Source organism: Periplaneta americana, chromosome 14 (genome assembly GCF_040183065.1).
Source record: "Periplaneta americana isolate PAMFEO1 chromosome 14, P.americana_PAMFEO1_priV1, whole genome shotgun sequence".
In the NCBI taxonomy this organism is placed as follows: Eukaryota; Metazoa; Arthropoda; class Insecta; order Blattodea; family Blattidae; genus Periplaneta; species Periplaneta americana.
The window spans coordinates 66,849,861-66,964,638 of NC_091130.1; the positions used below are offsets into that span (position 1 = coordinate 66,849,861).

Genomic DNA, 114,778 nt, shown 5'->3' on the forward strand with positions numbered 1-114,778 from the left:
TAGGAGGGGAACAGGGAAGAGAAAGAATGAAAATAATATCTTTGCTCGTAGCTGAGGTAGACACTCATTTCAAGAAATATAAGTCATTATGACATTGTTTAGTCAACAGACGTAGTGGTTAGCCGGGACGTGTGGAAGAATATTGTGTTTTAAGACGGAGTTTACCGCGACATGATAAGAAGGAACGGTCACACGTCGCTACTTTTGCAGCGCTACTTTTATACTGCAGCTGCAAAAGTTGCGTGTCGTGTTCACATGTAAGCCAAAAGTAGAGTGCTGCACGCTACTTTTCGTGCTGCGCAACCCGAGTGCTGCAAAAGTTGCAACTGGAGGTTGCGAGTCTGTTCACACGCAAGGCGCTACTTTTGCAGCCGCAGTCATGCTGCAGGTTCCCATCTCAGTGTTGACTTCTCAATATACATTTTGTGGTTATGTTCGCATTATTAAGAAACTTATGCGAAAGCTTCCTTATCTATTATTTGCTTTTCTGTCGTATCTAGTATTCAGAAATTGACATTATTTTTACTATAAAGCTTCTAAAAACACCTATATACTTAAATGATAACCAACAGTATATTCACGTAATCAATGTTGGCAACCCTCCAGTTTGGAACTACGCTACGGAAAATTTAAAAAATGAATTATATCGTCAGCAATTATGCTCAGACTGTGTTGTGTATTTAATAACTGTTACAAATAATTTATTTTCATCACATTTAACATTAAAATATATCCAAACAATAAAAGTATCATTGGCACATTTGGATGGTAACACTGGTTGCAACCGCAGCAAAAGTTTCAACAAAACCGATATCAAAAATGCTGCGGCTGCAACCCTGAGAACCCTGTTCACACGTCGCTACTTTTAAGTTGCGCGCAGCATGGAAAAGTAGCGGGCAGCAGGTTCGGCAGCCGCTACTTTTCGGGTTGCACTGTTGTTCACACGTCGCAGTACAAGAGTTGCGCAGTTTTTTGTACTGCATCGCTGCAAAAGTAGCGACGTGTGATCGTACCTTTAGGTGTTATGACTGCGCGGCCTGACCTATGTGACCCAGCCCGCCAGTAGTGATGACTGATGAGCAGGGAACGGATTTATATGGACTAAAAATATATGAAATATGTAAATATATATGTAGTTATTTTTACCAAAATATGGAATTAAATATGGATTTTTACCAAAATATGGAATTAAATATGGACTTACAATTATAAAAAAATGACTATGTACGTTAAATATTGGTACATTTTAATCAAACTAAACAAAAAATATAATGGACGTACCTTATCTTCCAATGTAGTTTCAACAAAACACAATTTTTATTGTCTGTTACCATAACAATAGGTTACAAACATTTCTTTCAAGTGCTGAAAAGTGAATCTTCTTCTATTGTCTCTGAGGATAGATTTATACTGACTAAAAGAGCGTTCGACGTCACAAGAAGTAACTGGTACATAATTCAATTTCACAATGTCTGCTGGGGATAAGTCCAAGTTAATCTTCACTGTTGATTCACCACTCATCACAGCAACAACCTTTTGTAGTTCTTCATATCCAGGGTTTTTTGAAAGTACAGTGTCCACCTTAGCTCTTACTGCATCTGCAACTTTACCTCTACCACGATTCAGTTGTTCCACAGTACTATTTATAATTTCAAAACTTTCAGATAGTGAAAGGTGCCTATTTTGGAGACTTTTGAGCGTTTTTATGATGCATGAAAATGTATGCTGAATGTGAGCTAAGTCATTCTTCACACTTATGTCACAGGTAACTGTTTTCGCAGTATCAATTGAGACTGCATCTTCAGAGTCCAATGCAAGGAGAACATTGTTAATAGAGTCTATATGTTCGGCATAATATTCAACTGCTTCTAGCCATGTACCCCATCTAGTTAAAATTGGCTTTGGTGGCAATGGAATTTCAGGGTACATTTCTTTCAACACGTTAACTCTACTGGGAGCTTTGAGAAATACTTTTTTCACTGATGAAATCAACAAATCTACTTTAGGGAAATTGTCTCTGACCACTTCTGCCACACGATGAAATGCATGCGCCACACAAGTAAAATGAGTCAATTTAGGATATACAACAGATAATGCTTGTCCAGCTTTGACCATATAAGGGGCAGCATCGCTAATAAAGAATAACACATTATCGTACATAATACCCTTTGGCCACAGGATACCCATAGCTTCGTTGAACAGTTTAACTATAGTTTTGTTATTGCACTTTTCTAGAACATCACAATGTAAAAGAATTCGTTCAGAATATTGTTCACTTAACAAACCGATAACTACATTACCAACAAGTCTACCTTCTTTGTCGGGAGTCTCATCAATGGAAACCCAAATTGAACTATCTTTAATTTCATCTCTTATCTTCTGTATTGTCTCATCGTAGATGGATGGAGCATACGTCTTCCTAAGTGTTGACTCATCCGGGATTGTATGTTGAGTATATTTTTCAAGGAATTCCCTGAAGACCTTATTCTTTAGTTTGTAGAGAGGAATATCAGCAGAGATGAGAGAACGGCACAGGTCGATGTTAAACTCAGATCTTACATTCGATGTTGTTGGTTGTGTTAAAAACAAGTGTCTCTGCTTGGAATTTAGTTGTTTGTTGGCCTGATGTTTACTAGTTGTAATGTGTTGTTGCACCAGGAACTTTTGTGTAGATGATACTGCACACTGACACAAATTACAAAATAATATTTTATTGTCAGTTGATAAACCATCTTCTTTAAATTCTGAAATGTAACTTGTTAGTTTTGATTTTAAATTGACTGAATGACGTACTTTTGGCATATTTACCGTCTTTATAGTATGATTTACAAAACTGAACCTATGTGTACTCTGACTGGCATTTAACTGTTGAGCTGCACAACTGAAGTCTGTTAAAAATTTTAAATTAAATTAATACAGTTTTGTAACTTACTTTCCCATTGTTGATAGGACTGCTAATTTTCAAATAACTCTGATGTTAAAGGGATTACTGAACATGTGTTTAAATCTCTATTGTTGAAATGTATTTTTAAAAGTTAATGGAATTTTGTTTTGTTTTATTGTTAAACCTAATATAATATGGACTGTTTTATATGAAATATGGAAAATATATGGAAATTAACGAAAATATGTACTAAACTCTAAAATATGGAAAAATATGGAAAATAAAAGTAGGATTTTTCAACCCTACACATTGTGAAACATAAAGATAATGCAAAATATAAATTATATTAGCTTTATAAGTAAATATGTATTTACATATAAATCCTTTCCCTGCTGATGAGTAACTCGCTCTTAGTCTATCTACAGTACTTACTTTTTTGCAGGGGCCAAAATTCCTGAATCAAGCTGTATATAGTGTGCCAGAGGATAGTATTATCTTTTATTGTACACCATTTGTTATTCCCCTCATGACAGCAGCGCCATCAAAATGTCTGCGCAATGATTTTGTTTGGTGCTGATTTGAAATGACTGTTTAATTCTATAAGCAGACACTCTGATAGTTCAACGAAGCTCTGTCCACCAGGCTCAAAAAATTCCCAAAACCTTTCATAGATGTCTCCATTAATTTCGTATCGATACATAACAATCTGCTGGTGCTCTGTCACATCTACAGTTTCATCTGCCATTAATGCTACAAATTGTGTCCTTCAGCTTTTCTCTCACTTTGTTGTGGCAGACATCCAGCATACATTGTAGCAGTTCATTTTGTGTTGTTTTCGATACGTATTCATTTAGCGACGGTACTTCTCTCCATGTGATTCTTTACAGCACTGTCAACACTAGCTAATAAATTTAGCTCCAAAAATATTCCAGAGTTTTCAGAAACCTTTGTTTCGTCATGTTCTCTTAATGACAATTCAAATACATCACAAAATTTTATGCAGTCTATTATTTTCGATAAAATCTACCTATTTCTTTCGATTTGCTCTTTTTTTTTTTAGTTTAAGACTCGCTATATGCTGAACTGAATTGTATACCAATGCTTCCTGCACTAAAAGTAGTGAGATTCAGAACATTACTCATGTGTTTCTTAATCGACAAATGTTAATTTGCATGTTCATTTAAATGGCCTAGGTTGAATGTTATGTTTTATTTAACGACGCTCGCAACTGCAGAGGTTATATCAGCGTCGCCGGATGTGCCGGAATTTTGTCCCGCAGTTCTTTTACATGCCAGTAAATCTACTGACATGAGCCTGTCGCATTTAAGCACACTTAAATTCCATCGACCTGGCCCGGGATCGAACCCGCAACCTTGGGCATAGAAGGCCAGCGCTATACCAACTCGCCAACCAGGTCGACATGGCCTAGGTCCTTTATGCCATTTTTGACCAGGAATCATTATTCCGAATAACAGGAAGGAAAGCAGAAAAGGACATCTCTAATTTCACAACCATACATCCATGGATATTTCGCATAAACATCACTATGAAAACGCCTTGTGTAAGTACCAATAGCTTTTCTCCCCTTGCCTGTCTGAACAATACTAATATAATATTAGGTGTACGTTTTCTCGGTGTGAACTTTTTCTTCAAAAGGCCGAGTAGAGAATGGTATCTTCAACAGAGAATCCACTAAATTCATTTCTACGGACTTTAACACTTGCGCACTTGAGACGAAAAGAAAAATCCAAACAGAAATAAGCTCAACGGGCATCACTGCTTGCAACACTTATCCGCACGGAGTTACAGCGAGAAAAAGTTCACGGGATCTAGGACAGGGACGGAAGGGAGAATCCAGCAAACTTGTGAAGTAAAGGCTGGTTCACAATACACCGAGAACGGAAATACTGCTAAAATAAATATATTTTGTAATTGTGAGCATACACAATTAAATTTCACGCTCCCGTTCCAGGGCTCCGGCAAGCTTCTCGTTAATTGTGAATGCTCACATTTACATACATTTATTTTAACATTATTTCCGTTCTCGTCGTTTCCGTTCCCAGTATATTGTGAGCCAGCCTTTTAGTCGCTATCCGCGCTGCACCATATACGTTCCACCTGTACGTACAGACCGATTATCTAGTCCTGACAGCTCAGCGACGCGAAAGAGGGGAAGTAATAGGAGGGGTGGGGAGAGTTTCGGAGTAGAGATAAGGGCGAGTGGTCGGTAAAGGAATGCAGTACAGCTTAATTTTACTGGAACCATACCGCTCTACCGCACGCATGACATCCGATCGCTCCGAAGGCAAGCGAGTGAATAACCCAAACACCCATTGGCGTAACTAAATGGACTCGCCTGACCCAGGCACATATCGCCGGCGACTGTCAGGACTAAATAATCGTATTGTACAGCGAATTACTAAGAAATAGCAACAATCACACAATATTAAAGCGCGTTTATAATTAAAGCGTTAAAAAATATCTAAAGTCAGTTATTTCTGAAATTGGTTAGCGTGCTGCAGCACGGAACCACGTAAAGACGGTACATCCCTGATAAAATTAGATATAATGTTGTTTGGCATGGTACAATTTATTTATTGTTAATGTCGACATATTCATTCATAGTTTTCTGCATAAGGACAGGTTTTTCACTGCAAACCAAGCATTCTCCAATCTTTCCTATTTTCTGCCTTCCTCTTAGTCTCCGCATACGATCCATATGGCGCTGAGAGCGCAAGGGAATCAAGTCACAAAAATAAACTTTTCAGAAAATTAGACTTAAAGTTTTTTGTATAGTTAATTACCCATTAAAGGTGAGTGTGATCTTAAACATCTGCACCATTGCAAAGATTGTGAGGACATGATTCTTTTATGCTCTGAAAGTAACTTCATCTAACAAGGTATGTACAGACTAAATATCTCCCAATTGACCAAAAGTGGACTTGATTCCCTTGTGCTCTGAATGCCCTATATCTTAATGTCGTCTATCACGTGGTATCTTCTTCTGTCCGGAACTATTCTCTCGTTCACCATTCCTTCCAGTGCATCCGCCAGTAGGCAGTTTCTTCTCAGTCAGTGACCGAGCCAATTCATTTTTCTCTTCCTGATCATTTTCAGTATTATTCTTTCGTCACCCACTCTTTCTAACACAGCTTCATTTCCTATTCTGTCTATTCATTTCATAATCTACATCCTTCTCCATATCCACATTTCATTAAATGTAAAAAGCGGGATATCGGGGCTTCGTGGAGCACATGATCAAAAAAAGCGGGGTGTCGGGCACTGAAAAGTGCCTTTTGAAAAGCATGGTGATGCGCATTTGACAAACGTAGTGTACGTACTTGCTAACAATCCCTTTTTATTTGTCGTTATTTACGTAAAAATGATGCGCCAAAAAATAATAATAATTTCGTACTCACTCCACTTCCTATATTCACATTTGTTTTTCAGTGATTAATTAAAGAATGTACCGGTATTTGAAAGACTAATTTAGAAACATGTTACATAAATCATTCTTGTGCCAAAAGAGAATGCTCCCTGGACCAAATTGTCGGATTTTGCAGTGATCGTCAGTACTCGCTGAAATGGGTAATAATATAATATAATTATGTTGTACGTAGCAAGATCGATTATTCAATTGACAGGATATTTTATGAGCTTGTCACGACTGAGATATCTATTGTCAATTGCTTTTATTTGTCAGATGGCCTTGGCTGACGGGTATATAAGGACTGGCGCTCTTAGGGGTGGAGGTTATACTAAATATGTTTAGGATTGGTGTAAAATTGGCCTATGTCTCTCACCCGAAATGGCGTGCCTGTGTTTCACAATTACCCAAAGCATTACACCAGTCTCTTCCTTATTTCTTTTTTCAGAGGTCCGCACAAGATACTCCTTTTTCTATTAAAAGCTTCCTTTATCATTGCTATCCTTCTTTTGACTTCATAGCAGGAGTTCATGTTACTGCTTATAGACTTATAGTATTACGTACGCTCCAAGTATTTGAAGCTGTCCACTTGTACTTTCCATTACTGAGGTCACCGCTGAGAAGAGATGTTCGTTGGTCCAAATTTACTGTTGCTGTCATTTTCTTGAATATCTTGAATAACATTCGTTACAAGAAACATTTTGCGTGCAATTCAGTGTTGTCAACAATTGTCACCTCAAAGTTGCCAAATAAGATGTCAAATGTAGCTAAAAAGTAGCTAAATTCAATTTACAAGTAAAAAAAAGCATATCTAAAGACGGGGTGAGTTTGACAATAGCAAAAATATATCGTAACTTTTAGAGATATAAATCATCCATATCCTCCGTGAAACCAAAACTACTGAACAGAATTCATATCAAAACTGCTAATGCTATACCTCACGCGAGGAAGACCTTGGAGATTTTGGAGATAAACGAGTTACAAATACCAAATTTAGTGAAAGTGTTCTGCTGAAGACTGGAAATACTGATGCATATTTACGTTTCACTTCCGGCCTACATGAATCTAAATTAAGACTGGCTGAACAGAAGTTCTACCAGGGTTGCCAGATAAAGGAATCGAAACCGTCGTACTAACTTATGAAAATTGTCGTACTTCAGCATAAAATTGTCGTATATTTCTCAACTTCCTAATGTATTTCTAGTCCACAGCTGTGTAGTAATTATTAGCATGTATGACTGTGAAACGAGCGGGCCGGCGTTCAAATCCAGTATGAGACGAGTTATCTGGTTGAGGTTGTTTCCAGGTTTTCCCTCAACCCATTAAGAGCAACTGGGTAACTTTTGGCGCTGGAGTCATTTGGCTGGCCCTATCACCTTCATGTCATCACGCAATTGATAAATAGTCGCAAAATAAATCTATATATAACCTATTTGTCGAACAAACAAGGAAAATTAAACTCGTATTACTTTGGTATAACCGAGCCGTATATGTGAAATCTAGAGCTTAAAATGAAAAATTATGACTTACCAGATCGATTTTCAAAGCATTCCCGTCCCTCTTAAAACAAGTTTCTTTCATATTAGTCTAGGACATAATAAATGAAGAAAACTTGTCTAAAAGGGACGAATTAACTATCAATTTTATTTTAATTATAAAGCAACATTATCTCAATTATTTTTCCCCTCAGTGAAATAGTCGTACAAAATTGCGTACGACCAACGAGTTAGAGTTAGTATCTAACTCGTTGCATACGACATACAGTGCGGTGTACCTCGTTTATTAGTCAAAATAGTCGTATGCGTACGACTATAGTAGTACGTATGGCAACCCCAAGAGGAGTAGAAATAGAATATTTCTACTCCTCTTGGGCAACCCTGACTACGTTCCACTGTCATCGAATAGGAAAGAGGAAGTTCAGCCATAGCAAACATAGAGAGCTTAAGCGTTCACTACATCGTATCGCACTCATCGGACGAATCGCACGGATCGGAAAAAGACAATCTTCGCTGTAATTTTTATGTAACCGCGTTCACTACATCGTATCGCACACATCGGCTCTCGGCAAATCCGTCTACGTTTCTCGGATAAGCAACTTTTCCGATGCGTGCGATCATGGCCTCCTTTAATAAATCAATTTTAATTGCTCAACTGTTACTATTATGTTGTGCCATGTTCAGTGTCGCGCCAAAATGGCAGACTAAAAACTTATTTCGCTTGTAGAAAATTGTGACGAATTATGTAATTTGAGGCGTTCCCATTATAGCAATCAAGTCGTGTCTTACATAATTATATATTATGTAACCAATATCTCTTTCGTTTCTTCCTCTTTAACTAAGACGCATGAAGCAATTATAAATTCTTAATTCATAATAAATAGACCTAACCTCAAACTCCTCTGTTTTCAGCAATGTCAATATCGTACGACGTCATGTTTTAAACATCTGATGGGGAATCCGATGAGGCGATGAGGTAGAGCAGTTTTAGTGAACGCACTGCACTTAAAATATCCGTTGCGTGCGATTCTTACGAGGAGTGCGATACGATGTAGTGAACGCTTACCTTTAGAGTTACCCCAGGTTTGTACTAGTACCTCACTCCAAAAATTTACTGTTGAACTACTGCACCACTCAACAACGGCAAGAATTCGCCAAAAGAAAAATAATGCGGGGGATTACCCAAGATGTCAAAATACGTAGTGCAGGTTTGTTCTTATAAAGTTTTTTTTTTAATTGTACTAAGGAAAATATTTGTCCACCAGCACGTCTGGCTATGAAACGAGGGGGCCCGAGTTCAAATCCTGGTTGGGACAAATTACTTGTTTGGGTTTTTTTCCGGGGGCTTCCCACAACCAATTGAAGCAGAATTGCTGGGTAATTTTCGACGTTGGATCTCGAACTTATTTCGTCATAATTAATTGACATATCATCATTCATACAATAGCCCTGGTTAAGTTCACGGTGCGGAGTGCTGTACTTGTACAAGAGCGCGGCCGTTCGGCTAACAAATCATACACAAGAATAGGAGTGGTAAGCACAATAAGCCTCAGGTTGCAGTGCAAGTCTTCGGGTCCCTCCTCGGTACAAAGAAAAAAAGGGAACATATTTTCTCAATAATAATATTAAAAATGTCAAATTACAATAAGCCTATTAATGTTTCCAAATACATCTTATTAAAACAGTTAAAATGAAAAAAACGTAAGAATCGCTAACTTTGTCTAACTTTGTCGCCAAATGATTAACTCCTGAAAAAACGTTAGTAATTTTTTCGTTAGACACACTCTCAAAACCACTAGATCTAGCGACTTATCGCTAAAGTTGGCAATACTGGTGCAATTTGGTTTCACCGTGCCAATGATATCAAACTAAAACAAATGAATACCGATTACCGATGATCACTTGTTGAGGTGTTACACTACAGAGGGCAGCAAGAGTGTAAGCAGAATAGACAACTCTACGACTTAGCAAACCATATTATAAAAGCAGAAAGGGAAATAAAAGTTCCATGTATTAGTACGAACTGGTGAAAGCAGTAAGTCTTGAGGTTTGAAAACCAAGATGTCAGGAAATGGAGTGAAATTGGCGGAAAAAGTTTTTAAGCAATTGCTTTGCTCTAAAAGCTTCGACAGAGTCATGGAAAAGGTAAGACAGTAATTGGTAGTACTGCACCGAAATAGTTTTCAATTGTTTTATATTTATTCGATGTGCCAGGTGAAGAATATTTTTATAGTATGTTAATCAGAATACGTAACAGCTGTAAAGGCCATTTGTAATAAGATCCGAAATCTGTGTAATATTTAATTTAATGTGAATTCAAACTAAGTATCGCTAACCAACAAAATCATTAGGCCTACTTTCGATCAATTCTTGTGGGAGAAGAAGAGTTCCACTTCACTTCCCTAACTTGAAAACTATCCGGAGATAACTCATTTTTTATTATACGTATAAGATTTACCAGTTTTCAATACAAATAATCCAGGTCGAAATACAGGGGCTGCTAACTGTATGTCCAACCAATTTGTAGTAGTCCCCCTCTCCCCTTGTTGCTAGAGACAAACTTTTTAAACTATACTTATCCTTCATGTCTCACTCTTGTATCATCTACCTAGAGTCCGAATTTTATGTATGAAAGAAAAAGTGGGAAATAGTACCTAGGCCCATGTACATAAATATTTAACCAAAATAGGCAAAATATGTAGATAAATATATCATTAAAAATATATAACTTAAAAATCTAAGCTTTATTAAATGGATTTATTTTACACTGATTCTGAATAAGAGAGAACTTAAAACCCTTCACATTTATCTTTTTGTAACATTTATTGTACTGTTTCTATCTGTCCTTACATTAATGACAAATCTATAGGTCTGCAAGAAAAGGAAACAAAACTTTATGCTCACAAAATCGAACAAAAGGAAAATAAAATGAACAAGACAAGAATGAGCAATATTATTCACCTCCATGCACATGTCATTACATCGATAAAATTTTCAGTCAATAATTACATGCCTTTAAATAGCAATATAGTCACTATTCAATGGAATCCACCTTTCGCATTGGAATTTGTTCTTAAGGGGAGAATGTAGATATCTGTAGGTCCCTATCTCCGCTATGTTAAATTGGCGCACTTTATGTACCTTTCGCATTGGAATTTCGTTGCACAAGACGAGATACAAATGAATTTTTTTTTTTTTTACCATGACGTTGGCATCATCGCTACAGTAACCAGTACATTTTCGAACAGCAAACCATACTTTGAAAGGCAATGCTCGAACACAGTGAACATATTTTCAGCAGCAGCATCCTTAATTTTGACGTAATCTAAGAGGAATATATTATTTTATAGTATGCCCATCATCACTAAGGCTTGGTGAGAATACACAAATTCTTATCATTCCCTAGGTCTGAACTTTCATCGACAAGAAAAAAAACTTTCCCTTTTAAAAGTTGCATCATTATATCACAGTCTAGTATATACAGTCGCGAAGCTCAATAAGTAGTAAATATGCAAACATTAGATAGTTGCTCACCACTAGGATCGCTAATATCGCCTCATTACAGGCAATGCAAAATAGAACCGTCACAGTCTATTGTTTCTAGCACCCTCAAAACTCAAGCTTCGTGACTGTATATAATAGACTGCGGTTATATCTTCTATAGCCCTACCAACAGGGTTGCCAGATTTTAGATCTACCGCCTCATTACAGGCAATGCAAAATAGAACCGTCACAGTCTATTGTTTGTAGCACCCTCAAAATTCAAGCTTCGTGACTGTATATAATAGACTGCGGTTATATCTTCTATAGCCCTACCAACAGGGTTGCCAGATTTTAGATCTACCGCCTCATTACAGGCAATGCAAAATAGAACCGTCACAGTCTATTGTTTGTAGCACCCTCAAAATTCAAGCTTCGTGACTGTATATAATAGACTGTGGTTATATCTTCTATAGCCCTACCAACAGGGTTGCCAGATTTTAGATCTACCGAGGAGGGACATTCTTTTTCTACCATAATATAGGGTACAGTACTTACGTTTTCTCTTAAAGAAGGAATGATATGAATATGGGCAGAGTTGAAATTTTTATGACTAAAAAAAGGAATAAAAATATCCCTAGGCCAAAACAGTAGAAGAAACTAATATGAATCTTAAAATCGAAATTTTAATAAAAAGAACCTATTGTAGATACATGTTTCCAAGTACAAAACAATATTCATCTGACTGTAAGTTACATCACGTTTCTCTCTCGTCTTTCTGAAGGGTTTGTGTCAATAATATGTTATGCAAAATTATTAACTTAATGACTTAATAGTACTTCTGTCTCAGAGACTTCCCCAGCTGTTTTTATTAATTGTAAAGCACAAATTCCAAAAAATATGGCACCAGATGTAAACAAAATATATATATTTCAATGTGTATTAATTGATAACAATGACATAAAATTTACTGATACCTGAATTCGTATTCATTTTGTGCCTTAGCATATTACTGCTCCAAATCAATAATTTAACATACCGTACTGTAGCCCTATACATTTTCAGAGCTGCCTACATATTTATTACTGGACTTTAGCATTTTCAACAAGCTTTTTTTCCTTTCTCTTTGCCATGCATTTGTGGCGAACGTCTCTTTTTAAATGTTTAAAAATATCATACTCACCACCGAATTAGCTGTTACAACAAAATTTACACTTGCCAAAATATTAGTCTTTTTTTAATATGAAAACCTACATTGTTAGAAAATTAATTTAAATTTGTTGTAATTATCTAGGTCAAAATAGTTACTAGGTAACGATAAAATTATACAAATGACAATTTTCTAAAGGAGAAACTTTTTGCGGGACTCGGGACTTATATATTAAAATCGGGACATCTGGCAACCTGCCTATCAACTACATTGGTTACGAGACAATGCACTTTCGTTCTCTTAAGTTTCAATCCCTGTGTTATAGTGTAGTCGAGTGAAGCACTACTTTGGTTCTACAATATGGTTCCTGGAATTAAAACTATCATGTTCTATAATATCAAACACTATCTTAAGTTTTTCAACTTTTACTTTGTCATCAGACGGCTTTCTTTTAAAAACACTGGTAATTCTGGGGACATTTTTCAACTATAATGCATTTTTTATGCGAGGGCGTGGATCTTTGTCTTTCTAATTCACTCTTTCTGGTCGCTAGTTCCTTTTTGCAACACAAACATTTTACTTTATAGGGATCATTAGATTTAGCCAACCGACCTTTAAAATGAGGTTCCTCCCATCAGGATTCAATGAATGATTGTTTCCTCCAAGATTTCTCAGTTTTAGATAACTCTTTCCTGAATTCAGGTTTTTTTCGGCGTGGACGGTTCTTTTTGAGGATCACTCATTGTACAAATAAAATAAACACACGCTTAAAAATATCAGTAATTTAAAACTAAGAAAATAAACAGACACTTAAAAAATATAAATTTAAAACAAGTGGTCATATGCACATTTTTCCCCGGCTGTTAACACAAGAACTGAAACTACAGTATATTCCTAACGTACTCAACAGTCTACTCTCTACTGAAGTACTGATACTGAATTGATTTGAATATAAAGCGTGGAGACGTAAACGACAAATGGCAGCCAACAAGCAATAAAATTAAAAAAGAAAAACATAAATCTCATTGGTCGTTTCTATCTCAATCACTCAACCTTTATTAAAATTACATGTTATAAAAACTCATTGTTGATCAACCATAGATTAAGCGAGTTTTCAGTGTTAAATCACTTTTATGTGCTTTTAATAAAAATTAAGGAACTCATTTTATATCTGAAAAATAAAGATATTTTGAAAAATATAAAAAAATGGAAAAATTGAAAAGGTGTGAAAATCCCTACATTTTGTGTCATTCTGTCAAAAAATCCCTCAATCACAAAAAAATCCCTATGCCGAGGGATAAATCCCTGAACCTGGCAACACTGGCTCAAAATTAGTTTAATTAATGCCCAAAACGATCTCTCGACATCACGTGATGTGTCTGGTGCTACTTGTAAGCTTGGTTGTTGCAGTAAACCTCGTTGAAATGAAAATTTACACAAGTGACTTCATTGTCGCAGGTGTTCATATAAATTCAGTTTTGTTTCTAGCCTATTAAATATGAAATCATAATGCACTAGCATATGAAAATGCCGAGTCTTGTTTCGATTCGAGACAGGATGCAAAAACTCCCTCCTTAGAAAATTAACATCACTTGTACAATTTTATCGTTAGACCTAACTAGTAGATAACTATTTCCTTCTAGATCTAAATAATTACATTAAATTTAAATTTCCCTCCTTTAGAAAATTAACATCACTTGTATAATTTTCTCGTTAGGCCAGACTAGTAGATAGGCCTAACTATTTCCTTCTAGATCAAAATAATTACATTACATTTAAATTAAATTTCTTAACAATGTTGGTTTGCACATGGTAAAAGAAAAATGCTTTGGCAAGTGTAAGGTTTGTGATAGCGAATGAAGTGAATATATTATTTTTAAACATTTAAATATCGGAACTACATGGCACAGAGAATAGAGAAAAAAGCTTTTTGAAAATGTTAAAATCCAGTGATAAATAATGTATATAAGCTCTGAAAATGTATACCTACTGCATGTTAAATTATGGGTTTGGAGCAGTAATATGCCAAGGCACAAAATAAATATGAATTTAGGTATCAATAAATTTTATGTCATTGTTATCATTTAATAAATATGAAAATTTAAATATTTTGTCACATGTGTTGCCATATTTTAGAAGTTGTGCTTTATCATCTATACTAATAATAAATCTGTAGCCAAAATTTTTCTGGTAATTTTCGATTTTCCAAAAATAATTGGTGTTAACATGTATAATTAACCATCCTGAAACCGAAAATCGCTTTTTTGACATTTTTGTTTGTATGTCTGTCTGTCTGTCTGTCTGTATGTTTGTTACCTTTTCACGCGATAATGGCTGAACCGATTTATATGAAAATTGGAATATAAATTAAGTTCGTTGTAACTTAGATTTTAGGCTATATGTCATTCAAAATATTTTATTTAAAAGGGGAGTTATAAGGGGGCCTGAATTAAATAAATCGAAATATCTCGCTTATTATTGATTTTCATGAAAAATATTACATAACAAAAGTTTCTTTAAAAATAATTTTCGATAAGTTTTATTCTATACAAAATTTTGGTAGGACTGATATTTAATGAGATAAATGAGTTTTAAAATTACAATAACAACGCCATCTAAGGCGCTGTACTGAAATAAAAACAAATGACTTCATCTATAAGGGGCCTTGGACAACAACAATCGAAAGCTATTGAACATAGGCTAAGAGAATGTTTCTGTGTTTGTATGAAGTAATATCGGAAGCCTATTAATTGTTTAATTATTATTTCACCATTGGAAAGTGTAGTTTCTCTAGATGGACATAATTTCTACAATGTTATTACAGTAACTTCTGAAACATATAGCAAGTAATATAAGGTATACACATTAAAACTAAATGATATGTCAATCTTCATTAAACCATGGTTGCATGTAATAACAATTAAGAAACATGTTAAAGGAATTGTCATTGCATCAAATGATTGCTCTTTGGACCAAAATGACCGCATTTTAATTATTTAAATACAATTTAAATTAAATAACATATTAAACGATTTATCCTTCTATCAAACACGAATGTTCCCTGGATCAAACGTCCTATTTTAATTATGTAATTACTTTATATTTATTTCTAACAGGTGCAGTGGAGCGCACGGGTACGGCTAGTTAATAATAAATTGTAAAATCCAAAAATCAGTCGTTTTCCCAGACCAATAGGAGATCGATGACGCGATATATGACGTCATGCACGATGAGAGTATACTTCAAAATATGAAGTTAATCGGGAGCTACCTCCTCTACACCCTACCCTACACCATTTCACTGCTCTCCCTTTCTCACATATTTTCCTCTACTTCTCTCTTCTCCCTCTACTTTATTTTACTAACTACTTTATATTAAATTAGAATACCTGCTTGCCTTTAAATACGCCTGGATTCGATCCAAGGACATTTCATGTAGTGAATCACTATCATAGCCATTACGCTACGAATTCGTTGATGAACAAATCCTTAAAAACTACATGTATGCATAATGAACATCAAATACTTAAACATATGACTTTATTATTATAGGCCTAATAGAACTGAATTCATTAGTTTGCTGTTGACAGTTATTACAGTTAATATGGCAAATAGATAATGAATTAATTAACTTAATATTGTACAAGGAATTAATATGATAAATTCTAATGAAGGCGTTACTACACTTATCCACTATCAATAATTGTGTTACTATACACACAGTATGTTAAATCGATTCACTACACTACTCCCTTTAGTATCCTATTAATCTTATTGAGGTAAGTTGCCCCATTTTTATTAAAACAGTTTTTCGTGCTTGCAATGTAATGTGCGGACATACGTGACGTCATATAGGCTTATTTCGTCATCCAACTTATTGAGCGGGAAAACAGCGACACTTTCTTGGATTCTACCCTATAAATCTATGAGGCGGAACTATTATTAAGTCATTAGGCCCCTAACATTGGCATTACATATTATTGCTACAAGCCCTTCTGAAAGATGCCAGAGAAACGTGATGTAACTTACAGCCAGATAAATATTTTATACTTGGAAACATATACCTACAATATGCTCTTTTTTATTATTTGCATTTCTGAGATTCTTATTAATTTCTTCAACTGCATATAAAGATAAAATTTTTGTACAGTCATGAAAATGTCAACTCTGCCCATATTCATATCACCCTTGGTAGCTCTAAAATCTGGCAACCCTGGCATTGTCGTCCCAGCAATTTCACGACTTCAACAATACGTCACTTTATTGTCACAAGTGTGTAAACCTCGTGTTAAAGTGGAAAACGACCATAGAGTAAGTATAGATAGAGCGCGCCTGGTCTACTGCGCAGGATATCAACATTGAAAACGTAAGTCACGTGACTTTGGTATCCTGCAGACGATTCTGTAGCTCATAGCATATATTTTAAAATGTTTTTTACTTTGTATTTTTTAAACTCTTAACCTTGTTTTATTAATATTTGATATTCACTGTGCTTGTGCACAATGAAAATGAGGTTAACATATTGGATAATATAAGAACGTATCTGATGATGTCGCAGGCGCGATGAAAACGTTAATACAAATAGTAAAATATGTAATATAAAGGAACTACTTCTTATATATTGTATGATAAGTCACAGACTGAAAATAATAAAACCATTCAATTGAATATACTACAACTTATCTGAAATAATCTTCAAAATGTATTGCAAAATTACGTAAGTTATGCCTGCATAAAATTAATCCCCTGTACAATACAACCGTTCTTGAAGAAATATACTCATTATGAAAACTAATAAAACAATTAATACAATAAACACGAATTTAAAGAGCAATGACTCTGTACAATTAACACTACTCCTACTGCTTCCAATACGGATATCTGTAAAAGACTGATGTTTTCCTTAACGCATAAAATAGCACTTCCATTTTTGACACCGCGTAAGGCTGAGACGTAGGTGGGAAGATAATATTAAAATGGATTTGAGGGAGGTGGGATATGATGGCAGAGACTGGATTAATCTTTCTCAGGATAGGGACCAATGGCGGGCTTATGTGAGGGCGGCAATGAACCTCCGGGTTCCTTAAAAGCCAGTAAGTAAGTAGGTAATCTCTGCTGATTCAAGACGTGCGTGAGCTAGGTTGTAGAAAGGTGCGTACTCACGTAGCGCACGAACAACGAAGGAATGACGAAACAAAGCTTCGGTGTTCGGAGCAATGTATGAATCATCAGCAAATGATCAGAGAACATTCACGTTCGGTTATTATCCGCAATGTAATGACAGCCGAAGATAAGTATTAGGTTGGTACATAGTTACGTAGCAATTTTTCTAAGTTTATTGAACACATCAGATACACATAAGAGAGAAGTTAATCATCAACAATATATTCTCCTTTACTATTTACAACAGTCTGACAACACTGGAGTAGTTCTTCGATTCCACGCCTGTAGAAATCGCGTGGTTTTGAGTTAAAGAAGTCGTCAAGCCTTGTTCGGAACGCATTTTCACCCGGAAAGGAAGTTCCTTGAAGGTTGTTCGATAGAAAGCGGAAAAGATGAAAATCTGAGGGCGCTAGATCAGGTGAATAAGGTGGGTGCCGAATGACTTCCCAACCCAACTCCTTGATAGTGTTTTGTGTTAGGTTAGCAGAGTACGGCCAGACGTTATCGTGGAGTAGCATCACTTCACGCAGTATTGTTGGTCGTTTTTTTTGGATTGCGTGTGCAAGACGTCTCAGTTGGTGGCAGTAAATGTCGCATGATGGTGGAATGGTCACAATTCATCACATCTGCCAGTTCTCGGGCACACTGACGTGGATCATTGGTCTTCATCAAACCCCGAAGGTCTTCCTGAACGTGTAACTAATATCAAAACGACCCTCCTTAAAAGGAGAAAACCATTTTCTTGTCGTACTCTCTCCGATAGCATTGTTCCCATACACGGCGCAAATGTTTGTGGCCGCCTCCGCTGCTTTTGCCCCTCTATTGAACTAAAAAAGAAGAATATGTCGGAAATGTTCCACTTTCTCCACTTGATTCTCCATTTTCTAGCGTCCACGGCTCCACTCACTATCTGCAAAAACGGAAACTTCAATATGTAGTCTAAACTCAAGCATAACAATTGAATTTAAAATAAAAATGATAATAAATAATTAATAAACGCAAGCAACCGGAATACCAACACGCAAAACAAAAACGCTACAAACTCAATCTAATATTATAGTAAGAGCAGCAGTTTTTATCATAGGCAGTCTAACCAGAAGAAAGTTAAAAATAAAAGGCTATGGTGGCAGACGCCACTCTACGAAAGTCGCAATCGATAAAGAGGCACTGACTTTCTTAATGATTTACGTCAAATTGAATACGGGCAGTTCCAGAACTTCTGTAAAATTTGAGAAACAAACTTCGAAATGTTACTGTGTGAAATAGAGCCAAAAATTTGCAAGAAAGACAGACTGAGGAGAAGTAATATCTGTTCATGAAATATTACCGGTAGCACAAACACTCCGACAGCTGTCAACAGGGGGTTCGTATACGTACTTTGTTCAAAGCGTCGAAACAACTGATTTCCAGTATTGTTTCAGAAATATCCGGGTTCCTAAACAATTCAATAAGGTTGATGACAATCTCTTCAATACACTCCAGTTTTAACATTCCACTACCGGCTGGTGAAATTATACTAACCGCAGCGCCCTGCTGCAACGAACTATGAACAAGTGACATCCCGTCCACAGCGAATGCGAACTTCCTTTTATGTACCGACAAGAGACGGATCACTATCGAAGGCAAACCACAAGATCGGTTCGCCTTCGTTGGTCATCCACATGTTCCGAATTCAGTCAGCGAATGCATTCGTTTGTTGTTCGTTCGCTACGTGTGTGCTACGCAACAGCGCACGGAATTTTAAGGTTCGCGGGGCGCCGGCAGAAGCCATTGAATTTGACCTTCAGCTGCATTTTCTGCTGACGCGGAGTATATGTTATTCAGCGTCAACGGTGATAGTATTTGACGAGACGAGATCGAGGGTTAGTCATGTATTGTAATTACGTGACATTTGCCTTACAATTGGGGAAAATTTCGGAAAAAAAAAAACATGTAATCAGACCAAGCAGGAATCGAACTCACGCGCGAGCGCAACTCCGGATCAGTGGGTAAATACAGTAGGCTACCACGAGCTACGTCGATGGCAGGCAGATGTAAAGTCTTGAGGGCCTCATACACGCAGAGACTTTCTTGGAAGTAAGTTTGTACAAACCTAAATCTATAGACAAATCCCCTCGTGTATGAGCGAAAAGTATTAAGACTTTCGGCCCTGAGGTAAATTTTTCCGACTGTAGCGCTCTTCAAATTAAGCTAGAGAAAAAAGTAAACACAGAAATAAACGATACTGCGAACATGTAGTCGAGTTTTCATCATTGTTTCGTTTTAGTTGAGCAATTGTCCTTAGCGAAATGGCGGCAAGCTATGAAAGTAAAGACTTAAGAAACTGTTCTCACGCATTTTTATGAACGTAGAACCATGAAGAAATATTATTTTTTTTTTCACGTGGAATTACTGATTTCAACGATCTCTTACGACTTTTTGTGAGCTGTAAGTCTAGGTGGTATGTCTAGACAGATAAGTTTCCGATAAGGTTTTGCGTGCATGGGACTCTTTTATATTCAGGAGCAGTCGGAGTCTAAAATCTTTTAAGTACACTCTACTTAGAAATGTTTTTAATGAACAGAACTAGACTTTTGCGGAAGTTTCTAAATAGTCTTAAATGACCAAGTCGTTATTTTTTTTCTCCTCTCTCTTCTTCTTCTTTTTTATTTTCTTTTTATTTTCTTTTATTATCTTGATATATTACTTAATCATTTGTATTTGTATGCCATTTAGTACGACTTTGCTAATCAACATTTTATGTCTTGTAACCCATATGTATTCTCCTATTAGTATATTAACTGTGTAATATATCTCAAGTGAATTTATTTATTTATTTATTATTTTGCTAATAATTGTAACTTAAATTATAAAATATACAGAGAAACTTTAGCTCGTCGAATTTATCTCGAGCATTTTAGGTCTTATAAATTGTGTGTTTGTGTGTGTGTGAGTGAGTGTGTGTGAGTGTGTGTGTGTGAGTGTGTATGTGTATATTCCCCTTATGTTATGTAACTGATTTTGATTATGTGTAATTTTCTACTTTATTTTATATATTATGTAACCGATCTTGATTATTTGTAATTTTATATTATGTAACTGATCTTGACTACTGTACTTTTCTACTATATTTTATGTAATTTCTAAGGTATTTTCTTTTGTGTTGTTTTGTAATCTAATTTTGTATTTCATGTATATTATTGAAACCTGGTTGAGTGGAAGAGAAGGCCTCATGGCCTTAACTCTGCCAGGCAAAATAAACCTACTACTACTACTACTACTATATTCATTAGAAGCATAAGCATATTATGATATACTGTAATAATAATAATAATAATAATAATAATAATAATAATAATAATAATAATAATAATAATAATAATACAATAAACATGCCTATACGAAAATGCAAATAGTATCATAAAAATATATTCCAAAACTTATCAACTTCCATCTCCCCAGAGGAAAGGATGAAGAAGCCATCCATTTTAATACTGAGATGGAAATTACGTGGTCTACCCTTGGAAAAACATGATGCATCCACTATACAATCATAAATGTTGGGACTCTTGACTATTTCAAGATTATTATTAATTATTATTATTATTATTATTATTATTATTATTATTATTATTATTATTATTATTATTATTATTATTATTATTATTGATGCTTTTACTACTGACTAGAGCTCGGATGTTTAGGCATTTATAACAGTTAACATAGGCAGCCAAAAAAAGGCAATAAAAACGTAAAAAAAGACAATAATCTTTGAAAAAGGCATAGCAATAAATTTGAATTATATCAACATAACTCAAATATTTACTTCGTAGGTGACATATGTTGACTTATAAAATACTTTTTTTCGTGATTGTCTTTTCACAAACCTTACATAACAAAACTGTTCCAGCGGTTGAAAACACATGGGCACCAAATTCACTAACGTAAGCATGAAGTTTACTTTGCAATGGTTTACTGAATTTAGGCATTCTAGCTAACCGATCTTATACCTTCTGTCACCCGACAATAACTGACTGTTCCTCAATCCTCACTAAAATTTTCTTTCTCCTACAATAATAAGCACGTGTAGCCCAAAATTGTAACAGTAATTTTTTAAAATATGAAAGCAAATAATTGAAAATGCTATGTGACAACTTCTATGAAAACGAGCTTAAGCACCGAAATAAATTACTTTTATTTACTATTGTTAGTAAAATTAGTCATTGTTTCAAATATTTAAATTTCATACACATAACATTACAATTAATTAGAAAACTGCAAATAAACAAGAAATATTGCTTTAGAATGACAAAAAAAAAAAGACATTTATTAGTAAGAAACACCTAAAATTGGCAAAATAAAAATTGACCCCATCACTTTAATTTACTCCAAATCACATTTATATCTATGAAAATAATGATTTACTTCCTCCCAGTAAAAAAAGGCATTTTGCCAAACATCCGGGTTCTACTACTGACCATGTTTGTTCAAGTTGATAATAAACACTACGCGCAAGCAGCGAAAATCTTTGGTCGTGTTACCCGCAAGTTCGCTTTCGAGTATTGAACCCATGTCCGCTAGAACTTTAACCGGAAATACTCCTCCATGGATCATGGTTTTCATTCGAGATTCATTTTGAGTCAAATTTAAAATATCCAGCTGAAAGAGCCGGCTACTGGAGTTGAACTTCGAGACTTTTAAATCAGTCGACTGCTAGAATTCAATTCCGAGACTTTTGAATCTGCTGTGTTGAAGAACAAAACTCTACTTGTAGAGTTCAAGGCAGCAAGCCTAGTAAGAGCAATTAGTTTGTGTTATATCTGCTAGAGTGTAAGATTTGTAAATTAAGGCTTGGACACTTATCTGGATTACGTAATAATGTGGAAGATGTTGTCACGATGATTTGCAATAACCATGCGTTGTAGTAAAAATGTCTGCCAACGGATTGAAAGTGGCACAAAATGCCTTACGACAATATATGTGTGGAAAAACATTTGATAACATACTTGATAAGGTAAGATTATATTTTGATTTATATCAGAAGCAGTGAATACAGTATTTTATTTATGTGATTGATACATATTTCTTTAAACATATTTATTGAAACTCATTCCGTACTGTTATAAGCCTTATTATATTACATTTACATTTCGTATCCTACCATGATAAAATCACACTAAAGAGACTTTCATAGACCTGCAAGTTGTAAAGTCCGCTATCTTTTCAGTGACTGATTAATTATCTTATCATCTAATTGTGTTCGTCCTTCAGTGGCTTTCATTTCACACTTTCATAGTGTTCAACGTGTTCCGAGATTTATTTTTCTTATACGGCACACAAAGAGATAGAGATAATAAGTTATTGTGATGCTGTACAAAACTGATTTCCATAATTTCCTGGAAATAGGCTATACGTGATATGGAAATATATGGTTTGGACATATCTGCGTGCAGCGTTTTCTCCTGAATTTCTGGAATATTGGACGGATTTTGTTCATATTCATGATGTAAAATTCAATTTTATACAAGAAAAATGCGTATAAATTTTTTTATTTCTATAATGGGCTTATTTTATAGTATATTGCGATACAAGTTTGGTAAGTGCATTATAACAGAATCGAGGAAACAGTTTAAGGGGTTAGGTACAGCTTACAGCAGTAAAATTTTGAAAATATTCAAAATTTTTTTCCTCCATTACTGTATCTTGTGCAATAATGAAAACTAGTATCTATGTGTAAAACACTGTCCTTCTGATATATGAAAAAAAAATATATTTTTATGATTAAAAAAAAATATTTGCATTTTTTTTTTGTTTCAAAATTAAGTTCACTATGCAGTGATGAAGCGTTTCCCATATAACTAAAAAACTATCCAACATTCTGTGATTAAATTTCTTGTGTGTATTAATGCATGTCATATCCACACTAAGATGCAAGATCATTTCTCTATCTTTGATAGATTGTCTGATAAAAATAAATTTATTTTACAAAAGGTCAAATATCAGTATTTTCTTCTAAGACAAAATTAAAAAAAAAATATTTAGGGTAAACTAGGGTCTGTTGGACAGTCGGGCATGTTGGACACTCTGTACTTTAACGTGTTACCTCGCCACTTGTGGGCACCACATTCTGCTAGAAGTCAATGACAGAAGTAGCCCCACTCGTGGCTACTTCCGTCATTGACTTCTAGCAAAATGTGGTGCCCACAAGTGGCGAGGTAACACGTTAAAGTACAGAGTGTCCAACATGCCCGACTGTCCAACAGACCCTAGTTTACCCTATATATATATATATATATTTTTAAGGTATGTAGTTGAAAGAGCATGATACTGTAAACATGAGTTTCAGCAATAAAATAAAAGAGAGAGAACATGAAAAGTTAACAAGTTTATGAGGTATAAGAGAAACGCTTCATCACTGCACATTTTGAATTTTCAAAAAAAAAAAAAAAAAAAAATATATATATATATATATATGTATAAAATCGTAAAAATATTTTTTTTCATATAGCAGAAGGACAATGTTTTACACATACCAATTTTCATTTTGTACAAGATACAATAATGGAGGAAAAACATGTTCCAAAAATTTTACTGCTGTAAGCTGTATCTAATCCAGCGGTCATCAGCACAGAGAACCCTGGGGCTAGCGTCTCTTACCCGCGGAGAACACACTGCACTATGGTGCACTCGAAGCTGCTAGCTGATATGTTCTCTACCTCTTCCTGCTGCACGACGGGGCACACGGGACGGCTCCGCTTACCCTTTACCCATTTCAGCGAGTGCTGACGACCATTGATCTAACATCTAACCCCTTAAAAAACGAGGCGAAGTCGAGTTCTTCCCCCCCCCCCCAGTTTCCGAGATTCTGTTAAGCACTTAACGCATGTGTATTACATACTATTTTTTGGACGATCGGCATTGTTTTTAATTTTGAATCTTGCATAAATCTGTTTGGTAAGTAAAAATTTCTCCTATAAGAAAGTTTGAACGTCCTTGCCAAAACAGTATGTCGGTTATTTTGTTTCAGTGTAAACAGTCATTGTTGTTTTTGGTAATTAAATTGGTATTAATATGATCAATATATGAGTTTAAGTAGAAGTTTTGTAATCGTTTAATGATTATGGCAAAAGAATTGGTTGAGGATTTAGTGGATGAAGAGACTGAAGAAGCATACATACTTCACTATGCAGTGATGAAGCGTTTCCCACATAACTCAAAAACTATCCAACATTCTGTAATGAAATATTTTGTGTTTATTTATGCGTGTCATATCTACAATATGATGCAAGATCACTTGTCTACCTTTGATAGATTGTCTGATAAAAAATAAATTCATTTTAAAAATGGTCAAATATCAGTACTTTCTTCTAACACAAAATAAAAAAAAAAAATATTTATTAAGGAATGTAGTTGAAAGAGCATGATATTGTAAACATGAGTTTCAGCAATAAAATAAGAGAGAGAGAACATGAAAAAGTTAACAGGTTTACGAGTTGTGAGGGAAACGCTTCATCACTGCACAGTAAACTGCCACCATTTTAAATTTTGAAAAAAAAAAAAATATATATATATAATTTTTTTTTAATCGTAAAAAATATTTTTTTAATATAGCAGAAGGATAGTGTTTTACACATACCGATTTTCATTATTGTACAAGGTACAGTAATGGAGGAAAAGAACGTTGAATATTTCCAACAATATTACTGCTGTAAGCTATAGCTAGTATCACAGTCTAATATATAGTCACGAAGCTCAATACGTAGGGAATATGTATTCATAGATAGTTGCTAACCACTAGGATCGCTACTATCTCCTCATCACATACAATGTGAAACAGTACTGGCACAGTCTACTGTTCCTAGTAACCTCATCTACTCAAGCTTCGTGACTGTATATACTAGACTGTGATAGTACCATAACGAATAGAAAGAAGAAGTGTGCGCACTCCTATCTGTTCAGCATTGTCGACGGTGACCAAGAGAATTAGTGGCGCTGCGATCGGTATTGCTCAGTTGGAAGCGAATATCCATAAAAGAAGCAGTAGAGTGTTCGTTCATTTCGTTTGGTTTTTAGTGTAATTAAGTGGGTTAAATACTTTAAGTGCCAATACACTAATCTGCAATTATTCGTACACGAGTGACAAGTGAGTAGCTCTCACGATTTATTTATTAAAGGACGAGATTATTATGTTTTTGTCGTGTTATATTTGAAGCAATGCCTTCGTGTTTTGTTCCGGGCTGCAGGGCGTGCGTGTTTCATTTGCTTATGCAAACAGAACAGACAATAAAAGAAAAATTGAGCGATGGAATGTGGGGCGACATATTTCACGAGTGCATAGACAGTATTACCTCAATTGTAATTCAGCCACCGGGAACAGGATGCTGCTTGGATCATGCCATGGATATCATACCGAAACTAATTTTTCACTATATGAAATATCGGTTCTTCTTCCGGACGAAACAAATCCGACGAGAACTCCATGCTCCGAGAGCCGCCAAATCATCTCGTAAATTCTCCAAAATGTCGGACAAGTAACTGTTGGTGAGTACATATTGCATGCCTACAAGCAGCCCTAAGTTAAGTTTTACATATTAAACTATTATTTGTTTTACAGTGTGATGTATATGAATGTGTTTTTCTTTCAAATAGTCTTAATGTTGTAAGTACAATGCCAGTTACGTACGTATATGGAGCGAAAGGTAAACAGTGCAACTTACGTTAAATGTATTTACGTACTTACACACGGAACAGACTGGGCGAACTCTGCACTAGCGCCGCGTGGTATCGGCCGTTTGAATTAACAGAGTGCGACCATTACTTCTTTCTATTCATTATGATAGTACTATAGTGACACAGTTACTGTAGCAACGAAAAACGCTACGAACTTACGCACCAACACACTAGTTATAACAGCACTGTGATTTGTTTTGTTTGCTTAGCAACTAGAGAAAAGTACGGTATTGTCAATTTTACGAAGGATGTAAATAACAATGATAAATAGGGAAAGAAGACATTATCGTCCAAAAATCAATAACGCACACAATATTGATTAATTTTTTCTTCGTAATAACGTAGTAAATGTAGGCTACATAGACTAAACTCATAAATGAAATTATACAGTTCTATGTTTTCATAGAATTGAACTATTATCTACAACATTATTTCTACTTTTGGTTCTGATTCCCCTCACTAGTTCTACTGTGTCGATATAGGAAGATAGTCGCAAAATACCACACATGACAGATAGGCTCTGGTCCCTGTTAAAGTATATGGGCCACTAGTTATAAACCAACCTTATTATACGTGAAAGAATGTCCACAGATACAACTAGTTGTAAAGCTTGACCTTCACGGTGTGACTTCCCTCTCCTGCTACTTATCTTACAAAGCCTACTTAGAATCTCATTAATAATAACTTTTAATAGGCTTAGGCATACTTATATCACTTTTGAAACAGGCTTTCGTAAAAAAGGAAAAATACTAGACGAGTATGTGAATAGTAGTTAATTTCTGCAAAATCCGTAAAATACGAGTGTTATGTATTGGCCTAAACTAAGTCTGACCCTTCTGAATTATGGGAAATGTGTTTTTGTGCAATTCAGAATAAGAAAGTACTGTACCGGTATATCTTTATACAGTAAATACTATTTCGAATAATGGTTCAAGAAACACAACAATAAACGGATATAAATTACACTGGTCTACAGTGATTTTGCTACTGAACAGAAACAAGATTACCAACCCTAATTTGAGTGTGCTGCTTACAGATCTGAAGTCCGTTTTTTTCTCTATCACGTCACAATTTTAAAATAATAACTTTTTAATTTTAATTTTTACATTTTTAGTATATTTAGATCCATTTTTGTTTATGTTGTTATGATTTTGCTGTTGAACAAAAACAAGTGTAACTTACCAACTCTAATTTAAGTGTGCTGATCACAGATGTGAAGTCCATTTTTTCTAACATGTCATAATTTTAAAATTAAAATATTTTTAATGTTTACATTTGTACCTACATTTAGATCCAATTTATTTATTTTATTGTGATTTTGCTACTGAACAAAAACAAGTCTACCAACCTTAATTTAAGTGTGCTGATTACAGATGTGAAGTTCGTTTTTTTCTATCACGTCACAATTTTAAAATAATAACATTTTTAATTTTAATTTTTACATTTTTAATACATTTAAATCCATTTTATTTATTGTGTTGTGATTTTGCTACTGAACAAAAACAAGTACAGTATAACTCCAAATATCCGGATCATGTTTCAGGTAGGGTGACCAGATTCACATCGATGAAAAAGAGGACACAGAGCTTAAAAAACGAGTACATTATTGGAAAAAAGAGGACAGAAAATATGTACTTCGCTTTAGGCTTAGGCCTATATTATACTTTAAATTACGTCAATATCTATTTTATTACAAAATATTTACAGTATACATTTAGGCTTAGGGTAGTTGCACTAGTGAATGACCAGTTAAGCACCTTGATAAGAATATATGAATATAACCACTTATAAAACTAGGCATTCGACATAAGTAATATGCTTCGTTGATTCCTGAAGACTCGCACTACTCATTTAATGAGTGAATTTTAATTTTTCTCTCATATAGGTTAAATTTATGACATTATACTTTTATGATTTAAAAATCACTAGTGAATGACCATAATGTTCTAGTAGTTGACCAGATGAGCACTAGTGAAGGACCCCAAGTGACAAATGATGAATAATTGAAACTGGGGCTCTATGCAATGAGATATCATTGTGTAGGCCTACTATAATATTATGTGGTTACTATTATGGTTTTCGTTCCAGTAATATTACATTTAAAAACTGGAATAGAAATATAAATTTCTAGAGAAATTCTTTAATATTCAAGAACACTTTCTACAAATTTGTAGCTAGGCCTTTTTACCGGTTTGATTTTCCATTACATATTTGTTTTATATTTACTCGCAAGAGGCTACATTGTAAAAATAATGTACTAAATGTATAGATATACAAATAATTCTTTTTGATAGGCTACCTATATCAAAATTAAACTGTTCAATTAGTCCTAGTTTTAATTTGGAAATTTATTTCAAGCTCTGAATAAATATATATTTTTATGCTATGTAAGAGTAGTAATTTTTGCGACAATGTTACGATGTGTGTACTGTATTTGGTCAATTTCATTTGGCCACTTCCAAGTATCCAGTCCCCATCTTTACACAACTTTCACTTCTGATTCTGTTTTATCCGTTTCCATCACTACTCCTGAAAAATATGTTCCTTTATATTTCACACTAATTTACTAGTTTTTGCGATAGATAACTTTTTATAATGTAGTGTTAGCATTAGGTTGAGAACTAGGTCTATACATTACTTTCGAAAAGTCAATGTTTCCTGAATCAGTGTCATAAAAGTGACATTACACCTGACTCAATTTCTGTTTCGCCCACAGATAGTTTTTTATTTTTGTTTGTTTCAGAGTCCTCTTCTTTGTAGATTCTTTCTTCTTTTTCTTTGCCTCTCTATCTTCTTTACGTTGTTTCTTCACGTTTTACTTCTCTTCTTTTATTTTTCCTTTATCATAATACTGTTTCAACTTTTTAGAAGTTACAGCAAATGGAACATCAGGAGGGGTTCTTTTTATATTATTTCATTATCATTATTTTCTTCTATTTTTGGCCAATACAAATTCCTTTTTCACACAGTTTCTGGTGTTACATTATTTGATGGTCCTGTAGAATTTAGTTTATTAATACAACTTCCATCAACATCTTTGCTTGGACTAATACTTTGGATCCCATTTCCAATCTCCGTATTACTTTTAACACTTCCAATCTCAGATGGTTGTGCAACAATCATATCATTAATAATAATTATTTGTCGAGATCACTTGGAATAATATTCTGGATTCCATTTTCAGTAATCCTATTAGTTTCAACACATCCATCCTCCACATTATTTTCATCACAACATTCTTCAAAATTCACTGCAGCATTTCTATGAAAATCTACAGATTTATCATTAGGAACCAAAAAATTGACCTGAGTATCTTCTGCTATTGCAGTATTTTTCTGAATATTTACAAATCCATAATTATTTGGAACCAGAGGATTGCTCTGGATGATATCCAGAGCTCATTTGAATGTGAACCAGTAAATGTCTCTAGCCTCCAGTGAATGACCACTCAACTTTGGACCATGGTCATTTAATAATTTATTTATTTAATCTGGCAGAGCTAAGGCCAGTAGGCCTTCTCTTCCGCCCAGCCAGACTCTAATTCTAATTAAATACATTTGCTTACATAGTTATTACATTAATATCTAGATCATAAAACAACATGAAAGTAAATAATGAAAATTGGATAACTAATGTTAGTGTGACAATAATAAACACTGGTAAGAAATAGTTATAATAATAATAATAATAATAATAATAATAATAATAATAATAATAATAATAATAATAATAATAATAATAGGGTAATAATAATAATAATAATAATAATAGTAATAATAATGAGATAATTTAGATATTTATCTGTGATATATATAACCATTAAACATTGAGAAACCTGAAACAGCTATTATTGTTGACAATAATTGTTAGAAAAATATCTCGTTAGCCTATTCTTAAATTGATTTGTTGTCTGACAGTCCCTGACATTACTCGGTAGGGAATTCCAAAGTCGAGGAACAGCCACAGTGAAAGAAGATGAATATGAGGATGTTCGGTGGGAGGGAATGGATAATATTGGGGAGTGTTGTGATCGTGTGTCTAGGTTATGATGGGTGGATAAATTTTGAAAACGAGACGCAAGATAGACAGGAGTGGAGAAATGCAATATGTGAAAGAGAAGGGAAAGACAGTGGATTTTCCTACGATCTTCTAGACGGAGCCAGGACAACATTTCGAGGGATGGTGTTACGTGATCAGCCCGGCGAATATTGCAGACGAAACGGACGCACATATTACGAACACGTTGTAGTCTCTGCGCCGAAGTAACGCTTACGTCAGTAAGCAGAATATCACAGTAATCGAAGTGGGGCATCACGAGTGTTTGCACTAGCATTACTGGTACAAGTTCGTTTTTCGGTCATTCACTGGCACATACATATGAATCAACAGCCACAGATTTTGAATTTCGCACTCAGAAATCAAAATAACGTATATAACGATATCACCAGTAAATGACCAAAATAGTCATTCATTGAGGAAAACCCATTATTCAGATCCAGTGAATGACCACCCACGTTATTTATGCGGCTTTGATATTAGAATTAACTTTTTTACTGAAATAATGATTTAAATACCTATATAATTAATTCCTATCTTAATATCTACGAAAAATAACAAATCATTGTATTAAAGAGCTGCTATATGAATCGTTGTCATTAGTCTTACCTTATTAGAAGTGCAGGCAGGATTGCACATTTGATGCACACCTGAAGAAAACTGCCATATTTTATACATAGTTACGTGATTCTGAGTGACCACTGAGAGAGAATATTTCAAAACATAGTTGATCTTCTGCAATTCGGAGTTTCAGATTGGTTTTTGCAGCCCTGACTCCTATTTTAAACAAATTAATCACAAGATGGTCATTTACTGGATCCGGTCATTCACTGGTGCAACCACCCTATATCATACTCAAAAGTATGTTAATATCTATTTTATTACAAAATAATTATGATAAAATATAATAATAATAATAATAATAATAATAATAATAATAATAATAATAATAATAATAATAATTTTACAGTTAGTTAAAATGTGAAAGTCAAGGGAACTATAATATTAAAGAGGACAGAAAATATATATTTAGATTTATTCTTAGGCCTATATTACACTTAAAATGATGTCAATATCTATTTTATTGCAGCATACTTATGATAAAACTTAGTAATATAATAGTAATATGCGTTACAAGAGCGGTATGTTGAAGTTTTCATGCTCGAGGAAAAGTTTGAAAAAGCGAAACGTAGTTGAGCTTTTTTAATTTCGGAGAATTGAAAGAAAACATACCGCTCGTGTATCGTACATTATTTTGTCCGAAGATCGTTTATTACATACCGTCGACCTAGTTGGCGAGTTAGTATAGCGCTGGCCTTCTACGCCCAAGGTAGCGGGTTCGATCCCGGGCCAGGTCGATGGCATTTAAGTGTGCTTAAATGCGACAGGCTCATGTCAGTAGATTTACTGGCATGTAAAAGAACTCCTGCGGGACAAAATTCCGGCACATCCGGCGACGCTGATATAACCTCTGCAGTTGCGAGCGTCGTTAAATAAAACATAACATTCACATTTATTACATACCTGAAAGAGGAATTTCTAATTAGTTGCAATGCAATCTCCATCTTAGTTTCTGTTCAATGACGGCAAATTTGCAAAACAAAAATATCTATCTTCAACATTGTTGCTTTAAAATGTTTTCTGGGTTTACTATACTCCAGCAGGCCGTGATATACGTCTGTCTTCCCCCCCCCCCCCCCAGTCTATAAATGCGAACTTAAAACAAACGGTAAGGTTATGTAATGATTTAGAGTTTACTTAATTTTTGCAAATATTTAAAAACAATAACTAACAGTGCAATTTAGATGAAATTTATAATTATTACTATATTAAAAATAATATGTTAAAAGCCTAAAGCAGTAAAATCAATATGTCACTTAAGCGGTAAGAAGAGGGAAATTGTTATGTGTGTTAGGTTGGGAATACTGAATGTGGAATTTTAGACTTTTCGCGGATTGGTTTTGTGCGGAAACCAAGCAAATACGCACGATCTCGCACAAAATCATTTTGCAGTTACCTACAAATTAAAGCAACGGCCATAACAAGTAGGGGCAAGGAGAGTTATAATCATTTTGGAGTTACCTACAAATGAAAGCAACGGCCATAACAAGTAGGGGCAAGGAAAGTTATAATCGTTGCCAAAGAGTACCTATATTCCGTCAATGTTGCTGCCACCTACAGATAAATTACTCGAAAAAGGCGTCAAATCACATAATTTCAAAATATCAGGCATACAAGTTATAAAAAGGAGGACATTTCTTGATTTTTTTAAAATCCACCCGGACCCCGGACAAAGCCCTAAGAAGGAGGACATGTCAGGACAAAAGAGGACGTCTGGTCACCCTAGTTTCAGGATAGTTTGAAATTGTTTATTCAAAGAAAGTTGCATATATTTAGGTGTTTTTATTTCGCGTACTGTACTGCCACACACAAGTAAAGTTCTGTTCTGTATGGAACATGAAGAGTTCTTATAATCGCTAAATCATACAAAAATTTCTTATAATGTTAATCCATTTTAAATTCTATTTTGTTTGAATATATGTAACGTTGTTCATTATAAACTATAGTCATTTTGCACTTTTAATACATGCACTAGCTTACTACTGTTGTTTCTAGACTCTTTTCGCATCCGACCCAATTATCTGGATCATACTACCCCCATTAGTCCGGATAATTGGAGTTCTACTGTATACCAAACCTAATTTGATGGTGCTGATTACAGTAGATCTGAAGTCCGTTTTTTTTTTCTATCACGTCACAATTTTATAACAACATTTTTAATTTTTAATACAATGTGCTCGTTGATGCAAAGAAGATATTTTCTTTCACCCCTTCACATTAAACGTGACCTCATGAAAAACTTTGTGCGGGCTCTGAATTATGACGGTGAAGGCGTAAAGCAGTGGTATTCATTAGAAATTACAAGAGAGGCGAATATAAGAAACAGTATCTGTCGGAGAGCCGCACCAAATTTCACAATATAGGCTACTCAAACTTGGTAACACGCAGTCTTATTACATTTATGCATAAACACATTCATTACTGATTACTGTCATTGATTTTTATATTAATAGTTAACTGTTTTATATTATTATTATTATTATTATTATTATTATTATTATTATTACATAATTTTAAGATAACTTACAGTTATGTAGACTATTGCTGTGAAGTTGAAGGTCGAACTCTGCTACTCTCCTGCATAATTTTGTCAATACGAGCTGGTTGATTTGTGACATATATCCTCAGCAGGTTTTCCAAGTTCACATTGATGAGGCGAGATCTATGTTTACCCTTGATGAACTTTATCTTGCTGAAAGTCATTTCACAAATATACGTTGATCCAAAAAGACTCAAAATGTTATATATGCACACGACACCAAGTTTTCGAACTGTTTTTTTTTTTTTGGAACTGTATTCCAAATCTCTAAAACTGATTTTTTTTTCGTTTCTCTTGAAAAATATCTTCTAGTTCTGAATCCTGCTGGAGCTCATTAAGTTCATTTTTGAGATTTATAATTTCAGGGCCAAAAATTGACAACCCAGTTACATCTGCTGTCGCTACTAACCAGGGATTTTCGACTAATCGAAATGGATTTCGAAACTTTCGAAAATCATTAAACCTCGCGCTGAAATCATGATTTGATTTGATTTTATTATAGTAATGAGTATTATACAAATACTATGGACATAGTCATAATAAAACAAACAGAGTGAATAAAATTATATTAAAAACATAGGTTGTTAACAGAGGACTCAAAGTATTCACTAATACTATAAAAGGGATGATTAATCATCCAGCATTTTAAAACATTTTTAAATGTTAACAATGTGTGCAGACTTATGTAATCTATTAAACACAGATACTGCCATGGACATAAATTGTTTTTTAGTTGTTTCCAGTCTAACATTAGATTCAGTCAATTGAAAATTGTATCTTGTATCGTAATTATGATGGCGTAGTTCAGTGAGAAATTCCATGAAGTGTTGCAAGTTTATTTCTTCCTCTGAGTTTTCTTGAATAAGATGTTGGAAGCATGGGAAACTAATAAAATCGTTATTACTCAGTTCTTCTGTATATATTTTCAATTTTTCTTCCAAATAAAAAATTGCACTTGTCAGCTGAGTAATAAGTTTATTTGTACCTTGCATTTTAATTTGGAGATCATTCAGTATTCCTGTTATATCAGCCAGGAAGCCAACTTTTCACCATCATGAAAAAGAGTCCAGTTCAGGGTATTCTTTAACTCGTTCACCATATTACATGGCGAAGATTAAAAAATCGTTCCAAAACTCTTCCTTCACTCAACCACCTGACCTCACTGTGATAAACAACATCATACTGTGAATTAAGCTCTTTGGGGATTTCTATGAATTGCCTATGATTTAGTTCACGTGATCTAATGAAATTAACAGTGTTAATTACTTTCTTCATCACAGATTTGAAAGTTTCGTCAAATTTAGCAGCAAGATTTTCTTGATGTAAAATGCAATGATATGTTAATAACTGGTCTTTATTTAAATATTTTTTTAACAGAGAAATAAATCCTGTATGACAATATACCATTGAGGGACAATCGTCAGTACACACTAATAAAAGTTTGTTCAGGTCAATTTTGTATTTGTCGAAAAATGTTTTAACTGCTTCAAAAAAATCTATTCCCCTTGTCTGACCTGTCATAGGTATTACAGTTAAAAATTCTTTCTTTAATCGCTATCTTATTACGATATTTGACAAATAAAAGCAACTGAGAGGAGGAACTAATATCTGTGGACTATCCAGAGCAAGCACTTTTGAATTACGAGAGAAGTCAGGAATTTAAATTTGTTTCTAGAAGTGTGATGATGCTCATAGTAGTAGTACATGATTATGTAACAGTTACATAATAATTTAACTAATTATAGGTCTCATTATGTAAAACTGCTTAAGTTAAAGAGAAGCTATGTTTATTATTTGTTATATCCTACTATTTTATAATACTAATTGCATTTATTAGTGAGATATATGCTGTAAAACATGCCTTTATTTCTTGTTCTCTTGTATGAGCGTAATGCATTATCTATTACTGAAGAGCAGTTTAATTCATCTTGCAGTGGTAGGCCAATAGAGTTTATTTTGCTCACCCCTTCTTTTTCACCGCTACTTGGCTGCAGAAAAGATTCATTGGAACCCGTGCGCTCTTTGTAGCACGTGCTCTGACCTTGACATCCCTGTTTTAAAGTAAAACAGTGATAACATTTAGTAGAATTCTTTTTCATGGAAAATGATTTATTTGAGACTAATATTTTGTTATAATATTTATTGTAGTCTACGCAGGGAATAAGGCGTTAAATTTGAACAGTTATGTACTTCCCTCTACATACTCGATTAAATAGATTAAGAAATTAAAGAATAATGCAAATGTAAAAAATTTCTTTATTGTTGTTCTTACAACCACATTTGAATTTCGAAAACACAAATTCGTCTACATATTTTTGTTTTACTTCTTTATTGTTGTTCTTACAACCATATTTGAAATTCGAAAACAAAAATTCGTCTATTTTTTATTGATTTCCATATATCTTCGTTAGTTTCTTGCTCGCCTCTCATCTCTCTGCTCTGCTTCGCTCGCTTTTCTTTTCTGGTTCGCCCGTCTCTCTTGCTAGTGCGCTGGCCCCTCTCTTGCGCTTGTTTCAGTTTTCTAGCCTGCTCGTTGCTCTTTTCTGGGCAAACTCGATTCCCATTTCTGGTCCACTCGTTTCTCTTATGGACTGCTCGCCGCTCTTTTATAGACAGCTCGTCCCTCTTTGATGGACTGCTCGCCGCTCTTCTATAGATTGCTCGCCGCTATTTTATGGACTGCTCGCCGCTCTTTTATGGACTGCTCCTACTCGCCGCTCTTTTATGGACTGCTCCTACTCGCCGCTCTTCTATGGACTGCTCCTACTCGCCGCTCTTTTATGGACTGCTCCTACTCGCCACTCTTCTATGGACTGCTCCTACTCGCCGCTCTTTTATGGACTGCTCGCCGCTCTTTTATGGACTGCTCGCCGCTCTCTTATGGACTGCTCCTAGTCGCCGCTCTTCTATAGACTGCTCGCCGCTCTTTTATGGACTGCTCCTACTCGCCGCACTTTTATGGACTGCTCCTACTCGCCGCTCTTCTATAGACTGCTTGCCGCTCTTTTATGGAATGCTCGCCGCTCTTTTATGGACTGCTCCTACTCACCGCTCTTTTATGGACTGCTTGCCGCTCTTTTATGGACTGCTCCTACTCGCCGCTCTTCTATGGGCTGCTCCTACTCGCCGCTCTTTTATGGACTGCTCGCCGCTCTTTTATGGACTGCTCCTACTCGCCGCTCTTCTATAGACTGCTTGCCGCTCTTTCATGGACTACTCGCCGCTCTTTTATGGACTGCTCCTACTCGCCGCTCAACTATGGACTGCTTGCCGCTCTTTCATGGACTGCTCGCCGCTCTTTTATGGACTGCTCCTACTCTCCTCTCTTTTATGGACTGCTCGCCTCTCTTTTATGGACCGCTCTTACTCTCCGCTCTTCTATAGACTGCTTGCCGCTCTTTTATGGACTGCTCGCCGCGCTTTTATGGACTGCTCCTACTCGCTGCTCTTCTATAGGCTGCTTGCCGCTCTTTTATGGACTGCTCGCCGCTCTTTTATGGACTGCTCCTACTCGCCGCTCTTTATGGACTGCTCCTACTCGCCGCTCTTCTATAGACTGCTCGCCGCTCTTTTATGGACTGCTCCTACTCGCCGCTCTTTTATGGACTGCTCCTACTCGCCGCTCTTTGATGGACTGCTCGCCGCTCTTTGATGGACTGCTCGCCGCTCTTTTATGGATTGCTCATACTCGCCGCTCTTCTATAGACTGCTCGCCGCTCTTTTATGGACTTCTCCTACTCGCCGCTCTTTTATGGACTGCTCGCCGCTCTTTGATGGACTGCTCGCCGCTCTTTTATAGACTGCTCGCCGCTCTTTGATGGACTGCTCGCCGCTCTTTGATGGACTGCTCGCCGTTCTTTTATAGACTGCTCGCCGCTCTTTGATGGACTGCTCGCCGCTCTTTGATGGACTGCTCGCCGCTCTTTTATAGACTGCTCGCCGCTCTTTTATGGACTACTCGCCGCTTTTTGATGGACTGCTCGCCGCTCTTTTATAGACTGCTCCCCGCTCTTTTATGGACTACTCGCCGCCCTTTTATAGACTGCTCGCCGCTCTTTTATAGACTGCTCGCCGCTCTTTTATGGACTACTCGCCGTTCTTTTATAGACTGCTCGCCGCTCTTTGATGGACTTCTCGCCGCTCTTTTATAGACTGCTCCCCGCTCTTTTATAGATTGCTCGCCGCTCTTTTATGGACTATTCGCCGCTCTTCGATGGACTGTTAGCCGTTCTTTTATAGACTGCTCGCCGCTCTTTGATGGACTTCTCGCCGCTCTTTTATAGACTGCTCCCCGCTCTTTTATAGATTGCTCGCCGCTCTTTTATGGACTATTCGCCGCTCTTCGATGGACTGTTAGCCGTTCTTTTATAGATTGCTCCCCTCTTTTATGGACTACTCCCTTCTTTTATGGACAGCTCGCCACTATTTTATGAACTGCTCCCCTCTTTTATGGAGTGATCGCCACTCTTTTATGAGCTGTTCCCTTCTTTTATGCACAGCTCGCCTCTATTTTATGAACTGTTCCCCTCTTTTATGGAGTCATCGCCACTCTTTTATGGGGTGCTCGCCACTCTTTTATAGGCGGCTCGTCTCTATTCTATGAACTGCTCCCCTCTTTTATGGAGTGATCGCCACTCTTTTATGGACTGCTCGCCACTCTTTTATGGGCTGCTCGCCTCTATTCTATGAACTGCTCCCCTCTTTTATGGAGTGATCGCCACTCTTTTATGGGCTGCTCGCCTCTATTCTATGAACTGCCCCCCTCTTTTATGGAGTGATCGCCACTTTTTTATGGGCTGCTCGCCACTCTTTTATGGGCTGCTCGACTCTAATCTATGAGCTGCTCCCCTCTTTTATGGAGTGATCGCCACTCTTTTATGGGCTGCTCGCCTGTGTTCTATGAACTGCTCCCCTCTTTTATGGCGTTATCGCCACTTTTTTATGAGCTACTCGCCTCTCTTTTATGCACAGCTCGCCTCTCTTTCATGGACAGCTCTCCTCTTTTTTATGTACCTCTCACCTCTCTTTGATGGATAGCACGCCATTCTGTTATGGACAGCTTTCCTCTGTTATGGACCTCTCGCCTCTCTGTTATGGATTTCTCGCCTCTCTTTGATTAACCTCTCTCCTCTCTTTCATGGACAGCTCGCTTCTCTTTTATGGACCTCTCACCTCTCTTTGATGGACAACACGCCTCTCTTTTATGGACAGCTTTCCTCTGTTATGGACCTCTCGCCTCTTTGTTATGGATTTCTCGCCTCTCTTTGATTAACCTCTCTCCTCTCTTTCATGGACAGCTCGCCTCTCTTTTATGGACAGCTCGCATGGACAGCTCGCCTCTCTTTTATGGACTGCTCATTTTTCGTGTCTATAAAGACAAAACCAAAATTCTCAAAATTTTTCCTTTTACTGTTACGTTTCTGTCTCACTATTTTTAATTTGTTCGTTTTTCATGGTATAGAAACGGCGTAAGAATGAAAAGGTAACTTGGGAGTGGTAAGAGAATTTTTAAAATAAAATATCTTTCGTCTTACATTAATGTCTCTGGTAATAATGTCGAGAGTCTAGTAAAAGTTGTTAAATATTACTACTGTGTACGGTCGGTGACATATCCTCATGACCAGGACTAATACCAGTAGACCGATCTTGTATCTCCGGAAATCGTACTCTTGACGCTTGATGACTTTATAGTAATGCGTTGTGACATCCGTGAAAGTAAACTTTTAAAATATAATTAGGGTAGTCAGGCCGTGGGACTGTGTAAGATTTCCCAGCTGTGTTCGTTGTGATTTATTTGAGCATTTCTCTTATATTTACAATTTAAACCGTTGTATTTTTCATTGGGGTGACACGTATTTGTTGTTCTGACATTGGCAACGATCCTCGTCTGTGAATGGAGTGTAAATGAGAAAAGGCTCTCTCTGAATTATTTGACGCAAATGTAAAATCACGGCTAATGTAGTCACTCTGCAATTTTAAATTCGTATTGTACCATTGTGAAAGAATGGGCATGCTCATACTCTATAGCAGGGGTCCTCAACCTTCAGAAGATTTTAAGCACCGCCCATACGTGATACTAAGGGAGCGAGCACCATGAACTCTAATGGGTTGAATAGAATTATATGAGCAGACAGACAGAGAGAAGATAGATAGAAGAGTAAATGGATAAACGAATAAAGGAATAAATGAATAAAGGAATAAATGAATAAATGAGAATAAGTAAACGAATAAAAGAATAAATGATTAAATGAATGAATAAATAAATAAATAAATAAAATGTTAAAGCACTAAATACACCCTTGAACTTGAATATCACTCAGAATTTTAGTGATGTCCAAGGAGAAACAGTCCTGCAGATGTGATTCAGTAAATCGTAATTGTGCTTTGTTCTTGAGTTATTTCATAAGTAAGAGTTTTCTTCACATAGGTTGGTTTCCCCTAATATAGGCAGACATTTTGAAGAAACACTCCGCATTATTAGAAGTATTTTTGTATCTTCTTTACCCTTAAATACTATGAATTTCTCCTTTAAAAACAAATATTTCAGCGCTAAGGAAGACGAGAGATCTATCCATTGAAATTCCTTACGAGGGTCATATTATTCTCTTGAATAATCTTGATTTTTCTGATTAAGTCCACGCCAAATTGAAAAGTGTTATACACCGTGAAATACGGGAAGACCTATAAGATCGCGAAAATAGTATATGGATGGAAAGGGACACTAGGTGTTCCGGTTGTACAAAAAGTTTGAATCGAAAAAAGGACATCAGAAGTGCTTGTGCTCGCGACCACATTTTTACTCACATTATGAGAGCACCAAATATCATTATCATTAAAAGAGCATCAGGTTGAGGACACTTGCTCTACAAGGTGGAAGTTGAAATAACAGCACAAATTGAAGAGAACGCTAGAACACGTTAAAACGTTTTAAAAAACGTGAAATACGTTTTGTGATTAAATGCACGATTAATTGAAAATTAAGTTGCAAGTTTTAGATGTCTGATAACACCGCAGGTAACCTCTGCAGCCCACTATTACGACGGCGATAAATGTGTCTGGATTTGGCATATTCCTCTCCGGATATCGTTCCACATTAAGCTTTTGAGCTGCGCGGTGACTACATCTTGTTTTGTCACGTAAATTTTGGCATCGCGATACACGATACACACCCACAATCAGTATGAAGGCTGCCAAGACACTACCGCACACTGTACTGGTTCTCCTAGTAAATACTTGTGTAAGAGGGAAACGAACACTGGCCTGTCAGACATTACGTTAAACTTCTTCCACACTTCCTCTCTGACTGCAATGTTGCATCTCTTAGCATTGTACGCTAAATTAAAATGTGTGGTTTTTTCAAATCTAATTTATGGGAAAACCGTCCACTCTATTGAAGAGATAAATGATCTTTATTAGATTTTCCAATGAAATGTACAAAAATCACAATCCTACTCGCAATGGTTATTGAATTAGATGGTGTTAAACATTTGGCAAAGAAATATTTGTTTCTGAGGAAACTACGAATTTCCCACGATGTCGTATTAGATATTTTTTTGTATAAATATGAGGAATTCACTTTGAAAGTAAGTGTGGTTATTTCACTTCACTCTGTATAAGTTCTAGGCTATTAACCAGGCATGTGTTATAAAGAAGCATCACGGAGTATGAAAATAATGTTATACATAAATATTAACATGTATTATTAATATAAAATACTTAAGTTACATAGCTAGCTATACAGTAACATCTGTGGTATTTATCAAATTATTTGAAGACTTACCTATTTCATATTATCACCATGGAGCACAAGATACTGTACTAATGTAGAACAATATGTAGTTTAGTATGCATGAAAAAATAATTGGTAAAATTAACATTTTTAATATGGCATATTTCTCTCCGGATATCAGTTATGCTCAATCAGTTGCATCAGTTATGCTCAATCAGTTGCATCAGTTATGCTCAATCAGTTGCGTCAGTTATGCTCAATCAATTGCATCAGTTATGCTCGATCAGTTGCATCAGTTACGCTCAATCAGTTGCGTCAGTTATGCTCAACCAGTTGCATCAGCTATGCTCAATCAGTTGCATCAGTTATGCTCAATCAGTTACGTCAGTTATGCTCAATCAGTTGCATCAGTTATGCTCAATCAGTTGCGTCAGTTATGCTCAATCAGTTGCATCAGTTATGCTCAATCAGTTGCGTCAATTATGCTCAATCAATTGCTTCAGTTATGCTCAATCAGTTGCATCAGTTATGCTCAATCAGTTGCATCAGTTATGCTCAATCAGTTACGTCAGTTATGCTCAATCAGTTGCATCAGTTATGCTCAATCAGTTGCGTCAGTTATGCTCAATCAGTTGCATGAGTTATGCTCAATCAATCAGTTGCGTCAATTATGCTCAATCAATTGCATCAGTTATGCTCAATCAGTTGCATCAGTTATGCTCAATCAGTTGCGTCAGTTATGCTCAATCAGTTGCATCAGTTATGCTCAATGAGTTGCATCAGTTATGCTCAATCAGTTGCATCAGTTATGCTCAATCAGTTGCGTCAGTTATGCTCAATCAGTTGCATCAGTTATGCTCAATCAATTGTATCAGTTATGCTCAATCAGTTGTATGATTTATGCTCAATCAATTGCATCAGTTATGCTCAATCAGTTGCATCAGTTATGCTCAATCAGTTGTATGAGTTATGCTCAATCAATTGCATCAGTTATGCTCAATCAGTTGTATCAGTTATGCGCAATCAATTGTATCAGTTATGCTCAACCAATTGCAATCTGCGTTTAAAGAAGCAGCCAGTGATGAGATTCTAGACGGAATTTGTAGCAAATGGATAAGTATTATACTAGTACGATGATCAAAATGTTTTTGCGAAATGGTATCTATAGCAATAAACTACATTGTCTTTTCTTCAATAATAAATGTAATTCAGTTTCCAAGACAACTGCAATTAAGAGATCCAAAAATTATTTCCTAGCTTTATTGCTACATATTTTTAAAGTTAACAGCCTATAAAATTAACGGATTTAAGTAGACGATACTTCTGGCTATGATTTTGTTATGATTTTAATAAATCGTGATTGTTGCAAGAAAAAAGTATAGGCTAGACTGTGTTGCTGACACGGCCGCGAGTTTTTTTTTTGGCGTGATAACGTCAAACAACAGCTATCTTATAAAATTACACGTTTATTATATGGTTATTAGTATTATAGACATCCATATTCGATTCGTATAGATCGATCGTCATATGTAGAAGTAGTCGGTTCGGCGCCCGCGTTCGCATCTCCGTCTCTTGTTTATCCTTGCCTCTCAGCATTAGTGAGTGGCACCTTCTTGGATTAACCGCGAGGACTTCTCTGTTGGTCACGCCATTTGGACATAAGAGCGGTAGAAGGGCCGGCAGCGCTCGCATCCGGCTGAACGGTCTCGCACTCGGCTATCCGGCGTTCCCTGCACTTTCTGGTCCGTTCAGCCCCAAACATAGAGGACTTTCCCTGGGTTTCTTGATCCGCTCTATCAGTGTGAGGACATTTCCTCAATTTCGCTTGACAATTGTAACGTGATTTTACGCTGATTTGCGACTAAAATTTGTTTACACGCTCACAACTCCGAAAACGGAAAATTTTGGTTAAATATAACTACTAGTTCGAGAAAGTAGGTTTATTTAGCAAACGGATGCCGTTTATTGCATCTAACTCGGGTAACGCGTGTAATCACAGAGTCTTCCAGAAGTTGACGTCCTGCTCTAACTATCCATGCCAGGCGTCCTCAACTGACCGTAGCGCTAGTTATATACGTGCAGCGCCTCGCCTGCTGTGTAGCGATGTCTGTGCAGGCGCACAGACACAGTTCGTTCTCTGTTGTACACAGTGGCGGACCAGAAATGTCAGAAGAAGGATGTCCGATAAGCCATCCACTCCGTTGAATTTGATATTATGGGAAGAGTCATTTCTATTTGCGGAAAAGTCGAGAGTTCCCACGTATTTGGTTTGTGGTAAAGTTCTGAATAACAGAAGGAATTTCAATCTACAATGAAGACACGACATATCTCTTACGAAACCCTGCATTACTGTTGGTGACGTATGACGGCAGTATGACTGACAAGAGCAGACGACACAGTGTTGCCAAGTTGAGCATTCCGACCTTCTACTAGAGTCGATCATGGCCGAATACTAAGTTTTTCTTTGTAGCCTTTTTTTGCCTGTTTTAGTTGTTTATAATCCCTTTTGTATACCTATTTTAAAGATTTATAATGCCTGAACTTCCAATTTTTGATAATAATTAAACGTCAACTTGCTTAGTTTTCTGTTTGCTGCCGTGTTTATGTCGTACAGAGTTGTCCAGTGTTATTAAAGTTCGAAATAGTTAGATACGTTGTCATGTTTTGTGCATTGTGTGCTGAATTTCGTGCCGTGACAGTATTCACTTAAGTTATTTACAATTAATAAACTTTATTTTAGGACATTAAATTTGACATTAAAAAGGGTGAGTTTCAAAATAACTAGAGAAGAAAAATAAGATGGGCGGAGAGTAAAAAATCACAATATTATTATTCATTGTTAGATACACTCTTTTAACACTTATAATCACTAAATAACTTTATATCTTTACTGTGTTAACTTTTGCAATTTACTTGGCTGACTAGTTTCGAAGTGGTATCCTTCATTGTCCGAAGTCTAGGTAAATTGCAGAAGATATCATAAAGTTATTCAGGAAAAAATCACAAGTGTCAGTAGACATAAAAATCAAGATGGGGAACTGAGGAATACTGTGCTTGTGTGTTGTAGCCTACAAAACTTGTTAAATTAATACTTATGGAGTGTAATAGCCAGACTGCGGCCTAGGGTCACCGATTCGCGAGACAAGTTTGGAACGCACAGAGTGTATATAACGTCATGACCCATGGGGTGGGATGGCACTGTGAAGGTAAGCGTTCACTACATCGTATCGCACTCCTCGTACGAATCGCACGCAACGGATATCTTAAGTGCAGTGCGTTCACTGTAACGGCTTCACCTCATCGCCTCATCGGATTCCCCTATCAGCTGTTTAAAACATGACGTCGTACGATATTGGCATTACTGAAAGCAGAGGAGTTGAGGTTAGGTCTATTGATTACGTCTGTTAGCGAATAAGAATTTGTAATTGCTTCATGCGTCTTAATTGAAGAGGAAGAAACGAAAGGAATATTGGTTACATAATATATTTGCAAGAAAGACTTGATTACTGTAATGGGAACGCCTCAAATTATATAATTCTTCGCAATTTTCTACACGCGAAATAAGTTTTCCGTCTGCCATTTTGGCGCGACACTGAACATGGCACAACATAATAGTAACAGTCAGTGGCGTAGCGTCAATGTAAGCTAAAAAGCTCAGCTTCCCCAGTTAATAATTTCATAATAAACCTGCAGTTTATGAACAAAATCATGTATTAATTTTAATACAATTTATATTTACTCGTAAATGTTGTGATGCGGCAGCTTAGGATGATTTGTGATGCAGCAGTAAACATGAAGCCTGCACACACCAGCTTCCAACTCCCTCCACTGTTCTGTATAAAGGTGCGTACACACTAAGCGAACGAACAACGAACGAACGACAAACGATTGCATTCGTTGATTGAAATCGGTACGTGTGTACGTCGCAACAAAGGCAAACCGATCGTTTGGTTTGCCTTCGGAAGTGATCCGTCGCTTGTCGGTACATCAAAGGAAGTTGGTATTCGTTGTGGACGGGATTTGCCACTAGCTTGTAGTTCGTAGCAGAACGCAGCGCTTAGTTCAGTTTCACTAACAGGATGTCGAAACTGGAGTGGACGGAAGGCGCTGTTATAAATCTTACTAATGCATGTAGGGAGCAGGAAACTTCATGGAATCCCAAGCATCCTACTAACCACAATAAAGTAAGAAAACATGATGTTTGGGAACCTATTGGAAAGATGTTCAGCTGCAAGATAGGCGAGTCAAACACGTGCAAAATTTGAAAATTATTTTTGTTTATTTATTTTCAGTAGATATATGTTTTTTTTTTTATTGTAGGGAGCAGAAGTCAAAAAGAAAATTGAATCCCTACTGACATCATTCCGGAGGGAAAGACAGAAGTCCACAAAAAGATATGAAATGGGGAGTGATGAAGTGTACGAGTCAACTTGGTTCGCGTATAAACATATGTCGTTCCTTTTGGACAAATTCACGCCCAGAAATAACAAAGTTCCAACATTGTGCACACAAAATAAATTATTGGCACTGAAAAGTGTCTTTTCGTAAGCATGATGCGCATACGACAAACACAGACAAATCTCTCTTTTTAGTATTTTAAGATAATTATTGTCAGTGAGGTATCCGTGTACTGAAACTTTCCCCTGGGGCCTATTTCATAAAAGAAATAATTTAATACCATTACTGAAAAAGTAATAACATTAAGTAATATTATTACTGTTCTGTTTCATAGAAGTAATAGTTAATAATATTATTTATTACTATAAAACCCTCGTATTATTACTAAAATAAATAACAATATTACTAAACTGTTTCATAAAGCAGCAAAGGTAATTAAATTTATTAATAATATTGTTAGTTCCATGACTGTATTTTAAGTAATAGTTTAATAATTTGTAAAAAGTAAATGCCAATGTAGGGTTAGATTTTGAAGATAAAACCGTGAAAACATTTGAAATGGACAATTCTGACTCAAATAGTGATTAAGAGGGAGTGTTTGTCCGACGTCCAAGAAATTTTAGACAACGAATATCCTACAACCTTATGCAAGAAAGTTACGAATATAATGAAATAGTTGACCTTTCAATTCGAGAACTTCTCGCAAAAAACTTTGTTTCTTCAAGTTATTTTCACGTCTTTTCCCCATTTTAAAAAGCATCAGAGACAAAATGAATTATTAACAAAGTCCCTCTCCATACTTACAAATACTTACAAACTGTCATAGGCGCCAATGTAAATGGACCAGGCTGAAATTGAAAACTATCTGATCTAATTGTAAAAGAGGAACAATTGGAAAGGGTGAAACCTAAATTAAATTCAATTACAGTATAGAACTGTTAGAAAGTAATTACTGTATATGTTACATTATTTTATGTTATTTGAATTATTGAACTTAACGTTTTTTCCCTCCTTTCTTGTCATTTTTTAAATTATGATAATTATTCAGAAATATATGCCTATGGGACATTTACATCACAAAATACAGTAATATTAATATTTTCTGTACCTATTGAAATGTTTTTTCAATGTATACTTGTGACAACCTGAATCTATATACTCTTCACTAATTAACATTGTGAAGATCTTGGTGAGCCAAAATCTTTTGCAGACATATATCAACAAGTAGATCTATTACAAAATAATTATATCTGGACTACTTTAAACCACCCCTATTGAGGGCATAAACTAAAATTAACTTACGAGATTTATAGGTACCGCATCTACAATTCCACATCACAATCTCTAATTAGAACATATTTGCATTTTGTATAGTCAGGTAACTTCTTGAACATACTACTTACAACATAATCAGCAATAAAAACCCATTAAGACAATTTCAGTATTTTTATTAATTTCGTCATAACATTAATCTTCTACAACATCCACACCTTCAAACTCAAACACGATATTTTCTTAGGAACGACTTCACCGCGTAAGTACTTATGTCGTTATTGCATTCCTTTTTTTTTTGTTTTTTTTTTTTTGTTTTGTTTTTTTTTTTTTTTTTGGTAAAAGAGTAATTTTTATGTGTATTTATTTACGCTTGCACCAACAAGTATTTGCGCAGTATTCCGAATTATAACGGAACTTGAAAATATCTTACATAAGACGCTTTGCAGGGTCCACCAGCCCTGTCGTTAACATTGTCCTTAAGGCTGGTACAATATTGTCATCAAAAGTTTTCACTGCTTAACATTTTCATATGGTACTTCTTTAGATAACGAGGTGCAAGTTTTACACACGCGCGCGCACACACACGCTTCTGTCACTGATACACTGTTTTTGTAATTGCAAACGTTACAACAGCAGAGACGTGAACAATTAGGAATGATAATATCACAATATTTTAGATTTATCATATTGTTTCTTTTACTCGTAAATCAACTGACTCAAATAACAGAAACAATAACTTCGAGTTGCAGTGATTTACAATCTTATCTGAAATAAATTGTCTCCCAAACCTTCACACATATTACGACTTACTCTGTTGTTGTTATTAAAGATAGTACTTCAAAACTTATTTCATTCAACAACTGTTAACAGAGAGAATAATATAAATAGCTTTAGAGTGCAGACCAACTTGGTTATGTTTGTCAGCCTTAACCTCAAATCATCTGGTTACTGTACGTATTTTATGACTCGTGCAAAACGTTTATGAAACAGAATTTAGTCGGTTAATAAAATTGTTTTCATGACTGTAATACTATTACTTAATATTATTACTGTGTTTATGAAACAGGCCTGCACTTGCTATAATTATATTTTCGTCTGCCTTTATAGCGGACAATCAGCGAATGTGAATGTTTTCTGACAATTTGTACGTCGCTTCAAACAGCGAACAACGAAGTTTTGCTTCATCATTCGTTCGTTGTTCGTTCGCTAAGTGTGTACGCACCTTAAGCAAACTGTTTTCTTTCATGCATTCTTCTGTGTAACCCATCACGCAGATTTGCCATTCCTTTGTAACTAAATTACCTGGTCACAAGGCAAACAAGAAGCTAGCTTTCACATTGAAAACAGTTTAGTTTCCGAGTTATCCCTTCCGTGAGTTGTGTTCAGTTGAAGTGTTAGTGTGCATTGTGGTTGATATAATAAATAATGAGTGAAATAACAGTTCCTAACACTAATGTACTTGAATTTTTGAGGACAATTCCATTATCAAGACTGACTTACGAACAAAAGTGTGATTTAAAAAACAAACGACCGACTCCTTTGCTGTCAATAAAGGACACAACCAAAAGACAGACGCGTATAGTCGGAGGCACCGATTTTGGCAGATGACCTCGATGACATTTCCGGTAGGCGAGTCAATATTGTTTGTGTAAGCTGCGAGAATGAGATGCGATAACATTCTGAGTCGTTCATATTTTCATAACAGCAGCTCATATCAATTATCCTTATTATGAAACACACCACGGTACAGTCCTACTCAAAGAATATCTTTAATAAATGTAAATGATTTCCGTTCGCAATGATTTTACAATACGTCTCCTACATTTTCTAAATTAAATTAATTCTTAATTAAAAGGAAAAAGCATTGCATTGCGCATATAATCCTACCCTTACCAGATCAATATAAGATTTGTCCAGTAATAATCTAGTGATCGTCTACTGGTGGTGCGACAATTCAAGTTAATAAAATTACGATTCTTCTTAATAATCAAAATATAATTTGGTTAATTGGGTAAAATTGCATGTTGCGGAAGTTAGATTTATATAAGAGTATAATAAATAGGATTGCAATGGATATTACAAGGGCAATAATTTCTTCACACGCACATTGGGAATAGAACAGAGAAGAAAGCATTTTAAAATATTCGAAATCGTACAAAATATCGGAGAAACCAATTTTCCCTGCACAAATTGCACCAATTGAAAAATATAATTACCATTCACAATAAATACTGTATTTTATTGTTTATTAATCTAGAGGTATTGGCTGATGACTATACTAAATTCCAGCACAACATTCATTCAGAATATGTAGAAATTACACTTTGGATTTTACTAAATGTATAGGCCTACTATCAAAAGGTGGTATTGGCTGATGACTATACTAAATTCCAGCACAACATTCATTCAGAATATGTAGAAATTACACTTTGGATTTTACTAAATGTATAGGCCTACTATCAAAAGGTGTTACATACCCCCTTAAATACTGTACATGTGTTACCTGTGCGATATCCGATGTTTAATTTTTTTAAATATAATTCATAATACTGAAACTGCCATATTGAATTCGCACAAATTGTATTATTCGTAATTTTCGTCTCGAAAACCCCTAAGATATCTAATTTAATTTTTCACCCATTTTTGTCCCACTCCACCACTTTGGGGACAAATTCGGACTAAATAATACCTTATTCGTATTCTGTGGCCGCAAAGATCCCCAGATATCGACTTTCATCGAGATCGGATGACATGAGATTTCTCACTCCCTTCTGCCTTTTCATCAGTACCTTAGGATATGGTATTTAAAAAATTTAAGAATGTTTAACCAATATTGTAGAGAGTAACCTTCATTTTAAATTTTACGTCTCTAGTTAAATATAGTTTAGTGAATTTTTTAAATCGTCGACTTCTTTCTCTCTCCTCTCTGCTCGGGGGGGGGGGTGAACTGAAGTTATTTCAAGGGAGTAGCCTACATGAAATTGAATTTTTTTACTTTCCTTATACATTTTAGAAACAATTCTGAGAGATGAGATGAATAGTCTAACCCAATTTTATGAGTGAATCTTTGTTCTAAATTTAAAGGCTGGTTAAAAAAAATAAATCGGTATAATTATTTTGATCATTACTGCTTCCCATTTTCCATCCCTTAATGTTCGTATTTCGTAAAACTCAGTCTTATCTATTTACTAAGGATTAACATATTTCCATATACATATATATTTCCATATATATATACTGTATATATATACTGTATATATATATATATATGTATATATATATATATATATATATATATATATATATATAACAGATTATATTTCCATTTCGTACAATATTCTGGTCACGAGACATAATCATATACTTTGTCTTTTCGGGATTTACTATCAAACCTATCGCTTTATTTGCTTCAAGTAAAATTTCCGTGTTTTCCCTAATCGTTTGTGGAGTTTTTCCTAACATATCCACGTCATCCGCATAGACAAAAAGCTGATGTAATCCGTTCAATTCCAAACCCTCTCTGTTATCCTGAACTTTCTAGAGCGAAGTTAAAAAGTAAAGGTGATAGTGCCTCTCCTTGTTTTAGCCCGCAGTGAATTGGAAAAGCATCAGATAGAAACTGGCCTATACGGACTCTGCTGTAAGTTTCATTGAGACACATTTTAATTAATCGAACAGGTTTCTTGGGAATGCCAAAGACACATATAGACTACTGTAATATTTGTTTAGTTTTTGGAGGTGACTGTCCAGAGTGCACAAATACTCGGGCGTGCATGTTTACTCTTATGTCCTACCCATTCCACTGCGACAGAGATAGCAGCCGATCTTGCAGCGGTGAGGAACTCGCTCTCCAGTTCACATTAAGAAAATCCATCTGCCAAAATCCCTGGCGCGACCTATACTTTTCAACCATCATGGTACACGAGATACAAGTGGCTTACAGGGTGTGTGGTGAAGAACAAAATGTATTGTTATGTGTGTATTATGATGGGGAAACATAATTCTGAATGGTGTACTGAGGGGGTTTCTGATTTGAACAATTTCATAAAGAAAGCCGAGAAACATCAATCATCGAAACAACATTTACTACACAGCGAGTCGTTTCATCTCCTAGGATCAATTCGCATAGAGCATGCTCTTTCAGAATCTGCCCGCCTTCAAACAATGAAACACAATGAAGACGTTTCGTCCAATAGACGTATTTTAGCACGTCTTATTCAGGCAACAATATTTCTGTCAAAACAAGAACTTGCATTCCGCGGTCATAGAGAAAATGAAAGTAGTGGCAACAGAGGGAATTATTTGGAATTATTGGACCTACTTGCTCAAAATGAGTCATTAATTCGAGACCATCTGCAATCAAATTCTCTTTTTAAAGGAACATCTCCAGATATACAGACTGATTTGACTGAAGTGATAACGTCTGTATTAAATGAGAAAATTAAAAATGAAATTGAAGAAGTTCTTTCGTTTCTGTTCAAGCAGATGAAACCTTAGATGTATCGTGTAAAAGCCAAATGAGCATCATATTTCGCTATTGTATTGAAGACCGCATAGAAGAGCGATTCGCTGGCTTTTATGACGTATCCGGAGACAAGACGGCTTTGGGATTGTCCGAAGTTTTGCGCAAGGTTTTATCAGTGTAGCAGATTGCAGGGAATAAAGTTGTAAGTCAGACATATGATGGCGCAACGGTGATGTCTGGTAGGGAAGGAGGAATGCAGAAACTGGTGAGACAATTCTGTCCATACGCTATTTTTATTCACTGTTATGCGCACCAATTAAATTTAGTGCTTTTGCATGGTTGCAAAACTGTGAAACAAGTTCGTTTATTTATAACTGCTCTAACTGCATTTCACAGCTTTTTCAGTAAGTCTTCCAAGCGAACGGTTTTGTTAAATGAAAAGCGGTTCAAATTGCCACAAGCATGTACAACTCGGTGGAACTTCCATTCTAGAGCAGTTTCAACAATTCTAAAACATTTCAATGACTTGTACAGTGTCTTCACTGCAATAGTCGATGATGACTGTCTGTGGGATGGTGATTCCCGGAATTGTGCTGTGGGACTGAAGAGACATATGGATGATCCAATGTTTGTGTACTTGTGTGTATTTGAAGCTTGCTTCGTATACATTGAGCCACTTTTCAGACTTTTGCAATCTACCTCTGCTAGTATCATAGTGTGTCATGCCGAAATACATCTTGCTATTCGCAACTTAGAAAATCTAAGAGAAGATATCTTCATTGAAAACTGCGTCGAGAAAAGTAAAAAGCTAAACAATAATTTGTCATATAATGAAAAACACCAAAGATCTTTGAGAGCTGTAACTTATGAAATATTAGATTCTCAAATAGTTCAAATGAAATTGAGATTTGAAGACTTTCCCCGTCTTGAGTTTGTAGAATTAGTTCAGGAAAAAAAATTCATGGACTACAGAACAAAATTTCCCTCTAATCAAGTGGCTGACTTGGTGAAACAGTATCCATTCGTTGATTCGGAAAAACTTGAAAATGAACTACACAACATTTATGCAGATGAGAAGAAACAGTTACCTCCTCAGGAACTCCTAAAATACTTTGTGACTACTGGACTGGATTCCATATATCAAGAAACGACTAAGTTATTAAGACTAATTCTAACTTTCCCTGCCACACAGCAAGCAGCGAACGGAATATGAGCACACTCAAAAGGATCAAAACATGTCTAAGAAACTCCATGTCCAATGATCGACTGTCGTGTATGAGTGCACTAGCCATTGAAAAAAAAAACTACTTAGTGAACTCTCTTCAGAATCCTCATTTCTGGAGTACGTTATTGACGTCTTCGCAGAGAAGAAAGAGCGGAGAATGGAGCTCATCTACAGAAAGTTTTAAGGTAAGGGCATCTGATTTTGTAAAATCATGTAGTCAAAAATAATCTTCTGATAAAGATTTTAACGTTGATTGACGTAATTATACTAATACTGTATCTATTGACGGTTAATATTGTGATTTCTCTAAATATGACAGGGAGTGAGCTGATGTTAAATTATGCATACTGTACGTGTCTATTTGTTAGAGATATGTGTAAACCATGAAATCATATTTTACTACGTACCATTTGAGGTGATGCCTTACTGGCGTTACTTATGAGGTTCCAACCAATCTTCAGACTGTTGACTTGACATTGACTACTATTTATTTTAAGACTACATTTTCGCAACATATATGAAAGACAACTTGAGTTAGCTTCCTCTGCTCAAAATTTCACGCTACGCCACTGGTAACAGTTGACCAATTAAAATTGCTTTATTAAAGAAGGCCATGATCGCACGCATCGGAAAAGTTGCCCATCCGAGAAACGTTGACGGATTTGCCGAGAGGCGATGCGTCCGATACGATGTAGTGAACGCGGTTACATAACAATTACAGCAAAGATAGTCTTCTTCCGATCCGTGCGATTCGTCCGATGCGTGCGATACGATGTAGTGAACGCTTACTTGAGAGTACGGTTGGTTTCGTAAGAAATTACATTACCGCCTTTATAATTCTGCTTGGCGTGGGTCCTTGAGATCCTGTGAGTAAACAAGTATATTGTATTTATTTTCATTTATTTCTTTGATTATTTATACATGCAAATTTGTGTTAGTGTTAATTTCGCTGTTTTATAATTCACACTACTGAGGAATATGTCGAAAATTAAGAGCACCAAGCGTTCCCTTCAGAATTAACTTATATAGAAGTTCGGAAAGGAATATTTCCCTATTAAAGGAAAGAATAAACACTGAAGCATAAGGACAGATAGAACTCGATTTTTTTTATTTCAAAAGCAGTGTAATAGCAAAATGTACATGGAAAATATTTAATTATACAGTCAAAACTGGCCTTCAACATCAAAATCAGACATAAAACATGAAAAACAATTTCATCGAGATTTGTGTGTAATGTTGATACATGCCAACATCCCTTTCAACATTTCAAAGCGTTTCTTGAAAAAAAGTTGTTTTGAGTGAAAGTAGGAGATACTTTTATTTTGATGCGTTGCGAATATACATTGTAATTCGGTGCATTGAATTGTGAAGAAATGTATTTTATGTAAGTACTGCATATTTTCTTCTTTTCTGTTCACACACAAATGATTATTTTATACTGTTAAAACTTGTACAGTATAATGTAAATTGAAACATGTAATGTTTGGCAATTATGTTTTGTACTATAAATGCACTAAACGTGAACATTTATTTTGTGTCCTACTGTGACTGAATGTTTACATGTTGAGACAAGGAGTAACTGCACTCTCACTCTCCCATTCCCCTCGATCTACACAACACAGTGGTCAGTGCGTTCGTAACTTAATGTTTACATGTTGAGGCAAGGAGTAACTGCACTCTCACTCTCCCATTCCCCTCGATCTACACAACACAGTGGTCAGTGCGTTCGTTACTTAATGTTTACATGTTGAGGCAAGGAGTAACTGCACTCTCACTCTCCCATTCCCCTCGATCTACACAACACAGTGATCAGTGCGTTCGTTACTTAATGTTTACATGTTGAGGCAAGGAGTAACTGCACTCTCACTCTCCCATTCCCCTCGATCTACACAACACAGTGATCAGTGCATTCGTAACTTGATGTTTACATGTTGAGGCAAGGAGTAACTGCACTCTCACTCTCCCATTCCCCTCGATCTACACAACACAGTGATCAGTGCGTTCGTAACTTAATGTTTACATGTTGAGGCAAGGAGTAACTGCACTCTCACTCTCCCATTCCCCTCGATCTACACAACACAGTGATCAGTGCGTTCGTAACTTAATGTTTACATGTTGAGGCAAGGAGTAACTGCACTCTCACTCTCCCATTCCCCTCGATCTACACAACACAGTGATCAGTGCGTTCGTAACTTAATGTTTACATGTTGAGGCAAGGAGTAACTGCACTCTCACTCTCCCATTCCCCTCGATCTACACAACACAGTGATCAGTGCGTTCGTAACTTAATGTTTACATGTTGAGGCAAGGAGTAACTGCACTCTCACTCTCCCATTCCCCTCGATCTACACAACACAGTGATCAGTGCGTTCGTAACTTAATGTTTACATGTTGAGGCAAGGAGTAACTGCACTCTCACTCTCCCATTCCCCTCGATCTACACAACACAGTGATCAGTGCGTTCGTAACTTAATGTTTACATGTTGAGGCAAGGAGTAACTGCACTCTCACTCTCCCATTCCCCTCGATCTACACAACACAGTGATCAGTGCGTTCGTAACTTAATGTTTACATGTTGAGGCAAGGAGTAACTGCACTCTCACTCTCCCATTCCCCTCGATCTACACAACACAGTGATCAGTGCGTTCGTAACTTAATGTTTACATGTTGAGGCAAGGAGTAACTGCACTCTCACTCTCCCATTCCCCTCGATCTACACAACACAGTGATCAGTGCGTTCGTAACTTAATGTTTACATGTTGAGGCAAGGAGTAACTGCACTCTCACTCTCCCATTCCCCTCGATCTACACAACACAGTGATCAGTGCGTTCGTAACTTAATGTTTACATGTTGAGGCAAGGAGTAACTGCACTCTCACTCTCCCATTCCCCTCGATCTACACAACACAGTGATCAGTGCGTTCGTAACTTAATGTTTACATGTTGAGGCAAGGAGTAACTGCACTCTCACTCTCCCATTCCCCTCGATCTACACAACACAGTGATCAGTGCGTTCGTAACTTAATGCGTTTCGGTACTCTGCGCCGCAGGCTGGTAATAGCCAACGCGTGTTACAAAGTGCAGAATAAGATGTGGGTAGCTGCAGAACTTACATCATTTCGGTACCGATAAGTTTATTTATTTATTAATTAATGGTTATTTATTTTATTTGTTTGCATGAAAAAACTTAAAAATTATTTACTCGAAGCGCGCTGACAGTGCCAAGTAAATCAGCTTTACCCATTGTCATAATAAACCCGCTATTGCGCTAACATCGGCAGCGTTGCCAACAAGAAAACGCCAAGTACAGTACATTCACAGTTACAAACTAAATTAATTGAACTGATAATACATACAAATATGCCAAAATAAAGTACGCGGTTACACTTCGTTTTCTTACACAATAATATTAAGGAAGTCAATATCCAAGCATAAAATGCATATATACGAGATTACTTGGTTGTTTTGAGACATCCTTTCTCTAGGAACGTGTGTGACCCATCTGCCGCCTTAAATACTGAAGTTCTTTTGTAGAAGAATTATAAGCAAACTAGGATGAGCATCCATTAAAAGTGTTATGATTGGCTGCACGAGACGCATTCTATTGTAGCTTTTCTCTAACGGAAGTCGTAAAGTATTGTTGCCAACATTTGAAAAGTTGTAGCATTGGTAATGAAGGGAAATCTCGGCTCCTGTCATTTAAGAAGTTAGGTACAACTTACAGCAGTAAAATTTTTGGAAATATTCAATATTTTTTTCCTCCATTACTGTATCTTGTACAATAATGAAAATTGGTATGTGTAAAACACTATCCTTCTGCTATGTGAAAAATATATATATATTTTTACGATTAAAAAAAATACTTTTTTTTTTTCAAAATTCAAAATGGTGGCAGTTCACTGTGCAGTGATGAAGCGTTTTCCTCATAACTCATAAACTTGTTAACTTCTTCATGTTTTCTCTCTTTTATTTTATTGCTGAAACTCATGTTTACAATATCATGCTCTTTCAACTACATTCCTTAATAAATACTATTTTTCTTATTTTGTGTTAGAAGAAAATATTGATATTTGACCATTTTTTAAATGATTTATTTTTATCAGACAATCTATCACAGATAGAGCAGTGATCTTGCATCATATTGTAGATATGACATGTATAAATACACCAAAAATTTCATCACAGAATGTTGGATAGTTGTTTTAGTTATGGGGGAAACGCTTCATCACTGCACAGTGAACTGAATTTTGGGGGGGGGGAAGTAAATAATTTTTTTAAAATCGTAAATATATATATATATATATATATTTTTTTTTCATATAGCAGAAGGACAGTGTTTTAAACATACCATTTTTTCATATAGCAGAAGGACAGTGTTTTAAATATACTAATTTTAATTATTGTACAAGATACAGTAATGGAGAAAAAAAAAGTTGAATATTTCCAAAATTTTACTGCTGTAAGCTGTACCTAACCCTTTAACTAACCCAACTTGGCCACCAGCGTAGCTCAGTCTGCTGATCTGCAGTTGCGCTCGAGAATGAGTTCGATTCCCGCATGGGATGGTTACGTGGTTGGGTTTTTAAGTTGTTTTCTCCAACTGTAAGACAAGTGTCAGGTAATCTATGGCGAATACCGTTACGCTATCATCATTTCCATCGACGTTAAATAACCTAATAATTGATACAGCGTCGTTAAATAATCTACTAAAAAACCTGACCTTGTCACAGTCCTAGCCTCTTGCTCTTTTGGTCCTGTAGACTTGAAAGGAAATGTGTATGGTTAATACTACCAGCACTGCAGTGCTAGCTTGTCACGTGGATATGCTAAAAGACTACTTTTCGTGCATCGCAGCTTTCATGGTCATATGGGGCAAGAAAACGAAGGATAACAAAGTACGTTTCTGCAATGAAGCTGCAGTTACTACAAAATCTACATTGATCCGGCAATGGCTAACAGAATATTCAGAATTCACTTATGATGGAAAAATAATATTCTGCAAGATTTGTAGCAAACAGGTATGTAACAATAGTTGAAATATATAAATTCTATTAATTTTAATGAGTAGGCCTATAATATTTATACATTGACTGAGCTATCCTGAGGTATAATTCTTTTTAAGACCACTACACTTTAACCTTTTAAATTCTGATAGTTAAAGTATTTGCAGGTCATTAAAATTTTGATTGTTCGAACCCACTAACTTTGTGATAGAAATACGGCAATACAACAATTAGGATTTTATTTTAATTCAGTTTACTTTACATTTTTAGATTTCGCAAGAAAAGAAGTGCCACCTAAAGCAGCATGTGCAAGGAGCGGCTCATAAGGCTAAAGCTCAGCAGAAAAATCAACTGCAACAAACTTTACTAACACAGCTTACTTCATCCAATCTCAGCAGCAATTTCTATGCTGATTTAACCAGAGCGTTTGTTGCTGCTAACATTCCCTGGAATGCAATTGAAAATCCGGTTTTAAGACAGTTTTTACAAAAATACTGCAAACAAAATATCCCATCTGAGTCGACCCTAAGAAAAAATTACTTAGACAGAATATATAATGAAACTTTAGCTTCCATTCGGGAGGATATAGGTGATTCTTACATATGGGTCTCTGTGGATGAAACCTCAGATCCTATGAATAGGTATATAGCAAATATGGTAGTAGGAAAACTTAGTCCAGATGGACCTTCGATTCCACACCTCGTATGTGTTAAGGAACTTTCGAAAGTGAATAGCCAAGCCATTGCTTATTTTGTAAATAAAGGCCTACGGTCTTTATACTCTGGTAATATAGACGATTCTAAAGTTCTGTTGTTTTGTACTGATGCTGCCTCATACATGGTTGCTGCAGCTCCACTTCTTAAAACATTTTATCCTAACCTCACGCATGTAACCTGTCTAGCACATGGCCTTCACAGGGTTTCTGAAACAATCCGGAATGAATTTCCTCTTGTCAATTTGTTTATTTCTAACACAAAAAATGTTTTTGTAAAGGCCCATCCAGGATTTCAATATTCAGAGAGAACTTTCCAGATATCCCACTCCCACCTCAGCCGGTTGTTAGACGATGGGGAACCTGGATTCAGTCAGTGGTGTATTATTCTAAGTATTTTAAAGAAGTGGTCACAGTTATTGATAAATTACCTGAAACTGATAGTGCAGCGTGTGTGAAAGCAGTGAAAGATTGTCTGAATGACTCACGAGTGAAAAACGATATTGCCTACATAACATCAAACTTTTCTTTCATACCTGCAAGCATTGAACAATTAGAAGTGAAAAACAATCTCTTTGTAGCCAAATAGCAATAGTAAAGGAAGCTCAAGTGAACATTCATTCTGCTTTGGGCGAAACTGGGAAAAAAGTTAAATATAAGTGGGACAACGTATTAAATAAGAATGTAGGATTTTCATTGTTGGAAAAAGTATCAAGAGTGATATCGGGGGAAAGTGTAAATGTTCCAGTAAGTATTGATGTTTCTATTGTACCTAATTTAAAATTTGCGCCTCTCACATCAGTTTCGGTTGAAAGAAGTTTTTCTGCTTTCAAAATGATTCTCAGTGACAAAAGGCAAAGGTTAACTGTGGAGAATTTAGAAAAAATTCTGGTGGTGTACTGTGCAGATAATTATAATAAAGTCTGAGCATGGAACTGAATTTCAGTAACTTAAAATGAGTAATCTTGATATCAATAATCATTATTTCATTAGTTTCAATATATTAAATTTGTGCAGCTCTGTTTATAAATATAATATAGTATTCTTTTTTAATGTTTAAACATACTTTTTTGTGCGTATTTTAGTGTATAACTAAAAATTTCAGTGAAAGAAATAAGTATGATACCTTGATGTGCCTAAAATGCCTATTTTCATTAAAATAGAGCCTAATTTTACAAATTTTGAGCTTATTTTAGGCGCCTAAAACTGCAATTTTTAGTGCCTAAAAATCCGATGTCTATTTATTACACCACATGTTCTGGAATCTTCGATTCGCGTGGCTTTTGGACTCTTTGAGAGAAATACGCTTCTAGATGTTTCTCTTGCTCTCTCTGCTCCGTGCTGTCACCGTAGTTCTGCTCCCCTCGCTCCGTACCGCGCTATAGCTCCTACCGAATCTCGTGTTTCAAGTTTCCCCGCGCCTTCCTTCTCGCTAGATGCGCGCGCACACTCCTGAAGCAATCAGAACAATCCATACTAGTGCCACAATACATTCCGCTATTGTATGCGTGGATACGTTTTCACGTAGAAGAAAATCTTCATTGACGGTACCCTGATATTCATATCTAATGAAACAAATGAGCTGAGATGAATTAACGATGTCCGTTGATTAATCAATTTGTAAATAAAAAATCTACTGTCTTTTATTCTCATATCAATCGATTTTCTACGTCACTAGTCATTTCATTTATACGGCGATGCACTGTATCATTGGACATTGGAATTAAATCTACAGTAACTGCTTTGCTTCTTTTTCACAGAACATAACTTTAACAATATCCTTAATCACAGGAAGGATCAGTTCTCACTTAGACAATGAAGTTTACCAGCTTTATCAATACGCAGACTAGCCAAATTATGATGATTACAAAGCCTTTGAATTCAGTGACCCTACTTTAGATGTAACAGATTTTTCGCGTTTAAATCGCATTAATGCGGTAGCGAAATATTCTTCACTTTTATTTTTAACATCTGAATATTTCGTTTCTAAGTGTCTTCGTAATTTATCTGGTTTCATGAAAGCATTTGAGAGAACTTTGTAACATATGAGCTAATACACATTGCGGTTTGGGTTCGTCTTTATCATTACAGCACGTAAATCCCAATCCCAAATAGTTCGCATCATATTTACGCCTATACAGGGTGTTTCAAAAATACAGGGCATAATTTCAGGTATGTATTTCCCACGTGTAGACAATCAAAATAGTTCATTACAACATGTGTCCGGAAATGCTTCATTTCCGAGTTATGGCCTTCACAACATTGAAATTCACCGGAACGTTTTTCTTTCCGCAGGTCGTTATCATTACAGAAGATGTTCAAAATGTCCACCTCCTGCTTGAATACAGACCTCACATCGATGTCTCATTCACCTGCGAACACGATCCCAAACTCCAGGAGTATTGCGTATGTCCTCAGAACATGCCACAATTTGATTCCGAAGGGATTCAAAATCAGGCGCCGGAGACGAATAAACCAATGATTTTAAGTGACCCCACAAGTAGAAATCGAGAGTGTTCAGATCAGGTGAGCGTGGAGGCCAAGCAATTGGGCCACCTCTACCTATCCATCGATCAGGAAACCTTCGATCCAAGTACCGGCGAGCCGTACGACTGAAGTGTCAGGAGCGCCATCATGCAAGAAGTGAATGTGTTGACGATTGATCAGTGGAGTGTCTTCTAAAACATGAGGTATGGTGTTTTCCAGGAAGTTTGTGTACGCCTGCCCCGTAAGACTGTTTACAAGTACATGGGGTCCAACTAATCGATCACCAATGATACCGGCCCACATGTTGAGGGAGAACCGCACCTGGTGATGAGATGGAACAGTTGCAAGTGGGTTTTCATACGCCCATACATGCTGATTGTGGAAATTTGTTATGCCATCTCGTGTGAACTGTGCTTCCTTCATCTGTAAATAATACTAAGGCAGGAAAGTTCGGATTTACACCAGTGGCGTATATTGGTTAAAGGGTTTGGGCTACCGCTGACTCTATTATTACACAAAATATATCTAACAATTACTTTAATTTTAATTACTATGGTAAAACTAATAATACAAAATTATTACATTATGTTATATTATAAACTTTTTCTTTTGTTATTTCCTTGGGCTACCGCCGGTAGCCCCGGTAGCCCGCAAAATACGCCCCTGATTTACACCACACTGCTGCAAGAACCACTGACAGAACCTAACTCGTGCAGGGTAATCTGCTGGTGACAGGGCCTGTACACGTTGCAAATGATAAGGATACAATTGATACTCTTTCAACAATCTCCAGACAGTCGTATGAGGAACATTGACTTGCAACGCTACCCTTCGTGTGCTGATAGAAGGAGTCATGTTCACAGCCTCCAGAATCTCCTCCTGTACTTCTGGAGTTGTAGATCTTGGTCGTCCCCTTCCCAAACCAGGAGAGTTAAATTTTTCATACTCGCAAAGACGGTAATGGAGACGTACAAATGTCCTCCGATCTGGACATTGTCGCTGTGGGTACCTCTCCTGGCACAAACGACGAGCCAGCGCAGCATTGCCGTCCGCCTTATCGTACATGAAGTGTATCTCTGCCAGCTCTTGATTTGAATACATGTCGCACAGTCTAACGCCTACGCAACACTGAATGTAACCTTCGCCTCGGAATGAACTGTCAGAGTGCTCTCTTAATGTCTCCTTTGACGGCAACGACCTGCGGAAAGGAAAACGTTCCGGTGAATTTCAATGTTGTGAAGGCCATAACTCGGAAATAAAGCATTTCCGGACACATGTTGTAATGAACTATTTTGATTGTCTACATGTGGGAAATACATACCTGAAATTATGCCCCGTATTTTTTAAACACTCTGTATTGCTTCTTTGTTTTCGCGTCAACCGCCGAATTAGTCGCACTTACGTTAGAGCTCGAAGCAGGGACACTTGATTCACTATAACTCCCGGGATTGTTAGTTTCACTCGAGTGTACTTTTCTTTGTTATTAGGTTATTTTACGACGCTGTATCAACATCTAGGTTATTTAGCGTCTGAATGATATGAAGGTGATAATGCCGGTGAAATGAGTCCGGGGTCCAACACCGAAAGTTACCCAGCATTTCCTCGTATTGGGTTGAGGGGAAAACCCCGGAAAAAACCTCAACCAGATAACTTGTCCCGACTGGGATTCGAACCCGGGCCACCTGGTTTCGCGGCCAGACGCGCTGACCGTTACTCCACAGGTGTGGACCTTTTCTTTGTAATGTTCGCGATTTAAGCTACTCGTCCATGTATAAGTATGTATTAAAACGACACACTCACGGAGTCTTGAATGAAGGCTGACTGAAGATCGAGTATGAATAATAGTAAAATTATTATTATTGACGGTCGGAAACAAAAGAAACTGGCCCGAGGAAATTCTTTTGATATCTATCCCGGCAACAATCACAGTTATTCACAAATCTGATTGTCGGCAGAACATATTGTAACCCCATCACCGCGAACTTCTTTGCGGTAGCTTCGAAGGCTGACAGCCATCATATCGGTTTTGTTTTGTTGCGAAAATAACTAATTTTATATAAAATCACAAGCACAAAAAGAACGACACAGCTACAGGAGACTACTGAAGAAAGAATTAATTTTATTAGCAGCAAGGTTGTCAGATAAATGAAACGCAATCGTCGTACCAGCTTATGAAAAATGTCGTACTTTAGCATAAAGTTGTCGTACATTTATCATTTTGCTATTTTATAGATAATGCGCACAAATATATTTCACATAACACCCATAAAACAGAGGTTCATAGGCCTATAAATTTATATTAATTCATTCATAGTATTCTGTCCAAGGGCAGATCTTTCACTGCAAACCCAGCATTCTCCATCTTTTCTATTCCTGCATCCATTTCTTCATCCAATAAAGAATTTTAGTAATTATAGTTGATATCCACAATGGTATTTAGGATTCAAATTACCATTTCTTCATAAAAACTGTCATTTTCGGTAAAGCATGCAGGATGACGCTTGGTCGGAAACAACATTAATATATTGAAAGCCAGCAGAAACTTTATCTTTGGGCTGCGCAACGGCAGATATTTAATATCAATCAATGCTTCAGCTGATGATTACATCAAATTAATCCACCTGCAGTCGATTCAAATCCGACACCGCTAAAATGTCAGCGCGTCTAGATTTCTTAATTCTAGCGCGGTACTATTTCAGTCATAAAAAAATGCTTCCATTGCTGAACATACAGTGAAGTTAGCAGATCTCTGAACTCGTGTTACTTTGATATAACCGCACCGTACATGAAACCTGGAGCTCAAGATGACGAATTTATTATTTGCATCTGCATGGCAAGTGTAGTCACCATATTGGTTTTCAAAGCATCTTTTATCCTTTTAAAGCAGCCGGGCGAAAATGTAACTCGCGAACACATTGTGGCTCGCAATGATAGCTGTGCATTTCTCTTGCTTCCTACCTTCCACAACCTCCACCATCTCACTCACTGGAGTCAAACTCCTTTCCATTTGTATTTGTCTCTGACATGTGAGTGGCGTATCGTCGCAATGTCTCTCTCGAAACCATGTACCTCTACAAAAACGAAAGTTTCATCTATTATGGGAGGACGCATTTTTTTGCTGCCAATATGATGAAAATATTAAATGTATGATTTGTTCAAAAGTATTACGAGGAAAACGGTTATATAACATAAAACGGCATTATACTACATGTCACTCATGAAACATTAAAAGGTTAAGTGTTATCATCATCATCATCATCATCATCATCATCATCATCTCTGTACGTCGATCCTTTTTCAGCAGATGTACAAATAATGCGGTTAGCTCTTCAATTCAAACTCACAGATTTACAATGTGATGTTAAATGAAAGCTAGATGTAAGGACTTGACAAATGTTGAACTTCTCAAATCTTTGCCAAAAAATAAATATCCGAAAGCTTCGTTCTTTGCTTGCTCTGTTGAAGCCATGTTCGCTACAACTTACGTTTGTGAAATATTATTTTCAACAATGAAAATAGTAAAAACCAAATTTAGATCACGACTTACAGACAAATACCTTCGTGATAAACTACGACTGGCAGTAAGTGACATAATTCCTGATTTTGAAACTCTGTCGCAGAGACATTTTGGAGACAGCTAATTTTAGGTTGTGATAATGTGTTCTATGTTTTCATTCATTTCTTTCTTCGTTACACGTACTAAACATTAGTTTGTAACCTTACAGTATACTGTATAAAATTATATTTAAGTGCTTGACGTGAGGAAAATGAAAATCCCTTAATAAGTCAGACAGTTGCTTCACCTTCCCTTCGGGTGTCTGCCTCCCTCCATAGGTGCTATGCACGTTGCGGGTTACACATTGGCTCGGCGCATGATCACATTTTCGCCACGGCTGCTTTAAAGCTATGTATGATCAGGGATAATAGTCAATGACATACTGAATGCAGAAAAGTTGGCTAGAAAAGGGACAAATTAACTGTTTTTTTAATTGTAGTCCAACATTGTGAGTTCCAAAATAATTTTGTCCCTTCAGTAAAATAGTCGTACAAAATTGCGTACCACTTAGAGTTTGGTCGTACCTCGTACAATTATATATATTATTATAATTTACCGAAGTACATATGATATTTCCATGCAGATATTCTGCGTCATCATACGATGAAAGAGTAATGGAACGGAGAAAAATTCTCTCTGTGTTCAAATCCCGGCGCCGGAGAGAATTTTTCTCCGTTCCATTACTCTTTCCTCGTACAATTAGTCAAAATAGTCGTACGAATGGCAACCCTGAGTAGCAGTAACGTTTTATTCCCTATCATTAGATTTAAATTTCAAGCTGATTAAAACTCATTGTTGACTTTTGTCAATTATAATAACATAATACAAATACACTGTTATCGATCTCAATTAAATTAAGAAGAGCGAATGCATTCATATCTCCCGTTGTTGCGGGTGTGCTGTATTGGTTTTGTTTCCAGTCCCGCGTTCACTGAAAGCAGACAGGTTTACTACTCCCCTTTCATTGCAAGCTGAGAAGTTAATTGAATGTTGACAATGATAACTTAAAAAAAAAAATGCTTTGTAGACCTCACGGGTCGTTTCGAGACCCACCAAAATATCGCCACCCATAGTTTGAGAAACGCTGCTTTAGAACATGTCCGAACTTAAGTGTATAACGTGTGTAAAATTCTGAACTGCAAGTCATTTATGTCTTCATAAATAAGAAAAGTCTCACAGTCTGAGATAATACGACACTTCCAAGGCATAAATTAGCTGATAATATAATATTAGCCATTGCAACACGACTCGTTACATTTTTATTAACAATGAGTGATTGCAATGAATCTATTCTGCAGGCAGTAGCGGTGAACAAGAAGGGGTGAACAAAATGAACTCTACTGGCCTACCACTGCGAGGTGAATTAAACTGCTTTTAAGCAATAGATAATGTGTTACATTCATACAAAACAAGAAAATGAAAGTATGTTTTGCAGCATGTACCTTTCTAATAAATGCAATTAATTATAAAGAAGTAGGCCTACTATTTAATAATAAACATAGACTCTCCTTAACTTACATAGTTTCAGATAACTAGAATCTAATTAATTGTTATATAGTTATCGAATAATGTAATTAGCACATAAACGCTGCGTTTCTGTTTTAAACTAATACAAAAGGAAAAGAAATCACAGGATATTGTGCATACGGTAAAATTAAATAATAGGTATACAACAAATAATAAACATAGTATGTTCTCTTTAACTTAATTAGTTTTAGATATTGAGGCCTGTCTAATTAATTGCTATGTAACTATTACATAATCATGTACTTATTATATGAACATCACACTTCTAGAAACAAATTTAAATTTCTAAATTCTCACCTAATTCAGAAGTACATTTTTTTTGTTTTTGCCGACACCAGGTGAAATGTTGTTTCCTGAAGCAAGATGTAGCATAGCCCGCATATTATCATCTGATAATCTTGGTCTTAGTCTTGGTTTTTTAGGTTTATAAGTGAGAAAAATTGCTCACGTACGTACTGCCATATGTAGAAATAACTTGCACCGCAAATCTTCGTAACCCGGAATATAGTATATCAGGATTTAAATCTTTGTAAAATGTGAGAAGAACTTTACGATCGTAGCAGTCTAGTATATACAGTCACGAAGCTTGCGTTTATGAGGGTACTAGAAACAATAGACTGTGCAGATGCTATTTCGCATTGCCTGTAATGAGGCGATAGTAGCGATCCTAGTGCTTAGCAACTATCTATGGATGCATATTTACTACGTATTGAGCTTCATGACTGTACAGTATATAGGCCTACTAGACTGTGATCATAGTGTGTCTTTGCTGGTGCATCATTGATGAAGTCAATACGCAATACCTGAATTTGGAAACATCCCAAGTCCATTGAAGTATTTTTTCAGGACAGCAAGGAAACTACATATGCTTGCAATATAAGAAAGAATACCTATTGAAATAAAATACTTGTATAATTAAAAAATACAGGCTTAGCCACGGACTTGGAATGTTCCTTTTTTCAGGATGCTAGTCTACGCAAAACACATGTCAGGTGAAAAGTCGAATTCGATAAATTTTGGACTTGGAACTCGTAACTGACATGTGACGAACGAGTCTACGCTATTAGCAACATACCCTTTTGTTTGTACTTCATTCTGTAAACTAATGCAATGCATTGAGAAAGAAGCTGTACACACATCTACATATATATTTACTACTAATTAATGTCAATAAAAACAACAAAATGTGAATATGTCATTCTGTAGATCGACTAATAATTTCAGGCTTAACATTGCTTCTCTTTGTAACTAAATAATTCCCACAAAGGCCATCACCTCACCTTCCACTTACATAAGAAGGCAAGAGTCCGGCTAGCCTGGAACTTACTGAACGACTTCTTCGTCAGTGTGTAATGTGCAACCCTTGTGTTCACCAGTGACTTGTACCTGCGTGCCCTACGTGCTCTGAGTAGCGCATACGGGCGCTGAGGCATGTTTGCGCCCTCCCTCGTTGACATCACTGTCTTAAATTTCATCATTTCTGTCACGATTATTATTATTATTATTATTATTATTATTACTATTATTTATATCATCAGCATTATTATTTGAACCCTGTAAAATTTATGTAGACTACTGGACTGTACCCGAGCACGAGGATTATGCTCATTTCGGGTATCTATTCATATGTATTCAATTCAAATGTAGATTGTAAATAAATCTGAATTTGAATTTGAAATACTCGAAGTCTCAAAGAATGCAGTAGTAGTAGTAGTAGTAGTAGTAGTAGTAGTAGTAGTAGTAGTAGTAGTAGGCCTAATGGTGGTGGTAGACGTGGTAGTGGCACTAGTACTAGTAGTAATGGTGGTGGTAGACGTGGTAGTGGTGGTAGTAGTAGTAGTAGTAGTAATGGACGTGGTAGTGGCAGTAGTACTAGTAGTAATGATGGTGGTAGACGTGGTAGTGGCAGTAGTAGTAGTAATGGTGGTGGTAGACGTGGTAGTGGCAGTAGTACTAGTAGTAATGGTGGTGGTAGACGTGGTAGTGGCAGTAGTAGTAGTAGTAGTAATGATGGTGGTAGACGTGGTAGTGGCAGTAGTAGTAGTAGTAGTAATGGTGGTGGTAGACGTGGTAGTGGCAGTAGTACTAGTAGTAATGGTGGTGGTAGACGTAGTAGTGGCAGTAGTAGTAGTAGTAGTAATGGTGGTGGTAGACGTGATAGTGGCAGTAGTAGTAGTATTAGTAGTAATGGTGGTGGTAGACGTAGTAGTGGCAGTAGTAGTAGTAGTAATGGTGGTGGTAGACGTGGTAGTGGCAGTAGTAGTAGTAATGGTAGTGGTAGACGTGGTAGTGGCAGTAGTAGTAGTAGTAGTAGTAGTAATGGTGGTGGTAGATGTAGTAGTGGCAGCAGGGGTAATAGTAGTAGTAGTAATGGTTGTGGTAGACGTGGTTGTGGCAATAGTAGTAGTAATGGTGGTCGTGATGGTGGCAGTGGCAGTAGCAGTAGCAGTAGTATTGGTAGTTATAGTGGTAGTAATGGCAGTGTTGGCAGTAGTAGTAGTAGTAGTAGCAGTAATTTTCTATTCTTCCACTTCCCCTTAACCACTGGTCACCTTACTTTACATGAAATGAGTGACCACACTAACACCATGCGTTAACAGGTGAACATTAAATTTCCCATGACTGTAGATTCTATGTATGGAATTTACTTATGGAAAAACCAGTATCGTCCGAGTCTAATATTTATTAATGCAGTCTCTTTATTATTTTTTATGTATCTTGATGAATTGAATCCCATGGATTCTTCAGTCTCCTTAGTCCCGTGAAAATCACAGACGGAACTAGTCTTTCCGATTAGAGCTTGTGACAGACAGCACTATACTTCGTTCCATAATGTCTGACAGGAGAAGTAAACATTGCCGCAGAGGAGAAGAGAAGTATAATTGCTATTCAACCAATGGCAGAGCCTTATTCCAGGCTTGTCTTGAAGTTGGACGGTCTGAAGAGTTATCCCCCACTCCCAACTTCAAGACAAGCGTGGAATGAAATCTTTGCCATTGATTGGATAGCAATTATACGTCTCTCCTCCTCCGCTGGCAATGTTTACTTCTCCTGTCAGACATTATGGAACGAAGTATAGACAAGGGACACATAACTTAAACCTCCACTTCCCCGCTGGGATTCAAACCTGGATCTACTGATACCTTGCTTAACAGACTTTTGCACATTTCAGGTGAAGATAGTGAGTGGTGGGGATGGACGCCTTCGGGCTGAGCTTGTGGTGGCACCCGAGCACCAGAACAGGATGGGCACCATGCACGGTGGAATGACTGCCACGCTGGTCGACACGCTGTCCACAGTGGCTCTCGTGACCCACCAGGCTGGTGTGCCGGGGGTCACTGTCGATCTGCACGTGTCGTAAGTCACATGTCGCCATTCTTGTAGTAGTAGTAGTAGTAGTAGTAGTAGTAGTAGTACTGTACTCCAACCAGGAGAAAGTCTCAGGGAAATGAGACCCAGCGGGGTAATGCTGTGAATGAATGTTGATGTCATAAGATGTCATAAGATCACACACCTGGGTACACGCATCTCCATTGGCAAACTCTCAAAGCACAAACGATAACACTGATACACACATATTTATACTACCCTAGTTACAAAATTAGATCACGGTTAATCTCCTGGGGTGCTATTCATAGACATTTCGCTAGCCCGCGCTACGAGCGTGCTAAACTAGCCCCGGCTATCGACTGGTTACTTGTACAGGATTCATATCATATCTCATCGCTAACACTGGTTTATGAATACAAAAAACGTTAGTTCGTTTATCATCCACCGGAAGCCCGCGCTAAAAATGTCTATGGATACAGCCCCTGGTCTTTTAATCTCTCCATATAGGAAATAACATATGCAGGCATAGGCGGAGTTATGGGGGGGGGACATGGGGGGCACTGCGCCCCCAAACTTGTCTCAACTCTTTTTTTTCTATTAACGTTAGAAAATATTGAATTCAAAATATCCTTTTTGATTTTGTTTATGATTACGTTTCTGTGCTTAAATTAATGAATTAATACCTTCAGATCATGTCTGGACTATAATATTTATTTTAAATTTCTGAATGTATAAGAATTTCTATACCTCATTTGAAGAATGGAAGCACTGTAATGCTTTTTTGTAACATTCTGTACTCATGTGTTAGAAGTCTGCAGGTGTTCAAGCCGTCACTTGGAGAAAGATGAATAACATACTGCACAACAATGCAGAAAATAGAAAAGCGATCCCAGTATAATGTGTAAACTTAAAGACGAAATTAAATAAAATAATTAGACAAATCAAGATTTTCAGGTATAACTCCCTGTAAAGTTGATTTGAATAATTTCGAGGGAAAAATTGTTCCGGAGCCGGGTATCGAACCCGGGACCTTTGGTTTAACGTACCAACGCTCTACCACTGAGCTACTCGGGAACTCTAACCGACACCGATCCAATTTTTCCCTTTATATCCACAGACCTCAAAGTGGGCTGACAACCGTCAAGCAACCAACTTCGAGTGCACACTAACTCCGTGTGACTTAAATTGTGGTTTTCTGTTAACGAACAGTGACGTGTATTATGCAAATCAAGATTTTCAGGTATAACTCCCTGTAAAGTTGATTTGAATAATTTCGAGGGAAAAATTGTTCCGGAGCTCTAACCGACAGTGGTAGAGCGTTGGTACGTTAAACCAAAGGTCCCGGGTTCGATACCCGACTCCGGAACAATTTTTCCCTCGAAATGATTCAAATCAACTTTACAGGGAGTTATACCTGAAAATCTTGATTTGCATAATACACGTCACTGTTCGTTAACAGAAAACCACAATTTAAGTCACACGGAGTTAGTGTGCACTCGAAGTTGGTTGCTTGACGGTTGTCAGCCCACTTTGAGGTCTGTGGATATAGAGGGAAAAATTGGATCGGTGTCGGTTAGAGTTCCCGAGTAGCTCAGTGGTAGAGCGTTGGTACGTTAAACCAAAGGTCCCGGGTTCGATACCCGGCTCCGGAACAATTTTTCCCTCGAAATTATTCAAAATAATTAGAGTTCACATTTCATTAGATATCTTCACGAAGGTAAACTTCATATAAAAGAGTTTCTGTTAGCACTGTTACGTAGTTTTATTGATTTATGGATATGTTTCTGTAAGAGAGATAAATAAGAGGGAAATTGTTTTAAGTTACGCCCTATTATAATTTTTAGTATTCCTACAGTTCAAGCCCTATACATCTCGGTCCGAAACATCGTGAATATGGATATTACACTGTAAGAAACATGCCTCCGAAAATACCTTTATTAAATGATCATATTTCGATATGCTGTATAATGGCTATAATGGGTAGAGGAGGTAAATGATGTCCCCCATAACCTCCTTATATGGACATTCTATGGTTTTGCTTTGCCCCCCCCCCCCTAAGGAAACGGTTCTCACTCCGCTTATATATACAGGAGAGCGCACGTTTTTTAAACTGACGTTATAACGGTAATATTATCTACTTCGCTCCAATTGCCTCATCTATTGGAACGAAGTAGATAAATAATATTACCGTTATAACGCCAGTTTAAAAACCATGCGCTCTCCTGCACATGTTATTTCCTGTATGAAGAGATTAAAAGACCAGGAGATTAACTGTGATCTAATTTTGTAACTAGGGTAGTATCAATATGTCTGTATCAATGTTATGGTTTGTGCTGTGAGAACTAGCCAATAGAGATAAGAGTACCCACTTGTGTGACCTTATAACATCTTATGATATCAACATTCATACACAGCATTACCCCCCTTCGTCTCATCCGGCGGAGACTTTCTCGTGGTTAGAGCACAGTAAGCATGTTCCTTTCACGTTTAATCTCCTGGTTGGAGAGTAGTATAGCCGTAGCCATAGCGGTAGCGGCAGTGGCAGCGGTAGCAACAGCAGTAGCAGTAGCAGTAGCAGTAGCAGTAGACCCAGAAACAAAATTTGGGCCACCTGAATTTTGTTTCTGGGTCTGTACATAATGATCATTATCATTTCCATCCCACAACATAGGATTACAGTTACGTACTTCCAAAGTATAGCTATTGTGTGGCAGACGTCTTGTAAACACTGCTTGTGCACAGAAGGTATTTATGACAGGCAACTGCATCGAGTAGTTGGCATTCAATGTTAATTTTTTTTAACTCTTACCAGGCTGTTGATATTTCGGGAAATGGCACCAGGTTTACCTTTACCTCCAAGACCGATGGTTGTTCTTCATTAGAACAGTGGACATACTTCATATTGGATCAATATTTTTCAAGATTTCTTCACAAAAGAAAGATATTTCAAACATTGACATGAACAATCACAATCACAATGTTGGAATCGGGAAACCTGTAAATTGGGGATCGTGGTTAAAAGATATTCCCATACAAATTGTACTCAGCATTAAGCGCGTTTATTACGTTCACGAATTTTCTGTGTGGGAAAGTGTACTGTATAAATGTAAATGTTCAAATATATGTTTGCAAATATGTAAATGTTACAAAGTGTGGTTACAAAGTAAAGGACATTCCTTTTATATTTGTTGCTTTGTATCTTTATCTTGGGTCAATGTAGTTTCTTGTCACACTTCTCTTCATTGTCAGACCACGCGATCTTTTTGTGATACAATATATGGCCTGAGCGCCAGCTCTGAAACCGCGTCGTATGAGGAAGTGGGGAGCAGGGGGACGAGACTCAGCAAAGTCTACCGGGTTTCACACCGCATTCCTGCCGTGGTTTAAGAGCTGGCGCTCAGTCAGTAGTAAGTATGCATTAGGCTATACCTCACATCCACGGGTCGGAAAGTGCGATCCCTAATCATTATCATAAAGCAGCATGATCATCGTCAGTCATTAGAACCTCAACTATCAACTCTTCGGTTATCATTGTAGTCACTGTCAACAAAATGGTTCCATCGACATCTTCGTTGGGATTTTATGGAGTATCATATAGCAAAATATGCATGTAAATATGTAATAAAATACAGTGAAATGTGTAGTTACTATGTATATTCATAAAAATGTTTGATATATAGACAGTGGCGGCTCGTGGGAATTGAATTAAGGGGGGCTGCATACAAAAATAAACGAATGAATACGGCCGAGGGTGTCAATGGTGGGAATTTTAAGAGAGGAATTTTCTTTGAGTACACCGCACATACTGACAAACACTTAACATCCTGAGTTTTGTGCACAGCGACCGTCGCACTACGCAAGTCTTCACAGAATTCATTTCTTGAATTGGTAGGATCCTGCGTCAGTGTTACAAGCACTTATTTCTTCTAAGAAGTTAGTTGTTCATTTGCATATGAAGTTGCGCTTAACACGAATTCGTTCAATTCAGATTTTACAAAACGTCCCCCCTCCCCCAACATATTGCAACTTTACTGTCGGTTGTGAAGAAGCTATTGACTGTAGCCCCACAATTTTTATTTTATAGCTAGAGAAAACGTAACTGGCATAGCGGAAAAAAACCTCGGATGGTAACTTACAGACTTTCACTTTCAACTGCTCATATGAAACCAGAATCACTTTGAAACTTTACAGAGTCCACACCTGTGGAGTAACAGTTAGCGCGTGTGGCCGCGAAACCAGGTAGCCCGGGTTCGATTCCCGGTCGGGGCAAGTTACCTGGTTGGGGTTTTTTTCCGGGATTTTCCCTCAGCCCAATATGAGCAAATGCTGGATAACTTTCGGTGTTGTATCCCGGATTCATTTCACCGGCATTATCACCTTCATCTCATTCAGACGCTAAATAGCCAGAGATGTTGATAAAGCGTCGTAAAATAACCTACTAAAAAAAAGCCTGATTGGACAGGTTGGGAGAGAAGATTGTTTACAATTATAATATTAAGACTCGGTACTCCTTATCTGTTTCTAAAATTCTTAGAAAAATCCATCCCAAGGCTCACAGTGAATAAACATCGGTGTGTACACTTGGGTTGCTCTTCAAACCAAACAGAGTGTTTTCTTCAGAACAAAACTTTCGACTACCCGAGTAGATTTTACCCTTTCTTCATTTGAACACCGCCACCGCCATCACACAGGGAGAATGGTGAAGAGTGATGGTAATGGTAAGACTGATGATGTAGAAGTGATGATGGTGGTTGTGGCGGCAATGATAGTCGTGGTGACAATGATGGTGGTGGTTTGGTGGCAATGGTAGTGGTGGTGACAATGGTGGTGGTTGTGATGACAATTGTAGTGGTGGTGACAATGGTGGTGGTTGTGGTGAAACTGGTAGTGGTGGTGACAATGATGATGGTTGTTGTGGCAATAGTAGTATTGTCACCAGACAATGATGGTGGTGGTTGTGGTGGCAATAAAAGCAGTATTGACTGGTGGTGGTAGCAGTGGCAGTAATGATAGTGTTGATAGCAGTAGCTAATAATGATAATCATGATGCCTACATAAATGCATGCTGTACTTATCTGCAAAACTCATAGTGATGTCCTACAGTTTAAAACACTTAGGAAATATTGTTACATATATCTAAAATTATTAGGGATTCTCTTTGGATAACTAATTTAGAATATCTCGGTATTTTTCCGTCAATCATCCTCTAACTTAAATCGTTTTTAAACATTTTCTTTAGTTGATCTTTTCTTTCATCTTCACTAGTATTCCCAAGCATCTATATTAAATAAAACCACTATTATTATTATTATTATTATTATTATTATTATTATTATTATTATTATTATTATTATTATTATTATTATTATTATTATTATTATTTATTTTTATCTTTTTTAAAATATTGGTGGAATATTCTCTACTGTTTTACTGGTTTTGAATAATTCTAAACTAGTTTCATGTTCTTTCTTTTTAACAGTTACTTGAAAGCAGCTAGGGAGGGAGAAACAATCGTGATAGACTGCAACACTTTGAAAGCTGGCAAGACATTGGCATTTCTGGACGTCGAGATAAAGAAGAAGCAGACTGGCGAACTGATCGCCAAAGGGTCTCACACCAAGTACATCGCTTGATGGTAGTCATTATGTTAGAGTTGTGTGCTACAAAGATGAGTGCAGCCAACTTCGTAGAAAGTTAGCCAAGCAACCTGTACTTACATCATGAAATTTAATCTAGTCTAGTAGTGACCATTGCGTGGACTGGTACTGTGGCATTGCAAGGACGATTCTCATTGTAATTATTGTATTCTGCTTAGCTGGAAAGCAGATATCGTACACAGGAAAATATACTTAGAGATCATAAAAAGAAATTGTCAGTTTATCCATTTAAAAAACCACAGGTGTTTTTGGCATGAATTTAGAAAAAGTGGAAATATTCCCCTTCTTGTAATCTACTTATTACTTGAAGAAACCTCAGACGTTGATAGGTAATATTTCAGTAGCAAAAAGTTGTTTCTATCCTTTACGCTTTCCAACTACTACAAACGGGGCAGTTTAAAAGCCCCAGTCCACACCTGTCCAATAACGGTCAGCGCGTCTGGCTGCGAAACCAGGTGGCCCGGGTTCGAATCCCGGTCGGGGCAAGTTACCTGGTTGAGGTTTTTTCCGCGGTTTTCCCTCAACTCAATACGAGCAAATGCTGGGTAACTTTCGGTGCTGGACCCCGGACTCATTTCACCGGCATTTTCATATTCATTTCATTCAGACGCTAAATAACCTCGATGTTGATACAGCGTCGTAAAATAACCCAATTAAAAAAGCCCAAAACATTACTCCAGGCAATCACTGGCATTCCCCTCCTTGAAATCACGATGCTATTCCCGCCTGTAGTCAGTCGTGGGTGAGATTTCATTGAGAGTGTGAGAGTGTTGTATAATGATGAAATATTCATTGCGTCATCGTATATTCAACTTGAAGACGTACAACAAGTGTGTGGCAGAACAAGACAAAGATTTAGACTAAATTTACTGGCAGCGCATGAAGTTTTCGTTGTCTTTTCTTGTCAGTCACAGAATCTGTTTTATTAAACTTATCCACTAACTCTTGATATTGCTTTTCCTCTTGGATCTGTGTTGCCAGTAAATTTACGTCTAAACGCTTGACTTGTTCTGCCATACAACTTTCTGCATTTGCTATATGTCTTCAGGATGAATAGGCCTATACAACAACGCAGTGAATATCTCACCATTGCACAACACTACTGTACTTTCTAATGAAATCTCACTCACAACATAACGGTCCTCACTCACCACCGACTGTAGGCGAGGAGAGAGCTGCGATTCCATGGAGAACGTCAGTGAGGGCCAAAGAGTTTGTAATATATAACTAGAGACACCAACGGCGCTAGTTTCGCGTACAAAATTGAACCGCTGTTCGGCCGCCATTAAAGGGAGTTGATGCTTCGCCAGGAGTGCAAACAGTTCATGCTTATTGAGGAGTACGAATAAATATAAGTACACTTGAAGGGAAATAATAAGAAAATGGTGAAATACTGCGCCGCAAATAATTGTCCGAACATAGCTACTATTGTAGGATCCTCAGGAAAGCATGCATATCTTAATATTTGGAAGAATGTTCCAAATGCAGTTCCTCCTTTGAATGTGTTTACAGAATGTCGGAATATTTCTTGGATAAAAGTTTTTCCAGAAACACATTAATCAGGTTTATAAGGTTAGTTTCAATAATATATTATGTAAGGGTTATGTGCCATCATATTACAGTGGATTATAATAGCAGAGTGCATAAGAAAATCCTCAGAATATATCTGTCTAAAAAAGTTTTTTCACAATAAATGAATTAATCATGTAATTTCCGTATTGTACAGTATGTACTTCTAGTTTTTGGTTGTATTAAATGCAAAGAAATTAGTGAAAATATAGCTGATGGTCTAGCTAGGCCTATTATTACCACTACTACTAGGCCTACTATTACCACTACTACTAGGTCAACTATTACCACTACTCCTAGGCCTCTCTTACCGCTACTAATTGTATTAAAAAGTCTGTACTGACCTCTAACTTGGTGGTCATCAACTGTCAATTACACAATGAATAGATTGTTTTATGATAACATTTATTCTCATTATATTTTAAATCATTTTCAAGAATTTTAATGATCTCATATTTCACCACTAAATATTTTATAAGCACCATATAGGCTACCTTCCTTTTCCTTTGCATGTAAGGACTGAAATATAGATCATTTTAAATATTACAGTAAATATCCATCATTATGTCCTTAAAACAATACTAGTAATACTGAAAATTAATGTTGACATTGCCATTATTCAATATTTCAAATACTTATCCCGAGTGTATATGGGTGATTTAATTTATTTTTTAGAATATCGCCAAAGATGAATCATTATAATACTTTAATAAATATAGCGCACCTCTGCCATTCATGTTTATTTCATCACGACTCATCCTTTGTATATAAAAAGATGTTTAAAACAGTGTCTATCACCAGGCTGCATCAATGTATTGTGGTAGTGTTTTCGAATTTCGCGCCGCAAACACTCCCTTTAATGGCGGATGCTAGCCGATTCAATTTGTGACATTTTTCTTGCCTGCCACTCATGGGTATGTGCCTCTAGTAAGTATTACAAACTCTTTGGTGAGGGCCATATTCATAGACATTCTTAGCGCGGGCTTCCGGTGGATGATCTGCGAACTAACGTTTTTCGTATTCATAAACCAGTGTTAGCGATATGATATGATATGAATCCTGTACAAGTAACTAATCGATAGCCGGGGCTAGTTTAGCACGCTTGTAGCGCGGGCTAGCGAAATGTCTATGAATAGCACCCTAATTGATTAAATGTAGCTCAAGTCGCCGACTGGCTGAGCAATGTTTCGGGAGTTTTAAAGTGCCCGCACTGTACTTTGCAGAATGCCTAGCTGTCAGTTAGGTATAGTTTTCATTAGTAGAGTTAGCATAGAGTAACTTGGGCAAGTACTAACTCTCCTTTTAACTCTACAAATGTAAACGTAATTGGTAGAGTAGAGTAAGATTGCACAGTGACATAGTAACTCTACCACTCGCCTTTCCCCCACCATTGCTTTTTACTCTACTCTACTGGCACTATACTAATGAAAACAGGTTTGGCATATTCAAGTGTACTGTTTATGAAGATACCACGTGTTTGGCGCGTTCTTTTAGTTTTGTTTCGTTGTGGTACTTAAAAAAATTAAGTGGTCTAAGTTGGAGACAATTTCTGGAGTGATCATCTCTAGCAGTGTCTCAAAATTTCCGGGGTCATTCTCAAACACAGTTTATACTCTTGTACGTCCTCTTCAGCAAGTTTCCCCAGAAATAGGCCAGATGCTCCATGACTGTGGATTGTTTTGTTCCAGTCTCTAACCAATATTTTCTTTGTTCTGTTCTCTTCTTTCTCGAGAGCTGAAGTAATTTCCCTAAGCAATCATTTTCAAAGACTTCCTCACAGCAAAATGACGGCTGATGTTCATCTTTGTAATTTAAATTTTGCTCTGTACGACTCTATTCTATCATATTATTTCCATTTGCGTGTGAACGGGTAATCTACCAAATTCGACAGAGTAGAGTAGTTGGGCTAAAATATATTCCACTTTACTATACTGCTAATTCTACTAATGAAAACTAGCTCTTACAGCGTATGTTCCAATATAATAGTCTTTTAATTACCCGACACAGACGAGATCTCACTTTCCTCTCTCACATAATTATATTTCCATGGCAAAGTACTTGATTTGACCACTTGGCACATACAGTTCGCTTTCGTAGGAAATAAGGACTTGTTTTGCGCAACTTAATTTGATTGGAGCATTTAATTACACCACATTTGACAAATTACAGTTAAGCTTTGGCTGGTGACCAATCACAGTCAATTTTAACACGCGTATTTGTGCATAGTTAGGCCTATATTACACTATCACATTTCTGTGTCACAGAATATGATAAAATTTTTGATCAAATATGTATGATAAAATGTAAGATTTTGATTATTATTACACTATGTCAAAACTTTGATCATATCTTTCATCACAGTTATAATATCGGTAATGGATCCACAACAGGTCTATGCTAGTTGTAACTGTAAATACAATAATGGATTGCCCAGTAATGGTTATTGCATTAATAATAAATAAGAATCAAAGAAGAAATGTATTTCGTCGGCTTAGAGAGTAAACTTGCTGACCAACAAAAAGGACATTTTACGGGGGAAACAAAAAAAACTGAGTATAAATTAACTCTGAAACTTTAGGACCAAATCCAAAGTACAGGTGATGAAGTTTCAGAGTTAATTTATATTTAGTTTTTGTTTCCCCTGAAAAATTTCCTTTTTGTTAGTTAGCAGGTTCACACTCTAGTCTAAGCTGACGATTTGGGTTAGAGATTGGGATAGGGAGAAAATGTACAAAAGGAATCCATCAAACTCCACTGAGAGAACTTCAGTATGAAGATGTGAAATCCTATACATGCTAAGTATTTAATAATGGATGATGAAACATTTCATGTGACTCATAATGTGATATTAAAAGTTTTGTCGTTTTCACAGACCATGTGTACTTAATGTCCGCCATTTTCTTTCTTCTCAGTAACAGATGATGACTATAACTTTTATCACAGAACTATGTCACAGCTAGATGTGATCAAAGATGCTATATTACACTGTAAAAGATTTTATCATATATATTTTATCAAACTTCTGTGACACAGAAATGTGATAGTGTAATATAGACCTTACATAAAGGATGATGGTTATTTTGGACTACAAATAACAAAGTTTCTCCATATTTCACAACCAGACTCTGGTACAATGATAATAAATTTATGTATGTTTGTACTATGATGTGAAATACTGTCTCCAACATTTCAGAACTCCTTACCAGTTGCATTTTCAGGAACATATGAATCAGAAGATTCTCTTGAATAGATAAATTGCTGTGCAATGGATACGGCTACAAAGATAATGAGTAACATGAAACTCACGTCTGAATCTGCCTGAAAATCTATAGCTCTTGGCCAAGTTTGAATCTGCGAGCACGTAACTATTAGACTTTGAAGGGTAACGCTGTTGACTGACATTAAATATCCAAAAAAAAGTATGTATGTATGTATGTATGTATGTATGTATGTATGTATGTATGTATGTATGTATGTATGTATGTATGTATGTATGTATGTATGTATGTATGTATGTATGCATTTTTTTTGTATTTATTAAAAAACGGCATGTTCCATTACACTGAGTAATACTACATGCACTGAGCTCTCTTATAATATTACAGTTATTTACAATCATCTATAACAATTCAAAGTTTACAATCTAATTTGAAGATCAGTTGATTTTGTTTTTGCCATTCTCTCGACGTATATGCTGCATTTATATTGATTTTCTGCAATTTAAAATTTACAGTCTGATTTGGATTATTTTCTTTTCCACAATTTTCTCTTATTTTTTCTCTATAAAATGTTCTAAGGTCACAATTAATTATAGCTATCTACCGTTTATAGTTTACCATCTACTGTTAGACTGTGATGTTATTGCAGATTCTAAAATTATTGTTTTTTTATGATACTCTAGTTTTACAATTATTTACAATTTCTACCATTTACATTTAACATTATTTACAATTCTTTTTTTTTTTTTCTACAACTGGCTAATTTTCTCAAAAGGTATATTATTTACAAATTGTATAAGTTTCCTAGTATATTTTTTTATGATGTCGTCTTTGTTAGGTGGCCAGTTTTCAGTTCTTAATACAGCCGCGATTAAAGCATCTCTTTCCTGATCTAAGAGTTTGCAATGAACAATAAGTGGTCTACCGTTTGGTGGCTAATTTGACATGGGCATGTTGGATTGTTTATAATTTTAAATCTATGTAGGTACGTTCTGATTTTGCCGTGTTCTGTTAACATTGCTGTTGGGTTAGGGGTTACACTGAATTTCAGTTTGAGTCTGTCTGCAATATTTGGGAAGAATGATTTTGTGACTGCACCTTTCTCAGTTACATTCCAGTCACTTTGCCATTTGGCTTCACTTAGTTCACTGAGTTCACTTATTACAGCACTTCTGGGTATCCTCTTGTAGCACTCGTGGAGGTCCTTACTTGTCGCCTCCTCCTTTGCAAGTTGGTCTGCCAGCTCGTTACCCTGGTTCCCTACGTGTGCTTTAACCCAGTAGAATTGTATCCCCCAGTCTTGTTCCTCCATTGTCACCACCTTGTTCCTTATTTCTTCTATGAGATAAGTGTGATTTTTCCTATTTTTAAGTGCTTTGAGTGTTATCTGGCTATCTGTGTATATTGCAATTGTTCGACTTCTATTTCCAGTGATTCGATGTATTCTAAGACTTTCAGGATTGCCAGCTGCTCTGCCTGGTTGTTGGAACATCTTTCATTCAGTCTGTATTTAAGCTTGTGTTTTATTTCGTTATCCGCATATATGGCTATACCTGATCCTACTCCTTGATCGCTTTTGCTGCCGTCAGTATATACATGTATTTTGTGTGTTTCTTCCAGGCTTTCTGGGTTGAGTGTTATTGAGTTCGCTGGATGAGGCCAGTATTTCGCTTCCATATTATTGTCCAGTATTTGTTCTGCATTTCCGTCCCCTTTTAAATATTTGTACAGCTTCACAATTTCATTTATCTTGATAGTAATAGGTGTTAATCCAGTGATTACGCAGAGTGCTTCGTTTGATACTGTGCAGTATGCTTTCGCTATTTTAATGTTGATAAGTCTTTGAACTCTGGTAATTTTAGCTTTGTAACATTCTCTTTCCATTGCTTTAGTCCACACTGGTGCACCGTATGTTAGAAGAGGTAAAATTCCGCCTTTGTAGATTGTTTTTAGCGCTTCGTGCTTCAGGCCCCAGTTCAGTTTCGCTGACTTGGAAAGTGCAAATATTAGTTTTGTGCATTTTTCTGTGATATGATTTATGTGTTCTCTGAAAGTTAATTTATTGTCAAATATGATTCCAAGGTATTTCAAGGTGTTTGCTTGGGCTATTGGTTTATTGTTTAGGTAAATGTTTACTTCTTTTTCTTCTTTTCTTTTCCTTCGAGTCAGGAGCATTACTTTCGACTTCTGTTCATTAAAATTAATTTTATTTGCTTTGGCCCATGTCGTAATCTTGTTCATTTTTATGTTTGTATAGTTTTCTGTTCTCTGATTGTGTCTCCTCTGTTAATAATACCAAGTCATCCGCGAATGCTATTGCTTTGGTGTGGCTTGTATATTTAAGGTTCAGAATGGAGTTGTATTGTATATTCCAGTAACCAGGGCCGCAACATGATCCTTGTGGACAACCTTTTGTGACTCTTTTCTGTATGGTAACATTGTTTATGGACATAGTAGCATATCTTTCACTGAAATAGTTCTGTGAGAGCCTGTATAAATTTTGGGGACATTTAGAATCTTTAAGTTCCTTTAAAATTCCTGACCACTAGGCTGCGTCGAAGGCTCCTTTGACGTCGAGGCTAACCATAACTACGACATTCCCTTTCTCTAGTTCTGGCTCAATAAACCTTTTTACTTTCATTGCCGCGTCTGTTGTACTTTTCTGTGCTGTGAAACTATACTGGTGATCGTTTAGGAGTTCTTTTGTGTGCATATGGTGCATGATTCGATTGATTAGTAGCTTTTCTAGAACTTTTCCTCCTATATTTATAAGACTGACTGGGCGATATTTTGAAGGCTCCAAGCTATTTTCTTTGCACGGTTTCACTATTGGAATGTATGTATGTATGTATGTATGTATGTATGTATGTATGTATGTATGTATGTATGTATGTATGTATGTATGTATGTATGTATGTATGTATGTATGTATGTATGTATGTATGTATGTATGTATGTATGTATGTATGTATGTATGTATGTATGTATGTGTGTATGTATGTATGTACGTACGTACGTACGTACGTATGTATTTTATTTTATTGAGAATACATCTGCATACCCCGTTACAGTAGTAACATTACATGCAACCATTACAAAATGTACAATTTGATATTTACAATTGGGATCATATAATAAATACATACGTTTGTGACGCTATTTATAGAATACAATTTTTTTTGGAATACTTATTATTTTATTGTTCTGTTTTTTTGAGAGTTATTATGTGCTGAGTTATTTAGTGATGGTGTGATGGTTTGTTCTAGATGTTCATGGATTGAATAGATTTCCGAAATGCTCGTAGGTGCCTGGATGTTAATTGCTGATTAGTGACTGGTCAAGTTCCTCCATTTTGTGATATCTCTTTTATGAGGATGGTTCTTTGATTTGTCATATTGGGACATTCGTAGATTAGGTGGTTCACCGTTTGTTGTCCTCTGTGGCATGTGCAGGCTGGATCATCTTTGAGATGGAAGCGGTGTAAATATGAATTGGTTTTCCCGTGACCTGCCACAATGGCAGTGAATTCCGGCGTTACCGGGAGTTTTGTTTTTAATCTGTCCATGACGGAAGGGAAAAATGCTTTGCTCAGCGCTCCTTTTGTGGTATTATTCCAACATTCTTGCCATTTCTGAAGTCCTAATCGTGATATTTCTGATTTGATTGTCAATTTTGGGATTTTCTTATATATTACTTCACCTCCCGTGGATGCTGCTTTTGCCAGTCTATCAGCGAGTTCGTTTCCATACAAGGCAGCATGGGCCTTAACCCAGCCAAAATGGATCGTCCAGTTTCTCTGTTGTAGTGCAGAAAGAGTATTATGAATGTGAGCTATTAATGTGTTGTCGTTTGTGTTTTTCTTCAGCAAGGATATTGTGATGCTGCTGTCAGTATACACAGCTGCCACTCGCTCTTCATCCGGTATCTTCTCCATTTTCTGTACTTCCTGTAGTGCTTTCCAGATCGCAACTTGCTCGGCCTGATTGTTAGAGCATCTTGCATGTAATCTGTACTTCAACTGGCAGATGAGTTCCTCTTTTTGGAATATTGCTGCAGCTGCTCCTACTTTGTCTTCTGTCTTGCTCCCATCTGTGTAGATTTCTATTGCGTAGGTTGTGTTGTCCTGAGTTCCTATGATAGACTTATCTTGTGCAGGATGGTTCCAATTTACTGGTTCTAGGGGTGTGTCATAATCTCTCGCTCCGTGCGTTGCTTTATATAGTTGAATATTACCATCTATTGTGATGTTGATGGGTTGGATGCCGGCTATAATGCAGGACGCATCAAATGAAATGGTTCTATATGCTTTGATGATTTTTAATATTACATAATCTTTGGATGCGTTGGAGTTTGCTAACGTTTCTGGACTGTCGTAGGGCTTCCTCCCACACCGGTGTTCCATACGTCAGGATTGGTTCTATTGCTCCTTTGTATATTGTATATAGAGCTTTATGTCCTAGGCCCCAGCCAAGCTTTGCCGATTTTGAGAGCATATGTATTAATGCGATTGCTTTATCGTATATATAATCTATGTGCTTGTTGAATTTGAACGATCTGTCTAGATACACTCCAAGATACTTTAATTCATTAACTTGGTCTATTGGTTTGTTGTTAATGTAGATGTTTATGACCTCGTTATGTCTTTTCTTCCTGGTAATAACTAGCACTTTAGACTTTATTGTATTGAATTTGATTTTATTATCTCGAGCCCACCGTTCGAGTTTCATTACATCTTGATTTGCGTAGTTTTCCGTTTCCACTATGCTTTCACTTTTCGTCATAACAAGTAAATCGTCTGCAAAGGCGATTACTTCAGAGTGTTGTATGTAGTCCAATTGTAGTAGAGCAGGCATGTCAAAAACGAGGCACTGAATGTGCAGTATATGTGCACGGGATCGTCTGTCTGTGCAGATTGCGTCATTCACACGCTGCTCTTATCAGTTCTTAGCTGGAGGGGTGTACAAGAATCTATTCTGCGCTTCTGGTGTTGGATTAAAAATTAAAGATAAATTACTGGAAGTATATCAACATGATACAGTGACGTAACATGGAAAATTTGCCATTATATTTTTCCAGAAAATGTTTCCGTCTTTGCAAATAGTTTCTTTCTTGCTCCCTTACAACCTCAAGAGCCTCACAGGTATTCCTCGCTCAGTAGTTTCATAACTTAACAGCTTATCAAATGGAAGTCGTAAGTCGTTTAACCTTTGACGGCAGTGTGAGAAGAAACTCACGTTTTGTCTTCCCTTGACAATAAGCCTACTGATTAAGAAATAAGCGTTGTCGAATATATTCTGAAAACTTTACTAACCTAATCTAAACTGTCACAACATTATTAGCTTGACATGGGCTGATGAAATCCTACCGTTTTAAAATAATTATTAGCTATATTTGATTGAGGAAATATTAATAATCATTTTCTATGATTCCTGATTTCTCGTCTTCGTTATGTCTGCGGACTCACTTTATTTTTCGTAACGCGTTCACATTCACAGGCCAATCATTCACCATACCCAAAACAAGTGTAAAGTTCTACATTGTACGTAATGTGGATTGTGATTTTCTAAGAAAATTAATTATTTTCAAATCCTGATCGCTTTTGAATTGCGCGTGTACAGTTTTTTGAGCGAGTGTAATACAATAGTACGCATTGAGTAAATGGTAGTATTTGAGCGGCAAATAATTCATCCACCTATCAGAATAAGAGGTGATTTTATAATTTTATAAAACTTGGCTACATAAGTTAAAAAAATGGTTAATAATAATAATAATAATAATAATAATAATAATAATAATAATAATAATAATAAGGAAAGAAAATGCAGGAACATTTATAAATTGAAGGGAAACCGGCATAGGCCTATGTAATCATAATGTAGTTATAATAATTTATTTATTTATTATTAATATTTGTGTGCTGAACAATAGCCAGAGGCCAATTATAGTTCAGCACAAAACACAAACAGAAGATACAAAGGTGCAAAAACAAAATAAATATCTTAAATAAACAAAAACATACATAAATAAAATTGAGAACAAGAACAGTAAATACTAATAATCAAAACGAAACTATACCTTAAAAGGATCTAAATTGTGCCCATGCAAATTGGCATATTTTATGCATCTACAGACTGGAGAAAGTGATTTTGAATTTCTGTTATAAATATTTTTTTGAAATCTTAAACCTTTTGTAGGAATACGAAGGCTGATATTGTTTATGATAGACTCACAATCAATATCACCCTTGATAACTTTGCAAAAAAATTGATAATCAAGATTTTGACGTCTAGAATAAAGGCTACAAAAGTTAAAATATTTACAGGTAATCTCATAGTTAAAGTCAGAGGAATTGGGTATAAATCGAAAAGCACATAAGGAAAAAAATTTCTTTGAATATTTTCCAATTTAACCGAATCAGTTGAAGTAATGGAATTCCAGGCTACAGATGCATATTCAAGTTTAGATCGAACCAAAGTAAAGTATAGAATTAATAGTGACTCTGGAGTAGAAAAAGAATAAGTTATAGATCTTATTAAACCAAGCATTCTTATTGAATGATTATAAATATATTGAACATGATTGTGAAAGTATAATTTAGAATCGAGTAATACACCAAGATCTTTAATAGAATTTTTCCTAATAATACAGACGTTGTTAAGAGAATAGTTAAATTTTATGGAAGTAGTTTTTCGCGAGTACGAAATGACAAAAGTTTTTGTTAATAATAATAATAATAATAATAATAATAATAATAATAATAATAATAATAATAATAATAATAATAATACAAATAATAATAACAAAAAATAAATATTCACGTCTGAAAAAACAGACTGCTCTCAAAGTGTTCCAAAATAGTCTATAATATAATATAGTAAGCTAAACATTGAAAAAATGTTACCCTAAAAACAATTAGCCTTGGAATGATATGTCATACAATTACATATTCCTTTAATAAAGATTAAAAAAACACAACATTTGAATTATTAAGTGAACTAAAATTAACATCTCTCTTAGAAAAATGTTTCAAATTGATCTTTTAAGAATTTTTACTACTGTAAATTTGAAGATACAATGAAACACAAATTACGTATTGTGAACACAGTATTTACTGGTCCGACTTGGATGACGATGCTTCATTATCAGGCACAATGTTCACTTTTGCAGATACTATTCTTTCTATATCTGGCACTATTTTATTAGCTGTAGAAAGTCTCACTACAGAGCGGAGATTTTCGTCTGAAAGTCGGGCTCTCTCTCCAGATTTATTTTGCTTCATCAGGGAAAAAAACTGTTCGCAAGTGTAAGTGCTGGAAAATATAGAAATCATTTCTGCTGCAAATTTATGAAATTGTGGGTAGCGTGTTCGTTCAAGTGCCTTGTAAAATCCAGTGATATCTTTATTAATGTAGATTTTTTTTTAAGTTCTGAATTACATTGTAAGTCGATTAGTTCAAGTTGCAAACTGGAAGGAACGTCCAAAGGCTTTGCAGAGTATGGCATAGTGAAGAGTTCCAACTTCAATTGCAGTGCCTCCAAGTCATGAAATCTATTGTCAAATTCATCTTTCACACTGCTCAAAATGGTTATGTATTTCTGGACGTCCACTCTTGCATTCAGCGACCGAAGATAGGGAAAATGGGTAAAATTGTGATCCTCTATTTGTGTTTTCCATAAGGAAATCATAAGTTTAAATGCTTTCACTGCATCATTAATATCACAAATCATTTTATCTTTCCCTTGTAGTTTTAAGTTTAAATCATTCAAATGTTTCGTGAGGTCCACCAAGAAAACCAAGTCCTGAACCCATGTAGGATCGTCTAATTCAGGAATATTTTTGCCCCTCCCAAGCATAAATTCCGAAATGTACTCTCTCAAATTGAAAAATCTTTCGAGAGTTTTTGCGCGACTTAGCCACCGAACTTCACAATGATATGGAACATCCGTGTAGTCACATTCAATTGATTCCAAAAAGTCCTTGAATTGTCTGTGATTTAGAGCATGTGACCTTATGAAATTTACACACTTCAATACTACATCCATCACATGTTTAATATTTGCACGTTTAGCACATAAGGCTTCTTGATGAATAACACAATGAATAGCTATTATGTTACGTTTGAAATTATTTTATTCAAGATGCCGTTTTAATAATCCTACGAAACCTTGCTTCTCTCTAGTCATAGAAGGGGCACCATCAGTTGTGACGGACGTCAATTTATCCCAAGACAGCCCTACACGTTCAATGGATTTTACGTTTCCGTTGAAAATATCTTCACCTGTTGTTGTATTTTTCAGAGGAATTAAGTCTAAAAATTCCTCCCTAATTTCTAAGTTTTCATCCACTCCTCTAATAAATACAACAAGCAGAGCCGTATCACATACGTCAGTGCTCTCATCAGTAGCCAGCGAAAAAGAAACGAAATTATTACATAGGCTTCTCAATTGACGTTCTGAGTCTTCGGCAAGATCGTTTATTCTGCTAGATACAGTATTTCTCGACAAAGGTATCGAGCTGTATTTCTTAACTTTCTTAGGGGACATTATATGCACTGCATCGGTAATACAATCTTTAATGAATTCCCCTTCTGTAAACGGACGACATTTCTTTGCGATTTTCAAAGATATTTCATAACTAACACGTAAGCAGCTTTCATGATGATTAGGTTGTGAGTCAACAGTGTTAGTAGCATTCTGAAAGCAATTAATATAGACTAATTAACAATTATTAACGTTTATTTAGTTAATGCCTAAAAGTATAAGTAAAGTGTAGAAAATTATAGAAAATATTTAGGTCCTCTAAATTGTACTTACGTCTTCTGAAAGGTGAGAAATCAATTTTATCCTCTCTTCGCTTTGGTAACTTTTATAATCCACTTCATGGTGCATTTCATAATGCCGCTGAACATTGAATTTCTTACATACCATTTGTTTCTTGCAGACTAAACACTGTGCATCTCCACGATATTCTGCACTAAGAAACATATAGCGCCAATCGGGATTGAATCGACTGGAGGATTTTCGTTTTTCTGGATTGCAGGACATACTGTGTTCCTGGAACGATAACTTATCTGAAACTGCAGATACCGAACTGTACAGCCCTGTCGCGCTCCCGTCCACGCCGATTCACTCCCTCCAGGTAGGGGAATAGGAAACGAACAGTGCACACAGACCGCTGCACAATGTGCGCGATTGCACAATGTGCAGGGTTTTGACATGCCTGTAGTAGAGGATCGTACAGAATATTCCACAGGCCAGGCCCGCAGCATGAACCTTGTGGGCATCCTTTCTCCACCGCTTTTTCCGTGCTGTATCCGTTGGTGCATAGGCTTGCCTTCCTGTTCCGGAAGTAGTCCATAGTTAATGTGTACAAGTTTATAGGACAATTTTTCTGTCTTAAGTTACTCATAATACTAGGCCACCAAGCCGCGTCAAATGCATTCTGTACATCCAGGCTGATTAAGGCAACATAGCTGTTGGTTTGCAGGTTTTGTAGTACGAAGTGTTTTACTGCCATTATGGCGTCTATTGTACTTTTCTGGGGTGTAAATCCAAATTGTCGTGTGCTAGACAACTTGTTTGAATTTATGTGATGTTGTATTCGATCTATCATTAGCTTCTCCAGCACTTTGCCGCCAACATTGATTAAGCTGATGGGTCGATATTTTGACACTGTCACATGTCTCTCTTCCAGGTTTAACTATTGGGATTATTGTAGATCGTTTCCAGATTTTTGGGAAGTGTCCAGTTTCAAGACATCTGTTATAGATTGTAGTGAAGAATTTAGGAAATTGTTTGAAGGATCTCAGTATAATATCACTGGACAGACCGTCCTCTCTGGGCGATTTTGTGGGATCAAAATTTTGTAGGATGCGAAGGATCTCCTCCTGTGTGAATGCCACATCGTTCGGCGTAGTCAACGTTTCTGTCATTTGCCTCCTTAACTGGGCTTGAAGTTCACTGTCGTCATGTTCGCTGTCAAACAGGACAAAGTGAGCCGTCATATATTCTATTGTGCTTGCTGTGTCGGTAGTGTAAGTTCCATCGTTCTTTCGGTATATAGTAAGTGAACTTTGTCCTCTTAATTTATTAGCTGCTAATTTATACACGATATTCCATGGACTGGATCCTTTCGTATTGGTACAGAATTGTTTCCATGATTTGATTTTCTTCATACTTATTTTTGACTAGTACTGCCGACTACCTTCTAGGTACTTAATTTTTCTGTCCTGTCGCAGTTGCTCGTTGTTTTGTGTCCTTTGATATCGCCTCCTAAGTGCGTTCACCTTCTTTCGAAGCACAGTTAATTCCGGTGTCCACCATGGAACAGATTTGCCGCTATGCTTCACTGCTTTTCCCATACTTCTAAAAGATCCTTTACATGTTTCACTTATGCAATTTTGTAATTTGTTAACTAGTAGTTCCGTATCTTCATAAGATTTCATCTTGTTGGCTAGTTCTTCGTTTAACTGTTTAGCGTTAATTTCACACCCGAATGTTGTACTAAGCTGTGTTGCTAGTAGGCGATCAAATTTTTCGTAATTTTCTTCTTTAACGATATATCTTGCTCTGTGGTAGTTGCTTGTCTTGTCTCTGTTCACTTCGCCTATCTTGAAAGATATTATCCTGTGGTCGGAACAGCTCTCTTCCTCCGCTATTTTCCAATCCGTTATGTGCCCTAGGAGTATGTTATTTGTGATTGATAAATCAATCCAACTTCTGCCTCTTGCCCTCTCATATGATGGTATTTCCGTTCAGTATGTGCAAGGTGTTAACGGTAAGGAATTCTTCAAAAAGCCTTCCACGCTCATTGTTTATGTCGTCATACCATAGCTTATTTCTAGCTTTCGTGTCAGCAAGAATTAGTAGCCCTCTTCCCTTAATGTGTGTGAGAATTCTTTCAACTTCCCTAATATCTTCCTCTATGTTTGAAACTCTATCAAAGTACATGTTTGAGGCAAAAAATACTTTCTTCTTGTAATTAACTTCAACGACTATGCAATCTTCATCTGAGATTTGCATGATTGTTGTAACGTCAATATCTTTGTTATTGACAATTACCGCCCTCTTTCTTCTATGGCCACTTGTATATGTCCTCATTGTTTTCGACATTCCTGCCAGTTCATTATTAATAGTGTAGGGCTCCTGAATGAATGTTATGTCAATGCCCTGATTTTTAATAAGCTGCACCAAATTGCTAGTCACTGTTCTCGAATGTTGCAGATTAATCTGGAAACACGTGAGTCCATGGTAATCCATTCTAATAGTCAGTGTTTAGTTGGTACCGTTTAAGTACTGTTTGATGGCAAGGACAATCTTTGTCTAGCACAGAGTGGTTCTCGTTCTTGCTGTTGTCTCTGTTATATTTATTGTAATTGACACAATTTGTACATTTGTAATTCTCTTTTCTCTCCTGGCACTCCTTTAATGTGTGATTTCCAGTGCAATTCGGGCATGTTTGAATTCCTTTGCAATCTTGGGCACGATGATAGAACTTGCAGCACTTGTAACAGCGGGTGACTTTTATGTAGTCATGCCAGTTACACATATTCCAACCAACTTTTAGTTTTTTCCCTAGTATTTGTTTTCTTAATTCAGAACTAATTTCAACAACAAGGTTCTTGCATTTTTTCCTATCTTGAAATTCAAATTTTGGTTTCAGATCTCCCTTATCATTGTTAAGTTCTTCATTCTGTGTAGAGAGAGCTTCTACTGCGTTTTCCACTGTTATATCTTCTGGTACATTAAATATGATAATGTTTGGTATATATGTATGTATGTATGTATGTATGTATGTTTTTTTTATTTATTAAAAAACGGCATGTTACATTACACTGAGTAATACTACATGCACTTAGTTCTCTTATAATATTACAATTAGATACAATCATCTATAACAATTCAAAGTTTACAATCTAATTTGAAGATCAGTTGATTTTGTTTTTGCCATTCACTTATTTGTCTCGATATATATGCTGCATTTATATTGATTTTCTGCAATTTGAAATTTGCAATCTGATCTGGATTATTTTCTTTTCCACAATTTTCTCTTAGTTTTTCTCTATAAAAATGTTCTAAGGTCACAATTAATTAAAACTATCTACCATTTATAGTTTACAATCTACTGTTAGACTGTGACGTTATTGCAGATTCTAAAATTGTTTTTTTTTATGATACTCTAGTTTTACAATTATTTACATTCCTACCATTTACATTTAACATTATTTACAATTCTATTTTGTTTTGTTTCTTTTTTCTACAACTGGCTAATTTTCTCAAAAGGTATATTATTTACAATGTATGTATGTATGGTTGTATGTATGTATGTATGTATGTATGTATGTATGTATGTATGTATGTATGTATGTATGTATGTATGTATGTATGTATGTATGTATGTATGTATGTATGTATGTATGTATGTATGCATCCAATGCCTACCCACTTCACTTTACGTGATTGAGGTTCCGCATATTGCGGATAGATGGCAGGACTGTGACCCATTTTTCTAGTTGTACACCACTTCGGCGGGCCACACTGTACATGATGTGTATCTGTTGAGAGTTATGTCGTCCAAAAAAAGGATTATTTGAGATATTTCAACAGTCATAAAATGCTCACAGCGTGAAAGGTAGACATGACAGCAGCTTCCATCAGTGCTTTAATTTTTGTGTGAATTGTCTCTCGCATGAATAATCCTACTCAGCTAGCATGTTGTAACAAGCTGGCTTTGACAAAAATAGTGCAGTTGAATAGGTAAATGAGGAACACGTGTGGCACAGAGTATCTAGAAACCGCAATATAATTAAATCACTCTTCTTCACGAAAAAAGTGATTTTTAAATGTTCTTAGAGATTATTTATCGTCTTCTTCCAGTAAAGTTTAAAGTTAATAAGAAGAAAAAGAATACAAGAAATATACGAAAATGAAAACTCGATGAAAATGTCTGAGGTTTAGATTTGATGCAACATTGAAGAGAGAGAGAGAGAGAGAGAGAGAGAGAGAGAGAGAGAGAATAATTACTTTTACTCATCTTGCTTTATTTTCCTAACAACTAAACTTCTCTTTTGTCCCAAAAATTTTAATGTTCTCTTTTTATATTATGATTTGAGAGGTTCGGGAGTGAAACATGGTAAGTGACATTTTAGTGTTTTTAAGTTATTAGGTAGGTAAACATTATACATGCAACAGTTTGTATAGTTACCAGGAAAATAAAATCTGTGTACTTCTGCCACCTGTTGAGATGTTGGAAAACTAACTAGTAATGAATTAGACGCAGATTGTAAGATACCATTTTATACTTTACGTATCTAATTGTTTACTAAAATGTCAGTTACCATCTTTTACGCTAGAGCCCCTCATTTGTATTATGTTAAGAGAAAAAAAAACAGTTTAAAATGTCTGTACAATAAGAACCGCCCTTACTGAATTTGGAATGGATTTTGGGATACTATATGACGACATATAAATATTGTTGGCTTGGAATGCTGGGATCCCTTGTAATAAATTGATAATGACTAATACTGTTATCCATGGTTACATGGCTGGAAGACTTGTTACGCTTTTATGTATAAAGTATTTAAACAAATACACTTTATGCAATTTGGCAGTTCGTTATATTTTATTGTATCCTATTCTCTCAATATCCAATTAATATTCTTTACAATAAAGATACAGAATTTCACTGTACTTTCAAAAAAGGGATCTATAAATGAGAAGCACTAGGAACTTTATGCTAGTAAATGGACCATTTTCAATGGCTTCCTGACCATCTACAAAGCGATAATGCCACAATCTTATCAGAACTTCACTTAGTGAATCGTCACCAAAAGCCATCTTCCGGAAATAGTTTCCGCGGATTAATGTTCAAATTGCAAGAAAAATTTGATGCAGATCCGCTATCTACTCGTGCAATCAATGTGAATGCGATGGTCGTACACTACACAAGCTCACTCCACTGCATCTCATTGCCAACTGACAATGAGTGTCCCTATGTAAGAGTGACTGTCCACGCAAGCATTGTCTAGTTATATCAAGGCCACGTGACCAGTTTTCCAGATATTAAAAAGGGCGATTGTAAATTGCACTGGAAAATAGTAAACTGCACTGCAAAGAAACTGGACGAGTAATCACTTACCATGTAAACTGCACTGGATGACGGGGAGTAGAAGATACAAACTGCACTAAAGCTATGAGCTGATATTTGTTGCATAGACTGTATCAACACTTCAGTTTATTATGCGTGCCGATTATGAAACACTTGTTCAACACTAATACTGTATTTTATATGTGTCGATTATCAAGCACTTGTTCAACACATCTGTACTGTACCACTTCAGTTTATTATGCGTGTCGATTATAGAACACTCGTTCAACACTAATACCACAGTCTAGTAGCCTGTATACAGTCACGAAGCTTGAGTTGTGAGGGTGCTAGGAACAATAAACTGTGCTGGTACTATTTCGCATTGTCCGTAATGAGGCGATATTAGCGATCCTACTGTATATACTAGACTGTGCTAATACTGGACTGTATTTTGGCAAACCTATAACATGTATTTTTTATGAATCTGACTCGATCAATTTTTCCTTCCTGGTAATTAGAAATTTGTCTTTCAACGTAAATTTGTTCCTTCTTAGTGTGTTAATTTTTTTCCTGTATGTGGTGTATTGATAGTATTGACCTTTACGTCAATTTCGATCTGAAGACTGATTCATTGGTCCACAAAAATGTGTATAGAGGGATGAGAAGAATTAAAAGAAGAGTTCAAATGCGAATGGAAAGATTCGCACCTATTCGTTGTCCGACCTGTGTCCGCAGACTATGATGTCTACATATTCGGCGGAAATGACACATCATCATCAATATAACTGTCAACTAAATAAGAATAAACTTGCACTACAGACTCAGTTTCAGGTTGTACGGGAATCAATCATTCACAAACGCATCTTCTACTTCATCCGGCTGTAAGTAAAGCAGCTCGAATACATAACTGTCCAGTGATAGAATCGTTGTTTTTATATTCACACGCCAAAACTAATCCCTGAATTTTTTTTTCCACCAGGAATATTGGTTAAATGAAACCTGCACAGAAAATTTTCAGTATTTTCCCACACGTTTTTCACTGCAACATGAATAGCTATTTAGAGATCTGAAATTACTGTAGCAGGCTCAAATTTCTTATTAAAGTTCTCCTCACATTTGCTACAAATGGCAAATTCAAGCAAGGCGATGTATTGATTGTCGAGAGTGTACAGACCGGGAAAAAATGTTGGGCAAAACTTAATAAAATCAGAAGTGCAATTTACAACATCCAGTGCAATTCACCACATGTAAAATCAGTGCAGTTTACATACAGAAAGTTTGAATTCCAGTGCAATTTACCGCCGTCCATTAAAAAAGGGTGGGTATTTTTCAGACAGGTTTTGTATACCAAACTGGCCAGTGTCAAACATGCGTATATAGAAAAATGTATTAAGTCATACGTAAATTACTAAAATTCAGTATGAAATTCATGAACAATTAAAAAATAAAATAAAAATGAAGATTACACATACTTTCTCACTGTACATTTAACGTATTTCGCAATAATTCAGCTCTTTATTATGTTTTGAATGATAATACTATTTGTAGTTTAGTTTCTTTAACTATTATTCATCCAAATAAGAATACGCATTTTAGGTTCCTCCACACCTATGGAGTAACGATCAGCGCGTCGCCTGGCCGCGAAACCAGGTGGCCCGGGTTCGAATCCCGGTCGGGGCAAGTTACGTGGTTGAGGTTTTTTCCGGTGTTTTCCCTCAACCCAATACGAGCAAATGCTGGGTAACTTTCGGTGCTGGACCCCGGACTCATTTCACCGGCATTATCACTGTCATTTCATTCAGACGCTAAATAACCTAGATGTTGATAAAGCGTCGTAAAATAACCCAATAAAATAAATAAATAGGTTCCTAGATTCTAAGACAGTTTGATTTAGGTTTTAAATTGTACGAATTAAGCAAATACGTCATACATAAATGTAAGTGATTCTGTACAAATTAAAAAAAATACTTATAAGTATCAGCACTTTGTAATTATTTACAATAATTGTTGTTTAAGAAAATTGGTTTTAAAAGTGATATAAACCTTAAAACATGCCGGTTCTAAGACTGAGAATATTCATGCCCTTTCACTCAAAACCGTGGGATTTACAACTAGCAATGAATAATCTTTTAAGGGACAGGTACACCTTTTGCTTGTCTAATTCTATTTACACTTTTTTCCCCTCAAAATCTACAAGTTAAGTCCTTTGGAAATAAAATTGGCATGTTTAATATGCTCTATCTGTACACCACTAAGGAATTTTAATATTTTTGAAAGCCTTATGTCTATTTTTTTTTTAATTATGAAAATTTATGGAGTAGTTTGTTCAGCAGAACAGCGTTTACCTAATAACTCAAAAAGTGCATAAGATATTTTAATTTAAGTTTCATTACATGTATAGTTCTCCTTTGTCAACAACATACTCTAAAATATTTCATGTAGAATGTATAGTTTATTTTAAAAAATAATATTGATCAATTTTTTAATGTAGTATGAGATTACTGTTTTATTTATTTTTGGTGTTCTGTTATTTTCAATTAATATTTTGTAGGTTAGGTTAGGTAACGTAAAGGTGGCTAAAGGCGGGCTAGATACGATCCTTTGCATGTCGGCCACACTGAGACCTATTGTGCACCCCGAATTTATGAGATGAATGAGGTTGCGGTGTACCAGCCCACCGGCCGCATGTGACCTCTCACCCAATGAAGGCTCCCTAGCCCCGCCCTAAGTTCATAACGCTAAGGTGACCAAGCAGCACAGGCACCATTCCAACGGCCCTTCTTCCAAGATATCGAAGCGCCACGGTTGCAGAGAGGATGGTCCTCTCCCCCCCCCCCCCCGTATGCAGACGAAGACATGGATCTTGACCTGAATATGTCTATGGAATAAGATGAAGAAGATGAATGATATGAAATCTAAATTATTTTTCTACACGGGAGAGGAAGGGAAATGGACCTTGGCAATGAAAATTGCAACTCTACATTTTCCTAAGTAACTGTGAAAACCACAGGTTGGTCAGTCCGGGAATCGAACTACGGACCTCCCGAATGCGAGTCCCATGCGGAACGCATGAGACACATCTCTCGGTCAATTATTGTAAAACATTGTGTATTGTTATCTTTAGATATTTTACTTACTGTCATGCTTCAATTCTGCACTAAATTCTTTCCAACACTTTTCCACTACATTCCTATTGCTATGGTGCTTGTCTATTTTATCCCATACCGCAGGTTTATTATAAACAGCAGCAATTAAAGCATCATTATCCATTTTACTTCCTTCTGTGCACTGACAATATATTTAGATTACAGGAATTAACGATTCATTCCGGTAAACTTATAGGCAGTGGCGTAGCGTGGCAATATGGTCTGGGTAGACTATATTAAAAAGTTGTCGACACTCAATTTTTGTTAGATTTACGGTACAAACTAGAAGCAATATCTATACTAATAATAAATCTGTAGCCGAAATTTTTCTGGTAATTTTCGATTTTCAAAAAATAATTGGTCCTAACATATATAATTAACCACCCTGAAACCGAAAATCGCTTTTTTGGAATTTTTGTTTGTATGTCTGTCTGTCTGTCTGTCTGTCTGTATGTTTGTTACCTTTTCACGCGATAATGGCTGAACCTATTTCGATGAAAATTGGAATATCACGCGATAATGGCTGAACCGATTTCGATGAAAATTGGAATAAAATTAAGTTCCTTGTAACTTAGATTTTAGGCTATATGGCATTCAAAATACATTATTTAAAAGGGGGGTTATAAGGGGGTCTGAATTAAATAAATCGAAATATCTCGCTTATTATTGATTTTTGTGAAAAATGTTACATAACAAAAATTTCTTTAAAAATCATTTCCGATAAGTTTTATTCTTTGAACAATTTTGATAGGACTGATATTTAATGAGATAAATGAGTTTCAAAATTAAAATAACTGCCATCTAAGGCCGTATAATGAATTAAAAAACAAATGACTTCGTCTATAAGGGGCCTTGGACAGCAACAATCGAAAGCTATGAAAGATAGCCTACAGAGAATGTTTCTGTGTTTGTATGAAGTAATATCGGAAGCTAAATTAACCGATTTGCATAATTAATTATTATTTCACCATTGGAAAGTGTAGTTTCTCTAGATGGACATAATGCTATAATGTTATTACAGTAATTTCTGATATAATATAATATAATATAATATAATATAATATAATATAATATAATATAATATAATACAATACAATACAATACAATACAATACAATACAATACAATACAATACAATACAATACAATACAATACAATATAATATAATATAATATAATATAATATAATATAATATAATATAATATAATATCTAATATTATATAATATAATTTAAGTTATTTGATGGGTTCAGAACCATAGTGGGCCAAGCGCCATTTACAGAATAGGCTAAGTAGAAAACAAAGGTTAAAATTAAGTTATTACCACAATTCAATGGAAACCTATAACAAGTAAAATAAAATATACACATTAAATCTAAATGATGTCAATGGTTGCATGTAATAAAAATTAAGAAACATGTTAAAGGAATTGTCATTGCACCAAATGAGTGTCTCTGGACCAAAATGATCGCGTTTTAATTATTTGGATGCAATTTAAATTAAGTAACATATTAAACGATTTATCCTTCTATCAAACACGAATGTTCCCTGGATCAAATGTCCTATTTTAATTATGTAATTACTTTATATTTATTTCTAACGGGTGCAGCGGAGCGCACGGGTACGGCTAGTAATATAATATAATTTAAGTTATTTGAAGGGTTCAGAACCATAGTGGCCCAAGCGCCATTTACTGAATACGTAGAAAACAAGGATTAAAATTAAGTTGTTACAATAATTCAATGGAAACATATAGCAAGTAAAATAAAGTATACACATTAAAACTAAAAGATATGTCAGTCTTCATTAAAGTATGGATGCATGTAATAAAAATTAAGAAACATGTTAAAGGAATTATTGCACCAAATGAGTGGTCTCTGGACCAAAAAGATCGCATTTTAATTATTTAAATACAATTTAAATTAAGTAACATATTAAACGATTTATCCTTCTATCAAACACGAATCTTCCCTGGATCAAATGTCCTATTTTAATTATGTAATTACTTTATATTTATTTCTAACGGGTGCAGCGGAGCGCACGGGTATGGCTAGTATACAATATAAGTGAGTACCTACCACATTCTATTAATTTCAAACAAATTAATCATTTTTTTTAATCGTGATATATCCAGTCCTATTAATATTCTATTTTAAAAACTTAGATTAGTTGATGATGATGATGATGATGATGATAATTAGATCTACAACTAGTCAGTTCAAATTTCAGTATTTACTGTATACCAAGTTATTAAGCATCAAGCTAACAAAATTGTATCTGTACAAGCGGACGAAACATTGGATATCTCATGCAAGCTTCTTTAATTTATCTCTGAATCTGTTCATTTAGAACTGACGATAATTTTAATCAGTTCGTTCTGGATATCTGGCGAAATGCCTTTGACACAAGAAGAAGAAGAAAAGTGGCCCTTCATAAATTGTACTTCTTGTGCAGTATAGTCTAATAATTCTAAAAAATTACCCTTGTTCTTGGACTCCAACCCTTCTTTGTTTCCCGTGAAAGCTAGTTCTTGTCTTCCTAAGAAAGTTACAGCTTGAAGAAAACGGCCTAATATTTTGCGATTAGCAGACACTTTTTCATAGTGTTTAATGGCAGACAAACGTGCAGCTTCAGATAAAACATGTTCAGTTCGTGTGACCCTACCCCGTAGTTGAAACGATTTCCTATTATGAGTATATCTTTTAGACGCTTCATATTTGCATGCTTTCCTTTACTTTCTTTACACTTGGTATTCCTTCTTCACTCCACTCTTTTTCGCCCCCAAACAATAGACATACAAACCAATATAATTTATTTTAGTATGACTGCTGGTTAACCAATTACATTTGTCATATCACGATGTTTGAAACGTTCGCTTTTGTCTCTTCTAATGCAAAATAATGTCAAGTTATGGGTTGATGGTATTCATAGACATTTCGCAGCACGCGCTACGAGCGTACTAAGCTAACCCCGGCTATCCACTGGTTACTAGTATAGAATTCAAATCATATCCTATCGCTAACACTGGTTTATGAATACGAAAAACGCTGATAATCCACCGAAAGCCCGCGCTAAAAATGTCTATGAATACGGCCCTTACTGTTTAATTCGCACTTTCTTTCGTAAGACCAAGCCCTACAGTCTCGGCTGCGCGAAACGAGGAAACCGGGGCAAATTGAACGCTGCGCTTGCCGCCATATTGTTGGAGAGCAGACAAATAATAGCAGTGCGTAAATCACGCAATTTAACGCTGTGATGATCTAAAATTGACATATTATGGCCATTTTCGACGTTTAACGTAAAATTAGGACGAAATAAACATATTCAAAGTTTCATTGATATGTGTTAGAACATTAAAGAAAAGAAAATACGTATGCAGCAATTTATAGAAAACATACTGATACATCCATAAATAGGCTTACACAATACACATTATAGATTGTATAATTTTACTATAATCAGCAAATTGTTAGGTTTCAGAGAATCTAAAATTATATTAACATATTAACTCTTAGATCACAAGACATAAATATATGCACCTTGATTACACAAGTTCTTGTTATAATCAAATTCCTAAGTGAAATAAATATGCGATAATCAGTATAGACTTGTTAAGTTTTAGAGAATCAAAAATAAATTATATTACCGGTACTTTTAGACCACAGGACATAGGTAATCTGGCAAAATATAATATGCGAAGGTAGCCAAATTACATTGAATTCATTCTTCAATTAATAAGGGGAATGCTATCAATTATAAAAAGTATCGGTACCTAATACATTGCAAACAATAGGTAACGTGAAGACCTAAAAACTAAACAATCACTTTATGCAAGATTAAAAAAACCACATACTTTTTATGTGTGGATTTTTTACATATTGTATTTTTATTTTAAATAAATAAAATAGATATATTATCATTGCTTGCGGAGTGATGGTACATAATTTTTATGCACATATGCAATATCAATAAGATGCCATTCCTTGCTTTTGTTAATAAAATATATCCGGCAAAATGTAAAAGAGTTATTTATAGGTGAACTCTGAATCATAAATTCACAAAGGAGGCTTAGCTATTATAGCTATTTATTTATTTATTATCTGTATATTTATTTATCCATATATGGATCTTGAATGAAAGTTTATTATCTTGCAGATAAATTCATTTACATAATAAAAACAAAAAGTTATCTTTCCACTAATGTTTTAACATCTGATGTTAAGTCTAAATAATTCACTCAGTGGGATTTCTCTACAGTCTGATATACCTGTACTAACAATTAAGTATTCTTTATTGTCGTAAACTACTGATTGATTTTTAATGATATTGATATTGTAACAACAGAGATAATATTATATCGTACCTTTTGCAAATAGCTTGGAAAATTAAACAGGGATGGTATTATCGCCGCGCTCTCATGGTTAACATTCGGCAGGTCTTTGAGCGGCCTCATGCGTTCGGCAGGTCTTTGAAATTTAATTGTATTATTGTTTTCAATTTCTTGTGTCGCCGCTCCAATCACTCGCCTCAATTTCAATAATGCAACCAATAAGCTGCTTCAATTACGAGTATTGTTAAATGACACTTACTTGTCTAATCCACGTAGACTAAACCCGAGGTTGCAATGTCTTGTGCTGAGGACGAACATTAAGGTATGTGATTAAAAATTATTATTAAAAAGTTATTATTAAGAGTTAAGAAAGCCAACGTACTCGTATATGAAATAATAATAATAATAATAATAATAATAATAATAATAATAATAATAATAATAATAATAATAATAATAATAGCCATTTAACAATATAACAAACTAGTGCTTATTCTTATCGAGAAAGTAGACGTGACAACGTGACGCTTAGAGTGAAACCTACAGAGCAACAATCGGTCGGCAAAATTATTTTTTTAAACCACACCGCACGTTATTGTATGATGCCGACATGTTAAGCATGAGTCCGCGGCGATAATATATCATCTTTCAAAATTATATTGCCATTACTTTCACACTATTCACTAAAAACACCCGAGACAAAACAAAGGACAAGTATGACAATCGTGTTTACCGCTCTATTTCTACCAGTAGCATGGCGGCGTAAACATGCGCAGACTGGTTTCAATTTTGGACAGCACACCAGCGCTCTGTGTGAGTCTAGTATACTATTATTACGTCTTTGCGTAAGACAGTGTCGAAAACTGCGTTTTTAATCAATATCAACCAAATTAATACTTCCAAAACAATTAAAATCGGAATATTTATTTAACAGTTGAAACTTGGTCAGTGAGTGAGGGATATTAGCGTATTCAGCCGACCGTTTCCCACCCTCATTGTCACTTCAAGAGGGCAGGTAGTTAAAGACTACCCTCAAAAACAGCATTCAGTCTCAGACGCCATTTTATGGAAAATAAATAAACCCTGTCTTCCTTCAGCGGGCAGGTTAAAATTCAATAGGAACACTTGTAACTTAAGGTGCGTACACACTTAGCGAACGAACAACGAACGAATGATGAAGCAAAACTTCGTTGTTCGTTCGCTGTTTGAAGCGACGTACAAATCATCAGCAAATTGTCAGAAAACATTCACATTCGCTGATTATCCGCTATAAAGGCAGACGAAAATATAATTATAGCAAGTGCAGGCCTGTTTCATAAACACAGTAATAATATTAAGTAATAGTATTGCAGTCATGAAAACAATTTTATTAACCGACTAAATTCTGTTTCATAAACGTTTTGCACGAGTCATAAAATACGTACAGTAGCCAGATGATTTGAGGTTAAGGCTGACAAACATAACCAAGTTGGTCTGCACTCTACAGCTATTTATATTATTCTCTCTGTTAACAGTTGTTGAATGAAATATGTTTTGAAGTACTATCTTTAATAGCAACAACAGAGTAAATCGTAATATGTGTGAAGGTTTGGGAGACAATTTATTTCAGATAAGATTGTAAATCACTGCAACTCGAAGTTATTGTTTCTGTTATTTGATTCAGTTGATTTACGAGTAAAAGAAACAATATGATAAATCTAAAATATTGTGAACAGATATTTATCATTCCTAATTGTTCACGTCTCTGCTGTTGTAAAGTTTGCAATTCCAAAAACAGTGTATCAGTGACAGAAGCGTGTGTGTGCGCGCGCGTGTGTAAAACTTGGACCTCGTTATCTAAAGAAGTACCATATGAAAATGTTAAGCAGTGAAAACTTTCGATGACAATATTGTACCAGCCTTAAGGACAGTGTTAACGACAGGGTTAGTGGACCCTGCAAAGCGTCTTATGTAAGATATTTCAAGTTCCGTTATAATTCGGAATACTGCGCAAGTACTTATATAAAAAGACTTAAAAATTATTGGTGCAAGCGTAAATAAATACACATAAAAATTACTCTTTTACCAAAAATAAATAAGTAATGCAATAACGACATAAGTACTTACGCGGTGAAGTCGGTCCTAGGAAATATAGTGTTTGAGTTTGAAGGTGTGGATGTTGTAAAAGATTAATGTTATGACGAAATTAATAAAAATACTGAAATTGTCTTAATGGGTTTTTATTGCTGATTATGTTGTAAGTAGTATTTTCAAGAAGTTACCTGACTATACAAAATGCAAATACATATGTTCTAATTAGAGATTGTGATGTGGAATTGTGGATACGGTACCTATAAATCTCGTAAGTTAATTTTAGTTTATGCCCTCAATAGGGATGGTTTAAAGTAGTCCACATATTTTGTAATAGATCTACTTGTTGATATATGTATGCAAAAGATTTTGGCTCACCAAGATCTTCACAATGTTAATTAGTGAAGAGTATATAGATTCAGGTTGTCACAAGTATACATTGAAAAAAACATTTCAATAGGTACAGAAAATATTAATATTACTGTATTTTGTGATGTAGATGTCCCATAGGCATATATTTCTGAACAATTATTATAATTTAAAAAATGACGAGAAAGGAGGGAAAAACGTTAAGTTTAATCATTCAAATAACATAAAATAATGTAAAATATACAGTAATTACTTTCTAACAGTTCTATACTGTAATTGAATTTAATTTAGGTTTCATCCTTTCCAATTGTTCCTCTTTTACAATTAGATAAGATAGTTTTCAATTTCAGCCTGGTCCACCTACATTGGCGCCTATGACAGTTTGTAAGTATTTTTAAGTATGGAGAGGGACTTTGTTAGTCATTCATTTTGTCTCTTATGCTTTTTAAAATGGGGAAAAGACGTGAAAATAACTTGAAGGAACAGAGTTTTTTGCGAAAAGTTCTCGAATTGAAAGGTCAACTATTTCATTATATTCGTAACTTTCTTGCATATGGTTGTAGGATATTCGTTGTCTAAAATTTCTTGGACGTCGGACAAACACTCCCTCTTCATCACTATTTGAGTCAGAATTATCCATTCCAAATGGTTTCATGGTTTTATCTTCAAAATCTAACCCTACATTGGCATTTACTTTTTACAAATTATTAAACTATTACTTAAAATACAGTCATGGAACTAACGTTAATATTATTAATAAATTTAATTATCTTTGCTGCTTTATGAAACACTTTAGTAATATTATTATTTATTTTAGTAATAATATGAGCGTTTACAGTAATAAATAATATTATTAAATATTACTTTTATGAAACAGAACAGTAATAATATTACTTAATGTTATTACCTTTTTAGTAATGGTATTAAATTATTACTTTTATGAAATAAGCCCCAGGGGAAAGTTTCAGTACATGGATACCTCACTGACAATAATTATCTTAAAATATTAAAAAGAGAGATTTGTCTGTGTTTGTCGTATGCGCATCATGCTTACGAAAATACACTTTTCAATGCCAATAATTTATTTTGTGTGCACAAGGTTGGAACTTTGTTTTTCCTGGGCGTGAATTTGTCCAAAAGGAACGACATATGTTTATACGCGAACCAAGTTGACTCGTACACTTCGTCACTCCCCATTCCAGAACTTTTTATGGAATTCTGTCTTTCACTCCAGAATGATGTCAGTAGGGATTCAATTTTCTTTTTGACTTCTGCTCCCTACAATAAACAAAAAACATATCCACTGAAAATAAATAAACAAAAATAATTTTCAAATTTTGCACGTGTTTGACTCGCCTATCTTGCAGCTAAACATCTTTCCAATAGGTTCCCAAACATCATGTTTTCTTATTTTATTGTGGTAAGTAGGATACTTGGGATTCCATGAAGTTTCCTGCTCCCTATATGCATTAATAAGATTTATAACAGCGTCTTCCGTCCACTCCAGTTTCGACATCCTGTTAGTGAAATTGAACTAAGCGCTGCGTTCTGCTACGAACTACAAGCTAGTGGCAAATCCCGTCCACAACGAATACCAACTTCCTTTGATGTACCGACAAGCGACGGATCACTTCCGAAGGCAAACCAAACGATCGGTTTGCCTTTGCTGCGACGTACACACGTACCGATTTCAATCAACGAATGCAATCGTTTGTCGTTCGTTCGTTGTTCGTTCGCTAAGTGTGTACGCACCTTTATACAGAACAGTGGAGGGAGTTGGAAGCTGGTGTGTGCAGGCTTCATGTTTACTGCTGCATCACAAATCATCCTAAGCTGCCGCATCACAACATTTACGAGTAAATATAAATTGTATTAAAATTAATACATGATTTTGTTCATAAACTGCAGGTTTATTATGAAATTATTAACTGGGGAAGCTGAGCTTTTTAGCTTATGAGACTCGGATGGTTCCAGTCTTTACTCGACTGTACTGCCGCATCAAATAATTTTAAAACTGCCTAATCACATGGCACATAAGTTGGATACTATCATAGTTTATTTATTTATATTTTATTTTATATTTTTCCGTCGGTAGACTCTTTTTGGTAGACTCAGTCTCAAAGTCTCCCCTGACGCTACGCCACTGCTTATAGGTGCTTGTTGCACGCGCTGAAAGTACGAAACTGTATCCTTTGTATTCGGACCTCATTAGCTAACACGCAGAACTTCTTGGCACAGGTAAGCACGAGTCGGCGCTGGCAACCTGAAAGCGGGAAACCTGCTATTTCTGCGTGCACATCAGAGAGGTCGCCTACTCTTCTGGGCTCGTTACGCCAGGCTAATCCAGACGAGTGACGTTGACGAATATAACAATAAAAACGTGTTTCATACGCCACTTTTGTACGACAACATTATAAATCAATTAATAAATAATTAACATATCAAAATTGTAATGATGGATAGTTTGATGTCATGGTCTTTGAAGAATGGATTGCCATGACAGCAGTGATGTATTAAATATTACTGCACGCAATATCGTTTCACAACACTAAATTTATGTAATTTGCAATTCATTATATATTTCAGATGTGTCTAGTAATGTCATAAAATAATATTTTATGACTAAATTTATGGCAAAAGTTATGCCGTCAAAACAGAAACCATTACGTTTTAGTTGGCATGGTAATATTTTGTTTATTTATTTACTTATTTATTTATTTATTTATTTATTTAATAGATTTATTTCTACTGGCAGAGTTAAGAAATGGTAGTGGAAATTACGGGAAAACGGCTGAACGGATTTTAATAAATGACCCCTCATTTTGAAGCTTCGAACCCAAAGTTTTTCAGGAAAATAGTAGTTTTCAGTGAAATTTCAATTTTCCTATATCATTTTCCTATTTTCCAAAATACATCTTTCGTCAGTTTTGAGAACTAATTAATTGCATATCAGAATAAAACAAAACACACACTACAATAAACAATAGAATATTACACGGAGGCCATGACCTACAGGATTACTGACATAGTTAGAGTTCAGATGGCTCAGATTCTTTCACATCATAATGTCAATATGTCGATCTTCATTTGTGTAATTTTTTGATAACATATAAAAAATAATTTACAGGTCTGATTCTCTGGTCTGTAGTTTTCTGAGTACAGCTGTGTATTGGATATTAAGAACTACAAAACTTAAGAATGTTTGATGACATTATTACCATTAAAATGAAATATTTTTTTTATTCAATGCAGTGGCACTTGACTAGAGTCATTGGCCGTACGATGGCGATAGAAACTAAAATGAAAGAAAATGAAATAAAGTGGACAATGTTCAAGTGAAACTATGAAGGAGAGGATGTCAGCACTGCAGCATTATTTCTCTGAAATATTATTATAGTTAATGCAACACATAATGATATACTGATGATATGAAAGTGAAACCTTTTGGGGCTTTAAGTAAGTAGACGCAGAGAGAATATATTAGATCTTCATTTTTATAATTTACTGAGTAACGGCTATACTGTATACTCGTATATGTTGCTGAAAACTATAAAACTTACGTAAGGTAACTATATTGTTATTAAAAATGAAATACTTTTATAGTTATTAATCAACTAGTGTGAGTCTTTTTCATATATTTAATGGCAGTGTGGTATAGATATGTATATGATGTCTGATTCTCTAATTTTCAATTGAGTCATGCTTCCTATTTTAGCTGCGTCTTTAAACCGCATAAAAATTGATTTAATATTTCTTTGGTTTAATAGATTAGATTTGTTATCGCTGCCAAGCATATTTTGTTGTAGGGAAAATAGCATTCCACTTCACTTCTTGCTACCGTGATGAGTAAGTTTATTTCCCGCCGCAACCCGCAACGAATGAAACACTGAAACTGCTAACGATTTACGATGGACAATTTTATTTAGGGCGCATACAAGATTCTACAACTCTGACATATCATTCGCCTCATTTTCCGCATCTCAGCAATAGATTCCTCACAACAGCCTATATTACAGAAAATATACGGGATAACATTCATTGTTACACAAATTAATCCAGCAGTATTTGGTAGATCGGTATTGTCTGGAGGAAGCGCAAAAATTACAATTCCTAAGAAAAGACCAAAAGGTATTACTTATTTATAAAATAAGAGGCCTACAAGATTTTGTAGTAGTAGTAGTAGTAGTAGTAGTAATAGTAGTAGTAGTAGTAGTAGTAGTAGTAGTAGTAGTAGTAGTAGTAGTAGTAGTATTTATTTATTTATTTAACCTGGTAGAGATAAGGCCGACAGGCCTTCTCTGCCCCTCTACCAGGAGATTCCAACTACAATATGAACAATAAAATTACAATTAGTATTAAATTTATAATTACAATTACAAATAACATTACAATTAGTATTAAATTTACAATTACAATTAAATTAAAGTACGAAAATATTACCTGAATAACTAAAGCTAGATAATTTATCATAGTCTCTTGATCACCTCAGCAAGATCTCTCAGCGGAAAAAAGTGATTCTGCCCTCCACATTTCAGGGTATTTCACGAAACATACAGCAGCTATACCAAGATGCTAAGTCTTTTGTTCAAAGCATGACAAACATTACATTTTCTTAACTTTCATCTACAATCCGCAATGACCTGAATTAGCTACTTCATTACTCCCACATGAAAAACTCGCTGATCGTCCTGACATTGTTATTTGCGATTTCGCATTGAAAGTCAAGAACTGAAGACGGATAAGTTCAAGAAAAATTATTTGGCATAAAAAAAAACATTCAGAGGGAGTATGTTTCACTATTATGGAAGAAAATAACTTTCAAAATGTCAAGTATTCCTCACTGAAAATAAATCTGAAAAATTTTTATTTGAACGTCTCACGAACTTAGTTTGCAGCAGCATTCGCTGCACAAGCCACTAGTAGCGAATATAGAAATGACAGAAATACAGGAACAATATACAAATAATAATAATAATAATAATAATAATAATAATAATAATAATAATAATAATAATAATAATAATAATAATAGCAAAATGAAAACAAGTTTAGTTACATGTAATTCTAGGAATCAAACAATTACAGCAATGTTATTCGAAGTAAATGTTAAAATAATGAAGATACTCTATATATACAAAATAAAAATCATATATTAGAAAAAAATTATATTTTAGAAAAGCTCACGGTGAGCATGAATCGGGCGTGCCCTGGGCGAGGTGTGCATCCATCGAGCAGACAAAGAGTTCAGTGGCGGCCACTCAGTCGCTAATCTCCTAGTGAAAGTGTTCTTAACCTGGGGTCCATGGACCCCTTGGAGGTCCTTGGATGGGCTGTAGGGGGGGTACCTGAAAGTCACATAAAAATTAACATGTATATTCAATATATTATTTCAAAGTAAAAAGCAGAAGTGTATCTAAAATTGTTCCTCACTTTTTTAGATTTTTCTAGGGAGGGATCCATAGCTTTCACAGATTTTCGAAGGGGTTCGTGACTCAAAAAAAGATTAAGAACCACTGTCCTAGTTGGATTGGCAAAAATATTTTATCATTTTATTTCAATATTATGTTTTTTTTAATTATAAAATTGTATTTATAATATATTTACATTATCTAGTGACCATGAGTGGCGCAGTTGGTATAGCGCTGGCCTTCTGTGTCCGAGGTTGCGGGTTCGATCACGGTTCAGGTCGATGGCATTTAAGTGTGCTTAAATGCGATAGGCTCATGTCACTAGATTTAGTGGCAAGTAAAAGAATGCCTGCGGGACAAAGTTCCGGCACACGGGCGACGCTGATATAACCTCGGCAGTTGCGAGCGTCGTTAAATAAAACATTAACTTTTTGTTTGCATTATCTAAACAACAAAATGTTTTGCTTTATACATTTTCTTTTACGTTTTTGACAACAATACTTAATTACTTTACTTCAATTTGTCTTTTCAAATTATAAAGCAATATATTTACATTACTACGCAACGAAGTGCTATTATGATTTTTCTTTATGTATTTCCTTACTGTTCCGTTTTCTGCGTTTTGCAATAAGCAGGGAAATGTCTGAAACAAGAATTTATTTTCCTAAAACAACTTACCTCATTGACGACAGATTGCTTTAACATTTCTATTAGTTGCATACGCCCATCTCAAACAGTATTAGTATAGAATACTGTATGTTTGAACATGCCTGATGTTGTAATGTAGCTGAACAATATATTATACTGTATAGCGCCGGTACTCGTTCTGTTCTCTTTGTAAACAGTTCTCTAAAAATACTGTAATCTCCAGTACTTTCTTCCCTATATACTAGGCCTATTATTCTAAGTTTAATTTGTACTTCAGTAACTAATACTTTGCTTGTTCTTAAATTATGCAATGAATTATCCAGTCTTTATTAATCGGGTAATGTTTTAGTACTTCGATTTTATTGTAACTGTAAATTTAATATTAATTGTAATTTTAATTTCAATTGTATTCTTGATATTGTAGTTATAATCTCCTGAAAGAGGAGAAAAGAAGACCTGATGACCTATCTCTATCAGATTAAATAATAAACACTTAAAGAAAGAAATAACGAAAGAATTAAAGAAATAAATATAGAAAGAAACGTAGTAAATAAATAAATAATTAAAAAAGAAAGAAAGAAAGAAATAAAGGAAGAAAGAAAATAAGGAAATATGAGTAAATAAACAAATAAAAAACGAAAGAAAAAAGGCCCAGTAACTAAGCAAACCGTCAGCAATATTACTTCTTGGTTACACCCCAGATCACATATATAACAGATTGCTCATCCCTACGTTAAAATCGGTAGCACTTTGAAGAGAACAACCGCCAGGATCGCCACCCGTCCGCCGTAAACGAACACGAGATGGCAGTACAGTAGCTAATGCAATTCAAATGGGAGTTATGGCGTGAGTCCTTATGTAACAACTAGATGGCAGCATAATAAACCTGACAAAAGCCTATAAGGCCGAGCAATCTTGGTATTTTATATATACGCTATGATTTAGGGCAGCCGTGGCGAAAATGTGACTCGTGAGCACATTGTGGCTCGCAATGATAGCTGTGCATTTCTCTTGCTTCCTTTCTCCCCCAACCCCCACCCTGTCACTCACTGGAATCAAACTCCGTTCCATTTGTATTTGTCTCTGACCTGTGAGTGGCGTACTGTCGCAATGTCTCTCTCGAAACCATGTACCTTTACAAAATCTAAAGTTTCAAGTAGGATGGGAGGACGCTTTTTTTTTTTTTTTTTTTTTTTTTTTTGCCAATATGATGAGAATATTAAATGTATGATTTGTTCATAAAACGGCATTATACTACATGTTACTGATGAAACATTAAAAAGTTAAGTATTATTATTATATTATTATTACTATTATTATTATTATTATTATTATTATTATTATTATTATTATTATTATTATTATCTCTGTACGTCGATCCTTTTTCAGCAGATGTACGAATAATGCAGTTAGATCTTCAATTTAAACGCACAGATTTGCAATGTGATGTTAAATGAAAGCTAGATGTGTAAGTCCTTGACAAATGTTGAACTTTTCAAATCTCTGCCAAAAAATAAATATCCGAAGCTTCGTTGTTTCGCTTGCTCTGTTGAAGCCATGTTCGCTACAACTTATGTTTGTGAAAAAAATTTTTCAACAGTGAAAACAGTAAAAACCAAATTTAAATCACGACTGACAGACAAATACCTTCGTGATCAACTACGACTGGCAGTAAGTGACATAATTCCTGATTTTGAGACTCTGTCGCAGAGACGTTTTGGAGACAGCTAATTTTAGGGTGTGATAATGTGTTCTATGTTTTCATTCATTTCTTTCTTCGTTACACGTACTAAACATTAGTTTGTAACCTTATACTGTATAAAATTATATTTAAGTGCTTGACGTAAGGAAAATGAAAATTCGTTAATAAGTCAGACAGTAGCTTCACTTCCCCTTCGGATGTCCGCCTCCTTCCATAGGTGCTATGCACGTTGCAGGTTACACAGTGGCTCGGCGCACGATCACATTTTCGCCACGGCTGATCTAGGGTTACGCTAAGCTTGAATCCGCAACACTTACAGTTTGATTCAGGGATTTTGGCCCCTGAAAATAGTAAGTAGACAGACTAAAAGCGAGTTACTCATCACTACTGGCGGGCTGGGTCACACAGGTCAGGCCGCGCAGTCATAACACCTAACACTTCCTTCTTATCATGTCGCGGTAAACTCCGTCTTAAAACACAATATTATTCCACACGTCCCGTTATTAACCACTACGTCTGTTGACTAAACAATGTCATGCTGGCATATTTTCTTGACATGAGTGTCCCTCAACTTCGAGCATAGATATTACTTTCATTTTTCCTCTTTCCTCTTTCCCTCCTATTCACATTAATTGTGATTAAATTTCTTTCTTATGACGCGACATACAGCTTGCTCACTAGACAAACAACCAAGGACAGGGACCATTAACGCTGAATTGAGCTGTATTTGTTTATGTTTGCAACAGGTTTTCCTGCACCCGCCCACCAACTGCCCGTGCGCACAAAGTGCAAAACGCCCGACGTGAACACGTCTGCTAAGCGGTCTATTTGACAATCGGGTTTTGAAATTAGTAAATGTCTGACAGCATGTTAAGGTATGAGGTAGAGAGTTCCAATGACGAGAAATTGAAACGGTGAATGATGATAAGTATCGGAAAGTGTTATGATGAAGACAAGTATAGGCCTACTCAATGTACCGGTGATCTGAGATCTCAGATCGAGTATTTAGGATATGGTTGGAGCATAAATACACAAGACGAGACGACAGATAACTTGGGATTGAGGTGCGCAGAATTTTAAATAGAAGAGAAAAGACAGTGTAAAGTTCTGCGATCGTTGAGCCGGAGCCAAGATAAGGATTTGAAAAATGGTGGAACAGGAAAAATAATGTATCATATTGGCAACGGTTGTAACTAAGGTGAAAGACTGCTGGTGTACAAGAAACAGATTGACAATGAGTTTTCCTTACTTCTTGCTTTTTTTTCTTGGAATACAGAGTGATTCACAAAGATTTACCGTCACTTACGGAGCTTATTTCTGAAGACATTCTGAGCCAAAAAAAAAAAAAAAAAAAAAAAAAAAAAATCATATGAACATGTGTTCTAATCTCATTATTTTCAGCGTGACACTAATTTGAAGTTTTTAGTAAAATACTTTTTTCTTTAGTTTTAAGTGCAAAAGAATATTACAAACAGAGAATGAACTATTCAGAATTATAATTTATTTAAATGTCTAGTATTCTGAAGCTAAAAACGTGTTGTTAATTGCTTTGTACAGATTTTGAGTTTCAATTTTCAACTAAAAATTACATTATTATTACTAGGGAAAGGGATTTGGAGTATTATAAAGAATGGTGAAACGTAGTATAGATATTCGTAGATCAGTGACTGTCAAACGAGCTGCGTCACAGAGCATGGACGAGTACAGTTCACTTCATACAAACTTACACGCAACGTGCTGTAAACGTATTTCAGAATAAACATATGGAATAGTTTAATGACATATAGTGGCCTACATACATAATCTGTATTTCACTTTGAACTACATGTGTTTTTCTTGGCAACGCACAAAACACCAATAAACAACATTACAAATATACATAATTAAATATCAATCTCTGCGTCCTCGCGTGTCAGGGGAAATATTGATGGCTGATAGTTGTCTTCTGTATGGAACTCGACTCTGAATATGTGTGTTTTTCTGTCAGGAGCGTGCTAAATTAAAACCTTTATTTACAATATCATGAAATATGATAATATGTACACAACGTACACTACAGTATTTAGAATATATATATATATATATATATATATATATATATATATATGTATATAATACTACAATATTTACAACATAGGCTAATAGAGTATCATTAAATGTTGAACAAAATGTAGAGCCAAACGAAATGGCATTTTCAATTAATGCTATGTTTTGGTGATGAAACAATTATTCCTGCTGTGCCTTGTTATAATAAATTGTAAATATCATTTTCAAATTTTCTAAACACAACTTTGCTCTTTTGCAAGGAAGGAAATTTTTTAACATGGAAAAACTCCGCTCTACATCTGCAGAGACAATTGGAGAGTACTTGAAACAAAATACGTCAATTAAATTCACATGTTGAATGACGTCATTGGGACACGTGTTTGTTAGTGCATCTGAAATCCGACTGAGATTACTGTAACTATCATTTTTAATCAAAACTCTGTTCATTTTTTCACCAACACGTTTTCCTACTTCACCTTCTACTGCACTCAGTTTATTTACAATAGTACTCATAATATTTATTTGCTTAACTAGTTCTACTCCTGACTGTACTAATCGAATAATGGCATCCGGTAAATATAAAAAATTTGACTTAATATCCATGATTTCTTTTTTGATTATTCTATCATTTAGCAGTTCCTGGCATATTTGAATCGCAGTCGAAAGACTGGACCACTTTCTTCACAGATTGGAGGTGATGTGCGTAATAATATTTATTGCAAGCTTCTAACCATGACCCCCATCTCTCAAGAACTGGATATGGGGGAAGCGATAATTTAGGGAATTGTTTCCTGAATTTTGATACTCGATCTTAGCTTTTACAAATATAGTCTTTCAATTTTGTATTGTTAGTTGGTTTCACTTTCGGCATTGTACATGCACTTCACTACGCTGAACTGCAAACCTGCATGTTGAAGTTCTTATGCGACAACTGTCCCGTTCACCTGTTGTTGACGTGCAGAGATCTGCGAGTATGTCATGGAGGGGAGGACTTGGTATAAAGGGTTGTAAACAAATGACTGTGTAGATGCCAATACTAGCTTTTACCACTCCAAATTCCGTTCCCTAATTATTACGCACTTAACACAAAAATTCTTACATACCATTTTAGGAACTTGAGTCTTAACAGTTTAATTATACATTCTAATGTACAGTCTTGAAGAATTTATAAGAGTGCGTGATTTGTAACAATTGTTGTGATAATTGCGTAAGAAAAATGTAATTTTGTAGTTAGAAATCGAAAAAAAAAGTTGTACAAAGCAACTATGGAATTCACGAAACATTTTTAGGTTCAGAATAT

At 35.8% G+C, this 114,778-nt stretch overlaps 1 protein-coding gene across 3 annotated transcripts; it reads left to right on the forward strand.

The window, feature by feature from the left end:
* Nucleotides 1-9,723: 9,723 nt before the first annotated feature.
* Nucleotides 9,724-93,284, forward strand: LOC138713391 (acyl-coenzyme A thioesterase 13-like). 3 transcript variants are annotated; one of them, XR_011335858.1, is made up of 4 exons: nucleotides 9,724-9,952; nucleotides 69,074-69,258; nucleotides 74,711-82,551; nucleotides 83,481-93,284. XR_011335858.1 is itself a non-coding variant. In XM_069845468.1 (3 exons), exons 1-3 carry the CDS (start codon nucleotides 9,869-9,871, stop codon nucleotides 74,862-74,864), a joined length of 423 nt encoding a protein of 140 aa, XP_069701569.1. In that variant the 5' UTR covers nucleotides 9,724-9,868; the 3' UTR covers nucleotides 74,865-93,284. The 3 variants fall into 3 exon arrangements, 2 of the variants coding, with proteins under 2 accessions (XP_069701569.1, XP_069701570.1); XM_069845468.1 differs by having other exon boundaries at nucleotides 74,711-93,284; XM_069845469.1 differs by lacking the exon at nucleotides 9,724-9,952 and adding an exon at nucleotides 22,437-22,592 and having other exon boundaries at nucleotides 74,711-93,284.
* The last annotated feature ends 21,494 nt before the right edge of the window (nucleotides 93,285-114,778 follow it).

Coding starts and splice junctions, on each gene's coding strand:
- LOC138713391 (XM_069845468.1), top strand. CDS start 9,869: ATGTCAGGAAATGGAGTGAAATTGGCGGAAAAAGTTTTTAAGCAATTG. Junction 9,953..69,073: donor TCGACAGAGTCATGGAAAAG/GTAAGACAGTAA, acceptor TGCACATTTCAG/GTGAAGATAGTGAGTGGTGG. Junction 69,259..74,710: donor ACTGTCGATCTGCACGTGTC/GTAAGTCACATG, acceptor TCTTTTTAACAG/TTACTTGAAAGCAGCTAGGG.